At 42.2% G+C, this 105,816-nt stretch overlaps 1 protein-coding gene and 1 long non-coding RNA gene across 3 annotated transcripts; one reads left to right on the top strand and one right to left on the bottom strand.

Moving 5' to 3' along the window:
• The first annotated feature begins 23,472 nt into the window (after positions 1-23,472).
• TRIM36 (tripartite motif containing 36) lies at positions 23,473-74,047 on the top strand. Of its 2 annotated transcripts, none has more exons than XM_074952979.1 (10): positions 23,473-23,782; positions 46,006-46,243; positions 58,216-58,541; positions 61,515-61,661; positions 63,243-63,338; positions 65,557-65,810; positions 67,354-67,478; positions 69,402-69,695; positions 70,032-70,329; positions 71,741-74,047. In XM_074952979.1, the coding sequence occupies exons 1-10, from the start codon at positions 23,720-23,722 to the stop codon at positions 72,093-72,095; spliced, it is 2,196 nt and encodes a 731-aa protein (XP_074809080.1). In that variant the 5' UTR covers positions 23,473-23,719; the 3' UTR covers positions 72,096-74,047. The 2 variants fall into 2 exon arrangements, with proteins under 2 accessions (XP_074809080.1, XP_074809079.1); XM_074952978.1 differs by having other exon boundaries at positions 23,475-23,782; positions 58,198-58,541.
• On the bottom strand, positions 30,392-45,052 carry LOC141987548 (uncharacterized). The gene is made up of 4 exons (XR_012639563.1): positions 44,978-45,052; positions 39,034-39,133; positions 36,514-36,546; positions 30,392-30,429 (listed from the first exon to the last, which is right to left on the bottom strand). It is a non-coding gene; the product is annotated as an uncharacterized LOC141987548 (long non-coding RNA).
• Positions 74,048-105,816: the final 31,769 nt, after the last annotated feature.

The raw sequence follows: 105,816 nt of genomic DNA, 5'->3' as shown, positions 1-105,816 counted from the left end.
ACAAATTCTCATTTAAAAACAGATTTTCATCTTCACTGTTCACTGAGGAGCCACTGCTGGAGGCCAAATAAGTGACATGCTCCTGACATCTGCCTAAAACTGATCCAAGAGGAGAAAATAAAGAAAACCTTGGCCTCTTCATGCTGATGGATGAGAGTGACCCTGGGGTTGGCCTTTCCAGCTCATTAGAAGTGAATGGGGAGGGTAGTCCTCTTCCTTCCACATAGGGAACTGGCAGTGACTATCTTTAGTTCCTCATGGTGTGGGGAAGTGCAGTGGTGGGGCATTCTAAGGTTACATCAAGCTGCTGATGAAAATGGGGGGTGGATGTTGTTGGAACTAGCTTTTCTTAAAGGTGTTTCTCCCTTGTTGGAGAACCAGCTGTCAGGTTTCTCATGGCAAGAACCCACCACTTTCCCAACTATTGGTAGGAGCAGCAGACTTGAGAAGAGCAGCACTCTTAAGTTGTTCTTAGCGCTAGTGCTGGAAGTGGGTGCAAGTGATGAAATGGCACTCCTTTTATTGGCCTGGGTGGGGAGTGACATCTCCTGCACTGACTGTGCCACTGTACATTGTGGATTATGCGTTAGAGGGTTCTCTAATGTATGGCTGACAAGAGTCGCACCTTGTGCCTGTGATCTAGCCTTGCAGTCTTTAGGGAAAATCTTTGTGAAAAACTACAAGAAATGGGACTCCGGTGAAAACAGTGAGTCGTGGCCAAATCCATAACTACTTTTAAATTTTGGAAAACTGGCTCACATCTCACAGCAAATTTGCCATTTTTTTGCTTTGAAAACCAGCTACAGATCTAATGAACCAGCAGTAAATATTTCAAACTATGGCAGCATGCCAGTTAAACTATTTAACACCCTCCTCTTCCTTCCCTCGCTCTTCTCCTTTTCCAGCTAGACAACTTCAGTCAGATCTTTTCAGGCTGAATGTGAGCATGGTTGACAGCAGGCTTCAGTTTCTCTTGAGTTGGAATAATCAAAAAAATATTGTAAAGTCACATTTGTTCCCCATTAACTCCTTTAGCTTTGTTCTTAAGTCCCTCAACTATTCAGGCCTTTGCCTCTCATTGAGACTAATTACTTTGATCAGTTTGAAACCTTAATCTTTTTAAATTGACAAAGATCTGTCTCTGTGCAAACAGCCAACTTGGCATGCATGACTTGTCATTCTTAATGTCCCAATCTTCTTCAAACTTGACAAACGATGGGCACCAAACAATCCAGTACAGCAACCGTTTTGATTCTGATTTCCAATACTGTTGAAGCTAGTAGACATAAATCTAAATTTCATATTAGTGTGAATTGCTTACTGCATTGTCTTCCTTGGTCAGCAAGTGTCTTGACTAGGGAAAATGTTTGTCCATATGAAATGCTTGAATTAATAAGTGGAGAAAAACCACCTGGAAACTCTTAAGATCTAATGAAAGCAGTTATGTAACCAGGACAGCAGCTGAAAATGTAGCTTGAAAGCATGACAAACAACTCTGTCCAGCTATAATAACCCTCAACTTTTCACAGAATCTGTTTATAAACTTGTGAAACTAAAATTCCTAAATAAGCAGTGAATGTATTCACTTTATTACACTTATCCAATAAATAGTAAGCAGACAGGTGCAATACAGGCTTGAGAGTGTAATAGCTTCTCCATTCTGATGGAAACCTGCAATAATACTTGACACTTGCAGATGGAGGAACTGAAACTGCTTTATAAGAATGTGTAGTTCTCCCCCCTTTTACAGATGGGGAAACTTTGGTGTGGAGAAGTTAATTCGCCCAAGATGCCAGTTTATTAAGTACTGATAGAGAATGTCTGCAGAACTGCCCAGTGCTACTATGCAGAGCTACCACAATTGAACCAGGACCTTTCATTGTTTTTGTAATGCTGGTATTCTGCACATCTGAAGAAACATTTTGATTACCTTCCTAAATACAGAACTACAGCAGCCCTGCTACTCTAACTCCTCCTCGCCATGATGCACTGTTTCTATATATATTAGTGTTTTATCTACTAATCTTCAGCTGCTGAAAGTTGCTGTTGCAGAGTAGTAACTTGGTAGCTGTAAGCTCTCATCTACCAGCAATTTCAGTTTACTTCTGAGCCATACGGAAGGCCACAAGTACTGATTTCACAGCCTGCTACAGAAATTGAAATTGGCTTCCTTAGACCAAGAAGTTAAAATCTTTTAAAGGAGTGAAAAATTGAAAATTTAAGGCTTCCAAAGCAACCTTAATCTTTGAATTTGTACGTAGTTGGTGGAAGATGGTCATGACATAACACTTCGGAATGTTACTATTAAATATACATGTATCCATATAATAGGATTCCACGAATGTCACTCTGAAATGTCTTTGGGACAGTATGAAGTGGCAGAAGCAGCTACAACCATAGTTGAGAGCTTTTTGTTCTGAATATCACCAGGTTCAATCGTCACTGGGATTCACGGTCTGTTACTGTTGAGTTTTTAAGTACTCAGCCATTTTGACTTTATGAAATTACATGTCTTAATGTAGCTGTACACCACAAGGGGAGGCCATGCTAAGCGACCTAGACCATTGGGATGTCAGGTTGCTCAACCAATCACCACTAGTATAGCTAATTTGCATGTGACACTTTCATGGTTTGAATGAGAGAGACTGCACGTATGATGGATTACTTGGCCCGAATGCCACCTGCACAAATCTACCACTATAATCTCCCCAGACACAAATCAACACAGCCAGCACACATCGTAACCCCAAACAGCACTCTGAAGCCTAGAATGTCTGAGTCAGGATGGAGTTATGGAAACAACTACCAGTATGGTTCAGAGCTCTTGTTTAGAATTTCTCCAGGTTCAGTCATAACTGGGATTTGCAGTCTGTTACCATCAAGGGCATTTTCAACTTTTTATACACATGACTTGACAAATTACAACTGTGTGACAGCATGAGCTTTCAGCTAGTTCATAAATATGGCCTACCCAGCCGGAGGGTTATGAACAGGCCAAACAACAATTCTAATACATATGGCTAATACCAAATAAATTTGATATAGCTATTTTTTCAGGTCACTCTGGAAATTTCTAACCGAGTTAGATGATAACAAAGAATACCCGTCCCATGTTCTTGGAAGCCTTGACAAACTAAAACGCAAGCCAAGAGAGCAGAAGCAAAGCATCCACACTTCTCTGCACAAATGAGGATTGTACCAAAACTGAAATATCTCCACCTAAGATCCTATAACCCCTTTCTTCCCCTCCCCCCCGCAACGCTACAGACTTCCATTACAGTGTGTCCTAAAGCTTCAGGTTATTTCAGATGGAAGGGTGGTGAAAATGATTTCCAAAGTCCAGGGACCCTCAAGGAGAATGCCTTTCTAAAAGCTGCTTTTTACATACCTAGGGGGCTTGCTCTGGCTTCAGTGCCCCAAATGATGTGGAATGTAGCAGTCATGCAGGGAGAGAGAGGGGACTCCCTCAGATAAGCAGCTACTTTGTGGGGTCCCCATCACTGTAACTAAAACAAAATTAATATTCAAATGTTCATGACACTATATAAATTGGGAAACATATTCTATGAAGAAAGATAAGAATCTTGGTACATTTCTAAATGGCCACTAGGGTACTGTAATTCACACAGGAACATAATTGCTATGCTACTGTAGAACTGGTCAGCATGTGTTGGAAAAGAGGTAGTATTGGATGCTGCAGAGAATGGTTTCATTAACCCTGTGATGGAAAACAGGAAATAAGGAAGACTTCCTAAAGAGTTATTGCCTGTGCTTTTTTTTCAAATGTTGCTGTAGTTGACAGTGTTTATGAAAGAAAAATGAAAATTAATCTAGCCATCTTATTTTCACTGAGCGCCTAGACCTATTCGTGATGATGACAGCACCTCCTTTGTCCGCTAGGCAGCTCTCTAACACCACATGCTACAGGCCATTACCCTCTGATCCCACTGAGGGTTACCAAAAGAAACTACACCATCTGCTCAAGAAACTCCCCGAAAAAGCACAGGAACGAATCTGCACAGACACACCCCTAGAACCCCGACCAGGTTCTATCTGCTACCCAAGATCCATAAACCTGGAAATCCTGGGTGCCCCATCATCTCAGGCATTGGCACCCTGACAGCAGGATTGTCTGGCTATGTAGACTCTCTCCTCAGGCCCTACGCTACCAACACTCCCACCTATCTTCGAGACACCACTGACTTCCTGAGGAAACTACAATCCACTGATGATCTTCCAGAAAACACCATCCTGGCCACTATGGATGTAGACGCCCTCTACACCAACATTCCACACAAAGATGGACGACAAGCCATCCGGAACAGTATGTTATGGCAAACCTGGTCACTGAACTTTGACTTTGTCCTCACCCACAACTATTTCACATTTGCAGACAACATATACCTTCAAGTCAGCGGCACTGCCGTGGGTACCTGCATGGCCCTACAGTATGCCAACATTTTTATGGCTGACTTAGGGGACGAGAGCTGAGGAAGTGTTGTTCTAACACCCCTACTCTACTTGCACTACATTGATGACTTCATCATCTGGACCCATGGAAAAGAAGCCTTTGAAGAATTCCACCATGATTTCAACAATTTCCATCCCACCATCAACCTCAGCCTGGACCAGTCCTCACAAGAGATCCACTTCCTGGACACTACAGTGCTAATAAGCGATGGTCACATAAACACCACCCTATACTGAAAACCAATTGACCATTGTACTTACCTACATGCCTCCAGCTTTCATCCAGACCACACCACACGATCCATTGTCTACAGCCAAGCTCTACGATACAACCGCATTTGCTCCAATCCCTCAGACAGGGACAAACACCTACAAGATCTCTATCAAGCATTCTTAAAACTACAATACCTACCTGCTGAAGTGAAGAAACAGATTGACGGAGCCAGAAGAGTACCCAGAAGTCACCTATTACAGGACAGGCCCAACAAAGAAAGTAACAGAATGCCACTAGCCGTCACCTTCAGCCCCCAACTAAAACCTCTCCAACGCATCATCAAGGATCTACAACCTATCCTGAAGGATGACCCATCACTCTCACAGATCTTGGGAGACAGGCCAGTCCTTGCTTTACAGACAGCCCCCCAACCTGAAGCAAATACTCACCAGCAACCATACACCACAGAACAAAAACACTAATCCAGGAACCTATCCTTGCAACGAAGCCTGTTGCCAACTCTGTCCACATATCTATTCAGGGGACACCATCGTAGGGCCTAATCACATCAGCCACACCATCAGGGGCTCGTTCACCTGCACATCTACCAATGTGATATATGCCATCATGTGCCAGCAATGCCCCTCTGCCATGTACATTGGCCAAACCGGACAGTCTCTACGCAAAAGAATAAATGGACACAAATCAGACGTCAAGAATTATAACATTCAAAAACCAGTTGGAGAACACTTCAACCTCCCTGGACACTCAATTTCAGACCTAAAAGTCGCAATTCTTCAACAAAAAAACTTCAAAAACAGACTCCAACGAGACACTGCAGAACTGGAATTAATTTGCAAACTGGACATCATTAAATTAGGCTTGAATAAAGACTGGGGGTGGATGAATCATTACACAAACTAAAAACTATTTCTCCATGCTAATTTTTCCCCTACTGTTACTCACACCTTCTTGTCAACTGTTTGAAATGGGCCATCCTGATTATCACTACAAAAGTTTTTTTTCCCTCCTCCTGATAATAGCCCACCTTAATTGATTACTCTTGTTAGAGTTGGTATGGCAACCCCCATTTTTTCATGTTCTCTGTGTGTGTGTGTGTGTGTGTGTGTGTGTATATACTTCCTACTGTATTTTCCACTGCATGCGTCTGATGAAGTGGGTTTAGCCCATGAAAGCTTATGCCCAAATAAATTTGTTAGTCTTTAAGGTGCCACAAGTACTCCTCACTGTTTTTGCTGATACAGACTAACATGGCTACCACTCTGAAACCTGGGAGCACAGAGTTGCTAGAAGATTAACTGGGGGCCTTCTATCCCTCAGAGGGCAATGGGGTATCAGCTGTACTGTGGAGTGGGGATGGAGCACTAACTGCATTTGAGAGTAGCCTGCACAGGGGTTTATACCCTCCTCTCCTCTGCAACCTGAGTAGCAAGCTCCCATAACCCTTCCCACCATTTAACACATTGGAAAACTAATTTATTGGCTTCACATGGGGAAGAAAATAATCTGAATCAGCTTTACAATTAAAAACCAGTGTAATCTGCCATTTACAGCATGATACAAAACAAGGTATTTCACCTCTTGGTCATACCTCACACATTTTGATAGGTTATGCCACATGTTGGTTTGAAGGAGTGGGAATGGGGAGCTGGTGGAGAGTGGCATGATCAGATGAATGCTGGGCAAAGACAATGCCTGTCATTGCAGCACTTTGTATGGACTGGAAGAGGCAGTGTAGGTTTTAATGAGTCCATTAATGAGGGGCAAGGGGCTGGCTGTGTGTAAAAAAGTGAGCGCTGGAACAAAAAAACGTAACTGGAAAGAAAGGGGGTTTTTGAGCTGTTGATGATGAAGTGGTGGTAGAATGGTAGATTTGATTTGAATGACATAAATATGCCCCAGTAACTCTGAGTGCCATGTGTTGAACTCTTTTAAGTTGTGGGGGGTCCTTTTTATGGCATAAGTGTGCTGCATCTGATTCATTCAGGCCAAGGAACATACTTACAGGGTCTCCTGCATGAGGAATAGCTAAAGGGGTATTTGAATGTGGTTTTCATATATGGAGCACAGTGATTTATTTTCAATGCAAAAATCGCTGTACAAGTCACACATTCTAAGCCTTTACCAGTGGGTAATACACAAATGTATTAGGGTTCGGGGAAAGAAGGGATAGGACAATTTCTTCCTCCTTAATGCCTCCACGTTTAATGCCTTTAAAGCTGCAGTGCTTCTCCCTCCTCCTGTGTCCCATCCCTATGGTGTTGCTGACATAGTAATGTGCTTTGGAGCGCTGCGTAATAAGATGGGGTAGCTAATTCTCCCTCCACCTGTGTAAGGACCTACATGGTAGCTAACCTTTACACTACTGCTCTTTACCTTCTATCTGTATTCTGAAGGGAATCAACCATCCGGGCCCAGGTGAGGGGCCCACACTCCTGCATTCTTGCCCTGCCTGAAGCAGTGAGGGTCTGTCTGCACACCCCCTAGCAGCCAGTCTCAGAGCCTCAGTTGACATCCCCAGGCTCACGCTAGCGTACTGAAAATAGCTGTGTAAACGTTGTGGCTTGGGCAGCAGCTGAAGCTCTGAAGCTCCTCCCATCCCTAGGCTGCCACTCCCTGTGTAGACATACCTTGAGGGGCCAGAAGGAAATCAATTGGTGGTACAGAATGGGGCTTTGATTGCTAAGGCTGCTGGATTGTTTAAATAAAAAAGAGGTGGGAGCAGGGAACATGCACATGGTGAAGGGAAGCCTGTGCTTGACAATAAATTGGGGTCTCTTTCCATGAAGATCTAATCCGTGTTGAACCCTGTAACACAGCCAAGATGAGTGAGAGACAGCCAGCGTGCAGGTGCTAGCCCCAGTAAATGGAAACTCCCCAGTTGATGACCCTATGTCCCGATATTTTGTTTTACAAACGTACTTTAAAATATTCTTTTCACATAGCAGTGACGCTATATTTAAGTTTCTCTTGTAGCCCAATCCTTCTCCTTTTGCATCCATGTCCCCGCCACACCACCCCATCCTTCCCCACAATCACAACATGCATAATATGCAGGTTTTGCAAAATGCAGCCTTTCTTCTAGGAAAGAGGATCCAGCATGTGGCTGTGTAATTTTATGGGAGATTCACAAAAGGGCACTCTGATATTTAAGTGACAAGGAAAACCAGGATCATGAGAATAAAGCCAGGATAGAACTTTAGAAGGATTTGTTTTTTTTAATCACCTAGTCCTAAATTTAGTGAAAGCAAAAGTGAATGGTTCTTATGTCTGACTGTGGTTCCGAGACAACTAAGTAAACTGGAAAAAATTTTAAATGACAGGCTTAGTTCAGCTAATTTAAAGGTGTTCTGTTAGATACAGCCCTGTGTTTACATGGTGTGCCACAATAACCTTTATTTTAGCAAAAACCTCCCTTCAATCGTGATTTTTGTTTTACAAAAATAAAACAACTTCTTACTCTGGGGAATCCACCTCCACGTTGACTGTTATTGTATTTTAAAAAACAAAAATAAACACCCTTCAAATGTAAACTCTCATTGCAGCTGCTCATCAGTGTTTAAAGGCCATATAATCTTAGCTTTGTCATTTACTTTTGGTGCTTGGTCTGTCTATTCCTACACTCGGTATTTTTAAAGCTGGTCTAACTGCTGGTGGGGGTGTTCTTCTTGTGTAAGGTTATGCACTACTGAACTAAAGAGCATCTAGGAATGAATATGTGAGTAGTATTACAAGTGGGAGGGAGATAGTTTAGAAAAAAGCAGCCATCTTGAAATTACAGTGTACAGTCGGAGCGTACAGACTTGAGAGCAAGTTAATCTCCTGAGGCTCAGAGGCATGCAGGCTGTGCAGCATCCTCCCTAAATAGCCTCTCAAATATGCAGCTGCCCAGTGGGGCCAGAGACAGGCTGTGTCAAGAGCTGAATCTGTAGGAGGATTTTAAATATAGTCCCAAGGCTTTCCTTTATACACAGAGCTACAACAGGGTGGTGGTAACATTTGGCCAAGGGTTGCCTTTCAGTTTGCTATATTGAGACATATATGGACCATGCAAACTATTAACATTGCCAGGCTTGAAGTTCCTCTTTGCCTGCTGTTCCTCTCCAATGACTCCATGCCCTGAGGGTTTGTTTGCATTGTAACACCCCTAGCAAACCGCTTCTAGTCACAGAGCAAGGGAGCTAAAGTACAAGCAAAACCTGTAGGGTGATTGTGGCCTGATTTAAAACAAAACCAAAACAAAGGTATGTACAGTTCTCTAACAACTAGGGGGGCAATTTGCCAGTGTACCACACCCTCCCCCATCGCACCATTTGTGAACCCCGCATTTGAACTGGTTGGGAATTTTTCTACACTGATTTGTCAAAAGCAAACCTTTGTGGGAACATGTCAGTTTTGACTGAGCCGGCTCAGGTCCAGGACGGAATTCCTTGTGGCAGCGACCGAAGGTAGCTAGGAGCCCAGGGGTGCGGGACCTCCCCTAGGCGGTGGAAGACCTAAGTTCAAGTCACAGAATCAGGGTGTTGAACCTACTCTTTCTACAGCCCAGGTGAGGGGCCTAATCACCAAGCTATCCTGGGGTGGCAGGGGCCTCACGGGAGCTCTCCTGGGCCCACTCCCACATACTGAGCTGGGTAGTTTGTTCCTACTAAACCGCAGAATCCAAGGGCACATTAGGGCCAGCCGTAACTCTGGCTAGAGGGTGCTATCCACTTCACTCTTCTGCTATGCCTGGATGCCACTAATTCTCCATTGCCATGAAAATTCCCTAGCAATCTCCTCCTCCCTGCAACCCCTCTCCAGGTGGTGGCATGCCCTTGGGCCTACCTGTGACACCCGGTGACCCCGTGCATAGGCCAAGAAGCCATAGTAGGGAGCATGCAGCTGTCCATAAAAGGAGTCAGGAAGGGCAGTTAGGCAATTAATTCTTGTCTGTGGCCTGCTGGCTCTGGAGGCAGATGGGGCTGTGGAGCAGAAACCTGGGCAGGCAGTCTGACCAGCATGTGAGAGGTGTGTAGCGTGGGTCCCCAGAGAGTGCCCTGTCTAAGGGCACCGGCAAGTTGTGGAATGCTGCTGGAGCCCAACAGTTCCCAGAGTTTCCCTTCTAAAAAAGGAAACAAAATTCTACAGCAGCTGTTGAGCAGATACCAAGTCTGGCCTGGATTCCCCTCTCGCTCATTCCTTCTCACCAGTCTGCTCTCGCTGCAGCTCGAACAGCTTTGCGAGGCGTCTGGGCTGATGCCATCCTCTGTGGCGACTTGAAGCAAATGGGCAGGTGAAGGAAGGGTTGTTTTTTTTCCATCAGAAACAAATGGCCTGATCACACTGGCTGTGCTAAAAAGCTTCTTTGTCACATAGCACTAACAAAAAAAGTTTCAGACACTGCATAGGAAACTCTGCTTTAATGGCAAGCGCCTCCACTGAGATATTTAGGGCAGGTCTGCATGAGAAACTTTTGAGTTATGATTTTTTGCAAAATTTCTATTCTGGAAAAAAGCCCTGGATGCAGTTACACCACCATAAAAGGGCTTTAAAATATTACAGCTTATTTCAGTAACTGAACTGGTATAAGCTATACCAGCATAATCTTCTTTTTTTCCCTTTTTTCTTCTGATATAAGCTGTCTACACTAGGAGGCTTTGCCAACACAGCTACCCTGGAAAACCTTTTCTAGCACAGACCAGGCCTGCGTAGAACACACCGCTAATATCCTGGTCCTTTAATGTTCATCTTAGTTTGCATTTGAAGCCCAGCACTTTGTCACAACTATTCAAAGAACATACATTGTAAAAATGTTACTGACGATCAAGCAAGAGAAACGTTGTTGTTGTTTTGTCCCGTTCTTTAACCTGTTTAACGCCTTTGTTTTCATGTGGTGCTATGAGAGCCCTGAAGGAACAAACCCATGCGGTGCAGTTAATTAGTCTGACCCGCACACAATCAGGCGTAACACCGCTGAGCTTAGTGGAGTTACACTAGTGTCAGCCTGAGATAAGTCAGAGGAAAATCAGCCCCATTAAATCTGGCTCACTTGTCAGGCAAACTTTTGTATGGGCGTTGGAAAGGAAAGTTGATGGCAGAAGAACACGAGGAAGAAAAAACAGATCTTGGCTGCACAACGTGGTATCCTGGGTGGAACAAAAGGATTATTCAGCCACAAAGAGCGTAGCAGAGGATTGCACAGAATGGGCTACCATGGTTGCAAACCTCCAGTAATGGAGATGCCACATAAGAAGAATACAGTCTGCCCAGTTTTATTCAATTAATATTTTTTAAAAGCCCTGTATACCTGATTTTCCCTTTATACTATCAGACTTTACAAGCTACAGCTGCCACATAAAATGGTTACATATTCATAGTATGCATGGTTACATGCTTCGGCTGGTTCCTTATAAATATATAATGACATATTGAAAATAATGCATAAAATATTAATAGCAGTCTACATACTTAACCCATATTTCTGAAATGAACTTGTTCCCAGGGGCATGTGATACGGCACGGCAATGTCACATGAGACAGTCTCAGAGGAAACCACAGACCATGCTTCAGTGAAGGAAAGAGCAGCCTTTACAGTGATTTTCCTTTTCTTTTGCATCTCTAAGGTCGGCAGCCTAGAAATGGACCAAAATCAGAACAGCGGATCCAGATGGTCGAAATGATCTGGATCCAAGGTTCATGGCTGACCTTTATCTAGAATAGGTTGAACCAGAATTCGGGATCCTGATGCTCCAAAACTTTATGCATTTTCAATCCAACTGTTAGTTTCTCAGCACAAGCCCATCTTTGCTTTTGAACGTGTAAATCAGGATGGGGAGGGGAGGTGTCAGAGACAAGGTATCAGAATGTTCATGTCTAAACAGGAAACATTTCTTTCTATAATGTGCCATCAGTAATATGAGGGGGTAGAAAGCACCACTGATGCATTATTTTATTAGCAGTACTTTAATATTACATGAACCGGAGTCCTCATTTCCAATGTTTAATGTTCTTGCTCTTTTTGCCGGTTCCCATCAGGGTGAAATTATGGGTCTACACTTACGCCAATGTGTAGAATACAGACACTCCACTTCCAGCTAACCTGGGTATAAATAACCGAGTAGACAGTGAGGCATGGCTTAGGTGAGTAAAGTAGCGTGTCCAACACACATGAACCTGCATTCACCTATCTACAAGCCCAAGCAGTGCCTTCCACATCTACATTGCTATTTTTAGCAGTGTCGTGTCCAGCTGCCACACCCCAGCACAGCCTTTCCACACTGCTGGAGCCTTTCACTGCAGCACGTAGCTACACCTGTAGTGCCTATACTCTACACGCCCTGGCAAGTGTAGACCTAGCCTACAAAATAAGCTCTTACTGCCTTCCATGGTAATTGGTGTTGAAGGTTAGTTCGAGTTTGGTTCCAGGTATCCTTCTGGTTGAAACTTGCTTCATGTCCACACATGACATACCTTCAGAAGCTGTTTGAAGTGTGTTCAACAACTGATGTCAGGTCTTGCTCATGGTTTAGGCTCTACTCTGGGTGGTGATGGGACAAGTGGGCTTTCTTCTCAATGTGGATGGGAAGTCCAACCCATGTCAACTGACTTGATTTAGCTGTATCCCCTATCTGTACTATATACCCGATGGCACGTGACCTGCAGAAACAGGAAGTATCTACTGGTATTTATTAAGTAGACACAGCATGTAGCTTATTGTCAGCATTCACTTCTCTTTGCAGCTGATCTGAACTTAACTGATGAGCCAACTGACCCAAGATCAAAAGAAAGACCCTAACTGTGCTGTGGAGCAATATGATATCCACAATCAGTGAGCCTATAAGCAAATTTTAGATAAACTCCCCAAACCAGGCATTGCAAGATGTGCCAAGCACTCCTGGGAGAAGACTAAAGCATTGTAGAGTTGGTGCAAGAGATTCCCTGACACACTAATCATGGCTCCAGTATAGAAAGATCTTTCTTTATGTCATTAACTGAATGTAATTTGGGGACTTAAAATACCAGCTAAGCCTTCCTGCATACTGAAGAGCTCCCAGCTCCTGACCTATTGTGGGAGTATAGCTGGAAACTTGTAGGAGCAGGATTTTATAATTGCACTATAAGAATTAATGTACGATTTGATTTCATCCTGCTAGCCACCCTTGTTGAATAGCAAAAAGGAATAATCCTCTGGGACTATGAGATTCTGTTTTCCCATATACATTAAAAATTGGGCCCTCTTTAATTCTTTGTTTTAAGGTTTACTTAGTAAGAGACAGGATTCTGTATTGTGTCTATGTTAAGTAGATTAGAGAAACATTGAAGGCCTGGGTCTCAATGTAAATTGTCTTGGTTATTGGTTATAAAACTTAGCAAGGTTTAATTTGCAATGCCTTTTTGCTAAATATAAAATACTGTACTACTGTTTGTATTCTCAAAGTCTCTGTAAAAGACTGTTTGGTCTCTGTAAAAGTCTGTTTGTGTGAATGAGGAATGCATGCATCAGGAAAAGATAAGGTGTGAAGGCCATTGTTAACCAGATGGTCAAGAAAGGAGGAGTGAAGACACTTATGGAGATTTGTTGATGCCAAAGAACCATCAATGCGCATCCATGATTGAGGAAGGGCAGATTGAGGACCCTGAGGTGGAAGCTGGCACCCTAAAGACAATTGATTAAATCGAAACCAGGACAGGATGACTCAGAGGTGTCTGAGCGCCTTCCATGTAAAATCAAAGTGCCCAATGGACTTCCTTTAATCCATTTTTGGGGTAAAATCTCTGCTTGGAGTTGAGTTCTTGCTTTGGATTTTTTAGATTTTTAACTAATTTCCTTTTTTGGAGGAGTGTGGTGGGAGGGGCTTGGGTCGAAGGGGAGTGCCAGTGTTAGGGGTGCCATTTTTATGGTGGAAAGGTCTTTTCGAAGAGATGAATCTTTAGGAATTGATGTGTGAAAAGCACAGTAAGATCCTTACATGAAAGTCACAAGTGTTAAATATTGTACATATCCCCAACTGAACCCTGCTCCAGTAAGAAAGGGATTTGGGGGGAGGGAGAAGAAGTAGACACTAAAGTAAACAAATTGCTACTCTTAGCTTCCTGACAGAAGATAATGTATGTGCATTGATTGTTTGCTGAGAGTCTCAAGTTAATTGTATTGCTTCCCCCTTCCCCGCTCTCAGAAGCATGGATGAGATAGAAAAAAATATCTGTCTATGGCATTTAGAAGAGATCAGTATAGAGCAACTGCCAAGGGACTGCACTGCTGGTGGAGTTTTAGGCCCACCTGAGCAGTGAGCTTTTGATGGAGAATTTGGGGAAATAGCACATCCTGTATTTGTAAAACTTCTCCTGAGTGTAATGGGGGTTCTTTATGTGCCATTGACTCTTGTTTCAGCTGCTGGCAGTTTCCATCTACTCCACTCCCTGTGGAAGGGAAGAGCTTATGTAAAATTCATAAACCATTTACCTCATTCTCTTTTTAGTTTTGCTTGATTTGGGCACAAGCCCATAAAATCCTTCTTTGAATGTAGCTAGGAGAATAAAAGCAAGTTCTGTTTCTCACCAGAGGGATCGGCTCTTGGCTGTGCATAGCTCTTTTTCGATGGTTTCTAGTGTTTGTTGGTCTAACAGTACAGTGTAATGCTGAGGTTGTTCCCATTGTACATTAAAATATTGTTCTACCATCCACAATCTCTTTTCCTGGTATTTGAACCATTAACAGCATTTTCTTGCTGTGAGATGAAGAGCTAGTACCTCATTGTCATGTCTGTATCCATCTTTCAGTCTCATTCTCAATTCCTTCCGCCCCTATTCCGAAACCATATAACTGGTTCCCACATTCCCCTTATACATTAATTTCCGCATTGATGCACCTGGACACATTACTATTTTATGCTACACTCGTAAGATTATGATAAGGAGGCAGAGCTTCAGATGAGGTAAATCAGTTTATCGCAGCTGAGGATCTGGCTCATGGTATTTATTTGTATGCATGCCATTTCAAGGTCTAAATGACACCAAGCAAAGTGAAGCAGTTCACTGTTGATTTGTAACATAAATTTGTGTGTGTCAAGTGCTAATGAAAGGTGCTGGATTATCACCCACAAAGCTTTTGAAGAAAATTAGGATGGCAGTTCCACAGACGGGAAGAGTTCCTGGGGACGAAGCAAAAGAATGAAAAAGCTGAAAGACAAATTCCTACTGGTCTCACAAGTCAGTTTCTATGGAATTAGGTTGGGGTTCTGACTTCTCAACCATTTGCATAAGGTCGCCCTGGCCCACATCTGATTGGCTCATGGACACCTCCCCTCCCACCGAGGAATAAACAACAGCTAGAGCAGGTGAAACTAGGAAATCACAGTATTTTTAGCAGCTGGAAATGAGACGATCCAGCACTATGTGAGCACCATTGAAAAAGCCTCCAGAGACCTCCAGCTCCAGTAGAGAGCCACGGAGCTAAATCCTGCTGTTTGCTGTGCTGGGTATACTGAGGATGAGGTTGTGCAAGAGGTCAGAAGGTGTTTTTTCCACCCCAGCAAGCAGCAGGTTCTAAACACCTGATCTGAGTGTTCTTAACAGGTAATAAGCATGATAGAGTAACTGCAATATCTGAGTGATGTTTCCATTGTGCAGAAGCACGCAAGTGGGTATTTGACTGCACAGATTTGCTTACATCATCCTGGTCTCACTTGAATATGAATAGGTGTGCATGGGAGACTTTTGGCTCTTTCAATAGACTATAAATAGGCTCTTTCATACAGACTACTGTATGAGTCTATTTGTGTCAATGTAGTGCTTGTGAAAGGGGTTGAACTGAAAACCTAAGACACGAACAGTCTCTGTTTAATCAGAAACCAGATATATCCTTGCCATCTGGCCAGAACCTGCCCTGATAATATAACTCAGCCTGGATCTGGGTCTCCCACCTCCCAGGTGAGTGCTCTAATCTCTCTGGCCAATGATTTTTTCATTATTTATTCACAGTGGAACAGCTTCAACAGGAGAGACTGAGGCAGCCCCACGTCAGACTATCCCATAGCTCAGTGGTTAGGACACTCGCCTGAGAGATCATAGAGCCCTGTTCAAATCCCTTCTCCCCCTTAGAAAGAGGAGGGATTTGAACAGGAGTTTTCCTCACCCCACATGAGTACCCTAACCACTGGGTGAAAAGTTATGAGGGAGGGCTGTCTCTCCCTCCCAACCTCCATTTTGCGTAAGCTCACCTACAGGGGCCCAATCAGTAGCTCTGAGCATGCTTACAGGACAGGCTCTACAAGTGACTTAGGCAGAGGAACATCTATCTTCCCCAGGTTTGTGCATTGCTGTGGGGCTTAGGCATGTGGACACTTGGCATGGGGCTGCAGTGTGCACAGGCAGAAACATTGGCACCTAGGGAAATTTTACTGCAAATGTTTAGGTGTCGAGCAAGTTTAGGTACCTACAGAGATTGGGGCAAGCGAGTGGGAGTTTGGCAACTCCCAGCGGGACCTGATTTGGGATTTAGGCACCTAAAGTGGCAGGTGCCTAAGTCCTTTTGTGAATCCAGCCCTAGGAGACTGACTTACTGCAGACAGTTGGCTCCCTTGAATCAGTGCTGAAAATGGTTTGTACTTCACTAGATTCAAGAACTCTCTCTGCACAATCTCCCAATATAGATAGGACTCACAGGCAATTTCCTACATGGGTAAGGCTTAAATGGCAGTTATGGTGGTAGTTTTTAAAGGGTGGATACTTCTTGCCTGGGAACAAAGTCTTTTCAGACAGCCGATAGAAACTTTCAGTCATTACCAACCTGGGCCAGGTTTGAACCAGCAACTTAGAAATGAAAGCCTCTCTAGCCCATTAACGATCCTTTGATTTAACCGGTTCCCTGATCCCCTTAACCAACCAGGCCTTTTGTTTTCATTGTATTGATATTTTGACTTATTTCCTGGGACTTTTTTCAATGTCATTCAATTGTGGAAATCAAGTTGAATAAATATTACAGCTCAACTGAAAAATGTTCAAGGTAAGAAGTAGGTATTTTGTTGTAGAAAACAACTGGTACGAGGAGATTGTAAACTATTGTCTTCAATATTCTGAAGTGGAAACAGCTGTAAATTCCTTGGCTTTTCCCCGTGCTTATCATTACTAAATGGATCAAAGGTGCATTTTGTTGCCTGTGTCTGATTATCATACTGGACACAGACAGCCACGACACATTATAATCTTCCACAGCCCCGCATTTATTCAGTGTTTGCCTCAGGACGAAATTAGTATCCTAAGGCTTGATCTACCTGGAAAACTTACGTCAACATAGCTACAGCCCTCAGGGATGTGGAAAATCCACACCCCTCCTGAGCACTGTAGCGATACCAACCTAACCCCCAGTGTAGATGCAACTAGGCCAACGGAAGAATGCTTCTGTCAACCTAGCTACTGTCACTCAGGGAAGTGGGGTTCCTACAGTGATGGACACGCCCCTTCTGTTTAGGTCTACGCTAGGGGGCTATGCCGGCAGAGCTACAGTGCAGTAGCTATGCTGCTATAATCCCCATAGCGTAGCCATGGCGGGAGCCAGAATGATGATTGTATTACCAATCAGGTGTCCTTTTGAACAACTTGCTGTCCTGGGAGGAACATACTCAGTTTTTAACTCCATGTAATGCTTAGGAAAAGGAACTATAACAGAAGGTGGAAGTTTGCCATGGAGATGGTTTTTACTACTACTTACTGAACTGCAGGGACAGGGAGTTGTATGTGGAGGGAGGAGGGGAGGAGGTGCGTGGCAGCCACCCACCCTCCCCCGGTAGGTGACTCCAAGTCGACTCCGGGGGGCTTATCCTGGCTGGACCTCCTGAGCAGCAGCCTGGGGGGGCTTGCGCAAGTGTTGGGCTGGGGAGGGCCCCTCCTCCCCCAGAGCTCACTGCTGCCAGTGGGGAGAGGGCTGGGGGAAGTCCTCCTCTCTGGCCCCCCACCCCAGCACAGCCTGCCTGCTGCACCCCAAACTCCTCATCCCTGGCCCAGCCCCATGCCTCACACCCCCTCTTACACCCCAACCCTCTGTCCCAGCCCAGAGCCCGCACCCAGAACCAACCCCCCCCCCGCACCCAGCGCCCCACACCCCCTCCTGCACCCTAACCCCCTGTCCCAGCCCAGAGCCCACACCCAGCACCCAAACTCCCTCCCAGAGCCAGCACCCCTCCTGCACCCAAACTCCCTCTCAGAGCCCACACTCTGCACCCCGACCCCCAGCCCAGAGCCTGCACCCAGCACCCAAACTCTGTCACAGAGCCCACACCCTTCCCGCACCCAAACTTCCTCCCAGAGTCTGCACCCCAAACCCCCTTCCGCACCCAAATTCCCTCCTAGAGCCTTAGGTGGGGGGGGGCAGGACTTGGACCCATTTTGGGCACCACCAAAAATTATACAAACCTGCTGCCCCTGTTGAGTTGTAAAGAAGGTACTTGCTACTTAGTTAGATCAAAGAAACAAAATACCTAGCATCATGTTAAATTATGTATCAAGTGCTTCTCAGCTGTATTGACTGATGACAGCTCTTTCCTCCCTTTCCCCCATGTCGTTCCTTCCTAAACCACAGTCACTTTCAGCACCTGATGTATTTGTTTTGTATCTGCCTATATTCAAATAACAAGCTATTTGCTTCATGAGTCATCTGATATACACTATCTGGTAACAGACATACCTGATATTTATCCATGTGGCCTGGTTCCTGAGAAAGAAAGGGTATATTGTTTCCGTGAGTAACCTGTAGAAAGCAGCTGGGATCATGTTACTACAGGATCAGAAAACGCGGAAAATACAGCCTCTGAACAGATACATTCTAAAGGGTATCTGATAACAGTGCAGTGTTTGCACCGCAGAGGGGCTGGATGGGCTCGGTGGTATACAAGGGCCAAAGAGCTCCTTTTGGTGTGGAAGGGAGCAAAGGTGAGCGAATAGGCCCTTAAACCAGCCAAGAGAAGGAAGTGTTGGCTACTTATTATGCCCTCCTCCCCGTGATCTTGGGGGGTTGGAGGCGGGAGGGATATAAGATTGGAGAGGAAGGAAATGTGGAGCCAACTGCTCTCTGCAGTGTGCTCCTCTCAAAAAAATATCAGATTTACTAGCATTAAATCGCCACTGGCTCCTGCTTACCTTAGCAGAGGGGGAGACAATGGCAACATAATTGCTGGCTGACTACAGGAATACTCCAAACGCTGTGGTCTTTGGGAGCTGATTCCCAAAAGCCCCTGGGGCTCTGCACCTTGCCTGTGCGGACATATTCCCTGAAGGAGATTCTGTTGGGTTTTCTGCAGCTTTGTAATAGCAAAGTTTTCCAATCACTCTTTCCCCTTCTATAAGGGCAAAATATAGGTCTATCTGTGGTATCATTGGGATATCTGGGTTGGGAGCAACCTCATTATTTCTATGCCTTGGGGCCAAGACAGTTGTAGCGATCCAAATCTTGATGGAAGGGGAGATTGACATTACATTACTCTTTGACAGGTTTCAGAGTAGCAGCCGTGTTAGTCTGTATTCGCAAAAAGAAAAGGAGGACTTGTGGCACCTTAGAGACTAACAAATGTATTTGAGCATAAGCTTTCGTGAGCTACAGCTCTCATGAAAGCTTATGCTCAAATACATTTGTTAGTCTCTAAGGTGCCACAAGTACTCCTTTTCTTTTTGCCATTACTCTTTGGTATCCCCTAGCAATTGATTGTTCACTCTCCTAACTATGGAATGGGTGCAGGGATTGTTCATTGCCTCCAGGTGGGAGGAGTTATGCAGAGAATTAGATTGGAGCAGTGGGTGAAAATGCTACAGACTCTTCTCTGCTCTTGAACCTTGACTATCACCTTTCAACAAACAGAAAATATGTAGCCTGGTTCCATATAACTGACAGCTGGGTTGTTGCTGAAATTCCTGGCTGTGTTGGCCCAACTATAATTACAACGTGGTGGGCTTGTGCACATTATTGAGAAAATGAACATTTGGACATCAAATTATTTATCGTGGGCCACATCCTCAGCTGGTGTAAATCAACATAGCACCATTGGAATCAAATTGGAGCTACAGCAATCTACATTAGCTGAGGATCTGGCCCCCATGTTTAATCACATATGAGACTGCTCCACCATTTATCATAGTAAAATAAACGGAGTGACGCAAAGTTTTATGGAGAGCTCCCCCACATCTCTTTTTGGTGTGTCCTGGGCCCTGTCTGGGTCTGTGGGTAAAGAGAAAAAAGAAGCCAAATTTCCAGACCTTCCAGGCAGCCTACCCAGCTGCTGCACAAGAAGAAAGGAGTGACCAATCCAGCTCATTTCCCATTCCCCTCCAAATGAGAGGAAGAGAGAAAGGAACCATTGCTAATCTAACTCAAAAATCACCTTGAAGTTCTGAGAGACCAAGCTAATGGCATGTTGATGTATGCACAGATATTAATCAGTTAAATGTGCACTTGGTTTTTCCACAGTATGCATCCGATGAAGTGAGCTGTAGCTCACGAAAGCTTATGCTCAAATAAATTGGTTAGTCTCTAAGGTGCCACAAGTCCTCCTTTTCTTTTTGCAAATACAGACTAACACGGCTGTTACTCTGAAACCTGTCACTTGGTTACAGTTACTGAGGCTGTGCAGCAATCTGAACACATTAGCAGCTAAGACACCACTAGGTTGCTGAGAAATAGCCCATGTAGCCACAGAGGATGCTTCTGAAAACATGGCACACATGCACCTTACCTGTTTTAGACGGGAATGCTGTCTTTCCAGGTATCAGAGGGGTAGCCGTGTTAGTCTTATGCTCAAATAAATCTGTTAGTCCTTAAGGTGCCACCGGACTCCTCGTTGTCTTTCCAGGACATTGCAATTACCTCTGGCTCTGATTCAGCAGAAAATATCCAAGGCCTTCTGACTTTTGCAGACCTCAGAACACAACAGCTGCTGGCTTCCAACAAAGCTAAATTACCCAGAAGAAAAATCAGCCTTGGGATGAAGAATTGACACCCCCACCCCGCCAACTCTTGCAGGCCAGTACTGAGGAGTTCTAGAGTTCTGCTTAGAGGAGAACAGCTCATAAATCTCCATTTCCCAAGCTCTGTGACTACCTATACTAGGATCAGTCCCCACCTCATCATTGGAGTGGCACAGACTGGAGGAATTCCTATAATACTAGAGCAGAAATAATTCCTCTACTTGGAGGGGACTAGCACTCTGAGCTTTCACGTGAGGAGAATACAGGGAGATCTTTCTGCCCCATCATAGTTCTGCTGCTGGTTAGAGTTCTGCCTCTAGCAGTGGGAGGGTGAAGTGGAGCTTCCCCCATCAGAGGTACTGCAGCTCCTGTGACAGTTTGAGTTATGGAAGGTCACCCTTCTGGCTTCCTTCTCCCTGGATCATGAGTTTTACAAGGTGGAGGAGATCTTTAAGGCCATTTCAAGCCATGTATCTCCTTTCCATTTATTTCTTTGCTAATGTACTGACATTCAGTCAGCCAGGGAAGAAATCCCCTATGTTCTGATATTCTCAGTGAGACACCCAATGCAGTTCTAATGAGCCTGATTACCATATGTGAGCATTTCAGCAGACCTTGCAGAATCTGTCTCAAGCAACTTCAAAACACCCCCTGCTCCCCAGGTGCCACAAATACAACATGGTGGGATCTCAGTTACAACAGGAGCTGCTTTTCCATCTCAGTAATGGACAGGAGTGCAGCATCCCACTGGGCTTCCTCCACGGTGACAGAAATATGAAAATTGTGCAGCCATCAGCTGAATTCTGGGACACAGCAGGGAGGATCATGGGAGTCTTACACCTCCACCCACAGTTCCTCCAGCCTCCTGGACCTATCCCATAAACTGGCATGAAAATTGCCCAAAATGACACGAGTCTGGGATCTGTGCCCAAATTGTAGTATGCTGCAATTGGTTCAGCAGAGCCCTGTGTGGGCCTATGGCTCAAATACAATAGTTTACACCAGTAAAAGTATGGTCATACACACAGTTAGTATAAATTACATCCATATATGCTATACCAATTCAGTTTTGGGTATAATCAAGTCCTCCCCTGCCTCATTCCCCCCTTTCCCCCAAAGGCATAGATTTTGGAAAACAAGGTAGAATTGTGGGAGAGCTGCTGTTATTTTGTACCCCCACATACCGACCCACTTTAAACCTAGTGTCAAGTTACCCCCTTTGAAAAGAGGCACATAAACATCAGGAATATATACTATGTCTTCGTAAGTCACACCGGGATCCGTCTTACAAACTAGGAAAGAACATCAGTAATTTCTCAGGCGAAGAAAGACAGGTGAGATTATAAACTGTCACTATCAGATATTTTTTAAAAGTCACAAATATTTGTTCTTGGAGGCAAAAATGTTTTGCAAAACTTATCAATAGAAAAAAATTATGTTAACTACTTTTTAACTTAACTGAAATATTTTTGTTTAGATTTAAACATTACAGAGTTTGCAGCTTCCACATTGCAACAGGGTTCTACAATGCAAAAGAACCAGAAAGAAAAGCTGATTGTCCTTCAGGAGTTGTCTACATGGGGAAATTGATCCTCCCAGAATAGTCCCCCATGTGCATACTCTATTCCAGACTAAAAATCACTTTATTCCCAAAGAATTAGTGGGCTTTATGAGTGCACTAACTAATCTGGAATAAAATTACTTTTATTATGGAATGAGTGTCCACATAGAAACACCCAAGGAGTTACTGTGGAATAGCTATTACAGAATAGTTTATTCCACAGTAATCATTCTTGTCAATTTCTCTGTGTAAACAACCTATTAGGCCTTGATTCCATAATCAGATTGATGCAGGTGATCCCCTGTGCTTGTGTGTAGTTCGCCAGGGAGCAAGGTTCATTCTGGTAGATCTAATTGCAGCACTGGGGCCAAAGGGTTTTCAAAGCTGCCTCACACTTTAATATCTAAACACAGCTTAAGATATGCTTTAGGCCCTGATCCTGCAAGAACTTATTCACATACTTAAATTTATGCACTCTGAGAAGTCCTGTGACTTTGGTGAGACTGCTTAGAGTGTGTAAAGTTAAACAGGTGCATGTCTTTGAAAGCTGAGGGTGTTAGTTTATTTTCCTTGTCCAAGATGAATTAAATGCTAAAAGTAGAGAAACAGTATTAATGTAAAAAATAAATCCCATTTAAAAGCCCTCAGTTCTAATTACCCAATGTAATACAGGTAATTAATTGATTTTTAACCTGACAGTGTCATTTAAAAATAAACAGTTCAGGAATATCTTTGAAATCTTCAGTCTGCTCTTGCATGTAACTCTTTACTTGAGTTTATAAAATCCCATAGTCTATTACGTTTTTTAAAAATTAACCTCTCCCAGTTTTCCCAGCAATACTACACTTGATGTAAACGATGAATACAAACCTAGCTTCATTCATTATACAGGCCTAATAGGCTGATTTCCAGCGATGTCCTAGTATTTGCTGGACCTACATTCCGGATGCCCTGGCCTGCTTCATTTGCTTTGCTGTGTATCGTTCCTTTCTTTTGTTTGTTAACCTAAACATAGGCTGATTGTTCTCGGGGACAAGGCTTGGAAGACGTTCGGAAAGTTCCAAACGAATCAAAAGGCTGCTTGAATAAACCAGATCTGAAGACGAGATTAGACACATTTATTCATGTCACCCTCTGGAAATTGACGGGCTTGGAGTTTTGTTGTTCCCAGCTGATGAGAAATACCCCGTGGGGCGGGGGGAAAGGCGGGAGAGAAAACAGTCAGTCTCTGTAGGCGGAGCTTGCATGTCCCGAGATAGAGTTCATCTAATGACATTTTCACATCAGGCAGCCTCTCACGTTTTCCCCGTTAGCTCATCTTCTCCTGGACCGCAGCGCAAATAGAATCAATGAAGAGAGCGCAGCTCCCTCCTTTCTTTATTCCTTGATAGCGCGCAGGGCGGTTTCTCTCTTTGGCAAAACTCCAGCCAAGACCAGCGGCGAAAGTCAATGCTGTCGAAACCCGTTTGCCTTTAGGAGTTTGCGTCCTCGTTTTTATTTGTTTGCATGCATTACTAAGCATGTGTGAGTCAGATGCAGGGAGTGAGTTTGCCTACATAATGAAGTTGATAGAGAAAGGCAAGGTAAGGAAAATGGGCCCCGGCCACGACCCCTCGGAAGACTATCTTGGTTAATTCCCCTGCTGTGAGACCCTGGGAAGGCACAGCGTGTGGGGGAGGCGGCTGATTCCCCATTACAGCTCCACTGGGGATGGCAAATAGATTTGACGGTGCAAAGTCAGGACCTGTAGGCAGGGCTGGGTTTAGACTCGTCAGCCGAAGGTTTGCCTTCGCTCGCTGAGCATGCAAAGCACAAGGTGTGGGGTAGGCTTATTTGCATTCAAAACGCTTCACCGGCTGAGTTGTTGCTAAAGCCTGGATTAGATCAAACTCGAGCGAGTGATTTACGGGTGGGGGGGGGTCTTCAGTGGAATGAACGAGCTGTCCGAGCACAATCAGATCGCGACTCAAGCGTGAAACCGATGGGATGAAACTCAGTCCCTCGGGCAATGGGTCCGAGTTCTCCTCAAAGCCCGTGGACAACGTGAAACCCTCTTAATGGGCAGTCACAACAGGCAACAAGGCTTACGCTCATTAAGAGTTCACGCGATCGCGCTGCCTTTTTTTCTTCCCCACGCTTTCTGTGGGCGCTGCATGGTGGCGCCTTACTGGGGGCGAGGGAGGAGAAAAGACCCCTCCAGGGCTGCCGTCCAAACTTGACTCCGGAATTGCTTGCACCTATCGAGCAGCTAAGTGGCGGGAGCCAGGCGGTTGCTGCGGACGATTAAATGCAGCCGTGCCATTGCTTTGTGCGTGTGAGCGCCTGGCGCCGCCCGGGGCAGGGTCCGCCCGAGCCGCGCTTTCCCTCCACTCCGCCGCTCCCGCTCCGAGCTCGGCCGCCCGCCCGTGGAATCCAGAACCGGGCGTCAGCCCCGCTGAGAGCGCCGGGGTGTGAACAGGCCTGCGGCCGCTGCGACCTCACTCCGCGAACGAGGGCTTCCCCGCTCAGCAGCTCAACAGGGAGGGTGGGCGCTAGTGCCCGCGGCTGAGCCAGGTGAAGGGGGATCCCCGGGCTGACTTTCTTTTGAAACCGAGGCCGCGCTGGTGAAACTGCGGTTGATCCGCCCCGACTCCCCCAGGACTGGGGGGTCTGCGAGCCACGCGTCGGGAGCAGGGGGAGGAGCTAGTCCCCAGGAGCTAAATGGGAATTACCGGAGCTGTCACAGTGGCAGAGAGATGCCGGCCAGCCCACCGCCTTGAGGGCACAGGAGGCAGCTAGACGCTTGATTTCACAGGAGATCAGTGTCCTGCATTCCGGATCTTTCAAACCCCAGCAAGCTCAAAAGGCTGATCTATGGTGTCGCCTCATTACTGATTTATTCTACTGATGATGCAGTAGGACTGAAAAGATGTACATACATCCTTAACTTTTTAAACATGTGACTAGTCCCATTGAACTCAATGGCCATGTCTACACTAGGGGGAAAGGTCTGTTTTTAATGCATGTTCTAATTCTAGTGTGGACCAGGCAAGCTGTCCTTTTCATAGGCTGGCTGGGTGCGGGTAAACCCTAGGCTCTGCACTAGTGTGCACCTCACCTAGCTAATGTGTGAAAACTGCAACTTGCCTTGTCTATGCTAAGAGTTTAGCGTGCCTTAAAAACACACTTTCCCCCTCACGTAGACATGGCCTGTGAGGGCACTCACATGCTTACAGTTAAACGTGGATAAGCCTTTTCAAGATTGGGGCCTAGGTCATTAGTAACACACTAAATTATTTGGTCCCTGAGGTCTGATTGACCCAGCTACATGCTCAGGGGTGTGAAAAATCCACACCCCTGGGCAGATTGTTAAACCAACCTAAATCCCCATGTAGACAGCAACAGGTTGAATTCTTCCGTTGACCTAGCTTCTGCCTCTCAGGGAATGGCCAATGTCACAGCCCCTCCCCTGGGCATAGGAAGCATCTGCCCTGAAGCACTAGAGTGGCACAGCTGCAGTGTTTTAAGTGTACGCAGAGCCTTAGGCTTTTATCTGGACTAGTCAAAATTCTGACATTGGCTTGCTGCTGCATCGTTCCCTTACTGCAGTGTGTGCAGTGTGTAATCCTCGACAGAATAAAAAATGAATGTGGAATTGTCAGGGATGTTCTCATTTCAACCCTTTGGGGGAAGGGGCACTAAAATTGGTGAATTCTTCTCTGAAGCAAAAGGTTGTTAAAGATCTCTGGAAGAAAAGTCTGTGTAATGATTATAGGGGGGGGGAAGGGGGCTGGGAGTTGGACTTCTTGAATTCTATCTGCCTGTGCCAAATTGTGGCTGTGTGTGAGATAATGTAGATACTAACAGTGGCAATGCTTTTTTTAAATGAGGATTTTTTATTTTTTTTTAAGGCCACAATTGGTGTGGTAATGCTGTAGTGGAAAGATAGCCATGCAGCAGGAAATGATTCAGGACTTGCAGATATGGCTTGGGGGAAATGGCAGTGTCTGCATCTTCTAAAATTTTACGAAACAAAAATACAAATCCCTCCTTGTATGTGATTGACTGAGCGATCCTTGCATTATCATCATGTCTGACTTGCTTTCTCATTTTGCTATGCCATATTTTGTGATAGTTTAACTATCTAAAGTACTGGGTGCGTTTCAATCTCTGGAGGGAATGATTTTGGGCACTCTTCCTCTTTCTATTCTTAAGGAGTGATCGACTCTTTGTACATACTCAAAAGTGGTTTTGTTTCAGTTATCTTCATGGCATTATTTTTTTTCTCTCCACTTCTCTTTATGAGCAACTGTAATTTGAAAATGATAGCTGTAATTATAAATGTTTGGGGTGAGGGAAATTTCCTTGCCTCTGGTACAGTTTTCTGTTTCTCTGGCCAATACTATAAGCCCGGCTAAGGGGGATTTGTGCCTGGTGCTCTATGGCTCAAAAAGATAATTCTGAAGACAAATGTTTGCCTGATCAGATTGCTCTAAATGATGTGCACAATAATTGTTTCCAAGGGAAGGAATCACCTCCTACCCTTGAACTGTCCTGTAAGCAGTGGTTTCCCCAGGAATTGAAATTTGGGGGTGGGAGGGGCGTCAGGGCTGATGAGGGGTGAGACTGAGGGTGAAGGTGGGCTGTATGGCACCATAGTAAACACTGAAAAATGTTTCATGACCATTTTATTAGATTTAACTCCTGTTTTAAAATCATCACACAAATTAAAGTTGGCTACTCAAGCCTTCTATGAAGCACTACGTCTACATCCTTCTTGGTTTCTTGTTGTAATTTTGCACAACTCTTTTAATGAACTTCTTGAATGCAATGGGTTCATCTTCAGTGGCTTCTCGTGTGTCCGATACTTCCATTCCTTCAATTGATATGCTCATTAGTTCACTCACATGATCAGGCAGAAGGTGACTTCTTACACACAATTCTATTCAATGATGAAAAAGAATGCTTAACTGTAGCTGTTGTGACTGGGAGTAGCAACAGATGAATTCCTACTTCTTTCATCCCAGGAAACATAGCACAAAGATCAGGTCAAGCCACTAGTAATGATAATAAACAAGAAGTTGAAGTCAAATCTTCATTCGTCGTATGATATTCTACTCTGTGTTCAAATTCTCTATTCTGTCCTGGTCACATGGCAGCCCCATTGCTGGTAGTGCCTCACTCCACTCAACTGTCGGTGTTTTATAGGACAGGGATCTGGAAAAGCTACATAGAGGAGGAGTAGAATCTAGAAGTCGCTGTTGCAGATTTTTAAGAATCAAGTCTGTGTACTTTTTCAGTTGTCTTAACAAACACTTCTTGTCCTCTTCACTTAAGGATTCAATATAAATGCCTTCATTAGTCAACTTCTGGACTGAAGTCTTTGCTTCTTCCAGTACTTTTTCAACCGATAGCTCTCTGACCTAAATGTCACTTCTATTGCTGGACAAAGATCTACTTCTGTTTTAGTAGATGCCTGGATGGCATTGTTTAATGACCCAAGTGGTTTCAAGAGTAGACTTACGAGAGTGAGAATGGCAATAGTCTTCTCTGAATGTAGTAGCAAAAGTAATCCACCAGCCTCAATACTTAGATCCATCGCATCTTGGTAGATACTTTCCAAAGCCAGTAATAACGGCTGAGGTAATTTTAAGACCACAGCCAAGGATCGCTCATGAGAAAGCCAGAAGGTTTTTCCAGCTTGGACTAATATGAACTTCAGTCCCAGTGTATCTTCTATATTTTCCAAGATAGTCTTTTTGGACTCTTGCTGAAAAAAAGAATATAATGAAGACATTAAATTTATAGCTTTTTAAATGTCTTTTGAAGATTCTGCAGCTCATACTAGTGCTAATTGGAGTAGATGGCCTCTGCAGTGTGATTAGGAGAGACTAGGGTTACACTTTTCTCTGAGCAAAGCTTGTACTCCACCATGTCTTCCAGAGAAGTTTGCAGCTCCATCAAATGCACAAGCAGCCAACTATTTGGGGTCCAACTGACAAACATTTAACTCTTCTAAGATGTGGGTTGTCACAGATGCAGCCAATGTGTCTTCTATAACTTGAACATCTAGAAATGCATCTACTGGCCTACCACTGACATCAAGATAATGTACACAATGACTTGAATGCACCGATGCAAATAGGCATCATCAGCCATGTATGCAAATTTTTTTGAATGTGGTGAGAAAGTTCTTCACTTTTTCAGCTGTTGAGTTTTTCCACTGTTGCACCACATGCTTCTAGCCAGTCAGTTGAGTTTCTTGCAGAAAGATAGTGAGCATTTGCTGGTCTTGTTCGGAACCAGTGTTCAACTACAGGATGAACAAGTGACAATGCACTTAACATTGGCCTCCAGTTTGCAGTGTGTGGTATCTCTTGCTTAACTAGAAAGTATGATGCCACAGCCATGTCTGTTCGCATGAACTGTGTTGTGTTTCCAACATTCTTACCAGCATCATTAAGTACTTCTAAAACGGGCTTTGAAAGTGGGCTTATAAGACTTTCTGCATGTTGATGCACTCCAGAGGCCTGGTGTTTTGCTGCCTTTTCATGTAGCTTGTCGGCATTGGCTTTGCTGATCGCTCTGACAAACCAAGCTCCTCCACTTTTACCAGTTATAGCATTGGGAAGCTTTCCTTCTTCGTAAGCTTTTTTGCAAGAGGTGCACCAGGAGCCATCTTTTGTAACTTCAATGAATGGGAACACTTTGACCGACAAACATCGGGAACTGCCTTTAGGTTTTGGAGACACTGTTTCTTCAGTAGGTAGCTGTATTTGTGCTTCGGGCTGGTCGGATGTAGATATGCCACTTGAACCTTCAGATGACATGTTGCTATATTCTTGGTTCATGATGTGTTCTTCACCTTGGTTAGTTTTTGAGGCCTTTGAGTGGAAAAATTGTTGTATTGTTTTTTGTCTTTTCATTTTCACTTTGACCTGCAACATTTTAGAGAGAGATGAATAAACTAAATGTTTTGTTAGGATAATGCAAATTTAACATAAGGATAATATAAAATACACCAAAACACATAACAGGTCTAGATTTCTAAAAAAAAATACATTTAAAAAAATGTATTTAATTTAAATTGACTTTTGAAAAGTAAGCCATCATGGGATAAGAGGGAAGTCCTCTCATGGATCAGTAACTGGTTAAAAGATGGGAAACAAAGGGTAGGAATAAATTATCAGTTTTCAGAATAGAGAGAGATAAATAGTGGTATCCCTGAGGGGTCGATACTGGGACCATTACTGTTCAACATATTCATAAATGATCTGGAAAAAGGGGTAAACAGTGAGGTGGCAAAATTTGCAGATGATACAATACTATTCAAGATAGTTAAGTCCAAAGCAGACTGTGAAGGGCTACAAAAGGATGTCCCAAAACTGGGTGACTGGGCAACAAAATGGCCGATGAAATTCAATGTTGATAAATGCAAAGTTATGCACATTGGAAAACAGAATTTCAACTATACATACAAAATGATGGGGTCTAAATTAACTGTTAACACTCAAGAAAGAGATGTTGGAGTCATTGTGGATGGTTCTCTGACAATATCCACTCAATGTGCAGTGGCAGTCAACAAAGCAAACAGAATGTTGGGAATCATTAAGAAAGGGTTAGATAATAAGACAGAAAATATCATAGAGCCTCTATATAAATCCATGGTACATGCACACTTTGAATACTGTGTGCAGATCTGGTGACCCTATCACAAAAAATATATATATTTAATTGGAAAAGGTACAGAGATGGGCAACTAAAATGATTAGGGGTATGAAACAGGAGGAGAGATTAAAATGACAGGGAATTTTCAACTTAGAAAAGAGACGACTAAGGGGGGATATGATAGAGGTCTATAAAATCTTGACTGGTGTGAAGAAAGTGAATAAGGAAATGTTATTTAATCCTTCACATAACACAAGAACTAGCAGTCACCCAATGAAATTAATAGGCAGCAGGTTTTAAAAAAACAAAAGGAAGTACTTCACACAACATAAAGTCAACCCGTGGAACTCTTTGCCAGGGGATGCTGTAAAGACCAAAACTACAACAGGATTAAAAAAATAACTAGATAAATATCTGGAAAATAGGTCCATCAGTGGCTATGAGCCAGGATGGGGAGGGATGCAACACCATGCTCTGAGTGTCCCTAGCCTGTTTGCCAGAAGCTGGGAAGGGGCAACAGGGGATGGATCACTTGATGATTACCTGTTCTGTTCATTCCCTCTGAAGCACCTGGCCTTGACCACTGTTAGAAGACAGAATACTGAGCTATATGGACCATTGGTCTGACCCAGTACGACAATTCTTATGTAAAAATTAATTCTAATAATAAAAACGTTTAGTTCAGAAACTCCCCAACATAATGACGTCTCCAGATAGCAACAATGTGAGATAACAACCTTGGCAAATAATGCATTTTAAAAACCTTGGTCTACTAGGAAACCTATTTATATAAAGTTTCCATTCCCAGTCACAAATCTAGCATTCTGGAGCAAAGTCACTAAACTTTAGTCCAACAAACAAATATTTATTTAACATGCCCCTCACTTTTCCCTCCACCACACCCCACTCACCGGTGTTGTCCTTGGTCAGTGGAGACTCAGAGTTCAGAGGTGCTTTCATGTGAGTACACCTCCCAGGTTGGGGGCAAGAAGGCACCTTGCTCGTTCCTCCAGTTGCTCACTGTTCGTTCTGGCCACTGTTGGTCATTGTGGCACTATTCACTCCATTGCTCTGTTGCCAATGGCCCTGCACAGTCACCTTCTGCTGCCACCTGCCACTGTGACCTCTGCAAGTTGGTCTCTTGAGGTTCCACCCAGCGCTCAGTGATTTCAGCTGAGCTCTCAGTGGGGGAACCTCACTGCTAGTGCAGTCTGGGCCATCTCTTCCACAAAAACACTGTCCCACCGCAAGTCTAAGCACTTAGATCTGATTATCAGTGATTTTAGCTGTAGTGGTCACTTAACAAAACAAAAGATTATCTATGGAGCTTAATCAGCTCTGTCTTTAAACAGTGGAGAGGGGCAGGTCAAATAGTACTTGTGACTCAGGTAGACCATCAAGCAAAACACCTGTCCCCACTCTCTCTTGATGCCCTCAATCAACACAGGCTAAGTACAGTTCTTCTGCCCTTTACTCATACAATAAGAATAAAAAAATTTCATTACCTCCCTGCATTCAAGTGATTTGTAACCCAACTCCAGACAAAATCTATCACTTTGGCAACACAGCTCTGTTTGCTGGATACCTAGGTAGATTAGGTGTGAATGTAAATACAATCTGGTCCTGAAGCCTTTTCCCCCCAGCTCATCACTAGCTGTCAGGGAGAGCTCATTTAGACTTTGCTTACAGATCATAATTTGAAATTATTAGGTTGGCCAACATCACAGAAATGAATGCACTGACATTGTCATAAAAAACAACAGCTGTATAAGGAAGCTAGTCTATGTTTATACTTTTCAAATCTAATATACTTTTTCATATACACGTATTTTATCAGACACGGTATATGCTTTTAAAGTGTGTATTACTGCTTCAATTTCAATTCAAATTTCCAATCAGTCACTAAATTGGCATGTAACTAGTTCACAAAACTGGGGGGGGGGAGAGTAGGGAAATCACTGCCTGTAAGGATTTCATTTCTATCCCCTCCTCCACAAATTATTGCTCTGTGCCGGTAACTGGTGCCAAATTGTCCCATTACATCTATGCAACATGTACTTCAGTGGGTAGCATAGGGTTGAGTGTCAACATAGAATTTGATGGCTAATTTCACAAAAAGTCATTCTGCATTCCTTATACACCCCAACTCCCACTTGACTTACATGGGGAGTTGGGATTCATGAAGAATGTAAGATTGGTACCTTTTCCTGCATCCTCTGACCTCTTGATTTACAGGCTTTTCTATGGTAATCATCACAATCTCTAAATACCTCACGATATGTCTGTAAGGTCGGGAGGCTAAGCAGTCTCCTCATTTTACAGCAGAACTGTGGCAGAGGGGAAATGGTTGATCTTCCTCCAGATCTCTTGAGTCCCGGCTCAGTGTCTTAACCACAACACCATCCTTCCTTGTTGTCACCTGTCTCATCTTCAGTAAACGTAATATGCTAATGATATATCAAATCTCCTTTTTGTTACTGTCCATTATATGAAATACCACTTAGCAACAGCGGCATGTGAAAATATTTAATAAAAACAAATCTCCTCCTCTGCCCATCACAAAATTGTCTCCCATTTATAGATCAGGTTTTTTGTTCTTATTTGGAATGGCTCTTGGAGTTCACATGGTGCTGGTTCTCTAACGGCAGCGACGTAAATGTTTAACACTAAGTAATGTAAAGAATATATTTGTGTAATGGCATAACTAACATCTGTGCAGCTCTGGAAATAGTGTTTAGCGCTGACCCTGCTCCAGTTAATGTTTTCTTGCCTGGTTCTATAAGAGGAGACTATAAATCAAGGAAAAATGTAAGTGATATTTTAGCTTATCCATGACTATTTTTAACTGTAGATTTTTGTTGTTAATATAAGGGGCACAACATATATAACACTTTTTGGTCAATTCCCCAAGCTCTTTTCTTCACTCCTTTTTGTTCCACTTTTTTTCTTTCTTTTATCTGGCTCTCCAGAGAGCCTGTGATTCATAACAAACAGCTTTAAAAATATTGGTTCTAGACAAAACACTGTACAATAAAGAATACTTTAAAAAAACAACCAAAAACCTTATTAGAACATGATCACTTTTAAACAGTATTTTAAAAGGCATTTGGACATCAGGAAACTCGTAATTCAGGCTCTTCAAATAACCTAAACTCTGCCTCTGTAGTCCTGTCTATGATCCATTCCTGAATAGTGTCTGTATGTACATTGATAACTATTTTATGGTGCAGTTCCTGCTTAATTTTAGGAGAAGATATAGTTATGGCTCTGTACAGTGGTACAAAAACTGAGCTGTGTGAGGAATTGACAAGAGGAAGTATAATAGGGTTTATTAGCAGCCATATAGCCCAAGTTTCAGGCGGAGTCACAACTTCAAAGCGCTCTCTTAAACAGCTATTTTTAGAGTGTAGTGCCAGCCCTGCTAGCCCAAGTTTGTTGACTCAGTCTGGGAGGCTTGCTCCAAAATTCTGTGTAAACATATTGACTTACTTGAATTCAACAGGAGTTACTGTTTTGTGTGTGTGTGTGTGTGTGTGTGTGTGTGTATATGTATTATCAGACTTCAGATGTTTCTGGGTGAGTGTTTGAGTTGGTGGCCTGTATGTGATGAGGGTTGGTGCTTTATTTTAGAAGAAGTTATATTATTTTTAAACAGCACCCGAAGGTGCATTAGTCACCTCCCAGATGGATTTTTGTCCTGTTCTGAAGAGCTTACAGGAGCTAAGGACATGATGTGACAAAGGAAGAGAAAACAAGGATGAGGTAGTGGGAATAGAAAAGCACTGATAATCCAATCAGTGGGTATCTGTTGTTTGGTGATTTATGCACGTTTTATGTCTGGTTTTATGAGGTCAGGATTAAAGGTGCTTGTTAAACCTTAGTTATGAATTTCCCAGACTTCAAAATGCTTTTAAAATAACTACAATGATATAAGTGTCATTACTTCTTGGCAGATCGAATTCTGCCTTAATGAAGTGTATTTTGGTTTGGATGTTTTCTTAAAATTAAATGTGGCTGCGTTTTCCCAATATCTCTTACATTTGTTTGGCAAGTGAGCACATCAAGCTCCAGGTGATGTGTAGAGAAGCAGCAGCCCCAGCAGATCTGAAGCTCTTGTCCATCGGACCTGTTGTATTCTACTGCTCCCTGGATCACTTGGCACAGCAAAGCGGGGCAGCTGTTGCTGTTCCCTGGGTTGCCCTTGATGTGAAGCAGGATGCTACAGGTTTGGAGCAGAAAAGATGTGCTGAACTTCTCTTTACTCTTCAGAGTAGTAGAAGCATATGAGCCAGTGATTAATTTGAAAGAGATGCCTGGGCTCAAACAATTAAGTGCTGGGGTTCAAGCAATTTTTTTACATTCGTAACGGATGCAGCAAACCCAGAGGTGCTGGGGCTATGAACTGCCAAGCCTAAAGATGCTGGCGCTCATCCCTGGCACAAATTAAGCCCTGATACCAGCTGCATTCCTTTCCCCACAGTTGAAGAGGATCATAACATCCTGGGACTTTGGAAAGCAGAGTCCTTTGTAACTGTGCTGGTTCCCTGGTGCTGTATCTGCACCAGTTAAGAATGTAACCTTGAACCTGTGCAGTTCAGCTGAGAAAATTTATAAACTGGCCTAGCAGAGTTTGTAAGACCAAATAGGGTTCAGGTCCTTTAACACATCTCTGCTCCTAGAGATTGAGTGGCCAGACCCAAGGAGAGTTTAGAGCCTATAAATGGTTTAGTATACTGAGAGAGCCATAGAAATTAAAACCTTTCCTGGCCATGTCTACAATATGGTGCCATAACTATGACAGTATAACTCCCAGCATAACCTCCTAGTGTAGATGAAACCTACAATGATGCAAGCGTTTTTTTCATTGCTGTAGGAACACCACGTCCCCAAGCAATGGAAGTATTTTTCCACCGGCTTACCTGCATCTACACCAGGGGTTAAGTTGGCCTAACTACACCACTCGGGCATGTGGATTTTTCACACCCCTGAGTAGTGTAGCTATGTTTAGCTAAGTTTTATGTGCAGTCCAGACCTCTCATTCTGTAGATCTCACATTTTTCCACCTTGTATTTCAGAAGGTGGCAATTGTGGGTAAAGGATGAAACTGATGGTTTTGGTGGCTGGCTGCATGTATTAACCAGAAATTCATTGTTGCCTTTAAATTTATTTTAATTTTGCAGTGCCTCATAAAAACAAGATCCCTGCCCTGAAGAGCATGTAAACTGAATTCAGCATGCTACAACTAGTGAGGGTCATAAAGTGAGGAAGAGGAGGATGACTCCACAACACTTGAGCTGTTTTGATGGTTAATTTTTTAAGATTGTCTGTCCTCCATCTCATTAGCCATAGTCTCCATCGCATTGAATGTGGTCGGTGAGGTGGCTTGGCAAATGGACTTTGGGCGTGTTCTAAGTGTTAGGGACAGCATGGAAACAACTTTGAAGGGAGAAGCTGCCCAATGTAGGGGCTTGGCAGCAAAGACAAAGTATTTGACTCTCATGGTGCATTGCTGTGGGAGGCAATGAAGTAACTCAAAGGTAGGTGGATGAGAAGGTCGAAGTAAGGAGCAAAAGAAATGACTTTGGTCGCCACAATTGGGATGGAATGGAGTGGGGAAATGTTAATATAAAAAACTATCTAGGATTATGTTTAGTTTGGTTTGGTTGTTTCTACAAAACATAGCTATTGTGAAGGCCCTCTGAACTTTGGCTGGGTGTTTTAGACTCTGATAAACTAGAAATAAAGACCTAAGCACTGCACCTGTGCTTTGTGGGTGCCGCTATTCCTTGTGGAGTTCATAAAGTCACCTGGAAGGAGCTTGGAAATTAAAATATACATATATATTAATCACTTCTAAATTAAGAATACCATCTATAACAATTTGCAGGCACAATGGCTCTATGTTGAAGAAAAAAATTAGAGAAGATGAAAGAAATTGCATGGTTAAACTTTGAGTTATTATGGGAAGCTAGTTATAGCCTTCATGTGACAATGGCTGTGTATGTATAATAATAGACTAAGCAAACATTCTCTAGAACAGTGATTCCCTTTCCTCTTAACAACCAAATAATGATATTTATCTAAATATATTTGTTTGTGTATGTTATTTTACAAAGCACTTGTCCACTCTTCAGAGTAACACAACCAAAGGATAAATATCTAGAATACTAGCTCATACTCCCCAAACCAGTTATATCTCCCAGACTAAAAATAGCACCTTTAGCAAAGCCACTCTAAATAACCTTCCTTGCTAGGTTAACTTGCATCCTGAAACCCCTACATTTAGGAAAAGCCCAGGAAAACAAATGAGCCTTGCTGTATATTCTGAAGCTCAACTTTTTTGGACCTAGGGATGTAATCAGCAGAATTGACAATTTGCAGAGAACACTTTGCCACTAGCCTCCTTGTTTTTAACCAGCGAACTCTGAGCTCAAACTCTATCACATCCATCCTGATTGCAAATGCCATAGTATTGCACAGAGGGAGAGGTGTGTCTCTAGTAGCCAAGTCACGAACTGTTCTAAGCTCTCTGGGGCAGGGACCATCTTTGTGTTGCGTGTAAAGTGCCTAGTCATGGACTGAGGTCTTTAGGCATTATCACAATACAAATGAAAAACAACGTAGCTAAATACTTTAGTTTACTTAAAACTAGTACCTCATATCTTACCTGAAAGCCAGTGCAGACCAATGCATGGGAGACCTATTGTGAATTAGTGAACAAGTTAACAAATACAGATTAAGGACATGGGAGGGAAGAGTGAGGATAATGGATCATAAAATGTATTTCAGTTTAATTGTTCTGCCAGTCAAGCATCATGGGCATACAAGGCACTCTGGCTATACCTCCTGTGCTGAGGGGCCAGTGTACCTAACTCTATACTGCATAGGGACTCCCAAGCCCCAGGGACTCCCATTAGGATAGCTTTCCAGTTTTTGGTTGGCCTTTCTGCAGAGACAACTAATGAAGCCACCTACTCTGACTAATTTATTTAATGGCCTGGCCCTTCCCTTCCCTTGTCCCTTCCTTTTCCTTCCCAGTGATGCAGCAATATGAACAAAAATGGTGCAGGGGAAACTGCCCTGATAATGCAGTAGTTCTGGAGTCAAGGGATGTCAAAAAGATAGTAAATTAGGTGTTCGGAGGGGTTAAAGGGAGAACATGTGCTTCTCCTTTCCAGATCTACTAATTGGAGCCCAGGCCTCTCCGACCTTTCATCCATGCAGTGTCTTAATAGGCTGGGGAGACCTGGCTAATTAAAATCCTGCTCTCAAAGTACTCTGAAGTCAAAGTAAACAAGCACACAAACAAGTTAATACCTTAATGATCTATTATAGGATTGAACAAATAGTCACTCACACTAAACACTCACAAAATCGTGACAATAACAATCGTTGGCACTACAATGCAATCGGGAGGTAGGGGTATAGCCTTATCTACGCAAGCAAAATTAACCGTTGTTGGTAACAGGTGTTGGCAAGGGGTACCTGTGAACTAGAATGGACCATGTTGTAAGTGCAAGTGTTGCCAAGGCCAAACCCTGTTCAGTACTATTTCAGAGATGATGGCAGTGCTGAACAGGTTTTGTTCTTGGCTGCAGCTGATAGTTGAACCGTTTTCAGCAACAATTCAGTCACGTCTGTTGTTAGCAATAGGTACTCTTGCTAGTGTAGACAAAACTGGGTGATGCTTTCAAAGACTAATTCTTTCAAAGCTCTGATGGAACAAGCCTATAGAGTCAAGGAATTCTTAAATTGAAAGGATAATGCAGTTATTCGTAAATTTCCAAATTAAGTCTTAATTCATGGTTTATTAGCCTCTTGGAAGCTTGACAATAAAACATTTCCTCACTAACCTGTTTTTCCTTCCTTGTCTGTGCTACAGGGCTACATGAGATTTGGCCAACTGACATTTTCCAGTTACAAAAGCATATAAAAATTAGGGACAGTGTTAATGTCAGTAGTTTTAAGTACAACATTCTGGATTTTGTTAGGAGGGTGGCTTACAAAGTGAACTTGAAATAAAATGGCTGTATTGGTCTTTTAAATAAATAAATAAATAAATAAACCATTTCCCTCTGTTTTGAATGTAAACATTGCTTTGCAATGCTGAAAATGCAAAAAGATCACCGCTGTGTTCACCATTTCCAGCAAATGCAATTTACCAGTCAAATTTCACTGCTCAAGCTCCGTAAAGTAAAAAGTAAATAATGATGAAAAGCAAATTACTCTTTAAATTTTTTTGGTATTAATGAATCATCTCAAGTGGCATTAGTAACATCATTAAAGAATTTTTGGGAAAAAACATACCCGACTATCTTGATTACATTCTTTTAAACTCACTTTACTTTGTGTTTTTGTGTGTATGTAACATGTAGGTCAAATGTAGGGCTTATCAAACTTGACAGCCTTTTACCATTGAAACTCAAGCCATAACTCAATCTATTTAATTAGCTAAACCTCTTTCCATTGTGTGAATTAAGGACATTGTATGTCTTAACTTTGAATTTCCTAGCTAATGCGTTTTTTTTTTTTTTTCCCACAAGCTTAACTGTACATGACCACAGATGGTATTGTTTCTGTCCCTCCCCCAATATCTAAAGATGCTAATCCATATTATGTAGGGGTTTAATTTATTTTTTTTTTGTCCTGGTATGTGTGGAGAGGATGCATATTTTCTGCATATTTTCAAATGGAAGCATGTTGGAAAAGGAGAAGGTGAGACACACGCAAACCTCTGGGTTTTTCAGCTATTTATCTGAAAGGCTCTTAAGCAAAGTAAGCTGTCATGGGATAAGAGGGAAGGTCCTCTCATGGAGTGGTAACTGGTTAAAAGATAGGAAACAAAGGGTAGGAATAAATGGTCAGTTTTCAGAATGGAGAGAGGTAAATAGTGGTGTCCTTCAGGGGTCTGTACTGGGACCTGTCCTATTCAACGTATTCATAAAAGATCTGGAAAAAGGGGTAAACACTGAGGTGGTAAAATTTGCAGATGATCCAAAACTACTCAAGATAGTTAAGTCCAAAGCAGACTGTGAAGAGCTACAAAAGGATGTCACAAAACTGGGTGACTGGGCAACAATATGGCAGATGAAATTCAGCGTTGATAAATGCAAAGTAATGCACATTGGAAAACATAATCCCAACTATATGTATAAAATCCCAACTATAAACATAAATTAGCTGTTACCACTCAAGAGAGAGATCTTGGAGTCATTGTGGATAGTTCTCTGAAATCATCCATTCAATGTGCAGCGGCAGTCAAAAGAGCGAACAGCATGTTGGGAATCCTTAAGAAAGGGATAGATAATAAGACCGAAAATGTATTGCTGCTATATAAATTCCTGGTACGCCCACACCTTGACTACTGCATGCAGATGTGGTCGCCTCATCTCAAAAAAAGATCTATTGGAATTGGAAAAGGTTCAGAAAAAGGCAACAAAAATGATTAGGGGTATGGAACAGCTGCCATGTGAGGAGAGATTAATAAGACTGGGACTTTTCAGCTTGGAAAAAGAGACGACTAAGGGGGGATATGATCGAGGTCTATAAAATCATGACTGGTGTGGAGAAAGTAAATTAGGAAGTGTTATTTACTCCTTCTCATAACACAAGAACTAGGAGTCACCACATGAAATTAATAGGTGGCAGGCTTAAAACAAACAAAAGGAAGTATCTTTTCACACAACGCATAGTCAACCTGTGGAACTCTTTGCCAGAGGATGTTGTGGAGGCCAAGACTATAACAGGGTTAAAAAAGAACTACATAAATTCATGGAGATAGTTCCATCAATGGCTAGTAGCCAGGATGAACTGGGATGGTGTCCCTAGCCTCTCTGTCTGACAGAAGCTAGGAATGAGTGACAGGGGATGGATCATTTGTTGATTACCTGTTCTGTTCATTTCCTCTGGGGCACCTGGCATTGGTCACTGTCGGAAGACAAGATACTGGGCTAGATGGATCTTTGGTCTGACCCAGCATAGCCATTCTTATATTTTTATCCATCCAACTGCCATTAAAGAAGAGAGAACTCCTGGCCTGTTCCTCCCCGCTTTTCTAAAATTACACTCCACATTTTTTTCCAATGCCTTGGATGACATACATTTGATGCTCTTTGGGGCAAGGAGCATGTCCTTTTTTGGTGACTGGAAAACACCCAGTACATTTTTAACACAGAGTGCACCTTAATATTTGTACAGCACTTTGAAGATCTATGTTTTAAACACCCTGAGGTTTTGTCTGCACTAAACTTTTTTGGGGAAATCTCCCACCAGTGGTAGCAACAGCAAGCAAAGGTGAAAACAGGACACAGGTTTCTTTACCACTGTTGTCCAGGCCTGTTCTAAGCAAGATGAGCTGGCCTGGCATAGAGCGCACCCTCTGTTTTTTTCCTAATCTATCCTAATGCAGCATTGGTGGGAAACTTCCCAAAATAGTCTAGCATGGGCACAACCTACGAGGTAGATAATCTTATCCCCTTATCCAGATAAGAATTAGGACCTTGCCTATACCAGAAAAACGACCTAGTTTTTTTTTTTAAACCAGTCTAGTTAAATTAGTGCAAATCCATAATGCAGATCACATAAACCAGGTTCAGTCCCACCTTATATTAATTAAACTACTGATTTAAGATAAATTGATACAAACAAGGGTCAAATCGGATTACGTGTCTCTACTTTAGAGTTTAGCACTGGTTTAAGAAGCTCAGTGTAAAAATTAATTTAGTTTAAACCGATGCACTTTTCTAGTATACAGAAGGCCGAAAACACAGCAGTTAAGTGCTTTTCCCATTGTCGCAGAGGTGGGATTAGGTGGGAATTCTTGACTTCTTCTAGTTTTGGACACAATCAGTTTAATGTATTTGTTCCTTTTTTCCCTCTCCCCTCCCCCCCGCCCCCCTTTCATTCCACTCCCTTTTTGTTTGCCCCTCTTCTGTTTTGGGACAATGTTGAATTCCAGTCTCTCACTCCAGGATACCAGCTGAGAAGAGGTACCTCACAGTGCTCTTTCAGATGACTATACAATGACATCTAGTGCTTTTCTCCCCACAAACTTCTGAGTTCGTGCCGAGCTATTCTTTCAGCACAATACTCAGACTCAGTCTTGAACTTCCACTAGACCACAGAAGGCCCATCCTGCTGTAAGGAAGAATCATTCCTTTATAGCTAGCTGTTCCTTAGCTACAATGATAGGCGCAAGATGGTGCTTCTGTATTGATGTTAGTCGGATGAAACTGAGAATTCTATCACTATAGGCATCACTGTTCAGTGATTGGTTCACAACAAGGACATACATTGATCATAGAACAGTGATGCCTATGCTGGTAGAATTTTCAGTTTCATTCTAGGCAGTCTTATTTAAATGCTTTTGAGATGTATGATGGCCACTAGAAAGTGTACCTGTGTCTCTCTTCCTCCATAATATAGTATACCATTTTCTTGGAGAGAAAATGCTCTTTATTTGTCTCTGTTGCTGATAGAACCTCAATTCTATCAACATAAGGGGTTTTTTTTGTTTGTTTTTTTTTCTGCACCCCATTCCTGCAGTATCTGAGCACTTTGCTATTGTCATTCTAATTGACACAAAGTCTCTGAACTCATAGAGTGGCTACTCTCCCTTTTGGTGTTCTTGAAGTCTGCTTGGAGTGGGGTTCTATTTTTATTTTTTTTTTTTTTAACGGGGGAAGAATGGGGAAGGAGAGAGAAAAGTAGGTGAGAATGGTTGTTGAGAATGTGGTTTTGGTCATGGTGGAAAAATGTGATCAAAGAGAGAGGTAACTGCAGTTACCTCAAGATGGTCAGACTCTAGAGTCACCTAGTCTCCTGATTTTTACTCCACAGCTGGATACCTTCGGTTAAGGCCCTGTTTACACTAAGGAATTTTACTTTATTGAGTTGGGTTTGGTATGTTAAAGGATCAAGCTGCACTAGTGTAAGTACTGCTTTACACCAATGCACCATGTTTATGGTGCAAGCCCTTAATGGTATAACTGCATCAATATCACTAGACTGGTGCAAATTTATTTAATATAGAGAGGGCTTATGGGCTAGTTTACACGGGAATGAATTGGACAAATGAACTATAGCTCTACAGTTTCTCTTTGAAGTCTGTTTTTGAATTTTTGTTGTTGAAGGATGGCTACTTTTAAATGTTACTGAGTGTCCAGGGAGATTGAAGTGTTCTCCTACTGGCTTTTGTATGTTACCATTCCTGATGTCTGATTTGTGTCCATTTATTCTTTTGGGTAGAGACTGTCCGGTTTGGCCAATGTACATGGCAGAGGGGCATTGCTGGCACATGATGGCATATATCACATTAGTAGATGTGTAGGTGAATGAGCCCCTGTTGGTATGGATCATGTGATTCAATCTTCTGATGGTGTCACTAGAGTAGATATGGGAATAGAATAGGCAACGGGGTTTGTTACAGGGATTGGCTCTTGAGTTAGTGTTTCTGTAGTGTGGTGTGTAGTTGCTGGTGAGTATTTGCTTCAGGTTGGGGGAGCTGTCTGTAAGCGAGGACTGGCCTGCCTCCCAAGGCCTGTGAGAGTAGGGGATCATTTTCCAGGATAGGTTGTAGATCGTTGATGATGTGCTGGAGAGGTTTTAGCTGGGGGCTGTACGTGATGGCCAGTGCTGGTGTTATTTTCCTTGTTGGGCCTGTCCTGTAGTAGGTGACTTCTGGGTACCTGTCTCGCTCTGTCAATCTGTTTCCTCACTTCCCCAGGTAGGTATTTTATTTTTAAGAATGCTTCAAATAGAAACTGCAGAGCTACAATTCATTTGCAAATTTAACACCATTAATTTGGGCTTGAGTAGGAACTGGGAGTGGCTGGCTCACTACAAAAGCAATTTTCCCTCTCTTGGTATTGATACCTCCTCATCAGTTATTGGGAGTGGAACACATCCACCCTGACTGAATTGGCCTTGTTAACACTGGTTCTCCACTTGTAAGATAACTCCTGTCTCTTCATGTGTCAGTATATTTATGCCTGCACCTGTAATTTTCACTCCATGCATCTGAAGAAGTGGGGTTTTTTTACCCACGAAAGTTTATGCCCAAATAAATCTGTTAGTCTTTAAGGTGCCACTGGACTCCTCCATTGTTTTTATCTATTCCAGAATAGCTCTCTCTGTGTGGACATTCTTACACTGGAATAAGTGTGTCCACATGGGGAGCTAATCCGGTCAATTTCCCATGTAGACAAGTTCTATTTACCTTGTCTCCAACTCTCACATGTATTTCCTCTCAGTTTTATGATCTGCATTGCCCCAGAGAAGTGCTGTTGTCTTGATGGTTCATAAATAGAGATGTTGAGTAAAACTTCTGGAAGTGCATAAATCCCATTTTCAAGAGTGAGATTGATATTTAGATTCCTAAAGCTAGATTTCAAAAGTGATTTAGGCACTTTTGATAGTGTTACCTGTGTATTCTAATAATGCAGCTGGAATCCGATCCATTCCTGGCTCTGAAGATTATGATCAAAGCCTTGAACAGGCAAGGGTGGTGCAGTAGGAGGGAGGTACTGGAGTGCAGGCTGGATGTGCTCCTGGCAGCATAAACTACACAAGTACTAGGCAGCTGCATTTTTTTACCAGCTGGAGCTTTTGCAACCTTGGCAAATCTGCAAGCCTGCTACCACCACCTGGACCATTTGGCACTGAAACACAAAGTGTTTTAAAATGTAGATGGGAGATGTTGTTTACTTTTCCTCCTGGCATAAGGTAGTAGTATTAAGGGTTTTCTAACTGTGTGCACAGTCACAGATTTAGGTACTTTATTGTAGTGTACACATGGAGTATGTTAATATCTAAATAGTTGATACTGCCATTAACTAACATTTAAAGTTTGTATTGTTATATTTGAAAAATACTTAACCCTTCCCCCACCTCCACTGAAAACAAATACTCAAGAGTAAACAGAGAGGTTGGGATATTCAGGTGTGACTGTCCCATTCTGTACCTAGGGTGACCAGATGTCCCGATTTTATAGGGACAGTACCGATTTATGGGCCTTTTTCTTATATAGGCTCCTATTACCAGCCCGGCTCGATTTTTCACATTTGCTGTCTGGTCCCCAGATCTGTACCACCCCTTCCAGTGTGACTTTTCATTCTTTTTAACAACCTGTTGATCACCTCTAACTTCTTCCCTTGTTGCTTGAGTTTAAGTCCACTGCCAAGTCTCTCATTTACAGGGGGAGGAGGGGGAAAATCCGTCACCCAGGATGGATTTTAAGGGAAGCCAGTCTAGGCTTAGTCTCCTGCGGGGGGGGGGGGGGGGGTGTCGGAGGCAGGGTGAAGCAGAGATTCTCCTGCCCTCCGCCTGCCTTGCGGGGCGCGGCACTGGGGCCGGTCCCTGCCCCCCCCCCCCCCCCCTCAGCCCAGGCTCGCCGGCCGGCCCGCCCGCGGCGCTGCCCCTTGCCCTCCTCTCGGCTGGGGGCGGCTTGGGTGAGGCGAGGGCCGCGCTTCCTCCTCCCGGACAAAGGTGCCAGGTGTCGCCCCGCCCCTCATTGTGCGGTGGGCGCCGTTGCCAGGCCGCCCCGCCCCGGCCAGCGGGCAGCTGCTGCACTGTCTGGGAGCCCGCAGCAGCCGCCGCCTCCTGCGGCCCCGCTCTCCGCCCTCGCCCGCAGGACAGCCCTCGCCCAGGCGGCTCCAGGATGGAGGGCGATCGGCTGGAGCCCGCTGTGAGTGCGGGGCGTCTGGCGGCCCTGGCTGCCGGCTCGGGGTGGGGGTGGGGGTCGGGGCGGACGGTGGGTGCCCGGGCGCGGTGAAGGCGGGAGATTCCCCCAGCCCGCGGGGCTCGTGGACGCCCCAAACTTTCTGCCTTTAACACCGCTCCGCCCCCCGTGTGCCTGGAACTGCAGCGGCTGCCCCGCCGCACCCAGCCCGAGAGCTGCAGGCGGCGGCGCTGCTCCCCGGAAATCTGGGCGCGTGGATTGCGGGCTTTCTGCAGACTCATCCTGCTGCAGTTCTCCGCCGGGACTCTGCCCCCGGGAGGAGCTGTCAGGGCCGCCCGGCCTCGCTCCCGTCTGACAGCCCTGCCTGGAGAGCGCCCTCCAGAAATCCCCCGTGGGGGTGTGGCAGGGGAAGCCTTTGTTTTGGGGGAGCGAAGAAAGGTTGCTCATTACTCACTGATTCTTTAGCAGCCAAGCTCTCTCCTTTCCCCCACCCCACCCAGTGCACAAAGCGCTCTTCCTAGGGCGTTGCAGAGCTTTTCTCCTAATTCAGTCAACCAGGCTATAATTTACTTTGACTGGACGGTAATTGGGACAGGAATCTTCTCGCTCCCCCGCCGCCGCCTTAGAAACAATGTGCTGTCGTGTGTTCTTCGTGATTGTCCGGGACTTGGAAGAAGGGTAAACCCAACTATTGAATGCACGCTAGAGAAAAGCAAGCTTAAGTAGATGTGAGAGGAACAGTTTATCCAGAGCTACTTATTGAGAACTTGGATCTTTCTCAGGGAAGAAGTTTTTGTGACCAAATATACTGAAATGAACTGAATAATGCAATTGATTAACAATTATTTATAGTAAAGTGATACTTTCAGGTAGCTAAAGCATAAATACATGGCGCTTACTTTAAAAAAAAAAAAAAAAGCCCCATGCAAAACCTCATGTTTTCAGGATTGTTAAATTTTTCATTTTTTAAAAAATGTCATTTACAGCTCTTATGCAGATTATTGTGTAAAGCAAGAGAAGTAGAACTAAAAAGAGTTGAAATTGACTCTAGACAGTTTCACTTTTGCTTACTATATTTACTCTGCACTCCCTTTGGATAATAAACACAGTACATGTGGTGAAAGAAATTAGTTTCAAGCCTTTAAATTTTTAATCTGTGGTGTTAGCAATGTAGATGGGGAATCTGGTATTACAGACTTTTTGGCCCTTTTAGAAGATGAACTTCAAAGCCAACAGACGGGAACTTTATGATTAATTTAAAAAAACAACTCTGCTTTGTTTTTACAGTAGACTTCTCATTTTTACTGGAGGACCTGAGATGCAAGCCTTAGCTTTGTTGTGCTTATATTTTTGAAGCCACGTTCTTTTTCTGATGTAAGATGTAAAGGTAGTTTTGAATGTTTGTATATAATGTGAGCCTTACTGGCTCAGCTTCTGATCTTGTCTTAATTTTGCTTTCCTCCTCACCTCTCTCTTTTCAAGGTTACCATTAAGAATATTGAACGAGAGCTCATCTGCCCATCATGCAAGGAGTTATTTACCCATCCACTGATCCTCCCTTGTCAGCACAGTATCTGTCACAAATGTGTAAAAGAAATTCTCTTCTTCACACTTGAAGACTCTTTCACTGATCTAGGTTCTGAATCCTCCAATCAAAGTAGCCCTCGTATTCGAATCCATTCTCCTAGTTTGGATAGAATTGACAGGCTTAATAGATCAGGTATGTACCAGAATATTGTGTGTGCTCTGGGAATTTCATGTAGAAGACTGATTTAATATGAATGGTCTTTGCCTGAGTAAACGTTTTCATCTTGATACTTTTAATGTTGAATGTTGTCACGTGAATAACTTCAGAATGGTTTAGTTTTTGGTCTGTTTACAGCACGCACCAAAAAATATTGGACATGGGAATATCCTATTGTAAAGTTGTTACTCTAGTGGACATATATAAAATTTGTTTTTTAAAAACAGTATCCTGTAAATTGGTTCATAGCTATTATTTTTCTGATGCTAAGTTACCCTAGTCACTATGGCTGTTTAATGTGACATAATCTTAGGTATCTTTAGAAAATGCCATTTTTTTTGTTTGGGTTGGTCTCCAGGCTTTATGCTGCTCACAGTCTGGTGGCTTAGATTTTGTTTGGAGTCTTTGGTGCAGCCTTTCTAAACTATATATCTCCTTTAAAAATAATAATAAAAGAAGTTCTTCTTCACTCAGCGCACAGTCAACCTGTGGAACTCCTTGCCTGAGGAGGTTGTGAAGGCTAGCACTATAACAGGGTTTAAAAGAGAACTGGATAAATTCATGGAGGTTAAGTCCATTAATGGCTATTAGCCAGGATGGGTAAGAAATGGTGTCCCTAGCCTCTGTTTGTCAGAGGGTGGATGGAGATGGATGGCAGGAGAGAGATCACTTGATCATTACCTGTTCGGTTCACTCCGTCTGGGGCACCTAGCATTGGCCACTTTCAGTAGATAGGATACTGGGCTGGATGGACCTTTGGTCTGACCCAGTATGGCCATTCTTATGTATGTTTGCTTCATTCATTTCACTAAGGTATATTAGTAGGTTACTTTCCATATGTGATATCAGAACTCTTCAAGCAGACAACTTTGCAAGAAGACTGAACCAGAGTTCTCTGTGTAAAGTGTCAAGGAATGCTTAATTTCGGGTTTCTCTAACTGTTGTTTCATGTCTGACTTTATCTTGAAGATACTTACCTTAACCTTATTATTCAATTAATTAAATATTGATAGATATTAAGTGAAAGAAATACACCTTATTAAATGTAAATTTAAATAAGTGTAAAGCTACTCTATGTAACACTTAAGAAAAAAGGCTCAAGGCTTGGCTACACTTCAGCTATTCTGGAATAGCTATCGCTTTGGAATAACTCTGTGTGTGGACACTCTCTTATTTTGGAATCAGTGTGTTTTCTTGAGTTAGCTTAATCCCCTTCCAAAGTGGATTCCCTTTAAATTCATGCCCTACCTTATTATTGAATAACTTTCATGTGTAGACAAATCCTGAAACTTGCATCTCAGGTTTTAGCAATGTTAATTTCTTGTCTTTCATTTCTCAAGAGCAGAAACTTACATCACCATCATCTTTTAAAGAACACTTAAATTGGGACTATGGCTAGTTATACCTCTTTGTGTCCTCTTTCCTGCCCCACCCCCAAAAAGGGTGGAGTTTGAGCAATATGTTGCACACCTGGATTCGCTAATTAAAAAAATCCTAGTCTGAGATTAGTTACCCTCTAATATTTTATGTTTTGGCTTGCTGTCGCCCGGGAAGTGTCTAAGATATTTAGTCTCAGAGATGTTCCTTGGTGCTTGTTTTGCAGGGACATGTGAATTGTAGTACCTCATTACTAGCACATTGTGTTCACTGTAGATTTGTTGAAAATTGCCTTCAGTGAGACATTATCCTGCACTTCAGTGGCTAGCAATCCTGTTTTGTTATAGTAATACAGTAAATTACCATCTTCACATTTTGTGTACTATTTCATCCACACCAAATACAAACAAAAACAAACTTGTTAAAAGAACACTTGGGTTGCAAAATCAAGCATGTGGAAGATAAGAAATGGCAGAATGCAGTGTTGACCATACAACCTTCATTGGGCCCCCTTGTGCATATGTACTATGATACTGTCTGTAATTACATGACCACATACTATTTTATCCATAAGATGCCTGCCTTGTTCAATGTGCAGGATGAACAGTACTCATTGAATGGGTAGTTTATTCAGTATATAACCCCATGCACTATTTGCCACATGTCATCCAAACTCTGCACTGAACACAGAATTATTAATTTCTTCTGGAACATTTTCTGTGGTACTCTCATCATAGTACCGTAGTTCTTTAAAAACATCTTAGTTATTTACAAATATTAATTAATCTTTACAACACTTCTGAAGTGAGATGGTATTTTCATTCCCATTTTACATATGAAAGACTGGAAATACAGAGATTGCAGTTTTGTAAAAAGTGTAAAAAAGTGACAAGTAATTTAGGGTGCCCAATTTGAGATGCCTAGAACTGATTTTTCAGAGTACTTGGTACAAAATGCTAATTTATATGCAAAACTCCCATTGACTTTGTAATGCTCCCAACGGTGGTCCAAGAGCATGAGTACCAAGCTGAGGGCAGAGTTGAAAAAACAGGACACAAACCCTAAATTGGTTGTGAGTTCTAAATTTAGATTTCCCCAACCAACTGTACCATGTGCAAACTGTTCAGGCACATTAACAGCCTTAAACAGATTCACAGAGAGTCCCCCGGATACTGCAGTCTGTTTTGTCACCCTGGTGAGTGAGTGTATTTCCATGATAGATGGTCTTTAAGACCAAGAATCACAGCAACATTAATTCCTGGTCCCGAAGGACCAGTCACTTACCCAGGTTAATTGAGCCTTGGATCTCACACCAAGGACAACACTTGTAGCCAGTCCTATAATAACCTATATGAAGATTTATTAACTTACCAATAAATTTCATCATGCATACACAAAGCAACGAAAAAGCATTTTCGTGAGCAATAATAGAAATTGAAAGATAAGCAAAGTAAGAAAAATACTGCCTGAGAACTTACTAGAGTTTGACATAAGGCTATTTGTATATTTTGACATATGATGTTGATAATGTTGTGAGTTAAAGCTTTAAATTTTAACTTTTTTGAATCTCGGCATCTACTGTCACTAAATAATTGTCTGATCCTCCCCCATAATTTCCTGCAACTGTGAAAATTTAAATAAATAAAAATAAGAAAATGCTCAAAAATAACATAAACATAAGAACGGCCATACTGGGTCAGACCAAAGGTCTGTCCAGCCCAGTATCCTGTCTACTGAAAGTGGCCAATGCCAGGTGCCCCAGACGGAGTGAACCGAACAGGTAATGATCAAGTGATCTCTCTCTTGCCGTCCATCTCCATCCACCCTCTGACAAACAGAGGCTAGGGACACCATTCCTTACCCATCCTGGCTAATAGCCATTAATGGACTTAACCTCCATGAATTTATCCAGTTCTCTTTTAAACCCTGTTATAGTGCTAGCCTTCACAACCTCCTCAGGCAAGGAGTTACACAGGTTGACTGTGCGCTGAGTGAAGAAGAACTTCCTTTTATTTGTTTTAAACCTGCTGTCCATTAATTTCATTTGGTGGCCCCTAGTTCTGATATTATGGGAACAAGTAAATAACTTTTCCTTATTCACTTTCTCCACACCACTCATGATTTTATATACCTCTATCATATCCCCCCTTAGTCTCCTCTTTCCAAGCTGAAAAGTCCTAGCCTCTTTAATCTCTCCTCATATGGGACCCGTTCCAACCCCCTAATCGTTTTAGTTGCCCTTCTCTGAATCTTTTCTAAGGCCAGCATATCTTTTTTGAGATGAGGAGACCACATCTGTATGCAGTATTCAAGATGTGGGCGTACCATGGATTTATATAAGGGCAATAAGATATTCTCCGTCTTATTCTCTATCCCTCTTTTAATGATTCCTAACCTCCTGTTTGCTTTTTTGACTGCCGCTGCACGCTGCGTGGACGTCTTCAGAGAACTATCCACGATGACTCGGAGATCTCTTTCCTGATTAGTTGCAGCTAAATTAGCCCCCATCACATTGTATGTATAGTTGGGGTTATTTTTTTCCAATGTGCATTACTTTATATTTATCCACATTAAATTTCATTTGCCATTTTGTTGCCCAATCACTTAGTTTTATGAGATCTTTTTGAAGTTCTTCAGAATCTGCTTTGGTCTTAACTATCTTGAGCAGTTTAATATCATCTGCAAACTTTGCCACCTCACTGTTTACCCCTTTCTCCAGATTATTTATGAATAAGTTGAATAGGATTAGTCCTACGACTGACCCTTGGGGAACACCACTAGTTACCCCTCTCCATTCTATAAAAAAACAAATTCTGCCAAGCCTATATATATGGCTGTGACAGGGTCAGGCTAGAGGGCTATAGGAGAGTAATAGAAGTCAGATATGTTAGCCTCAGGCTAAGTAGGTCCCTTTTCCCTGGGTAAGGTAACAGGGAAGGTTGCAGAACAATCAGGAACCTTCTGGAGACAATTACGATAAGCTGATTAGAACACCTTCAGCCAATCCAGAAGCTGCTAGAATCAATTAAGGCAGGCTAATCTGGGCACCTGGGTTTTAAAAAGGAGCTCACTTCAGTTTGTGGTGTGTGTGTGTGTGAGGAGCTGGGAGCAAGAGGCACTAGGAGCTGAGAGTGAGAACGCGGACTGTTGGAGGACTGAGGTGTACAAGCATTATCAGACACCAGGAGGAAGGTCCTATGGTGAGGATAAAGAAGATGTTGGGAGGAGGCCATGGGGAAGTAGCCCAGGGAGTTGTAGCTGTTGCACAGCTGTTCCAGGAGGCACTCTAGACAGCTGCAGTCCACAGGGCCCTGGACTGGAACCTGGAGTAGAGGGCGGGCCCGGGTTCCCCCCAAATCCTCCCAACTCCTGGTCAGATACAGGAGGAGTCGACCTGGACTGTGAATTCAGAAAAACGGCCAAGCTGAGGGCTGCCGTGAAGCTCCAAGGCGAGCAAATCCGCCAATAAGCGCAAGACCCACCAAGGTAGAGCAGGAACTTTGTCACAATGGCATAGTCATGATTAATAGATAATTAAATTAATGTGAAGTAGTAAAAACTAGTTGCTGTCTTGACCTTCTAACTCTTTAAGTACCAAAAGCAAATTGGTCTCTGTTATGGAGCTATTATCTTTGTAAAAAGCACAGCTTGCTTTTTACAAATGCTGTTTGCTGTAATAATGCCAAAAATGTCTGAAATTGGTAAATGGTTTATCCTCTAACTTAAACTGTACACAAATGCTTACTTTAAAAAATTCTGGCCTTAATTTTATGGATTGGAGAATTTATGATAATTTAATGACTATAGGGTGTCTTATAATTTAAGTGTAATGCCATTATACTACAAAAATCCTATAAAGTGTTTAAGGTTCCAGTGCTGTGTAAATGATGATGAATGATTCTGAAATACAGTAAAAGAGAACTTGATTTTTGTTTTTCTTTCCCATTTATGCATATTAGGAAACTAAACATTTTTTAATTTCACCTGGCAACCTGGGCACCTGGCAACTGCAGTGCAGAAGAAAAGATTTGCTGCTTTATCTTTTGTAAACCAATGTTGACTTTATTCTTTGTTTCTAAAAACAGCTTTCTGTTCATTGTTCACAGTCACACAGCGGAGGTCTTTTGGGTGGAGAGGTAGAAATGCTTCACTTCTTGTATGGCTGTAGATAGTGTAGTATTTAGATCTTAATTTAAATAGAATTGGTTAGCATATAGTTTTTAAATATCAGTGTCCATCAGCTAAACTTTTGTGGACTTGACCAAAGTTATGGAAGATTTCTGTCTGAAAAACTTTTAATTCTATTCTGCAATTAATCTAAAGGTCAACTGGACTAAAACCTGTAGAATATTTTTTTGTCAGGTTTGCTCTTAATTTCTGTAGTTATGCCATCCAAAAATTTCTGTCTATTGTTCTTGTTTTCCTAAGGAATCATTTCCCCAGAGGCTACAAAACCAGGTTCTAGTAAAACTGATAGTATTTTTACTTCCAGTAATACCTACTTAATGTATTGATCTTCTATCTACTATAAATTATGGTCAGTTATAATCCTTTCTTTAAAGGGAAGATAATGGCAATATAAATTTGTAATCCATCACAAAGAAGAGTGAATAACTAAACAGTTTTTTAAAGGTTTCTTATATATAGGGTTTCCACCTTTCTAATGGCTGGTAACTGGACTCCCGAGGTCCCGCCCCCTGCTCCGCTACTTACCCTTCCAGCTGGGCTTTCTCTGCTACTGGGCTTGGATGAGAGCTGCTGTAGCCTGACAAGGAGCCTGCCTGCAGGTAGAAAGTAGCCCTGGCTGAGCAGGGGCTGGCATGGGTTAATGACCGTGCGCCTCCCCCGGCCCTGTGGTAACTGGACTTTTGGTGTCCGGTCAGCACATCTGACCAGACACTGCCAGGTCCCCTTTCTGACCAGACTTTCTGGTAGAAAACCGGGCACCTGGCAACCCACAGTAGCACCGGGACACAGAAGCCAAAAACCGAACTGTCATGGGTGGCAGCCCTACTTAAATGTAATACACAACTACTAAAGAGGAAGCTGCCATCTTGCCAGTCTGATAAGGTAGTTTTGGGACCCAGGAAATGAATCTCGGCCGAGGAAAATAGGAGACTTCAAAATGATATACCAATATCTGGTGGTGTATGTCCTTTTTTTTTTTTTTTTGTTCGTTTGTGGTTTTTTGTTTTAGAAGGGCTTTGGTTATACAACTTCTTCAGACATTCAAATACTGAGATGACTATTCCTGTCACTTCCAAAATGTTGAGTGGAATTAATGCTGGGAAGTAGTAGTGTAATAGTAGCTTTTCTTGTGATATACCAACACTCATCACAGGGCCACTGAAACATTGACAAGTACTCATTATAATTATGAAAATTCACTTGTAGCTTTCTTAAAGATGCTACATGTAAGTGATAATTGTAAATTGCTGTTTGTAACAGTACATTGTTATTTAGGAATTCAAGTTTTTAGATAGTTTTCTTATCAAGCTCTGCTTTAGTTTCTCTATACCAAAAAACCCCCAAACAACGTATTATTTTATAAATGTTCAGAGTGTTTAAAGGAACACAGTGAACCCCAGGTATAACCAATTTACAAAAAATATATAGTTTGTTACTAAACTGCTCCCTAGTTTCCCTGCCAATTTTTGTGGTTTTACAATTGCACTTTCCTGTCTTGCTAAATAATCCTTTTTGTTGCTGTGTGACAGACCCACACAAACAGGGGAAGCACTGAAACTCACTTATTTAAATATTGTCAGATGCGCAAAGTAAACAGAAAAATGGAGAAATAATTTGTTGTTCTTGCAAATTATAGTACAACTTTTGTAAGAGATTAAATTGGGTATGTACTGTTGAAAGAGAGAAAATGAATGGATTTCACGAAATTATGAATTGAATCCAAATGTCCCATTAAACACACACACCTAAAAATCAAACTGGAGGAAAAAATAATATAACGTATTTCACTGAAATGTTTAGAAATATGATATGGAATAAATTATGAAGGATCTATCAAAACAGAGATCACCATCAGTTTGCAGACAGTTCAAGTCTGCAAAAAAAAAAAAACAGCATTGTCAAAAATCATAACTGAAAGATTTTAAATTTATGCAGTACCTAATATGAGTGAAGTTATGTTTTCTGAAAAGAAAGGAAAGTCAAGATTTAAAACTTTTTTCCAAGAATCTTACAAAAATGCTAACTGGGCGGGAGGTAGAAATATCAATTCATTTAAGAAGTTTGTAGCTGAATCCAGTTGACCTTTAAAGTATCCTTTAATCTTTTTAACCCCTCCACAAATTCAGTCTTCATATCCACCATAATCACAGAATGCTGGTGATATCATATTTTATTTGAAAAACACAAACAAGCAATTTATATTTTTAAGGTGCATTATCCCTTTTCTGGTTTAACTGGCATATATTATGCTATTCCACATTGTGGAATAGCACACTCTCTTAGAGGAAAACATTATTTTAAAAAAAAGATTTAGATAGAATGTGTGCAATTTTAATGCCTTGACTTACTACTCATGTTACTAAACATAAGCATGTGCTTAATTGTTGGCAGGATTGGGGCCTAAACTGCTTGCCAAGAGAACCATATTTTTATCTTTTTAATGAGTTAGAGAATCTGTAGAAGTTAAACTCTAGCCATGGGACATGTGAATTGGTAGGATATTGTCTACTTACAAGTAAGGCTAGCTATTAGTAGTGCAGGGTTCTGTTTGTATAGTATCCTGAAAATGTAGAGGTAGAAAATAATAATCTTGATAGTGTATGAATATTAGTAGGAGGTATCTGTAGAATTGATGGGTAGAAGCTGGATTTGTAACATGTAAGAGATGGCATAGAGCATTCTGGCTTGCTTTAAAAGAAGTAACCACAAAAGTTGAAGTGTTTTTATGAAATTATTCTAGGCATATTCTTCCTTTTGTATATCTGCAAAATTTAACCTTTTGCTTTTGTGAATGAGGGTGGAAGAAGAACAGAACCCATCTCATTAACTATAATATATTTATCTGCCTGGTTATTCACCACACATTGCTGTTTCAAAGATGGAGTAAACTGATCAGAATCTTATCTTTTAACAACTATATTGACTTAAAAAAAAAAAATGGAGAGAGCAGCCATTAGTAGTGATGAGGCTAATTCTTCATGTATCTAAAACTATTTAGCATATGGTGCTATTTTAACTAGCAAAAATTCTCTTATTCCCCTCTTGAGAGGGCTTAAATGCCATGTAGTCATGAGTCTGAGAAAAATCAAATTATTGGAGTAAATTTAACAAAAAGGGATGAAACATCTTTTTAAGATCTTTTGGATTTCCTGGCCACGGAATGTGGTGTTCTAGGCATGGTGTCGCCAGTATATGTGTAAAGCATGTAGTCATTACCATGGTCTGATTTTGTGTGTTAGGTGACAGAATGAAAGGCCACAATTGGTTGGCAACTAACTCACTTTTGGGTTAAACAAATATTAACCCCACTTCTGTGTGTCACTTGGTCCAGACTTCAAAAGCATGCTATTGGATAAGAGTTTGATTGTTCTGATTTTAAACTTGACCACTGCACCATGTTTCTTTCACCTGCTATTTTGCTTTTTGTCGTTGCACATTTAGCTGGCATGTTAAACTGCTCATGTGCTGTGTTTGTACAAGCTACCATTATTTTTCATTATTTATTTGCTTTATTAGTGAACATAAGTATTATCTTACTTTTAGTGGCTGCTCTTCACTGCATGGTTTGAATGCCAAATAATCTTTCTTCTCAGGCCTTTCAGGCTCTCTTTGAAATGTCTGGAGAAAGGTTTAAATAATACACTATGTGTGTATGTCTGGGCATACATTTTAAATCAGTACTGTTTTCATCCATTACATGTGTGTGTTGCTCAACTGTGCCAAGTTACAGGTGTTGCTGGGCATCCGGCTTGGGTTATTAAATTCACTTCAAGTAAGTACCCAAACACTTTGGATTCCTTTTTAGCCAGAAATCTGTACGTTTGCCTTAACTACATTAATCAGTTTAGTTGTATTTATTCATAAATCTGAGCTGGCCATCTTTCTGTAGGCTCTCTAGACAGAAATACAGAACCTACTGAATTGGAGATCACTGTCTGCTTGTGCACACTTGCTCACTCTATGTGGGCCTTTCACTTCCTGAAGCGTATACATACCTGCCATACCGAACATGTTTTGAAAAACAGTTCCTTCACCCTAAAGCAGCGGTTATAAAAAGTTCCTGGTGTGAATATCTTTAAAGAAAGATAACAGAATGCTAGAAGTTGCGAAGAAAATTCTGACTTGGTTGGTATGGTAGGGGCAGCTAGAGATCAGCACCGCTAGATAGCTTTGCATGTAATGGAATCTTAATACTCAAGGAAAACTTTCAAAATTCTGTGAAACTATATAATTTTTTCTGAATTAAGGCAGCTGACAAAATACAGATATTGTCTAATTTCCTTTTTAGAAAATAGTTATTCTTGAAAAGAATTAAATGCTTTAAAAGAACTTAATAAATGACAAGACACGGAGCAAGTCTACTCTACTGAGCTACATCAGCACAGCTGCACGTCTGGTGAAGAAGTACTATGCCGTCGGGAGAGCGCTGTCCCATTAGCATCATTACTCTACCTCTGCAAGAGGAGGAAGCTATGTTGGTGGGAGACACTCTCCCTTAGAATTTGATTGTACGGCATCCAACATATGCATAAGAAGAAAAGAGGAAATTGCCTTAATTTACAGTTGCATGAGCCATAGCAACACAATTCTCAGAATTTGAAAACATTTTTGAGAAAAGGGTAGTAATGCCATGCTCTAGTTACAGAAGCATCACTTTCAAGCTTACTGGCAGGAGAAGGAGGAAAGGATATGCACCATGCCTAAATGCCAGTTTAGTCAATTTTGAATTTATTTAAATTGCCTCCTTTTGACTGATGCTCCTATTTCTTTGTTCAAGAATGAAATCAATTAAGTACTTCCGGTCTGAGGTTTTGTTGGAGTGTTGAGCTATCTCCAGGTTTTGCAGACTCAAAATAGAAACCGGCTTTGTGTGTGTGTGTCTGTGTCTGTGTGTGTGTTTGGTGAAGTTAGCCACTTTATCCCAGTCTTTGAACAAGGGAAGACTAATAGATATTGAGAGAAGGAGCTGGGAATTCTTGGGTTTTGTGTACAGTTATTTGATGCCATACACTATATTCCCCGACTAAAAGTAGAGCAAAATTCCTTTAAGCCTAAGTAAGCTGATATTTTCTTTAATACAGACTAGGTGAAACTATATTAAACCTGCCAAAAACCAGATACCTCTTCTTGGTGCTGGGGTTCCCCTTGACTGGTAACTGAAGCCATGAAAATATCCAATCGATTGGCTATATTGAAACTTCTATCATTATAGGAGAGAACATTCTTGCCAGTAAGAACTCCTTTTAGCTCTCTCTTTCCACCCCGGGACTTGGAGCTGTTGTTTCATTTAACCTTACTGGAAGTAGTCTTCCTTTCACAGAGATGGTTCTGACACCCTTGTTTAAAAGTGCTATATTCTGAGCGATTCAGCTGGGAAAAGCCAAATCAGTCTGTGCATGTTGTGATTGACTGGGCGATTTGGCTGGGATTTCCTAGTGTTCTAAATTCCCAGCTTGTCTTGTTTTGTATTTTTGTCTCCACTTGGGATATGTTGCAGCCATAACAAAACTTGTAAAAGCTCAAATTCAACTATATACGTCTGGGAACAATGCTATGTTTAATCTCACAAAGTGAGAATAAAATCTCCACTTTGAACATTTTACAAAAAAACCCCCACATCTGTATTTGGACAGAGTCACCCGAACACTAATGTGGATTCCAGAAAGCGTCGGCGAATCTAATCCTGTGGTATCCAAAACTAGATTTATTATCGTAACTCTTGGTCTGTTTGTGACAAGCTGAAACCCAATCACTTTCACGTAATTACCATGTAAATTTATCAGTCTTAATAGGGTAGATATGCCCTTCCCGTGTAAAATCAGACCAGTTTAAGTAACTGGATGGAGTGCATTTGTGCCAGAGTGACTTGCCACCAGGAATGAATACAGACCTATTAGGCCATTTTCCCCCTCGTGCATAGTTCTGCTGAGATTAATCACTGAATTTAACTGGTATTGTCTTTCAAAATGACTGGAGCATACAGTGCCTACTTTGAAGAAAAAGGCATGAGTATAGCACTATTGACATATTTTACTGTAGCAAGAGACAAAATTGCAACATTGCAGCTCTGGAGTCAGAATTGTTAAATATTTTTACCACAATTTCATTTGGAATTAATTTTTTACTTACTATGTCTTCTGAATCCAACCAGGGCCATGCCTTGTTTGATATTAATTTTAAAAAGAAAATTGTCTTTGGCTTGGCAGAATTCACCTGAATTTGTATTATGCCACTCTCAATGACACGTGTGCTAAAGTAGCTCAGAATTTCCTCAGAATTTAGGCTCGTGGATTTCTGTGTTAGGTGCTGTCTTTTCCCCCTTTCCCGTCCTAATCGTTCTTCCTATTATGTTGTAACTAAACTAGGACTTGCCATCTATACAGGCTGGAAACGCAATTCACTGACTCCTAGGACAACCATTTTTCCTTGTCCTGGCTGCCGGCATGATGTGGATCTCGGAGAACGTGGCATCAATGGCTTATTTCGAAATTTCACCCTGGAAACTATTGTGGAAAGATACAGGCAGGCAGCCAGGGCAGCCACTGCTATTATGTGTGATGTCTGCAAACCTCCACCTCAAGAATCTACAAAGAGTTGCATGGACTGCAGTGCAAGCTATTGCAATGAATGCTTCAAAATATATCATCCTTGGGGAACTGTAAAAGCCCAGCATGAGTATGTAGGACCAACCACTAACTTCAGGCCCAAGGTAAGTGGTTTTTAATCTGGCATACCTTGCAGATCTTTTCATTTCTTGTATCTGACCTGATGCTGCAGAGCAAATGTTGCCCATAAAAAGTAATTATCTATTGGATAATCTTACATTTTTGATTTCCATCACAATCATCTATTAAATGAGTTGTAAGATTTTGCATTAAAGTTATTAATCTGGTGCCAAAGAGGTAGGTGTTGACAAATGCAGGGGGAACATATTGGAAGTGGACTATAGACTTTGACTGCATCAAATTAAATGTGTCGGGTGTGGGCCTATCAGATGAAGGTATGGGGCTTTTTAAGAACAAGGTGTTAATAATTTTAGTCTGTTCATGGTCTTAAATAATGTGTGTGTTAAAAAAAATCATTGCAGTGGGTCTATTCTAGAAAAGTAGCACAATAATAATAGTTTTGTAGCAATAGTTCTTTCTTTCTCTCCTCCTCCTCCTCTGCTGCTTTCTTCCCGCACTCTTAGTGGTAGCAAAAGTGAGTCCCTGGCACAATTATGTGGTAGGTGTGTGGTGGAATGTGTGGTTCCCATGTTGAACTTAAAACCTAAACTGTGTAAATGTCCCCATTTGATGACTTTGGTCACAACTGCCGTCCTTCCAACATAAGACAGCTGGAGAGCACGTAACAATCATCTTTGTAGCTTATTAGGTCCCTACAAACACCAAAAATATTGCTGAATTTGTGTAGCTCTTGTGTCTGTGTACCCAAGATAATGTAGTACTGCTTTCTTAAAATATTAATCTTCTAGTTCAGATATTAATCTTCTTTAATTTGGTTCACTATAGGCTGAAAGGCATGACTAATCTGGTCCAAATATGTATGCGTCAAGTAACTGACCTAGAGAAAATGTAAAGTACTTATAAAATCAGGGAGGCAAATAGACTTACAGGTTTGGATTTTCTTTTTATGTAAAGGTTTGCGTCATCTGGAGGTTTTATGCTAACAGCTACGTATTTTCTATTAGCAGCTCTTTTAAAAATATATGTTTAAACTTAAGCAGGACTCTAAGGTTAAAATCTAGTCATGGTTCTATATTCTAGAAAGTCAAGGCTTAGCAGCGAAGCTGAGTTATAGTTCTGCAGAAGTTTTGTGTAATTTGAAACCAATTAATGTTCTTTCACATTCTCTTGCTATCCAGACTACTCTAGCTGCTTCTACTTCGTTATAGTTATTTAATCTTTCTCCTTTAGAGAAGCAGACTGATCCAAGTTTAGTGCAGATGGAAAGCGTGAAATTATTAAAAATTCTGTTTTTAGTATTGTAGGGTTAATTAACTTAATATGATTTTTTTAACAAAATAGTCTCCAAGATTAATTTACATGAAAAAATTAATAGTATTCCTGCAATCTGACAGAAAATCCAACAGTACCAAACTATATAATTCAAATAATAATGTAAAATAGGTAATTGAATGAAACAAAACTTTGTTTGCATGTTTCTTACGATACTTTTTTTTTTTTTTTTTTTTACTTGTAAAGACTTTTTGTGTATGTTGGGAAGAAAATCTCACTCTCTTTAAAGCCAAAGTGATGGTTTTTTGTTGTGTTGTTGTTGGGTTTTTTTGAGAGAGGCATTTTACTGATAAAAAAACATTTTTACTTGTGATGTCCATTTTAAAAAAAAATAATCTTTGGCTCTCTAGACTTAGTAGTCTGATCAATAATCAACAAATGTTACTTAACTCTCCTCTAATACAGGATATCATTGCAGCAAATCCTTGTCATTTATCTAAGTTCAATAGATGTTCTAATTTCTTAAAAAAAAAAAAAAGACTTCTAGTGACTTTGACGTCTTTCTGAATTCTTCCATATATTCTGATGAGTATAGCGATTTACAAATATTAAGTTTTGTTTTTTAAAGGATTTAAAGCTTAAACCAAATCTCTCTTTTGCAGGCAGAGGCAGTAAGGGGGAAGAGAGAATGATTTTGGTATATTGTGTGCGCATATGGTTGTGACATAGAAGAAAGACGTTCTTGAAATGTGGTTTTTTTTTTTTTTTTGTTTAATGCAGTTTAATGACTATGGCTTAAACACGTCAAATTATTCAGGCATCACTCTCAGAACAGACCAACATAGCTACATTAAAGCTTTTGTGATGGCCTTATTGAGGGATGCCAGCACTTTTATGTAAGATTAAATGTGCACTTGCATCACATGGTTTGTTAGGCCATAACTTAATGTGTGAAGTATTAGTCCTCTAAACAACATTCCCAGTCATCTATTTGATTAATTTAAAAGCAGACTTGATAGGATTTGGTGATGTGTGTGGTGGGGATGAGAGAAGAATATACTATGATTGTTCCTGAATTGAGAGAAGGACAAGATAATCTTCTAGGTTTTTTTCCATCTGCACCTTGTTAGAGGGCTGTAACTTTCATTTGATTGTAGTATGAGACAAGATGAGGAGTAGAAATGTGATCTGTTATAAGGCTGGGCATTCCTGTAGAAAAACGGCTTTTCTTCCAAACAGTGGCTGCTAATGTCCTTATGAATTCAATCCTCATATTTTGAGGTTTCTTTAAAGGAATGTTATTAGGGCTTCCCTTCTTTTTGCCAGCCCAATAGTCTGTAACCATAGAATCCTGAATATTCATACTTCTAGCCTAACGAAATTGTCTCAGAAGCACCTTGGTAAATAGGTTGCCCTCTTCAGTGAAAAGGCTAAAGAAGATCAAAGTTGATACTTGGAATTCAAAAGTAAAAGTTTGCTTCATTTGAGGACTGCATCCCTTGCTCATTTCACCTCTGTTCTTCTATTCACAGGTCACTGGGTAATATTTCTTTTCCCCCCTCCTGATATCACTTGCAATGGATTATAAATAAGATGAATGTAAATTACTTGAGCTTGCACTAAAGTCCATGAACTATGGGATTGGTTTACTGTTATACTGTATCTTAATGAGCTGTTAAATGTTTTTTTCTGAAATACAGTTGCATTCGTATTATTTTTGGCAGATCTTGATGTGTCCAGAACATGAAATGGAGAGGGTAAACATGTACTGTGAAATTTGCAGAAGGCCAGTGTGTCATCTTTGTAAATTGGGTGGGTCTCATGCAAATCATAGAGTAACAACCATGAGCACTGCCTACAAAACTCTAAAGGTAAGACTAAATGTCATTTCAGTTTGTCCTAAGAAAGCAGTGTAAGGTATTGCATGTTATAAACACTCCCAGGCTTTTGCATTTAGAGGATGTCGTAGTTAATGCCTTAACCATGTGGCTGTTGCACAACAGAACATGATGATGTAACTAGTTTCTTCAGTCATATGAGTGGGTGTTAATGTCTATCTAAAGCAATAAACTACATACTCTGGCTCATTTAAAATTATAAACCTTATCTGCTCATCTTTATAAAATGTTTCAGTTAATGCTTCTTTTAGCTCACTGTAAAGTACAGACTTCAAAAAAGTTAAGAACATGGCACTACTGACCTGTTTAGCTCAGCCCACTCTAGCTATTCCGGTAAAACAGTCTCTTGTCTTATGACTTGGGGAGGAACTGACCTAAAAAAACAAAGGTGCAAATGGAATTTCAAATGATGAAATTGTTTCTTAAATAGTGAAAAGCAAATGTGTCTGATAGCAGAAGCAGGTTCTAGAAGCCTAAAAGAACCACAAGTTAAATTAAATCAAAACTGAACTACTCTGCATATATGTAGAACTGTAGAGCAAACTTGAAATATTTTTTTTCTTTTTTGTGGGGTAGGGAAGTGGGAGTGTTGTTTATCTTAGCTACGTGGTCTAGGATAGGGTTCTTTTTTCATTCAATTTCCAGCACTGGCTATTTATGCCACACTATCCTTGCAGTATTTCCAACTTTCTGGTTCTGGTGAAAAATAATGAGGTGGAGAAGCAAAATATTCAGAAACTCCAAACAGCTCAATCTTAATTAGTCTTGGAAGATTTTTATTGGTAACTTTTGGTTAAAGTCAAATTCACTGTGTACACAAATCAATGCACAAATTTCCATTGATGATGATCACAATTTACATGTAGGCAAAGAATGAAAAATGCTCCTTGGAAACTTACTAGAGTTTAATTTAAGGACAGTTTGTATTTTACAGTTAAAAATTTAACTTTTTGAATCTTAGTGTCTACTGAAATTAAATTATTATATGACACTCCCTCCACCCCAGTAATATCCTGCAACTGTGAAAATTTAAATAGATAAAAATAGAAATGCTTAAAACTAAATGTTGATAGTTACCAAATAACATAAAAAAGTCAAATTCTGCCAGCCCTAATCATAATTACCGTAGTGTTTTTAAGATCTTATTTATATAAATGAAATATAAATTTATTAGTAATTATCACAAAGACCTTAAATTTCACTCTTCAGGGTATGAGAAAATTGGTTTCTGAGGTTGGGAAGAAATGTCCTTCGATGGTGTATGGTACAGTATAGCATGAACTTAGGTGCATTATAGAGATTTTTCACCTTCTTTGGAAACATCTGACACTGACTACAGATCACCAGGTAGAATTGATCAATGACCTGTCGTTCCTGTAATCTGTTGCTTATATATAATCCATGGCTGGCTGTTGGGTTTCTGTAAATAGGTAAATTTAACTGAACAACCCAAACTGAGTATTGGATGTCTGTCTTGTAGATGACTTACGTGCACCAACTGCCAATGCAGGTATATTATCCTGTTTCCTCTAACTTACTATTCTGTTTCTACAGGAAAAACTTTCAAAGGACATAGAATACCTTATTAGTAAGGAGAGCCAGGTGAAAGGTCAAATTTCTGAACTGGGTCTTTTAATGAAAGAAACAGAGGTAGGAATAACTTTATTGGTCAGATTTTGTTGTTAGACATTCATTCTCATTCTCTTTCTCTCTCTCAAAAAAAAGGTTGTGCTCTTTTATGTGTTTTCTCTAGACTGTCATATTCTATCTACATTGTAAATACAAATTGTATATGTTCTGCAAATTGGGATGATGCTTCAGAGTAGAACATTACAGTGTGAGTGACATTGTACAAAATAATCAAAAGTTGCTTGGCTGGAGTTAAAGTACTAAATTAATATCTGATCACATCCAGTGATGAGTTGCCAAAATCTTAACAACGAGGGGGTCGTTGCCCACGACTGCCCCCAGAACCAAGCAGGAGGGTCTCGTGGGCCACTGTAGTGGATGCCCATCCCGCCCCTAAGAGCCAGAGGGACCTGGCAGGGGGCGAGGTGGGGAGTCCCGGAGGTGCTTACCTGGGGCAGCTCCCAGGAAGCATCTGGCAGGTCCCTCTGGCTCCTAGGGGTGGGGGAGCGTAGCTAGGGGTTCCCCTGCATGCCCCGCCCCCCCGGGTTACCTGCTGTGGCACGGGTGGCCCTCCTCGTCGTCCCCCCCCCCCCCGCGCCCCAGCTCTCCTCCGCCTCCCTGGGCCTGAGTGCGAAGCTGCCACCTGCTTCTCAGCCCACCCTGATTCGCGGGAAGCCTAGGGGGGCGGAGGAGCAGAGCGGGGTGGTGCGTTCAGGGGAGGAGGCAGAGCGGAGGTGAGCTGGGGCCAGGGGTGGGGCAGGGAGCTGCCTGTGGCTGCTCTGCACCCACCAAATTTTCCCCTTGGGTGCTCCAGGGCTGGAGCACCCATGGAGTCAGCGCCTAAGGCGCCACTTCTGGCCGGTTAAATTTAGAAGCCCTTTTAGAACCAGTTGTCCCTTGCGGAACAACCGGTTCTAAAAGGGCTTCTAAATTTAGCAATCGGTTCTAGCAAACCGGTGCGAACTGGCTCCCGCTCACCACTGATAACATCCCCTTATGCTATATATTTTTCAGGACAGGGAATGTCTTCCAATCTGCATTGGGTCCCCATTGAGCTAGAAATTTATAGGTGCTATGTTCTACAGCTAAATAGAAATAATATTCAATGACTGTCCTGCAGAGAAGGAACTTGATCTAATAGGTCTCTTCCATCTTAAATTTTAGTTAGACTATAATACAGTCAAAATCAAATTTAAGGAAGTAACAGAATGAGAAAGTAGGAAGTTCAGGCTGGGAAAAAAGCTTACACATGAGACATAAGGGGCTGAGAAAAAGCTGGTATTACATAAGCAGAGAGAGTGTTCAGAGAGAATGGAAAATATAATAGGTCCAGGAGTTTTCACTTTCCATATTTTAGGAAATCCAGCTTTAGTGTCTGTCTTGGGGAAATATATAAGCTTAAAGAGCCGCTGACACCAGGAAATTTTTAAAAAATCATATTTCTACTCTCAATATAATAGAAATAACTCTCCATTTACATGGGGAATATATGTGAATATTAGCTCTAAGGAAACTTTTTAGTGCTCTCCAGGGCTTAAATTATTCCACTCTCAAGTACATTTGTTGAGCTGCCATCACAAAAGTTGTTCACGAATCAGTTTAAATCGTTGTGGGATGATGTAGGTGGAGAAATGCCTTGCATTGGTTCAAGGGTTTGCAGTGGATGAGCAGAGAAGCATTTTCGTGTTCACTCATCGAACTACATTAGAGTTGTGAAATTGTCATGACAATTTCCCAACTCAGGCACAAAATCTACTCCGTTGCTCTTTATGTTGATGATGAAAATACTGGTTTCAGAGTAACAGCCGTGTTAGTCTGTATTCGCAAAAAGAAAAGGAGTACTTGTGGCACCTTAGAGACTAACCAATTTATCTGAGCATAAGCTTTCGTGAGCTACAGCTCACTTCATCGGATGCACATGCTTATGCTCAAATAAATTGGTTAGTCTCTATTTATTTGAGCATAAGCATGTGCATCCGATGAAGTGAGCTGTAGCTCACGAAAGCTTATGCTCAGATAAATTGGTTAGTCTCTAAGGTGCCACAAGTACTCCTTTTCTTTTTGATGAAAATACTGACGTCTGTTTTGCCTATCAAAAATTATTTGCCATGAATGAGTAGAACTTTGCAATGCTGTTTTGAAAATTTTTCATAAAACATCCTATTGCTTCCCATAAGATTTCACAGTACTACAGAATGAATTCTTTTGTTTTTTAAATGCACTTTGTATTTTGTAATAGTGCAATGGTGAAAGAGCTAAAGAAGAAGCATCTAATAACTTTGACACGCTGTTTGATGTTTTGGAAGAGAGGAGATCAGCTGCTCTGAGGGCAATTGAGGCGTCCAAGAATTTAAGACTAGAGAAACTCCAAACCCAAATAGAAGAATATCAAGGACTTCTGGAAAACAATGGTCTTGTGGGATATGCTCAAGAAGTACTTAAAGAAACAGACCAATCTTGCTTTGTTCAAACAGCAAAACAGCTCCATGTTAGGTATTTAATTATCTTACGTTATAAAGAGTGTTTTAAAAGTTTTGTCTTATTTCTATCATATTTTTCACATGTATTAAGATAGTGCTGTTTGTTAAATAAAATTTTGGATGTAGCTGATGCTCATTGTATGGAGGTTAATTTAATGAGCTCATTCTTACTGAGGTGGCAATTCTTAAGTTGCATCGTAATATAGGAAACAATTTATGGAGATGAAAAGTCAGAAATTCATCCCTTGCAAAGCGACAAAGTGGAACACTGTTGGATGAATATATATCCTGCTGTTGGCGGGGAGACTATATCATGAATTTGCAAAGGGATAGACTTGATGATCTAATAAGTATCTTCTGCCTCTAACCTCTTTGATCCTAAAAGCTGATCTCCATTAGTGGTAATGAATATTCATCTTGTTCTTTAAGCTGCTTTTGTGGAGGCATGTTTACACAAACTGAAATGTGTAAACAGAAATATCAGTTTTAATCTGTTACCTTTTTAGATTTCTCTGTCACGGTGTACAGTGTTTGAAGTTTTTGGGTGAAATCCTGGCTCCACTGAAGTCAATGGGAGTTTTGCCCTGTACAGCAGGACTTCACGCTTTGTATTTTAATGCTGTTTTCGATACACTCCGGGTCAGATTCACGAGAGAGATGAAGGTGCTTTAAAGAAAAGTTAGGTGCCTAAGACCAACATTTTGACACCACTAGCATTCACAAAACCCCTCTTCTGTAGGTGCCTAAGTTCCCATTGTGTCTAAGTTTCTGCTGGTGGGTATATGCAAAGCCACCTAAATCTTGACAGTACTGAAAAATTCGGTACCTAGCTCACACTTAAGTCCCAGTGTTCCTCTGCCTATCCCTTCTTGAAAGGCCCAGTCTGGTAAACATGCTGCATCTGGCCTGGAGTTAGGCATCTAACTCCCTTTTGTGGGGCAGGGCTTAAACCTTTCTCCTTAGCATTTGCTGTCAGCTAGCTTAGGTGGCTGCCTGCTTAGCATGCTGGCTTCTCTGAATCCCTTCTTAGGCACCTAACTGTCCCCATATATTGTATAGGGAGTCTGGCGTAGTGAATTCCTCTAGGTGCCTATTAGGAAGACTAAAAGTTAGGTTATGCTGTGCTCAGAGCCTAAGAGTATGTCTACACTGCAAAACCAAAGAAGACCTGTAACAGTGAGTCCCAGAGTATGGGTCTACAGACTTGGACTCCTGCCCATAGGGCTAAAAATAGCAGTGTGGGCATTCCTACTCGGGCTGGGATCCAGGCTCTGAAACCCAGTGAGAGGGAAGGGGCTCCGAGCCCACCTCCAGCCTGAGCAGGAAAGTCTATGCTGCTATTTTTTTGCCCCATAGCATGAACCTGTTGACCCAAGTTCTCAGACTCCTTGCCACAGAACCTTTTTGGCTGTATAGACATACCCAAAGTCTCATTTTCCGCCCCCGCCCCTTGTGAATATAGCCCTACTTTGCTAAATTATATATCTGTCTATGTATCTCTCTTTTTTTTTTTTTTTCTCTCTCTCTCTCTCCCTTCCCCCTCCCCGCCATTTCAGAATTCAAAAAGCTACTGAATCTCTGAAGAGTTTCAGGCCAGCAGCTCAAACTTCTTTTGAAGACTATGTGGTGGATATAACAAAGCAAGAAGAGGTTCTTGGAGATTTGTCCTTTTACTCCAGTGGTAAGTTCAATAAAGGGGGTTGTTTTTATTACCTCTCTCCTGAGTTGTGGCCCTGGTGGTGTTGCTAGCTCTGACGGGAGGCTAGGTTTAGGTAGGATTCCCAAGCTCTTCAGACCATGGCTGCAGAGTTCCTTGATGCGCCTCCCAAAAGCTGTTTTCCATCAGAAAAAAGCTTTTTATGAAGACAGATTTCTGCACTCCCAACAATATGTTCTGAAACGTCAAGCTTCTCAGTCTCGTAGCTCCATGTTTACGAAGGGTATGACTGCCATAGCAGCACACCTGTGGTGCTGCAGCTGTGCCACCATAGTGTAGATGCTTCCTAGATCAATGGAAGGGGTTTCTGCATCAATGTAGTTAAGCTACCTCTTTGCGAAGCAGTTCCTATGTCACGGGAGAATCCTCCTATTGACCTAGCTGCGTCTACACCAGGAATTTAGGCCCTCCTAACGCTGATTAAGGCTGTGATTTAGTCACGGAGGTCATGGATTCTGTGACTTCTTCCACTTCAGCTATCAGCAGCTGAAGCCAGAGCTGGCGGCAGGACTTTGTGGCCCCACCCTGCAACTGGGGCTGGATGGCTAGAACCAGTACCCTGCAGCCCCTGCCCCGTGGCTTTGGGGGGAGCTGCAGGCAGGCTGTAAGCCCTGTTTAGGAGATGCAGCCAGCTCCATAGCAGGAGCTGTGTGGTCCCCATGGCTGTGCTCCCCCCCGTCCCCCGGCTGCGTCCTAGCCCCGTGGCTTCTGTCAGGGGCTGCAGCGGGGACCATGCACCCCCCTCACACGTTCCAGGGCTGTCTCACATCGTGTCTCTCCTCTTCTCCTCCCCCCCCACCCCATCCGGGGCTTGGTAGGGGCTGCAGGTGTGGCCGTGCACCCCTGTTCCACAGCTGTGACCAACTCCGGAGCGGGGACTGTGCGCCCTCTGCTGCGTCCCAGCCCTGCAGCTGCCGCAGGGGCTATGTATCCCTCCCATGGTTGCCTCCAGAGTTTGGCGGGGGCTGCAGCCAGGGCTATGCACTCCTGTCCTGCAGCTGCGGCCAGATTTGGGGCGGGGGGCTGTGCGTCACCTGCTGCAGCCACTGGAGCCGGGGCTCTGCCCCCTGTTGGTTCTCCCCCACCTCCCTGATTCCATTCCTCCCCCCTTTAGCCCTGCTCCAGTTATTTTTTAGTAAGGTCAGGGACAGGGTCACGGGCTCCATGAATTTTTGTTTATTGCCCGTGACCTGTCCGTGACTTTTACTAAAAATAACCGTAACAAAATCTTAGCCTTAACTATGATGCCCTGGGTGCAAAATTTTTCACAGTCCTGACTGACGTAGCTTGGGTCTAATTTTTAAGCATAGACTAGGCCTGAGAGCATGAGTGGAACTCACTGCATGTTAAGACGTAGAATCGTCATAACACAGAAAATGGAAAAGTACTATTAGAGAGGGTGCATAGCAAACTTCAGTTTTGGGTAAAAATGAGATACATAGAAACGTAATGTAATCTGGCACATAGAACTACTTTACAAGTAACCACAATAACTGACATTTGTGTTTAGAGGTATTAATACCAAAAACTATTTCAGTAGCTGTTTGCTAATACACTTATACCAGGATTGTTCTTTGATGGTTAGAAGTATCTTTTAGACTGGCAATAATACTTGGTCTAACTAGAAGTTTTTGTGCCTTGCACAACATACATAGATTTTTTTTTTTTTAAACTTTCTGTAGTTTCTTGACATTTTAAATATATAGAAAAGGAATACTGGAAACTTTCAAAATGAGTACAGAGAACATGTCTTTCACCATGGGAGGAAGAACTTTCCATTACTTCATAAGCCATTTGTACACCAGTGATATGTAGTTCTAAAACTAATACTAATAGCTGCTTACGTACAAAAATATTTTTTTTTCTTGTATCTTATGGCTATTTCAGGTCTAGATGTACCAGAGATCAATGAGGAGAGGAGCAGAATGTATAATAAAGCTTTGATCTGTTGGGAACATCTAGTGAAGGAAGATTCAGCTGATACCTATATCCTTGAATACCGTAAACTTAATAGAGAAGAGGAGAATGCAACATGGCAAGAGATTGAAGCCTGCAGCAAGAGTAAAGTCATCTCTGACCTTGAAAATAACAGCAGCTATGCCTTTAGAGTCAGAGGATATAAAGGATCTATCTGTAGCCCCTGGAGCAGGGAAGTTATTTTACACACACCTCCAGCTCCAGGTATACCAAGTTTCAGTTAATCCATAGACAACTGAATCAATATACAATGCCTCCAGTTTCTCTTTAACCTATGCCCATTTTCAAGTACATTTTAAATTTACAACCTGCTGTCATCCTTGTGGTGTGTGTGAATGAATAAATAAGTATTGCATTTATTCATGAATTAAGGTTGAGACTAGCTGGCAGTCAGCTATAAGAGTTTTACACTGTCTTGTATTGCACTACCAGTAGTTTATCTCTTATGTTAGCGCATCTTAGAAAAATTGTAAGATAAGTACAAAAAAACTCATGGTAAAATATTGACCTAGTGTGAATTTTTTGTGTTTGTTTTTTTAGTCTTTAGCTTTCTTTTTGATGATAAATGTGGCTACAACAGTGAACGTCTCATGCTGAATCCAAGGAGAACCTCTGTGGAAAGTAGGGCTGGATTTCCTTTGCTGCTAGGGGCTGAACGTATCCAAGTGGGGTGTTACACAACTCTGGACTACATCATTGGAGACACTGGAATCACAAAAGGGAAGCACTTTTGGGCTTTTCACGTGGAATCTTATTCATACTTGGTGAAAGTGGGAGTTGCATCTAACACTAAACTACAAGAATGGCTCCATAATCCCCGCGATGTAACCAGCCCAAGGTAAATGTCGTAGATCTTTGTATAACATTTTTTTAAAATGAGTGAATCTTTTAAAATAAATTAAAGGGACATCTTTCCATTTGGTAGAATTAAGAGTTGACCTTACCTCTAATTGGTTCCAATTAGGTTAGCTTCAGCAATTGTGTGTGGGGGTGGAGGGGTGAAAGAAGAGATGGGAAGCAATCCAGGGAACCTCTGATTTAAAAAAAAAATTACTGTACGTTTTCAGCAGTTGATTGACTTCCTGAGAAGCTAGCAATTAATATTGGTGTCTAAATTATCCAAAACCCTAGTTTGTCCCCTGGAGACAATTGAAGTATATAGGTGTCTCACTTTACATAGCTTTCCATGACTTTTCAGATATTGCAAGTGTCCAGGATATCATAGGCTGTGGTAAGAAGGCTTTCCCAGAGTTCAGTGGGCCTGTTAGGTCGTGGAATAGACACTGTAATAATGCCCGTGACATGTTTTTTTTAATAGTCAACTTTAGTGGACCTCACAGTCTCACTGATTGCAGGCATAGCACTACACTGGAGTAAGATTTTCTGGCTTGGTAGCAGTCAAGGGGCAAAGTACAAATGAAGGACTTCCAAATATATTCAGTCACAACTGTAATAATCATGGATGCATCTACCGTGAGATGGAGAATCCATGTGAAGAAGTTATACATTCAGGGCACTCTGGTCCCTCCAGGAATCAAAACTTCACAGATAATGCTGTATGAACCAGAGCACTGCAAGAGGTTTGTGCAATATATCTTGGAACCATGCTACCTGGACAGATTTCCAAATGGTCTTGTGAACAAGGAGAGGATTGGGAATCAGGAGCTCTGGATCTAACTTCTGGCTCTGCAACAGATTGTGTGCAACCTTGATCAATTCATGACACTGGTACCAGTTTCTTTTTCTGCGACAAAAGGATAGTACTACTTTACCTCACAAAGGTCTTGTGAAACTAAATTCACTAACATTCAGGTGAGGTCAGAGACTATACTGATGAGCTCTATGTGGAACTCTTTAAAATAGAATTCCTAATTTCGATAAGATGCACCAGTTCTGAGTTGTCAACTCTGGCAAGACCCCTTCAGCCTGATGAGACTAGCTCCATCAATCTTTTATAAAAGTCAAAAATCAGAAAACCCCTAACCAATCTCTGAGTCAGTGAAGGACTAGCAGAATTGTTTGGTATGAATGCTGAGCAGTGTGCACCATGTGAGGAAGTCCAAATTCAAAAGTTTTCCTCCCAATGCTCATAAAACAGTTTGAGATTGGACATCCATTTTATGAGCATCTGTTGCAGATTAAGAAGTTAAATACAGCATTATCTGTTTATAAAATACTTCAGTTTAAAATAACTGAAAGCATTCGGACTTTGATTTTTTCATTGAGAAAGTTGTGCTCTTTGATTCTAGATATGAACAAGACAGCGGTCATGACAGTGGGAGTGAAGATACCTGCTTTGACTCATCACAGCCTTTCACATTGATTACTTTAGGCATGAATAAATTCTTTATTCCCAAGGCACCTACTGCTCCCAAAGATTCTGCAAATAGAATTCTTCCAATGCCATCTTGTATAGGAATCTGCCTTGACTGTGACAGAGGCAAAGTTGGATTCTATGATGCAGACCACATGAAATGCCTCTATGAGCGCCAGGTAGACTGCTCTAGTACAATGTATCCAGCCTTTGCATTAATGGGGAGTGCAGGAATTCATCTTGAGGAAGCCATCACAGCAAAGTATTTGGAATACCGAGATGATATGTAGTGCAAATATCTACTGGTACTGTTGGTGAGATGAAAAATGTGAGCAGAAGGATCTGCCTTAGCATTAAGTCTTGATTAATTACATCATATCTCCTAAGTGCTTTTGCTGCACTCATGCTTTTGGGTCATTTTTTAATCATAGAAACAAAAATTGTTGTCCAACCTCTTCCGCCTTTTTACCAACTTATATTGCCCATAAGGACATTCTTCCAGTCGCCCTCCTGCCTTTCTTTGATTGTGTGGTGAAACTTGCTCCTCAGAGTTTGATTAGCAACCTAATTGTCTTTCAGGAGCTGTTGGTTATATAATTTATATCCTTACTTAGCTGGCTCTGCTGGTTTCACTTTTTTTTTTTTAATGGAGTCAGGGCCCACATAATAGTGCATTTATTGTGATTATCTTTTGTGTGTCCTTTTATTTTAAAAGAAGCTTGTCTGAATGAATTTGAGTGGTCAAGCATTTTTGTAACTGACTCATGAGCACCAGTGAGATGGATTTTTCTGTGCTAAATAATGTTTGCACCAATGGAAAATGCAAAGCAGTAGGAAATCAAAACTGCACTAAATAGGTTATATTTGGTATGTGTGTGTGTGGGGGGGGAATTATTGTATCTGATATACATTTAGATTGACTATAAACTAAAATTATGACTTCCAGAAACTGGTGGATAACTGTACAAGTGGTTAATAATGAGGTTCTTAAATATCTTTACTATCCCAGGTTTTTAGTATGGACTGTATAAAGTATATTTTTAAAAGTGCAATTTGTCTTGAAACATTGGTCTTCAATGTCTATGAAGCTCAGTTATCTGCATGTAAAATAATGGCTCCTGGTCTTTTGCTGGGAAAAAAACAAATGAACTGGCACAAATGATAAAATATACATAAACAACTTTTTAATTAAAAAAAATCAGGTCTTTCTGTTAATACATGTTTTGTAAGTTAATGTTGTCTTCAATAAAGGATTGTTTTTGGTAAGAATGTGTTAGAAAAATGCACTGATTACATTTGAGACATTCTTTCTTTGCCTTAATGTGTCTGTTTAGCTCAAACATTTGCTTGTTGTTGTATTAAAATTTTCTAATATTGTGGTGTTTATATGTTTGAAAGCAGTTTGTGCAAAAATGGTGTAAATATCTGCACTGTTACCATAGCTCGTAAGAAACATGCATCTCTAAAATTGAAAATATTCCTGAAATATAAGGTAATTAATAACTCACTGTTCTTGTTTGGTTGTGATTGTCTTGATGGATGTAAATAGTAAATATGTGAAGTACATTTATTAAGTATATAGTATTTAAGTAAATACTTAAATGAAACCTGAAAATCAGTGTTTTTTTTTTATCCAAGATTGAGGGTATTAATCATTCTGGATCATAAACCTAAATGAATGCAAGGTAAAGTTAATGTTTTATTTGAGATTTGCCACATATGCCAGAACTTATTTATTAGATAGTGACTAATAAATAGACTACTATAAAAGGCCAACATGCCTGTCAACTGAACTATGATCCAGCTTCTGACATTGCTATTATATGCATCTCCTCATTATTTGAATTTAAAATTGTTTTGCACTGGGGAATTACTTGAATACTTTGGACACATTAATACAGTAATAAATGGTGCTTGCTCCTTCAGTGTATTAAACGGAAAACATACTACCTTGACTGTACAGAGGCAAACCGTTTTCCATTTTTCACAATAATTGAAAAAGTGTCATCTTCTAAAAACACAGTTCAGTGACACTTGCCTATCCAAATATTTTGAAACTAATTTCTTGCTACAAAATAGCACTTTACAATGTAGACAAAGCTAAGAATTGTGTGGTATGTTTGGATCATTATGCAATATAGCTGCTAAACAAACAAAACTGTTGGTGACTACTGTGGTCTGCAAAGCTCTATACCGTATAGGCATAAATCATGGAAGATGCTTTTCTTAAACATCTAAAGCTTTACCCAGAATATTTTTGAACAAGACCTTCTTGTTCTTAAGTGTAAATGTAACTTCACTTTGGTTTTGCTTTTTTAAAATAAAAACTGAAAAGTAATGTAGCTGGGTCATTCACATTATTACATTCTAGTTCTTAAGCATTTTGCTGTTAAGATGTGGTAATTTCTTACAGTAGCTGAATGTTGGTTTTTAGATTGGGGGAAAATTCATGTTCCTAGTGTAAGAAAAGTCTATTCAGTTATGCACAGATATTTTGAAGTGTGATATGTAACCCACACACCTTCTGGGTGCGGTGTCCTGTCCCATCTAGTGGCACTGAGACCACTTAGAGAGAGATGGAGTCTGCTTTACAGCCTTCGCTAACAGCTGGTTGGCTTTTAGCTCATGCAGTAGAGGTTCATGCACTAAGCTCCAGAGGTCCCTGGTGCAATCCTGCCCTCAGACAATTGGAATCTGTCGGTGTTACACATATAAAATGAGATAAATGCTTATGGCATTCTCCATAGTTCTCAGAGTGGATTAATCTATTTTAGAGTTAATGCCACTTTATCTGGAATGGCTGTGATTTAACGGTTTCTGATAATTATTGACCTCACCTATGCTGCACCATGAAAATGAAGTTATATGAAACTTCTTAAACATGGAATTTGTTGCTTTCACAACGCCCAAGTTTCTCCTATTTTGTGGCGGTGGGTTTTCTGCATTGGTCTCTACTTTTTTTTTTTTTTTTTTTTTGCATACTGAGAGCTATGGGTAAGTTTACGATATAACAAATTAGTGAACTGTGAACAAATAAATGTCAATATGGCTCGGCTGGATTCTCACTTCTGAGGCAGAAGGGCTTGGTTCATGTTTCACCCACGGAGTTGGGTTCATACGCAGTGCTGACTTTTATGAGTTGCTTGGCCTTTAGCGTTGCTCTCTACAGAGAGACTAAAGAACAGTCTGTCTTCCCAACCTTTCATCTGTGCAAGTAAACGATCCCATATACCTTTTCAAAGAGGTAAGGGGGCAGTCCAGATTTAGCCAACCCGAGTTCAAAACACTGTATTCTGTTAAAGGCAGAAATGGTGCTCTTGTTTGTATAGTGACTGCACTAATACATTATAACTTTTTGTGTAAAGTGCCTTGAGTGATGCACCTTGAATATGAGAAATGCTATTTAAAATAAGTGGTGGTGGTGGGGGGAGAGCAACTGTGAGACTACAAGTAAGTATTCTCTGAGAGTCACTTGAGTTGAGGTAGATCTTGCAGGTACTTCCTGGAAGCACATAATTTGAGGGGCATAGTTAAAGACTTTGTGGTCTCTGACTGGAGCTGGATTTTTAATCTCGATCACAGTCTTGTTTATAATTAAATCTTACTTTTAAGATTTAGGAAAACACTACTATAAATGTTTATCTGTATGAGAAAACTCAATGTGAGACTTCAGTGCAAATTGAGAGAAGTGGCTTTGGCGTGGCCCGAGGAATATTTCTAGCTCCTTGGCACTGCAATAAGGCTTTTTTGTGTCTTTTTATTACCAACCATAAACATTGCACTAGGCAAGTCCAACTGAGTATGAAGGGATTCGTTTGTTTTCGCTGGCCTATCTAGTTTGACAGACTGTCCTTATAGAATTCTTAACCCCTTCCTCCCTCCCTTTTCTACGCTGCTAGATAGAATCCTTAAGACAGAAGTGTGAGAATCTAAGGGCTTGTCTACACTGGTACTTTACTGCGCTGCAACTTTCTCGCTTAGGGGTGTGAAAAAACATCCCCCTGAGTGCTGGAAGTTTCAGCGCGGTAACATGACCATATGGACAGTGCACCAGCGCTGGGAGCTGCATCCTTATGGGGGTGGGGTTTTTTTTAGAGTGCTGTGATGCAACTACACTGCTGTGGCAGTGTTTTAACGTTGCCGGTGTAGACAAGCCCTAATTCAGTGCTTCTCAAACTTTTGTACTGGTGACCCCTTTCACATAGCAAGCCTATGAGTGAAACCCCCTGTTAAATATATTTAAAAAGTGGTTTTAATTTGCCACCAGTATTTATAATGTTATAAAGTGGGGTTTGGGGTGGAGGCTGACAGCTCGTGACCCCCCACATAATAACCTGATGATCCCCTGAGGGTCCCAACCTCCAGTTTGAGAACCCCTACCCATATGCAAAATATCTTCCTACTCCAGTTTAAAAACCGTGCTTTTGTCTCTGCCTCTGCACTCAAGAGGAAACTATTTGGTCCCTATTTGTTTGCATCCCTTGATTTAAGAAGGTGTCAGTCGCCCAGTGAGCAATGAGGCCCTCTCAAAGTTGTCCATACAAAACCAGATCTCTCTCCCTCACACCTCAGTGAGAAAGAATGGGGGTATATCTTTGAGTGTAACATGTAGTAATGTCATTTGAAAAGGTTGTAAGGGAGTAAAACTAAATCTTAATCTATTTATTTGAGCATAAGCTTTCGTGAGCTACAGCTCACTTCATCCAATGCTCAAATAAATTTGTTAGTCTCTAAGGTGCCACAAGTCCTCCTTTTCTTTTTGCGGATACAGACTAACACGGCTGCTACTCTGAAATAAATCTTAATAATTTTACTCTACAAAAAAGTGATGGAATGAAAGAGATTCCTACTAGAAAAATACACAGGAGTCATCAGTGCTTTCTAAATAAAGTTTTTCAATAAATGAAGATAAGAATGACTTGTGCAAGACCAGCTCAAGAAATAAGCATGAGCTCTTAACGTGCCTAGATATATTTATCCAAATAGCCAAACTAAGCAGTGAATTATGGAGTGTGAAGTGCCACTGCTGTTCCATCCTATATATAAATATATTTAGCCTCTTTCTCACTATGGAAAAAACTGGGCTGATAAAGTAGACCACAAGCCTGAGTCAGTTAATTCATGCCGGCACTTGTTCCAAGAGCCCTCCATTAGTACTAATGCTTTGAATACCAGTGGCAAAGGGGTAACATCCTTATTTAGGACTTTGCATATTACTGAATTGGATGCACCTGTAGGTGCTCTTTAGTGGCATGATAAATCAAGTTACTTACAATATATCCTTTTCCAGAGTATAGTCCCTCTTCAGATGCACACTATTCAGTGTTAATGGGAGATGACTGCTTGAGGCATATACAAAGGACAATCCACATTTGGTTTTTTCAATCTTCCATTAAACACCATTACATCGTGTTACATTACTCCACCTAGAATGAGGCAACACTGCACAGCTTCTCAATTATAAGCCCTATCTGAGAATTTGCCTTCCACCTTTCCTCTGTTTCCTTTGTTGGTTAAGACAAGAAATTACACAGACCAGAGTGTGGTACCTGATCTTGTTGGTAGTGTTAAACTCCTAGGAGGGTCATTTGTCCCCTTTTAAGGGACAGCAGGGCTGAGGCCTAGCTTGGGGAATTGTTTAATCAGGTAGCTACTGCCTTTAAACAATAAAACCCAGCTGTTAGGTAACTGCCTGGAGAGGAGAATTATAGAGGAGCATACAGTCAGGACAGAGGCTGTCTGGGATGGGAACAAGAACAGAGCAGAGGTTGGAGGGCTGGGGAAGCCTGTTTGAGTCACCGCACAGCCCCGGGAAGGAAGGCTGTGGAATCCTTTAACCAAGAGGAGTGAGTCTAAGAATCATGCTGTGGGAAAGATTCCAGAGAGGCCGGGGCTGGCAAGGCTCTCTGTCCCAGAGGGAACTGGCAACCTGAAACCTTGGACCAAGGGTAAAGTGGAATTGAAGCTACCTGTTGCTCAGCTAAAGCTCCTTCTCTTCCACCCAAGCCTTCTCTACCCCTACCATGTGAGTCCTCCCTGCCATTTTACCTCCCCCACACTACCACCATAGTTCACCTGTGCTCCAGCCAGAAGATGTGTGTTAGTGTCTCAGACCCTAAGTCCTTTTGTGGATCTGGGCCTTCCTCGCTACCTTGGAAAGGCATCAGAACTTGGGGATCAGTTCCCCACCTTTAAATACCCAAAACTTCTGCTGAAGTCAGCCCCGAGGGAGAGAACTGTCAACAGTTTACAGTAGGTCTAAAAGGTAAGTAGCAAACTCTCTTCCTTTTTCTCCATTACTCCACACCTGTCAATATGGTAGATTAGTACAACCTCCCTCTCTTTCCTCCTCCTTTTTGTGGTGACTTACCTTCCCCCGCCTCATTTAACCTGAGAGCCTCACTTAGGATGTGATCTAACTGCCATTGATATCAATAGAAGGATCCCATTGACTTTTCTGAGAGTTGGATTAGGCTTGCAGCAATCCCAGTTGCTACAAATTGCTTGCAGAGGTTGTTTTCCACAACAGCTTCATGTAGGGTCTTACTCTACTGAAGTCTTTTTTTCTCTACCTAAGCTTTCTTTTTGCTCTGAGTCTTTTCTCACTTTTCCTTGCAAATGGAGGAAGTCACATGCCCCACCCTGGCCACCTTTAACCTCCACCTCTCTCAAGTCCTCTGACCCAGTACACGACTGATTTCCTCTCTTTCTCTCCCTCACAGGAGCTCAGCACCTCCAGTGGCTCTGCAATAGTAGCTAATGCTCAGCTAAGGCTATAACATGAGCCCCAGGCAAAACTCTAGCAGATAACCCTAGTATCAGGCCTCCTTTCCATATATAGGTCCCTGTGTTTCAAGGTCATCTATATGTCCTTTTATTTTGAGACACCTGCTTCTATTCCGACTCCCTAGAGGATTCAAGCTTTGGTTGGACTTACCTAAGGGAGCTCCCCTTTCTTGACCTATCTAGGAAGAGAGGGAATTTAACTCAAGCATTCTCTTATGACCTCAGTATACCTGTATAGACATGCCTACCTTCTCAGGGCTAAATGTCTTTCTCCCTTTATTTGTACCTCCTTCCATTGAATCCTATCGCTAGCATGGTTTTCCTAAGGTCTGTGAAAGGAACGGGCCAGCCCTAAATTATTAATTACAGCTCCATAACTTGGTATGGCACTTTGGGGCCAGAACAATGTTGTCTTTTTGTAAAGTGCTTAAAGTCTAAATTAGACACATACATGTTATTAAAACAGAAAGGGCCAGGTAGGAAAAGCGGCAGGGGTAAGGGTGGGAGGGAAACATTAAGAGAAAATCCAGGAAACCACCATGGATGCCCCTTTTAGTTTCATTTCAGAGTAAAATGATAATTTATTACATCAGATCTAGATTATTAATGACATTTTGAAGACTGTTTGTAGCTAACAAGATTCTGTTTTGCTTTCACACACTTGTGAAATTTGTATGCTGGCATGTGTACAGCCAGCAGAAAGCAATGCTGTGTGTCGCTGAACTATTTAGACATTCAGTCTCCTGAGCTAATTAAGTGTCTGGAAGAAAAAGAAAGCTTTTAAAGTAATTAAGCTCCCCCGGAATATCCCATTCTGTTGCCGTGAATGTTGTGGGAAAGATACACATAGCTTGGACTGAACTGGCAACACTCCCTGGTGAGCTTTGCTGTGCCTGATGGTGGGGCAGTACCTGCCCGTGAAATGCAAGATTTGCCTAGGGGATCCTAGTTTCTCCAGTCCTGCTCCCTCCTCGCCTCACCTGAGGTGTCTCCCTCTTCCCATGATGCTTTTCACTGCTTTCATCCCTTCCATGCTCTTCCTTTTTTAAAAAGGACATGCTATCAGTTAAGTGCTGCTGATCCAGCATTTTGCCCAGTTGACACAGTCCTAGGAGCTGCTTGGCTGAGGGGAAGGAAAGCTAGTCTCCCAGGTAAAGCTCCCTCCTTGCCAGGCCTAGCTGTTCTCTGCTCTGCAGTGAGGCAAAGTGCTGGGAGCATGGACTAAGCAGGAAGCTGGCTGAGACCAGACTCAGCTGCCTTTGATTCCCTCCTAGTCAGCAGGTCAGAGCAGAGGAGACCATTAAAAGGTTTAAAGAAAGTAAGCTGAGTAAGTTTAAAGAAAGAATGCAGCTGAGACTGCAGAGCTGAAAATTGGGGATGACAAAGAAGAAAAGTATTGAAGACAATGAGACTTGTGTATGTTTTTACACAACTTTATACAATTGAAACCTAAGTCTTTGCAGGATCAAGGCCTGAGGACCTGAGCCTGTGCCATTAAAGTCAATGGGTGCTTTGCCACTGACATCAGTGAGTGTAGGATCATGCTGTGAGACTGTAAACTCTGCCAGGCAGGTGCTGTCTCTCATTAGGCTTGATCCAACTTGACTAAAGTCAGTAGGAGCTGGATGAAGTCCATTATATGTAAGTACAGTACCTAACACGTGGGGCCCTAATCTTCATTAGGTAATGCTGTAGTAAAAACGTGATGTCATAAATCATGCAAACTTTGGGTGTGAACATGTGCAAGAATATTTTTAACACAAGATTATCCTAGCCAATTTTTTTTAAAGCTGAGTCTCTCTCTAGCATTGTACAGGAATAGAGTAGCTACAGGAATGTAAACAGGTGGCATGGGGTGGGCTGTCTCTTTAGGGAATATCTACACTGCAGCTAGGAGCAAGTCTCCCAGCCTGGGTAGACCAACTTACGTCAGCAGTGTGTGTGGGTTCTCTGTGCAGGCTTCCTCATCTTCCTTCACCTGTTCTGCTAGGTCCTTCTCCCTCTATGATGTGTGGGGAACAGGATTTTCCCTCATGCAAATGGACAAATTTTAAACTGTGTAACAGGACTTTGAAGCTATTCAGAATGTGCATATAAAAGAGAGAAACATATGGGTGTACTGACACAGAGGGAGAATTAAAAATGGAAGTGGGTAGAAGAGAGCAGAGTATGTAGTGTCAGAGCAGCCAGTAGCAGCATCCCAGTATTGGGAAACATGGTATGTCTGCTCTATGAAGCCCAAGTAGAGTAAGGGTGTGTCTCTAATTTTATACAATCCAGCAGTTTCACCAGTACTTATTTAGTTCTGAGTGGAGAGGCACAAGATTTAAGATTGCTCGAGGTGTTGTTTGACATGGAGACAACCCTCTCTTTAATCTAGTTTCAGTGCTGCTGGTAGCATTGTTAATCACTATAGGATATACATGAGTGCAAAGACACACTGAATGATTGCTTTGAAGTAAAGCTGGGAAATGTTTCTTCTCCTTTTGAAATGCAAACCGAATAGTATTGCCATTGCTCTTGTGGCTGCCCATTTCTTTGACATGGCATTCACAATGCTGATGAATGGTAGGGAGTGGCAATCAAAAGGATTTGGAGATGCAGGGGGCCAAAATGACCCATTCTTATTTTCCACTTTTTTATGCTAGTTGTAAAGATGCTTTCCTAAGCTATGCATATCTGTCCAGGGCAGTGCGGCTTGTTGGACACAAATCAGTCAAATGTTTGGGCACTGATGGTTTAATGACCCACTCTGAGTATCAGAAAACTTTCATCATGCATGTTAGTTTTTCTCTTATTTTAAATGACTCAAGTGTGTTGGAAAAGAGATTAGGCTTTGCTAAATTCTATCTGGAAGTGTTGAGAATTCTACTGGACTTTAACCATAAGACTTTAACCTAATAATAACTTACCTTGTCAAAAAAGTCACTTCTTGGATTTTCTTGCTGCTGTGCTGTTGAGAATAATGAGGGTAATGAATAGGTAATTAATCAAGTAGTTAAAAATGAAGACAAATAATCTGTTCTTCTAAAGCCAGCTAACTTCAGAAGGGATTGCAAATGCTGTCCTGTGAAGATCAGGAGAGCTTGATAAGTTACTAAAAATGATCAAGCTTCCTACATTTTGTCATTGATTTATAAAAGATTCCTTAAAAGGTTTAACCCTCACCCAGACATGTCCGGGAGTAAGAAGAAGAATACATAAATGACTCTTTGTATTTTGGATGAGGTGGAACTTCCATGAACTGCTCTTGAAACTGCTCTGTGAGAAGTTTTGTGCATACAGCAAAACTGGCAAATTTCACTTTTTGGTTGATTTTTACCAAAATGGTGTAAAACCACTTTTTTTTTTCTGGTGCCTTTTTCATAACAAGCAAATGGAAATTTTAAATCTCCAAAACCATTTTTTCTTTTTTCTAAAGAATGTCGAAATTCCTCAGCTGACTACAAAATGAACACTAAGGTCCCATCTATACTGCAACTAGCACCGAATTAAGAGACTAGTTACTAAAGGTTATCCCCCAATTCTGTTACAACAAATGTATCATTTTTAGTGAGGATAAGGCCATAACCATGTTCTAACATGGCTTTTTAACCCAGTGACAGAGTTTGGTTAGGTTTAATCCGCACTACAGATTTTAATTGTGTTTGTAAATGGGTCAGAGGACAAAACCATGTTGTAACCAGGGCCCCCAACTTGGTTATAATTACGTGGACATATCCACTGGGCCTATTCCAAGGTCCAGTGAAGTCAATGGGCTCAGCCTAATTGACATCAATGGACTGTGGCCTAAAGTCACTAAATGGTTGAGCTACAGGGAGGAGGGAAGAAATGGGAAATTTTCACAGGAAACATTTGAATAAATGTCATGGCCTTTGTAAAAGAGAAACTTGCCTTTTTTTCTCCTGGCTTTATTTACACCAGAATTGTTAGCTGTACCATGATACCCACACCCCATTGCTGTTATTATTTTAGGAGGCATAAATGTCTGCAGACACACAGGCAATATTTGTCTGAAAGTCTGGGTGTTTTCTCTCAGCCAGGATGCAAAGGAGACACAGTGTTACAACTTAAAGCCTGACAGCCACCACGTTACTGGCTGAATAGAAAAGTGGAAAGCTCTATTTTTTACATGGGCACTAATCTGCTGCAAGTTGGTTCTCCTGTAGCTAACACATGATGCAATAAACATTAACAACCTTTTGCTTTCCCCAAAATTGTTCTGTGTGAGTTACACAATTGGTCATTATGTTATGTTGGATCATATTAAAGAAGTTCTGTATTAAAATCACAAATGAGTGTGATTCCCCATAGTTTAAATTCCAGGGTATTACTAATTAAGAGGTCTCTCGGTCTCCTTCTCTGTGTGAAACTTGCAAGCTGCTAATTGTGTTAGTACATCCTAAGACAGTCTGTTCTCAAAGCAATATTTTGTAACAACAACTACTCACACAGAGAGAGACTCAAAGCAATACTTTGTAACAACAGAAACAGCACCCAGAGACTCCCCGCCCTTTTGTTGTATTCATCTCGCTTTGTTAACAATTGTGGTTGCTGAGCTCTGTAACTTTATCCTCACACACAATTCTTTCAAATTTGGTGACCGTCTATACCTCCAGACCAGTGGCACCGCTATGGGCACCTGCATGACCCCCCAATATGCCAATATTTTTATGGCTGACCTGGAACAACACTTCCTCAGCTCTTGTCCACTCATGCCCCTTCTCTACCTACGCTACATTGATGACATCTTCATCATCTGGACCCATGGGAAGGAAACCCTGGAAGAATTCCACCACGATTTCAACAGCTTCCACCCCACCATCAACCTCAGCCTGGACCAATCTACACTGGAGGTCCACTTCCTAGACATCACGGTGCAAATAAGTGACAGTCACATTAACACCACCCTATACCGAAAACCTACCGACTGCTATGCCTACCTTCATGCCTCCAGCTTCCACCCTGGACACACCACACGATCCATTGTCTACAGCCAAGCGCTGAGGTACAACCGCATTTGCTCCAACCCCTCAGACAGAGACCAACACCTACAAGATCTTCACCAAGCATTCTCAAAACTATGATACCCACATGAGGAAAAAAGGAAACAGATCAACAGAGCCAGACGTGTACCCAGAAGCCTCCTGCTGCAAGACATGCCCAAGAAAGAAACCAACAGAACTCCACTGGCCATCACATACAGTCCTCAGCTAAAACCTTTCCAATGCATCATCACTGATCTACAACCCATCCTGGACAACAATCCCTCACTTTCACAGGCCTTGGGAGGCAGGCCAGTCCTCGCCCACAGACAACCTGCCAACCTGAAGCATATTCTCACCAGCAACTACACACCACACCATAGTAACTCTAACTCAGGAACCAATCCATGCAACAAACCTCGATGCCAACTCTGCCTACATATCTACACCAGAGACACCATCACAGGACCTAACCAGATCAGCCACACCATCACTGGTTCATTCACCTGCACGTTCACCAATGTAATATACACCATCATGTGCCAGCAATGCCCCTCTGCTATGTACATCAGCCAACTGGACAGTCCCTAAGTAAAAGGATAAATGGACACAAATCAGGTATTAGGAATGGCAATATACAAAAACCTGTAGGAGAACACTTCAATCTCACTGGACGCACAAAAGCAGATTTAAAGGTAGCCATCCTGCAGCAAAAAAACTTCAGGACCAGACTTCAAAGAGAAACTGCTGAGCTTCAGTTCATTTGCAAATTTGACACTATCAGCTCAGGATTAAACAAAGACTGTGACTGGCTAGCCAACTACAAAAGCATTTTCTCCTCCCTTGGTGTTCACACCTCAACTGCTAGAAGAGGGCCTCATCCTCCCTGATTGAACTAACCTCATTATCCCTAGCCTGATTCTTGCTTGCATATTTATACCTGCCTCTGGAAATTTCCACTACATGCATCCGACGAAGTGGGTATTCACCCACGAAAGCTCATGCTCCAATACGTCTGTTAGTCTATAAGGTGCCACAGGACTCTTTGCCGCATTTACAGATCCAGACTAACACGGCTACCCCTCTGAAGAATTGTGATTAAAATAGAGAGAGAGGATGTAAGTGGATGGATGCTTGGTGTGGATAATAACTGAATGATCAGGGAGGTGCCAGCCTAATAATCCAGTGTCCATTGGCCAAAGAAGGCATCAAGTGGAAACAACCAGAGGACCCCCGGAGGGCAGACTGGAATCCACCCTACAGCCTCAAGGATGGGAGAACCAAAGAACAAGATACATCTGGCAGCACGGAGCCGTCAGGAATGTGCTATCTGCTGATTGATTCAACAACAGCATGATGAAGCAATTCCCATAGACTGGCATAAGAATACATTCCTATGAAAATGGACTCTAGAAACTGAGAACTTTGGGGTCTGATTCTGCAAACCAACTTCCAGGAGCATCAGATGAGCATCTGACAAGGCCCTGCTCCCTCCTCATGTCCAGGCCACCTGGCCAGTGGCTTGGCATGAGCAACTCTAAGGGTGGTAACTATGATAATAACCTAGCAGAACCTGTGTGTGTGTGTGTGTGTGTATGAATGAATGTGAATAAATATCAAATTGAATGGAATGTTATAGCTATAACTAACTGCTCACTATGATTCTTTCTGTATTCACAATAAATGTGGCATTTTGCCTTTTCCCCTTTAATAAGATCCTGCTGGTTTTTATTTTATTGGTATAACGCTTAGAGGCTGCTTCCACGATGCAGAAGATAGTATTGCTTTAACACCATATTCAAAACATCACCGTAGGGTTAAACCCACACCATTAAAGGGATAAATGCTTCTGTGGAGATTTGTAACTAAAGTCTAATATACCCCACTATATCATCTAAACCAGATAATTCAGCTGACTATTCTATGTCCAGAACCTGGAGACATTAGAAATACTGTGATTGCTACCCTTTAATGCACAAAAAATAAGAACCACATCCTAAATGTTGCACGTTTGGTGCCAAAGACAATACTATCCTTTAAAAGCAGGGAGAAAAGAGAGTATGTTTTGAGTCTGAATGATATTTCAGATCACCTATCTCATTTGCAAGCATCCAGCACACCATATTTCTAGCTCCACTTTCCTACACCTCAGATTAAAAAGAGAAAAGTTAAAGCTTATTGTCATGCCATTCTCCCTTATGGTTGAGCAATTAGGGATGGCTGAAAGTTGATAGGCGAATAACTTATCGGGCACCTATTCACTTCTTGTCACTGACTTGAATCGCTGGTAGTGATTAACTTTGATTGTATTATTTGCCATCCTCCATACAAAAGCTTTCTGGGAGAGATCCAAACAAGTAGGACAAGGCAAAGTTTGAGAAAGTTATTTAAATTCATACTCTGTGTTAGGTTCCAGCCCTTTCTGAGCGGGGCTTTCACTGAAGTCAATGGGAGTTGTGTGTGTGTTTCATAAATGCAGGATCAGACCCTTGAAAGAGGCCAAAAATAATATGTTCCCACCAAGTCTAAATAAAGTTCAGGGGTTCTCCACATGGGAGCAGGTGTCCGCCCAAATGGATATTTTTGAAGAATCCAGGTCTGTCTCCTCATGACAATAAATGCCTTCCTATACTGTAGCAGCTGTGGTCCATAGCATAGTTAAAACAAAATCCTAAACCCTTGAAAAGAAACCTCCATAGCCGCCTTCATATTCTGCAAACCTTTCTTTTTTTTTCTTTTGAAGGAAAGGGGTTATGCAGTAAGTACTCATGATACTTTGTGTGTTTTCCTTTTCACAATCTGTGGTGGGGTTCTGTCCTACCCCAGTCTGGAGGGGGTTAATGAGTTCATCCAGGCACATGCAGCTCCAACCCAGTGCACCTGTGAGGCCCGCTGCACCTGGAGAAGAGCAGCTCCTTAAAAGGGAGAATCCAAGCACTGTGAAGAATTACACTCTGAAAGAAGCGGAGCTAGAGCTCACCGAACACCCAGGGTGAGGACTGCTGGCGAGGAGGGCTGCTGCAGCAAACTCTCTCTGGTGCCTGGACCTTCTGGGTGAGTAGAGAAATATTTACCTTATTTTTTCTTCTTTTTCTTTTCCTTAGAGCCTAGGAAGCTCAGCCTGGGCCCCTCAGACTGATGGGCAGTTAGAAACCTAGCTCTAGCTTGGAGACTGCTCACCTAGTTGCCTTGCAAAGAGTGGGGTGAACCCAGATTGTGTGTAGGCTGTAGGACTGTTCAATTTTGCCTTTTTGGTTTAGACTACTGTTAACCCCTAGCAGGGGGTGTAGCTGGAGGGATATAGCCCCTCCTCAGATCAACTCTACAGCAAGCCCTGCTGTAAGAGAAAGCACTGGGGGACAATGGAAGTAACCATATGCTGCCCCAAGGGGATGCTCTAGCGGCAAAGCTTATGACACAATCATATTGTGGAACCACAGTCCCTATCAAGTCAAACTCACTAGCTTTAGGAATACTGAGTGGGGGCTCTTGATACTTCAGTCGCTGTTTTGAAATCCTATTGCAGAGGTCTCCAGTTGTTCTTTCTATCAAAGCACTCAGAGTTATCAGACTTGTTCCTCTGACTTCCCTACCTCTTCTGTTGATACCTTACTTCTCCTTCCATGTGGTGGCTCTGGTGCCAAACCAATTTTTAAGCCTGTTGCTGAATTTTGATCTACCAGGGTATTGCTTGTTGCAGTTAATATAGTCTGGTTTGGTTTTGGTTTTGTTTTTTGCAGGGGAGGGAGATTATGTGAAATCGCTGGTGATTTCCATAAAAGACTTTTTTTTTTTTTGGTCAGCTTTGGGTAAAGTAATCTTTAGTTGAAAAGTCACGCCTCTAGCATTTTGCTGATGGCCTACTGCCCACATAGCAGCCCAAACATGAAAATTGGCTAGTAGTGGCCTGCAACTGGGATGGTGAGAAGAAACTCTCTGACTTTTAATATCAATAAGTTTTATACTTAGTTTTACTAGGCTGCAGTCATTAAACATTACTGCTGGAAACCCAGAAGTCCTATTATTAACAGATCTAGGTGAGGTTTAGTTAGAGCCTCAAAACATAGCTTGTGAGATTATTGGAAAAATGATGAATGACTTCTACCCAGAAGCACCCAGCCACTCATTCTATGAAGTTATTCTTTCAGTACAGATGACTTAATCTCCTAGTAAAATACTGTAAAGCTGGAAATAGCTGCTGTAAATTAATTTTCAGTGCATTTGCTTATTTGAAAAATCACCAACAAATAACTTACAGCAACTCTTTCTAGGAAAAAGAGAGTCCCAGTGTTTGCCAGCAGACAGTAGCTAGGAGTGTGAGACTAATGTAGGCTACAAGCCACAGCCCAGCTCCTGGGCCAAGTAGCTGTATACAGAGTGGGCAGACAGGTGGGACTGGAGATGGGAATAGTTCATCAGGAAGGGTGAGGGAATGAAAGGATCGTCCTAAATGCAGATTCCCCAGCTATGACCCTCCTAGGGCTTGTCCATGTCCTGGCCTTGGGGACTGCTGCACAGATAGGTCATGTGGCACAGGGCTCTGCTATATGGGGTCATGCACTGGGGTGCAGCTGCCCCATCGTACTGAGCCCTCCCCCAGCACAGCAGAACCATACCCATTCCACTGCCTAAGAAGTCTCCATGGCCAGCGGTTGGGGTTGGATTTGCTTCTTACTGTGAACCTGTAGCCAGTGTCTCTGGTGTAAAACCAAGCACTGTCTGTGGACTGCTGTACAGCATAGTGTCTCTTTATGTTAATGAAAAATGGTAACTTTTATAAAGTTTTGTAAAGTTGAATACTGGTTATAGACCAGAATGCCCATAAGCAAATCTGGTTAGATGACAGGTCATACAAAACCATGTAACAAAATAAAAATTCTTATGTTCCTTCGCAATATGCCATGATCTCAGATAACCACAATTAGAAGAGATGGGCCTTCATTTTTCTTGTCCCAAGTAGGACACAAATTCAAAATATGCAGCTATAATCAATATAATGAACCATTAAAAGTCACTTTCTAAGGTACTTCTGGTTGCAGATGTATATGTAAAGGAAACACTTTTTGGAACAACATAACTTCTAGACAAGATTATATCAATTATCTACTGTAAAGGAAGACTGTTTAGAACCTCCAGTGAGAAAGGAAAATGTAACATATTTTGAAGACTAAAGGCAACAAATATCTGCACTCTTTAAAACTGAGGGATCTAAAGAACTGTTTTCTGCTTCAGATTCATGATAGACGACATCTTAAAGTCCCCAAACCTTTTGGCCTCATGAAGTAAATAAAAGGCCCTATCCCCAGCTTGAAGTTGGGGGTCCGCACTTGAGACACCAAGCACCCGCAGTTTCCAGTGACCCCAAGTGAAATACTGGGAACGTGGTTAGGGTTGCCAGGCATCTGGTTTTCAACCAGAACGCCCAGTTGAAAAGGACCCTGGTGGCTCTGGTTGGCATTGCCCACCGGGCCGTTAAAAGTCCATTTGATGGTGTGGCGGGGGCCCAGGGATAAGGCAGGGTCCCTGCCTGCCCTAGATCCATGTGGCTCCCGGGAAGCGGCCGCCAGGTCCCAGAAGCCCTATGACACGTTGGCAGCCAGGAAGGTTCTGTGCACTGCCCATGCCCCACAGGTTGGCTACGCAGCTCCCACTGGCATGGAATTGCAACCAATGGGAGCTACGGGAGCAGTGCCTGCCAGCACAAGGGCAGCATGCAGAGCCTCCCTGGCTGCCCATGTGTCTAGGGGCTGCAGGGACCTGGTGGCTGCTTCCCAGGAGCCGCGGTAAGTGCTGCTGGGACCCCGCACTCCGAACCCTCTCCTGCATCCCTGCCCCAGCCTGGCCTCCCCTTCTGCACCCAAACTCCCTCCCAGAGCCCGCACCCACCCCAACACCCTGCCCCAGCCCCCTCCTGCACTTGAAACCCCTCATCCCTGGCCCCACCCCAGAGCCCCCCCCCCCCCCCGGGCTCCAGCTCAGAGCCCTCTCCTGAACCCCTCATTTCTGGCCCCACCTGGAGCCCCAGCTTGTACCACCCCATCCCAGCCTGGAGCCCTCTCCTGGAGCCCTCTCCTGCACCCCAATCCCCTCATCCCTGGTCCTACCCCATAGCCTGCAACCCCAGCCAGAGCCTGCACCCCAACTCCTGCCCTAAGTGAGTGATGGTGGGGGAGAGGGAGGGATGGAGTGAGTGGGGTGGGACCTCAGGGAAGTGGCAGGGCAGGGGTGTTCGGTTTTGTGTGATTAGAAAGTTGGCAACCTTAAACATGGTACTTCTAAAAAGCAGGCCCAAAGGGTTTAAAGTGGATGCCCAAAAATGAAAGCACCCACAATCAGAGGCCACTTTTGAAAATTCTGGCCTGTCTTTTCAAAGCACTGTAATTAGCATCCAGTCTCCTGACACCTGTCTCTGTGTTCTAACCACAAGTTGCCTCTCACTTCAGGTTTCTTGCATCTGCTCAGGACAGGTTGGGAAACAGAGGGATTATGCATTCCCATAAAGACTTTTTTTTTTAAAATGTGTGTCAGAAGTTTGTCATTGAAATGAGCAATAGTCTCTCAGAACTCCAGGGAAGGTGGAACACTGACCACAGTCCTGGTAATACCCTCTCCAGTTGGGGCTGCCCCAGTAATTCAAAACCCACTCTTTCCTATGAAAAATGGCCAAATGATCAAAGTTAATTCCCAGAATAGTTTAAAAAAGCTCTTAAACCCTACAGCTAGGGGTGGCCCCTTCTGAAGCCCTTAGAGATTTTTAGGCTGAAACTTGTTTTGCACAGTTTGAGATATTTCTCAATGATTAAGGTTCCCTTTGAAGTTTTCTATCTTTCATAGTCCTTTGTTTGCGATCCTGGCAGGAAGATGCACAATGAGGTGTGTGTGGGTTTGTTGTTGTTGCCAGTCTGGATGTGGCTCTGTCCATTGAACCTTCAGGTCTCTTGTATGGTTTCAGTTGAGCCCTCTGAAAATTGGAAATGTGTTTTGCTTATAGACTAAGCCCAGTAAAGTGCACTCGAATGCTATCAGTGCAATTTTTCTACTCAATGTGGTGTTCGGCTGCACCAGTGATGAGATGTAGAATTGTGGCATCCATACAATCTAGCGGTGTGTGGTTGTGTGGGTTTTTTTTTTTAATACTTGATATAGAAACCCATTATCTAGAGCTTTTTTAAAAAAAAAAAAGTTAAAGTTGCTCCTCCAGTGTCAATGATCTGGGGGAGGGGAGGGTGAGTGGGGTAGGCAACAGATTAATCGGCTTCTCACTAGCTCCCCTTGAATTCATGGTCTGTTCCAGCCATGACTTTAGGATAATTCTTCTTTTTAGGGGGTATATCTGTGCATTCCAGAATGAGAATCAGTCCTCCCACTTCTTCAGCCCCTTGCTGTTGGTTTGGGTGCTGATAATGCCACATTGGAAGCTATTTACAGTTTTGGAGTCACACTGCCGACAGGGGATGGATCACTTGAGGATTACCTGTTCTGTTCATTTCCCTCTGGGGCACCTGGCATTGGCCACTGTCAGAAGACGGGATACTGAGCTAGATGGACCTTTGGTCTGACCCAGTATGGCCGTTCTTTTGTTATCACGGTACATTCTGCTTCTAAATATCTTCCCTTGGAATATATGCTGTGTGCCAAGATAGTTGCCAAGAACCACCACCATTTGTACAAGTTATAGGAAAACTTACACAATTCCCTTCCTCTCCTCTGTGTGTCAACAAATTTGCAGCAATTCTGTTGGCAAGAATTTTGAACTACTACTTCATATCCTCTTCACTGAATTTGTCTCATTTAAAAGGTGTAGTTAGGTTACAGGCCACTTGCTAGTTATTTTCCTCCTTCTCCTTTGAATTTGGTCTCTGATATTGTTTGTGTGTGTGCATGTGTGTGTTTGCTGTTTTAACAAAAAGTCCCCAAAAACAATTCGCTTTGCCCTAGCACCTGCCCCCAGCAGGATTCTTCTGTGAATTTTTCCCTTCCACTCTTCCTTGATACTACCAGTAGATGGCAATCATGGACTGGACAATAAGCAGTGAAGAGCATATCTATGTCCTTCGCTCTCTTTCAGCATGTGGTGTGGTGCAGTGCAGGTTTCCCTGAGTGAGAGAAAAACATGACTAAACCCTGCAAGACAACACACAAATAAAATGTAAAACCCAGACAAGCAGCCTCCAGAGGACAGCTGGGCACTTAGTCCTTGATAGAAATAGTAAATAGCCCCTATTAAGGCTTTTGTCCACAGAGAACACACCACCACCACACAAGGGCAGAGTGATAGAATGTGTGCATTTTTGGGGGGGAAGTATAAATACTCTGTCATTTTCCTAACTACTTGGTAAATGAGTGATTAGATACCTACTTGCTAAAGACAATACACAGATTGATACAGATTTTTTTTTTTTTTAAATTAAAACTCCTTCCACAGCTTGGGTCCAGCAACCAGACTCAGTAAGAAGCCCAGCTCACACCACAGTGGGGGAAAATCTCTCAAAGTATGTCATGGCTTTGTGCTGAGCTATTATCTCTTTAAACAGGTTAGGCACAGGGCTCTGTGATACAGCTATCAAAACAACCGCCCGTGTTTTGTTATGGTTTAAAGTGGTTACTGCAGCATCTCAGTAAGGCAGCCCAACCAGAGAAAATGAGCCTTTTTGTTTGCCACGTTTGGTACTCACACAGATAAGAACAGCTCAAATGTAAAGAGAGCTGGGGCAGTGTAATGGACACAGCGTACAGGAGTGCACTCTGGAAAGTGTTTTCAGTTGGGATTTCCTGAGATCAGAATAAATAAAAACAAGTAACCATGTCTGAAACCCCTCTCGTACATGGGGTTAGATGTCTGACAAAGTGATTTGTGTCTTCAACTGGTGGCCAGTGGAATGACCCAGTCAGTGGAGTGTTTGTCCAGTGGTGCACTCTAGGGACTCTTCTACTTTTTGCGGGGGGAGTGGGTGAGGGGGGAGCTCCCATTGCTATGTTACCACCAATGCAGCTCCAAGCAGAAGTGCTGGTAGCAATACACTAGGCAGGGCTCAGGAGGCTGCTGTTCATGGTGGTTTTTGGTGTGTTGGTTTTATTTTTATATAATATATAGTTTAAATCAGCCAGCATGTCATCCAAACTTTTTGTGACTAGATATGTGACAGTGGTAACCCCCCAGCATCTTATCTAGGCTATTGCTGCTCTGGTAGCAGTGGAATGGGAGATTTCCCTACAGTCTAGTGTACATTCGGTGAGACAATTGTTACAGGGATATTGACTGAATGACACGACGTGTTACGACGCCTGTCTTTGCTGCAGATGCACTGGACTGTTGCAATGTACAACAGAACACAAAGTCAGATTTGTAGGACTTCCATGTTTTTGGAAGTAAAAGCTTGTGACTAGTTGCGTTACTCCTTAGAATACTATCATTTTACACACTACCCAGAAAGAGAACGTGTAGAAAGAGGGCTTGAAAAATAGCTTTGCCCACTTGCCAGTGATGAGTGCAAGTTGCTTGCTGGCAGTGGCAAGAAATTTTTCGATAGAACTGCTTTAGTGCATCCACACCGAGCATGTCGCATAACGGTTGGTGTTGTTTCAATGTATTCCTAAAACATGTATCCCTTTCAGCTCCCTCAGAGTGCCAGGCCCTATGGGGTAACTTCCAAAATGGGACACTGCATTGTGGGATAGTTAGTGGGGCTGCTAGTCATGCTGGAAAAATTCTTATGGCCTGATCCAGCGGTGGATCTGTACCAATGCTTGTGTAGTGACTGCAACAGTTGTGGAGTATGGATGCAAGGGGCTGTACATGTGTTGTAAGAACAAGGAGTTCCAAACAGTGTTTTACAGTAATTCTTCATTTAATGCCTGAACTGGTACCAGAAAGCTCACTTGTAGCATAACCCACTGTTGCGGGGATGAACGGTGTTCACAACATCTGCTTGCACCTTTTGGTCCCTGCAACCGTGCACTTCCCTAGGTGGAACCATATGGTCTGTAGGCAGCAGATCTATCAGGTGAGACAAAAGCCTGAGAGTAAACATGTTCCCAAACCACATATAGTTTGTTCCAATAGTCACAAGATTAAACAACAGTCACAATAAAGTAGTAGATACCAACATTGGACATTAAATAAGTATAATGCTGAAGGGGCAGGGGAAAACGATGTGACATTTTTCTCTTGCTAGAGGCAATATGAAGCCTACTACATAATTTTCATCTGTTGGCTCAAACTGCCCCTTAGCTATCTAAAACAGTTCCCTGGGAATCTTCAGTGCCCACTGGAAAACCCAAATATGGGAGATGGTCATGTGAGTCTAGCAGTTGGGCCCAAAGTGTCCAGCCACTGGGCAAGTATATCTGGGAATTTCCACTTTATTTTCTAAAGACTCATAAGTGAGGATTTCTGTACCCCTTATTGGACAGTAACAAATAACAAGCCACATGTATCCTGCACAATAGAAATGAGGCCAAATTCCTCTGTATGAAGGATTATCTTTATATATCAGCTGTGTAAAGTGGCAAAATCCATACTGAATAACTGCCCACAAAGGCACTCTGTTAAGAGTAGTCCTTAGACAAAAGAAGAAAATCTTTCCTATACTTCAATAATAACTTTGCTACTTAAGGAAAGTAAAACTTCTCTTCTAAAGGAACACCAGGAAACACATGGAAGCCTATGGGACACTCGGGTGTCTCCCTGAGTAAAAGACATTGTAAAGATAAAAGCTGGCACTTTTGAAGGAAACTTAGCAATTTTAGGGCTATTCTTATTTTACCTCCAGATAAACAAAACTTAGATGGGCTGGCGTTTAAATGCCTGACATCCTTAGTCTCTTAAATTGCTTATTCCAAGTAGGTGCAGAAGAAGCATGGCTAATTCTAAGTATTTAAAATCTACTAAATGCGGCTATCAGAACAGTCATCCATCTATCAAAATCCTACTTCAATTATTGCTAAAGATCAGTGGATTATTCCCTGTCTCCAGTATCTATAGAATGCCCATCACTGCAGTATCACAATGCTGTTTTATAGGGAATGGAAAGCAAGGAAAACAAATCTTTCTTAAACTATTGGGGGGGAGGGATAGCTCAGTGGTTTGAGCATTGGCCTGCTAAACCCAGGTTGTGAGTTCAATCCTTGAGGAGGGGGCCATTTAGGGATCTGGGGTAAAAATTGGGGATTAGTCCTGCTTTGAGCAGGGGGTTGGACTAGATGACCTCCTGAGGTCCCTTCCAACTCTGATATTCTGTAATTTCTTCTCTGATTGTATAATGACTTATTATTGTCAACCCTTGCTCAGTTCCTGACTGACTCCCATTTACTGTTCTGGGCTCTACCCACTAAGCTGGGCCCCAGCTCTAACCATTGGGAGTGAAGGGGGGGGCACACCTTTGAGGTAGTGGTTAGAGCCAGACTACCCATGTCCTGGTTAAGGTGACGACCTTTTCAAAATGCTAAAACAGGACACCTGTAGGAGCCTGCCCCCTTTGTGGCCCTGCGCCCAGCTCCTCCTCTTTCCTCCTGGCCAGGCCGGAAGCCAGAGCTGGGCAGTGGTAAGAGCTACTCAGGGAACCCAGACCGCTGTGCAGAGCCCTGGATCCTCCACCTGCCCTGGTCGGGGGGGAGGAGATGGGGTGCCCAAAAGCAGCCCCTGTCCAATGTCCCCACCCCCAGGGGTGTGCCACCCAGGGCAGGTGGAGGGTCCTGGACTCCCCACAGCAGCCCAGGCTCCCTGGGTGGCTCTTACTACTGCCTGACCCTGGCGCCGCGCCTGGCCAGGAGCAGGGCCAGGGCCAGGGGGCGTGGGGGCCAGGGGAGAATAAAACCTAGTTCTTGACCTTCATCTGACTGCAGTAAACTTTCCACTTACGTTTTATAACATGGTTGGCTAGATTTTTTTTTTTTTTGGTCTGGGTCCCCGTAACATAACGTTCAAATCTAAACATGACAAAAGGGTAAGAATAATGTAGCTTGTTTTAGACCAGTGGCTCTCAAACTTTTGTACTGGTGACCCCTTTCACATAGCAAGCCTCTGAGTGTGACCCCCGCCTTGTAAATCAAAACCACTTTTTAATATTTAACACCATTATAAATGCTGGAGGCAAAGTGGGGTTTGGGGTGGAGGCTGACAGCTCATGACCCCGCATGTAATAACCTTGTGACCCCCTGAGGGGTCCTGACCCCCAGTTTGAGAACCTCTGTTTTAGACAATAAACCTCCAAGGCCTCTTCCTAGCCACGTCTTAGATTGTCTAGTTCATCTGTAAAGTGCTTCACCTGATGGGATTTTCCCTTGAACTTGTATGTTCATTGTTACACACCGGCATGTTAATCCTCTCTGACTTTACTGGACTGAATACGTATTTTCCATTTATTATGTACAATGCTTTAGCCTTTACCTTCACTTCTAAATACAGCTTGAACCTTTCCAAAAGTTCATGTTTGAGAGTCATGATTTTCTGCATCTTTTATTTACCCCAAAGAAATAAATGTCTTGACAGCTTTTTCCTGTGCTCTTTGGTAAGCTGCCTCGGCCAATAGAATAATCATATATACTTTAATATTGTATCTCTTTGATTTATGGTTAATATAAGCTTGTTCTTGATAAAACCCTCTATTCCTTATGTATTAAATGAAAACAATGAGCAGATAGGGTCATATTTTTAGCCGTACCAAAGCAGTATTTGATATAGTTGAGGAGAGGTGCACGTATTTAATAATAATAAAAAAATCAACCAGCTCAGAGGATCAGGGAGATTTGATAATCCCTTTGGAAGTACAGCATATAGCATGTATCTAGTAGGTGATAATTACTGCATTCCAGTGGGATTAGTGCAATGGTAGCCCGTTATAGCAGAGTGAAACTTCACTATGGCAATGAATCAATGGGAACTAAATATGTGCTGAGGTGACCTGCTGAATAGGAACAGATTTAGGTCTGGTCTAAACTAGGAAATTAGGTTGGTATAACTATGTCCCTCAGGGATTTGACAAATCCACCCTCCTGAACAACGCAGTTAAGCCGATCTCACCCCTGGTGTAGACTGTGCTAGGTTGACCAGAGAATTCTCTGGTCAACCCAACTATTGCCGCTGAGGTGGATTACCTATGCTGATGGGAGAAGTCCTCCCCTCATTGTAGGTAATGTCTTCACTGATGCACTACAGCTGTACCACTGCAGCATTTTAAGTGTAGATGAGCCCTTAACATGTGCTTGAAAGCTTTGCTGAATAGAGATACACGACTGAATTGGCCTATAATAATTACAGTTTTTGTGTCCACTGTAGAATTTATTCCCAAGAGACACAAACTAAAATCTCTAACAGATAGAGCAGTGATTCTCAACATTTCAAGACTAGTGTACCCCCTTCAGGAGTCTCAAGACCAAGCCCCACCTCCTGGGGCTGAAGCATGTAATTTTAGCTTCGCGGGGCTCCCTGTGGCACAGAGCCTGAGGCAATTGCCCTGCTTGCCACACCCGATTGCCAGCCCTGCACTCCATCTCCACTAAACCTGTCCCGTGACCAGGGCTTAAATTCAGCCAGAGCTGTCTGGAGCAGAGCTCCAGTGAATATTTCAAACCTGTGGGGCTGAAGCCCTGAGCCCCAGCATGACCCGTGGGACTGAAGCCATGAGCCCTGAATGGGGGAAGTATAGGGGGACTCTGGGAAATACTACATGAAAATTTAAGCCCTTGGGGGCTGTGACACCCAGGTTGAGAAACACTGATCGAGATGAGTAAAGGTACCCCCTGGAAGACCTCTGCATACCCTCAGGTGTATACATACACCTGGTTGAGAACCACTGCTGTAGGGTATCTATAAAATGCATTTATTTAATTGAAAATGCCCTAATTTTCTCTTACTGTCTATAATCTGATCCTGCAAAACAAAATACAAGGTAGTCAAATCCATTTGATAAATTTTATTTCTACTCCCCTATAATTCTGAGTAGCCAGGCAACTTTAGGTACCTTTTTACATGTGTGTGTAAAATATATACACACTTCCTTATTCCCAATTTTAATTCTCTGTATAACTACAGCATCAAAAAGCTGCTTAATCTAAATTATCACAAAGAAGACAAAAGTAATTTATGTTTTAGAACTATCCAATTTATTTTTTTCCTAGAGACTTATTTTTACAACATACAGTCTGGTTCAGATTGCCAGAATACTGCCTTTGGAACATATTCATCTTCATCAGGACAATTACATAACTCAAACTGTACCTAATACTCTAGCATAATAGACGTGAACAGCTGTAACGTCTACTCAGTCACTTCACCAATTAGATTAATAAAGATATAGTACCATCAACAGCCATCACTAACTTCGTTCACTTCCACACCTACAAAAGTCACTGGTAACAACTTCTCCCATATCTTCCTGCACACATTTGCCCATTTGTTGTGGTTGGCAACTCTTATACAATTCAATTTTTGGTACAATGGTGTATTCATTCTCTTCCCCCCCCCCCCCCAAAAAAAACAAAAAAAACAAAAAAAACTAATAAGAGTACCTGAGGATCCAGGAATTAGGCAGACAATGAGCACTGGGTGGCTGTAGATAGGGCCCTATCAAATTCCCAGTCCGTTTTGGTCAATTTTATGGTCATAGTATTTTAAAAACCGTAAATTTCATTATTTTGGATAGTTAAATCTGAAATTTCACAGTGTTGTAAATGTTGGGGTCCTGACCCAAAAGGCGGCTTGGTGGGGTTTGGGCCAGGTTATTGTAGGAGAGTGACGGTATTGCCACCTTACTTCTATGCTACTACTGGCGGGGCACCGCCTTCAGAGCTGGGTGCCTGGCCAGCCACTGCTGCTCTCTGGCCACCCAGCTCTGAAGGCAGTGCAGAAGTAAGGGTGGCAATACTGTAACCTCCCCCCCACGATAACTTTGCTCCCCCCCCACCCATAGCTCCCTTTGGGTCAGGCCCCCCAGTTTGAGAAACACTGGTGAAATCTGTATAGAAGAGGGTAAAAGTACACAAAAGACCAGATTTCACTGTCCATGATGTGTTTTTCACAGCCATGAATTTGTTAGGTCCCTACCTATAGAACACACATTAATTTTACAGAATTTGGCTTATAAACCTGATCTTAGTGAATTAAAAAGTAGGAGGTTGTATAGGGGCTAATTCTGCAACCCTTGCTTATGCAAGTAGTCGTCATTGCCATGGAAGTGAATGGGATGCTTTGTGTGAGTAAGAGCTACTTGTTTTAGCAAAGTTTTCAGGATCAAGGTCTTAACAAGTTAAGTCTCAACAGAGCGGTTAAAAATCCATGCATAATAGTCATTTCTTCTTCTCCTGCGAGAGTGTCTCCCTTGAGAAGTGACTTCTGTAGGACAAAGAAAGTCACTGTCGCGGGTGAAATTAGGATAGGACATATATGAGACTCATCACAAACAGCTGTGGAAAAATAAGGTATCCATTAGACAGCTTCAAAGTTGTTTGGTGCGCATATTACTGGATTAATTAAAGCTTCAGCACTGGTGTGGAACAATTTCAGTAATATTGGCAACTGACTTGATTAGCCAAAACATACTCTTCACTGAAAGTCATGAATAACATCATACTCATGAAGGTTTTGGATCCACACAAATGGACTTGGCAAAAGGCCACTGAGATCTCAAATCTTCATGAGGGGCCTTGGTAGAAAAGGCTGCTAACCTTAAACCAGGGGTCTCAAACATGTGGGCCTCATGCGGCTCACGGAGTTATTTCCTGCAGCCCGCCATAGGTGCCGACTCCACCGGCAGCCAAGCTACCCTCAACCCCCGCCTCTCCTCAGTGTGCCACATCCCCGCTCTTCCACCTACCTCCCAGTGCTTCCTACCACCAAACAGCTGTTTGATGGCGCTTAGGACTTCCCAGAAGAGAGGGGGGGAGGAGCAGGGACACGGCACGCTCAGGGGAGGAGGCGGAGAAGAGACGGGGCAGGGATTTCGGGAAGGAATTTGGAATAGGGGCAGGGAGGGGGTGGAGCTGGGGTGGGGACTTTGGGAAAAGAGTTGGAATGGCGGCAGGGAAGACATTGTTAGCTGGATCAGCAAAACATAACTCACCTCTGGCCCTGCTGCTGCCAGCTCCCCCACACATGCTCTGGGGAGGAGGGCAGGCGGGCTCTCAGAGCTGCTGTTTAAGGCAGTGTTTACACTCACGCTCGCGCTGGGGGTGGAGATGTCTGCTGCGTGCATTTCAATGAGCTGTTTCCACAGTTCTCTGAAGTTTACCCAAGTCAAACTGCCCAAGCTTGACAAACAGCCTTGCAGCTCCTCACTCCCGACCAAGCCATTGAGCCTGCTCTTCCTGCATCCGCAATCCTCCCCTCAAGCTATACCCTGACTCACACAAACCCTTGGCCAGCCACTTTGCCACTCTTCAAATCTCCCCTCCCTCGAGGGAGGGCGAAACACACCCACCATTGAAATTCATCCACATTGATCCCAGGTGTAGTGTGAAATGCTGGAGGAGAAGGGAGCTGGGAAAGCAGCAGCAGTCAGTCACTGGGAAAAGCCCTTTTCCTTTAATGTTGGGCGGGAGGGAAAGGGAAGGCGCATCAGAGAGAAATGTCACGGGTGGGGGGAAGGGAAGGGAACAGGGATCTTGGATTTTCCAGTTTACAAAAGCCAAGCCTGTTCCCTGTGCCTCTCACCCTCAACAATGCCTGGGTGGGAAGAAATCCCCAACCCTCCTAGGGGATGCAGACTCTTCAACACAGGTGCTGACTGCTGAGTAAATTCACTCAATAGAGGCCTACAACTTCCAGCATGCTCTACTCCATCTTGCACTGAGCTGGCACCTAAGAGGCGAAGCAAGGCATGCTGTGAGTAGTTGGGAAGAATGTTTGTTAAAAGTGGCAATGTATTTTGTATGAATAGTTACTTTAAAAAGTTCCTGCCATTACAGCTATGTTGATTAGACTTTTACTGACCACCTAAGGAATAGTTACAGGTGTTCATATTTTATTAAAACCCCTCTTCACATTACAGTTTTAAAAAAGTTAATACATTGACTTTTAATAGCATACTACATTACTCTTCATTTTTTTTTCATTTTTGACTATACTTTTGTATCATTGTATGAAAAAGTTTCAGTGATGTGGCTCTCGGGACAATGTACTAGTCCTCAGGTGGTCCTCGTGGTGATTTGAGTTTGAGATCCCTGCCCTAAACAGAAGAGAAAGAAACCAGAAACGTCAATCAAGTTGATAGGAATCATTTAGGGCCTGGTTTCACTAGCTGCTAAACAACTGCACCTCTCATCAAAGTCAGTGGGAGTTGAGGACACTCAACACCTTGCAGAATTGGATCCCCAATAGTGAAATATTCAGGATTTGATGGCCTCATATTGGAAGATGCTGAGTGCCTCCTGAGTCAGTGAGCGTGTAAGTACTCAGCACCTCAGAATCAGACACTAGTATGTGGAGATCTATTTCAGGTTGCCTGAGCCACATTTGATGCTTGATACTGTAACTTTTGGAAATTGGGGCGGGGGAGACAGAGTCTGCAGAGATTATCGTAACTCACTTGAATTGTCCTCTTGAAATCAGTGGGCCTACTCCTGTGACTAAGGGTTTGCAGAATTGGATGTCAATAACTTAATTTCAGATGTGAAAGCATCTGTGTTCTTATTTATAATCGGAGCCTCATAGATTCTGGGAGTCCACATCTATGGAATCCACCCCTTACCGCATGACTGCGGCCTGCAACTTCAGTTTCTGTTTTAAGGAAAGTATGTTGCTAGTCTTTATGGTGGTGAAGAAAATCTTGGCAAGCATGAATTGCGAGAATAAACCAATGCAAGGTTATCTTCCTAAGGCTTCAGACAGCCTGGTACAACACCTCAGTGAGGGGTGAAATACCACATTCATCTCAATGAGTCTGAAATGCTGAAGATGAATGTTTAACTCTCCTGCTGGCTTTAGTAGGAACAGCCAGCTGATTGATTAATTCCATGATGCCAAACTGCCTCCTATTTCTCCCCAGGTGCCAAAAGCCCAAGTTACTCTCTAATCAGGTACCAAAAACCTCCAGCTTTCCTCCCCCCCGACCCCCAACAATTTATACAGTTCAGTTCTGTGTGGTTAATACACAAATCTACAGAAAATGTTGGGGCAGTAAAATAAATGTAACTGAATGCACCTCCTCCCCCCCAATGATATACTGAGAGCAGAATATCTTTTTCTGGCATGGTTAAGAAGAGCTCCCCTACAATTCCCTACTCCTTGGCTGGGGCTGTGGGAGTGTCCACTCCTGTTTCAGTCTGCTTTATCTAGTGCATGGGGATTTGTCTACAGCTGCTGATCCTTTGCTTTCTGAGCGTGCAAAAAAGAAAAAAAAAAAAGTACCTCAAGAGTGCACTCAGTGAAATATACATGAAGGTTTCAGTGTTTGTTTAATGCAGATTGACTCACTTTTGAAAAGTAAAGATCAGTGTTTAAACATTTTTTTCTCTTGTAAATTAACCATATGTTTTTTCATTTATATTTGCACTAAAAACGAACTCTACCCCAGCAAGAATGAAATTTAACACTAAAATATGACTTGCTACAACATTCTGAAAAGAAATTGCCTTTTCTCAAGAATAAAAACACTATAATAAGGGGTTGGATCCCTCAATCCTTATTCAGCTGAGTAATTCTTACTAACATGAGTAGTACCATTGATATCCATAGGACTAAGATTTATGCCCAAGGTTTGCTGGCTCAGGCTCCATATCTAATAATCACTGAGCACATTTTTAAAGCATCTGTAGACCTCTTCATCCTGATTTCCCACCCTGCCCCCCGGCCATTTTTCTAATGAGGAAATGCCTACACTATTAAAATTGGAGCCCTGAGAAATGTTGACTTCTGGTGATTATTTTGTAAAGTTTCACATATTTTTGCTTTGGTGGAATTTTCTTAGTTCAAACTGAAATGCCAACTGTAAATGTGCAGGGGAGACACGATGTGGTGGGAGATATCACTGAGAATTATTTAACATTTATTTAGAAATGTAGTTGTGAAGTGTGATATTACCATGAAAACGTGGGTCGTCAAAGCATTGTCCAAAAGGATATTTATGCGATTAGTGCTCTTCATTTTGTGTATTAATAGTTGATGTGCAAAATGTTTTCTTTCTCCACCAGCTTTAGTCAGAGAAAAACACAAGAGGGCACTTTAATCTACCTAATTAGCAAAGGCTATATTGTCTTGGAAAGGTTTAGGGATTAAAGGCACCAATGCCGTTTTTCTAGCACTTGCCTTTCATGATAATGGATACTGTTTGTAGAACAATCTCAGCTGGTCAAGAATCTCGAGGAATTACAAGAGAATGAAACCTACAAGAAAAATACACATGGCAGCTTCAGAAGAGAAATTCTCTTGCTAAATAACTGTGTGTGGCTGCAGCCACAACTCCTTGAGATGTGATCAAGTACCCTAGCTTAACGAAACAGCAGATGCCCAATATTTGGAGGGAGCTTTCAAGGAAAGCTCAGAGGCTTTAGACAGTGGTGTAGGTGGCATACTTACCTCCAAGTATTTAGTCAATGCCCCATGAAGGGGGACTAAATTGGCCAGTATATGGATGATGTGTAAAAACAAAGCTTTTCTCTCAAAACTTGGTAGCCGCAAAGCTGTGTCTGAAATTCAAACTAGTGATTCTGCCAACTAAACTCCCTTTTTCATTTGAATTGTAAACTTTTATTTTTCATTTCCCATCTTCATAGATTCATAGATATTTAGGTCAGAAGGGACCATTATGATCATCTAGTCTGACCTGCACAACGCAGGCCACAGAATTTCACCCACCCACTCCTATATCTGTGCTATTGAAGTCCTCAAATCGTGGTTTAAAGACTTCAAGGAGCAGAGAATCCTCCAGCCAGTGACCCGTGCCCCATGCTACAGAGGAAGGCGAAAAACCTCCAGGGCCTCTTCCAATCTGCCCTGGAGGAAAATTCCTTCCTGACCCCAAATATGGTGATCAGCTAAACCCTGAGCATATGGGCAAGATTCATCAGCCAGATACTACAGAAAATTCTTTCCTGGGTAACTCGGATCTCACCCCATCTAATAGCCCATCACAGGCCATTGGGCCTATTTACCATGAATATTTAATTACCAAAACCATCTTATCCCATCATACCATCTCCTCCATAAACGTATCAAGTTTAATCTTAAAGCCAGATAGATCTTTTGCCCCCACTGCTTCCCTTGGAAGGCTATTCCAAAACTTTACTCCTCTGATGGTTAGAAACCTTTGTCTAATTTCTAGTCTAAATTTCCTGGTGGCCAGTTTATATCCATTTGTTCTTGTGTCCACATTGGTACTGAGCTTAAATAATTCCTCTCCCTCTCCGGTATTTATCCCTCTGATATATTTATAGAGAGCAATCATATCTCCCCTCAACCTTCTTTTAGTTAGGCTAAACAAGCCAAGCTCCCTGAGTCTCCTTGCATAAGACAAGTTTTCCATTCCTCGGATCATCCTAGTAGCCCTTCTCTGTACCTGTTTCAGTTTGAATTCCTCCTTCTTAAACATGGGAGACCAGAACTGCACACAGTATTCCAGATGAGGTCTCACTAGTGCCTTGTATAATGGTACTAAAACCTCCTTATCCCTACTGGAAATACCTCTCCTGATGCATCCCAAGACCGCATTAGCTTTTTTCACAGTAATATCACATTGGCGGCTCATAGTCATCCTATGATCAACCAATACTTCAAGGTCCTTTTCCTCCTCCATTACTTCTAATTGATGCGTCCCTAGCTTATAACTAAAATTCTTGTTATTAATCCGTAAATGCATGACCTTACACTTCTCACTATTAAATTTCATCCTATTACTATTACTCCAGTTTACAAGGTCATCCAGATCCTCCTGTAGGGTATCCCTGTCCTTCTCTAAATTGGCAATACCTCCCAGCTTTGTATCATCCGCAAACTTTATTAACACACTCCCACTCTTTGTGCCGAGGTCAGTAATAAAAAGATTGGTCCCAAAACTGATCCTTGAGGAACTCCACTGGTAACCTCCCTCCAGCCTGACAGTTCACCTTTCAGTAGGACCCGTTGTAGTCTCCCCTTTAACAAATTCCTTATCCACCTTTCAATTTTCCTATTGATCCCCATCTTACCCAATTTAACTAATAATTCCCCATGTGGCACGGTATCAAATGCCTTTCTAAAATCTAGGTAAATTAGATCCACTGCATTTCCTTTGTCTAAAAAATCTGTTACTTTCTCAAAGAAGGAGATCAGGTTGGTTTGGCATGGTCTACCTTTTGTAAAACCATGTTGTATTTTGTCCCATTTACCATTGACTTCAATGTCCTTAACTACCTTCTCCTTCAAAATTTTTTCCAAGACCTTGCATACTACAGATGTCAGACTAACAGGCCTATACTATCACTTTTTTTCCCTTTCTTAAAAATAGGAACTATGTTAGCAATTCTCCAATCATACGGTACAACCCCTGAGTTTACAGATTCATTAAAAATTCTTGCTAATGGGCTTGCAATTTCTTGTGCCAATTCCCTTAATATTCTTGGATGAAGATTATCTGGGCCCCCCGATTTAGTCCCATTAAGCTGTTTGAGTTTTGCTTCTACCTCAAATATGGTAATGTCTACCTCCATATCCTCATTCCCATTTGTCATGCTACCATTATCCCTAAGATCCTCTTTAGTCTTATTAAAGACTGAGGCAAAGTATTTGTTTAGATATTGGGCCATGCCTAGATTATCCTTGACCTCCACTCCATCCTCAGTGTTTAGCGGTCCCACTTCTTCTTTCTTTGTTTGCTTCTTATTTATATGACTATAGAACCTTTTACTATTGGTTTTAATTTCCTTTGCAAGGTCCAACTCTACTTGACTTTTAGCCTGTCTCACTTTATCCCTACATGTTCTGACCTCAATAAGGTAGCTTTCCTTGCTGATCCCTCCCTTCTTCCACTCCCTATATGCTTTCTGCTTTTCCTTAATCACCTCTCTGAGATGCTTGCTCATCGAGCTTGGTCTACAACTCCTGCCTATGATTTTTTTCCCCTTACTTGGGATGCAGGCTTCCGACAGCTTCTGCAAGATGGACAGTTTTGCTGGTGAATGTGTCCATGTTTCACCCTACAAGTGGCTACTATATATTTAGCTTATGGGTAAAGTCATACATAATAAAACACCAAACGGGTGCAAGCGCAAAAGCAGTAAACTATTCCCTCAAGCTTCAGATGGTCCAGAAATTGTGTTTCGCTGTCTGAAA

The sequence above is a fragment of the Natator depressus genome, chromosome 5, assembly GCF_965152275.1.
Source record: "Natator depressus isolate rNatDep1 chromosome 5, rNatDep2.hap1, whole genome shotgun sequence".
Classification (NCBI taxonomy): domain Eukaryota; kingdom Metazoa; phylum Chordata; order Testudines; family Cheloniidae; genus Natator; species Natator depressus.
The sequence above is the reverse complement of the archived record's forward strand: the minus strand, read 5'-3'. Positions and strand labels throughout refer to the sequence as shown.

Coding starts and splice junctions, on each gene's coding strand:
- TRIM36 (XM_074952978.1), top strand. CDS start 23,720: ATGTGTGAGTCAGATGCAGGGAGTGAGTTTGCCTACATAATGAAGTTG. Junction 58,542..61,514: donor CCACTAACTTCAGGCCCAAG/GTAAGTGGTTTT, acceptor TATTTTTGGCAG/ATCTTGATGTGTCCAGAACA. Junction 69,696..70,031: donor ACACACACCTCCAGCTCCAG/GTATACCAAGTT, acceptor TTGTTTTTTTAG/TCTTTAGCTTTCTTTTTGAT.